Raw genomic sequence first — 126,665 nt, 5'->3', positions numbered from 1 at the left:
CACAATATCTGAGAGGCGGCTCTAGAAAAAAAGTGATTGAAGCAGGATTTCTGATATAAATAGTAGAGGTCCCTCCAGAGCTACAGCAGTCAGTGTAGCTGGGCCGTCGAATAAAGAAAATGAAGCGCTATGACAGCGAAAGAAAGAGATGAGACCGGAAAGGCAGGGAGGATAACTGGATTATAAACAGCTGCATTGCTATACCATATTGTCACGTGGTGGTGACGTTGAAGAACACAGTAGCAATACTGTGAACGACAAAACAAAATTTTATTGGTCGAACCTATGCCCACAAAACAGGATACACTTATTGCACAACGATAGCGGCGAACACAGTCGGCGATCGTCGAAAATTTGATCAGCGGGTCAAGCGCATCGGCTTTTATAGAACAGTCGTCGAATGTTCCAGACTAATCGTTGGGACCCACGTGCCTTCCACAAAGTTCTGCACCATTCGCGGCAGGCGATGAAATCAGATAACACAAGGTTCGGCGACAACAGACAGCGAATAGAAGCATCGATAACTTTCCAGAAACTTTGGACACATTCAGGCGCGTCCCGCGCTGTGCGATAACACTTGTTAGGCGGCGAAACGTGGTCGCCCGATAAAGATAAGTACACGTGTCAACACCCCCCTCTTAAAAAGCATCGACCCCATGCTGCGAACAAACGAAAGTAATAAAGAAAAGCACTCGTACCAAAGAAAAGAACAAAATCAGGAAGTTCGTCAGCGTCCGTAAAAGGGTTTAAGGCGCACCACGTGGACCACTTCAGATCGTGCGTGGCGCCGCTGTGAATGCGAAATGCCGTCTGGCAGGACCTGATAGTCCAGTGCGCCAATACGTAGAACGACCTTGTAGGGTCCGAAATAACGTCGCAATAGTTTCTCACTCAGTCCTCGTCGGCGTATCGGGGTCCATACCAAAACACGGTCGCCGGGCTCGTACTCGACGAAGCGTCGTCGCAGGTTGTAGTGTTGGCTGTCGGTACGCTGCTAGTTCTTGACCCGTAGGCGGGCGAGCTGTCGAGCTTCTTCGGCGCGCTGGAGATAGGTAGCGACATTCAACATTTTCCTCGTCAGTGCGTTCGGTAGCATGGCGTCGAGCGTCGTCGTCGGGTTCCTGCCGTAAACCAGCTTAAATGGTGTGATCTGTGTTGTTTCTTGCGCCGCCGTGTTGTAAGCCAATGTTACGTACGGCAGGACCGCATCCCACGTCTTGTGCTCGACGTCGACGTACATTGCTAGCATGTCGGCAAGGGTCTTGTTCAGGCGCTCCGTGAGACCATTCGTCTGCGGATGTTAGGCAGTTGTCCTCCTGTGACTTGTCTGGCTGTATTGCAGAATGGCTTGCGTGAGCTGTGCTGTAAAAGCCGTTCCTCTGTCGGTGATCAGGACTTCTGGAGCACCATGTCGCAGCAGGATGTTCTCGACGAAAAATTTCGCCACTTCGGCTGCACTGCCTTTAGGTAGAGCTTTAGTTTCAGTGAAGCGGGTGAGATAGTCTGTTGCCACGACGATCCACTTATTTCCAGAAGTTGATGTCGGAAACGGCCCCAACAAATCCATCCCGATCTGCTGAAAAGGTCGGTAAGGAGGCTTGATCGGCTGTAGTAATCCCGCTGGCCTTGTCGGTGGTGTCTTGCGTCGCTGACAGTCTCGGCATGTCTTGACGTAACGGGCGACATCGGCGGTTAGGTGCGGCCAGTAATACCTTTCTTGTATCCTCGATAGCGTCCGGGAGAAACCGAGGTGCCCAGTGGTCGGATCATCATGTAGGGCGTGCAGTACTTCTGGACGCAGTGCCGACGGAACTAGAAGAAGGTAGCTGGCGCGGACTGGCGAGAAGTTCTTCACAAGTAGGTTGTTTTGAAGCTAGAACGAAGAGAATCCACGCTTAAATGCCCTAGGGACAACGTCGGTGTGCCCTTCAATATACTCGACTAGGGCTTTTAGCTCCGAGTCTCCTCGTTGCTGTTCGGCGAACTCTTCCGCGCTTATTATTTCAAGGAAGGCGTCGTCATCCTCGTCATCTTGCTGCGGCGGGTCAATGGGGGCGCGTGATAGGCAATCAGCATCCGAGTGTTTTCGTCCAGACTTGTATGTTACACTGATGTCGTATTCTTGTAGTCTGAGGCTCCACCGTGCCAGCCGTCCTGAAGGGTCCTTTACGTTAGCTAGCCAACACAACGCGTGATGGTCGCGGACCACTTCGAATGGCCTGCCTTATATGTAAGGGCGAAATTTCGCTGTAGCCCAAACGATGGCGAGGCATTCCTTTTCGGTTGTAGAATAATTGCGTTCCGCTTTTGACAACGACCGCCTAGCGTAAGCTATCACGTGTTCATGTCCATCTTTTCCCTGGATTAGGACGGAACCGAGGCCTAGGCTACTGGCGTCAGTGTGCATTTCGGTGTCGGCGTGCTCGTCGAAGTGCGCAAGTACGGGCGGCGACTGCATGCGTCATTTTAATTCTCGAAATGCGTCGGTCTGCGGCGTTTCCCACTTAAACTCGACGTCACATTTAGTTAGCTGTGTCAGCGGCTCAGCGATGCGTGAAAAGTCCTTGACAAATCGCCTGTAGTAGGCACACATGCCAAGAAATCTACGCACTGTCTTCTTGTCGATGGGCTGCGACAACTTTGCGATGGCAGCTGTCTTCTGGATTTGCTGATCACGTGGCCTAGGAACAGAAGCTCATCGTAAGCGAAGCGGCACTTTTTTGGCTTCAGAGTGAGCCCTGATGACTTGATGGCCTCTAGTACTGTGGCAAGCCGCCTAAGGTGATCGTTGAAATTTCCAGCGAATACAACGACGTCATCCAAGTAAACGAGACAGGTCTGCCACTTCAATCCTGCTGAAACCGTGTCCATCACACGCTGGAACGTTGCAGGCGCCGAGCACAGTCCAAATGGCATAACCTTGAACTCGTAGAGGCCGTCTGGGGTGATGAAGGCGGTCTTTTCGCAATCTCTTTCGTCGACTTTTATTTGCCAATAGCCAGACTTGACGTCCATCCAGGAGAAGTATTTAGCGTTGCAGAGCCGATCGAATGCGTCGTCTATTCGTGGGAGGGGGTATGGACGTCAGACTCTGGAGTTTTGCAAGACTCGTAGCGCCACCTGCCGGTGCGAAGAGGCAGTAATTGAGTAGTGCGAAGCCCGACTCCCTTGCTAAGTTGCCTATGCAGCTAGCGACTGCGAAACAAGAATTTAACTAGAGTTTGGTCCATATTGCGAGTGTTTTGCGCATTTAACACCCTGACAGAGAGCTATGAATTTCTCGGATAGTCGGACGCGCCGCCGAACTGCCATAAAGCGCTTGCTGGCTCTCTCTTGAGACTGATGGCGGGAACGACGGCAACCGCGATAGCTCCGCGCGCTACGAAGGAACGCCGCATTCGACGCTACCGTTGTGTTGTAAATTGCCATGAACATGAAGGACGGAATAACAACGTTCAGTTTTACCGATTTCCATCGCGATCGTATCAAGGGGAAAGGCGAGAGCGCTGGATACGGGCCGTTCAACCTGTTGGGTAATCGGATTACTTGCATTCCCCACAACACAGCGGCTCGCATGAGAAAGTGTGACAATTTTGTCCTTCTGTAATTGTGTTGCGTAGCCCTGACGGAGGACCGTGGTAACCAAGCGAAAACTCAAGAACCTGTATCCGCCACTTCGTTGGTACTAACAGGAAAAACAATGTCGCGAACCATCCTGCTTATGTGCCATCGATATCTCCACCTTTTAACAGACGTCCGTCTCCGCTTGGCTCAACAAGTGGAACGGAGAGATTTGGCAGGTCAGCTTAACCAGTCATTTTGGCTAGTTTATGAATTCAACATCCTGTTCTAGAGCATCGTTGTATCGCGAGCTCATCTCTACTTTCGGCATTTTGTATGCTCTGCGCCGATACAACAAGCATGCTTCGCAATGTGCTGAGCCTGCTCGACTGCGTTTTTCAAATGTGAGCAATAAAGCTGCTGTAGGAGCACTGGATGAGTAATTGTCGCGTTTATTTACATTTATTTGTGCGCGCTTGTTGCTCGAAGCGTCTGCGCAAAGTTCAAATTAAGGTACTGAGCGATGCTGTAGCTCCTGCGAGAAAGAAAGATGCAGCGCGTAGGCACTGTAGGAAGCTTACTTTCGTTATGATCGCACGCTGTTTGCTGCCTTGGAAAACTTTTTCTGTTTGCTGCCCTGGACAAGGCTATGAAAGGATTTACTCTCTGGAAATAATTGCGAGAGAAAACATTACGATAAAATACATAAAAATATAGCAGATACTTAAGTCTTGTGTTCAGGAAATTCACTATGAACCAATTTGGAATGCTTAGATTTTTATGCTGATATGCCGATAGACAAACCTGATGCTCTCTGTACTTGCGAGTTGAAGCGCGCAGAAATAACACCTGAGACATTATTTTATATTGTACACGTACTTCGCCCTGCTGAGCTTCCTGTCCGGAAGCGTGGACGGGCGGAAGAAGCTTTCCAGGTCCTTGATTTTTAGGAAACCGTGCCTCAACACAAGCGAAAGAGAAGGGTTCATTGTGGCTTATGCACCTTCGCTTGCGGACAGCTCTCCTTGCACTACTCAGTTCGCGCCAAGGCGGCGATGGGGGCGCTGGTGACGGGTTTTTCCGCAGCGCCGGCTGGGCAGAGTCTGAGGTCTATACGTCCTTCTTCGTGATCTTGTTCAGACGACGATAATCGACGCAGAAACATAGGGTTCCGTCCGTTTTCTTCACCAGGACAACAGGGTATGCCCACGGGCTTTTCGACGGTTGGATGATGTCGTGGCGCAGCATTTCGTCGACTTGTTCTCTTATAGCTTCGCGTTCCCGCGGCGAAACTCGGTAAAGGCTCTGGCGGAGTGGTCGAGCTTTTATCGGGCGACCACTAGTGGTCGCCCGATAAAAACGTTGTCGATAAAAACGTAAACGTGGTCGCCCGATAAAGATAGGTACACGCGTCAATATACAAGGGTAAGTGGAAGGAAAGCAAAAGCCGGAAAAGATAACGCATAGATCACAGGTTTATTAAGCAAATACAGAATGGGAATTACGAAAGCAACATTAATTCTAAGTTTCGTGTGCTTCACTAGCAACAAGAGCGGGGAGTTGTTTCCCTCGTGTCCTTGTTATCGGCAGCTCTTATCTTAGAAAAACAGCGGTGCTTGGAAGGTCTCAGAACCCAGCGCTGCACTTTGCCATTCAGCGCTGGTAGCACTTGGCCGCGCGGAGTTCCACGTGCATCGAGCGTTCCCTTCTTCGAATTTCATTTGGTTGGCATTCCTTATAACATCAAATGGAATGCTGATCACGCAGTTCGCGCTAGAATAAGGCACTATACAGCAATATGCCTACGGATACAAAAACTGACGCGAGAGCAAAGTTTCAGCACTTATCAGGTGAGTGCCGTTCTATTTCTCATTGCTTCTTCTGGAGCTCGGGGGGGAGGGGGCGACTGTGAAATATAAGGTGCAACCTCACTGAAGGACAGCCAAGCAATCCTTTCTGACTCAAGCGCAAACTTCAGTTTATCCATTCACCATTGCTTAGCGATATATGTTTATGTAACATTCACAAACACATTTGCACTGCATTTGTTAACTCCTAAGTTACGCGCATTTATTGATATATAGACGAGTACCTGATTCTTCTGAAGCAGCGACCTGGTTATTGTTTTGACGAAGTAGTTAAAAATATTCTGAGAATTTTTAGTAGGCACAGTGGGGGACTAACGTTAACCTTTGAACTGCGGAATAAAAGTTACATTCAATTCCTATATTAATCTTTCATTTGCTTGAAATCACCATGTTTGCAGGGCTTGTCAACCTAGGTCTAAGAAAGACATGCTTCCCTATGACAGTGCTTATTCAAAACTCGCGAAAAGGGGAATAGCCATCTCGTATTCAAGCTGCAATGAACGAATCTTGTGAGCACTAAATGAAAAATAGGCTTCTTCTGCAGACAGAACGCCTAAAAACAACCGGGTACCCATCTTCCATCATCACAGCCATGTGCGAAGCACTCCTGCAAAAAAAAAAAAAAAAGCAAAACGTTCTGGAAGAAAAATCCAAAAGCTGAAAAAAGAACAGATACCTTTTCATGTAATACCGTTGTTCACAAGGTAAGCCATAGTCTAAACAGAGTGGCCAATAGGCACCAAATCAACCTATTGTATTCCGCTCCTTGTAAACTGTCGAAATTAGACAATGGTATGAGAAATTGTAAACGCCAGGAATGCACCCCGAATTACGAAAATAAATTCGAGAAGTGTGCCTCTGACGTCGTTTACGAGATACCTTTAGATTGCGGAAAAGTGTACATCGGGCAAACCGGGCAATGTTTTAATGGCAGAGTTAGGCAGCATAAAAACAATGTAAAAAACCGGTACGGCAGCCATTTACCTATTCATTGAAACAAATGTTCAACCCCAATGTTCCATGAGACTAGGTTTCTAAGGCACGCAAAGAGTGAAAAAAGAAAGTGAAATCGTAGAAGCTTATTACATTACCAAAGCAAGAGATAAATGCTTTAGCACAGCGTCGCTCCGACAAAAAAAAAGATAATATAATTTTTTAGATAAGCATCTATACTTGTAGGCAGTACTCATGCGTTTCAACCTTTGGTTATTGGTGTATCTTTTTTTGACATGGTATTAAAGCTGTGTGATCGTTCAGTAAATTTCCCAGTCGGCAGTACAGTGCTCGCCCTGTTGTGTGTGTTTTCGCTTGTTATCTTCGTCTTGCTCGCGCTGCTTCAAGTTTTACACAAGCGAATGCTGATATGGCAAATATTTTTGCCTTGTTACCAAGGTTAACATCAGTTCAGGAGAGCGGATTTATGAACAATTTGTTAGCCACTCAACAAATAAGTAAACCGTGGCAGTTTATTTTCTCTTTCGTAAGGTCGCCCTCTTGAGCGTATTCCAAGTGTTAAATAGACGCTTAATTTTGAAAGGCCATGCGTTGAGGAATATAACGCCAGTGATGATGATGAGCTTATAGTACATGTCAACAATATGAAGAGTGAACATAATGTTATCAAGCGAGACCTTGATTTAGGCACGCTGGCCCATAGTTCCCCATAGAGTACGCAGCGCGAAAAGACCGGGACAGAGAAGACACAAGCAGCACTCGTGCAGTGTACTTAAAGTCCTTCATTCTTAATTTTCGGGTAACACGAGATAATTCTCGATTTCTGCACCTCGAACAAAATCCACAAAAAACGAGTTATCACCCCGAACACTGCTTTTTGTAAAAAAAAAAAAAAAAAGAACTAGTAATACAAGGACGCGTTAAAGAACTGATAGATATAGTTCAAGATATACCATGTTCCAGATATACGAAGATATACCATGGTCAAGATGTACCATGTTATTACTATTGTACTGAAGACACTGCGCAGTGGGCATGGTGCTAGTGAGACAGAAGAAGACGACAAGAAGGGTTTGCTTCCCCGTTCCGATGTAGCGCCAACCTGTTTAAGCCTACCGCTACAACCTAGAACTAGTGCTACTAGACGAACACCCCCGGTGCATTTGGTGGAGGTGTGGGGTTACTCTCCAACATCCTGGAACTCCGCAGTCGGACGCTACCACCAGCTGTTTCAATGGATGAACCGGGACCGTCCCAGGCTGCTGCTACCATGCCCCCGGCCATCGTATGTTCTGGCGTCATCCGGCAGCGCGATCCGGCTATATTTAGCGGCACAGACGACCACGACGTGGAAGACTGGCTCGCCGAATATGACCGCGTAAGCGCCTATAATAAGTGGGACGACCGCGCCAAGCTCACAAATGTCATCTTTTAGTTGACTGACGCGGCAAACCTATGGTTCCGCAATCATGAAGCCGATTTTACCACCTGGTCCGCTTTCACGCCCAATTTGGCTGAGGTCTTTGGCCGTGCCGCCGTTCGCCGGCTTCGCGCTGAGCAGAGCTTGCGTGGTCGAGCTCAACGCCAGGACGAGACCTTCACTAGTTATATTGAAGACGTGCTCTCGTTCTGCAAGCGTGTCAACTCATCTATGGACGAAGCTGAAAAGATCAAGCACGTCATGAAAGGCATCGATGACTATGCCTTCCAGATGCTCATCGCGAGGAGTCCCCGGACGATTGCCGAGGTCATACAGCTTTGTCAGCAGTACGACGAGCTGCGCAAGCAGCGTGCATCAACACGCGCTGCTCAGCAGGACACCGCGGATCTATCTCCATTGGATTTCCGCCGCGTAGCTGCCGACAGCTCTGCTTTCACGCCGCAGATAAAGCAGTTCATCCGTCAGGGGGTCGCACGCCAACTCTCTCTGGCGAATAGCACACCCGAGCCGTCGACAACCATGGCTCCTTCGCTTCGTCACGTCATGCAGACGCAAGTTGCCGCGGCGCTGCCATCTGCCCCTCCTCTGCAGCCTGCAGCTGGACCGCTAACTTACGCTGTCGTTGTTGCCCGGCCTTACGCTTCTCCGGCTCCTGATGCCTACCAGGCCACCAGTACATTCCATGTGCCGCCGCCATTTTCGCGTCCGATTGTCGTCCCTAACTCGGCCGCTCGAGCCCCTGTCGTCAACTCGTGGCGTTCACCTGATAACTGGCCAATCTGCTATTCCTGCCAATTTCCGGGCCATGTAGCACGATTCTGCCGCCGTCGCAGCCCCCGTTTACCTGACAGTGGGGGCGCCTCAAGCTACAGGCCTGCTCGACTTCCGCGTCAGGAACCATCTAGCCTTCCTCCGGACTCATCTTACAGTCTCCTCCCTTTCGATGCCCGTCGGTCACCTTCCCCACGTCGCCGATCCATTTCCCCGATGGTTCGCCGACCCAGCCCAGCCCGAGAAGAAAACTAACAGTCGCAGTTCCAGAGGCAAGAACTGCGTTCACGTCGAACATTTCAAGGCCTCATTCTAACCCGGCGAACGAAATTGAACTCTCCGTAGATGGCGTCACCGTACACGCACTTATCGACACCGGAGCCGCCGTTTCTATTATTAGTGAGAAGCTTTGCCGCAATTTGAACAAAGTGACCATTCCCCTTACCTCTCTTTCTCTGCGTACGGCAACCTCGCATCGCATTCAGCCTTCAGCGTCGTGCACAGCCCGGGTCGTCATTCAAAACGTTATGTATGTTATAGAATTTGTCGTCTTATCTCGTTCGTCACACGACGTTATTCTTGGATGGAATTTCCTATCTGTCAATCAAGCACTTATCGACTGCGCTCGTGCCGAACTTACATTATCAGTGCCGTGCTTCGACCCTGATGACCATTCTTCTCCTAAAGTTGTTGCCGCCTCCGACATCGATATCGCACCTTTCTCCGCCGCTCTGGTTCCTGTGTCATGTAACTCTGCTGCAAACTCATCTGTTCTGTTTACACCGTCGACCACTTGTGCGCGCCGCCGGAACTTTCTGCTTCCGTTTGCTGTCGTCACTTTTTGCGACGGTTCTGCTGCCCTGTACGTGTGCAATCCGTCCGCCTGCCCATCATCCCTACTCCGCGGCGAGTGCCTGGGTACCGCTGAAGCTTTCGATAGCGTTCTCCTGGCCACCACGTTTGGTGATACGGCATCACTTCCGATTTATTCCATCACTCCTCCCGCCGCGACTGATGCCCCTGTAGACGTCTTCGCTCGTGCCGTCGACGCAGAACTCACACCTGCGCAGCACACAGAAATTTTCATGCTCCTCCAACGCTTTCGTTCCTCATTTGACATTGACCAACCATCCTTGGGCCGAGCGTCCGCAGTCGTTCACCGTATCGACACCGGTCCACAAACACCATTGCGCCAGCGTCCGTATCGTGTGTCGGCTGCTGAACGCCGTATCATCGACCAGCACGTTGACGACATGCTGGAGCGTGGCATCATCCAGCCCTCTAACAGTCCCTGGGCATCTCCGGTTGTCCTCGTTAAAAAAAAAAAAGATGGCTCCATTCGGTTCTGCGTCGACTATCGCCGCCTTAACCGAATAACGCGCAAGGATGTCTATCCTCTGCCGCGCATCGACGATGCCTTGGACTGTCTGCAGGGAGCGGAATTCTTTTCCTCGCTGGATTTGCGCTCCGGCTACTGGCAAGTGCCAATGGCAGAGGCCGATCGTCAAAAGACAGCCTTCGTAACGCCTGATGGGCTATATGAATTTACTGTCATGCCATTCGGCCTCTGCAACGCGCCTGCCACTTTCGAGCGAATGATGGACGCCATTCTTCGAGGGCTGTAGTGGAAAACGTGCCTCTGCTATTTGGATGACATTATGGTTTTTTCCACCGACTTTGCGTCGCACCTCAACCGCCTCGAGCAAGTACTTGCGTGCCTCTCCACTGCAGGACTGCAACTAAATTTGAAGAAATGCCACTTCGGCGCTCGTACGCTTACTATTCTCGGCCATGTAGTGTCAAAAGACGGTATCCTTCCGGACCCCACAAAACTTAGCGCCGTATCCGAGTTCCCTAAACCAACCACCATGAAAGAGCTTCGCAGCTTCATCGGCCTGTGCTCATATTTCCGACGCTTCATCCGTAACTTTGCTTCTATCATTGCCCCCTTGACGCAGCTTCTCACCGGCAGTTCTCACCTATCAGCCTGGTCCTCGGCGTGCGACGACGCATTCCAAGAACTGCGATGCGTTCTCACCTCGCCTCCAGTGCTGCGACACTTCGATCCCTCTGCTCCAACTGAGATCCATACGGACGCTAGTGGTGTAGGGTTCGGCGCTGTTCTTGCGCAACGCAAGGATGGCTTCGAAGAGTACGTCGTCGTGTATGCCAGCCGCACCTTTACCAAAGCCGAGGTGAACTACTCGGTTACTGAGGAGGAATGTCTGGTTATCATTTGGGCTATCGGAAAATTTCGTCCTTATGTATACGGGCGTCCATTTGACATCGTGACCGACCATCATGCTCTATGCTGGTTATCTTCACTAAAATATCCAACTGGTCGGCTCGCCCATTCGGCATTGCGCCTACAAGAGTACAACATCCGCGTTGTTGATAGCTCAGGCCGAAAGAATTCAGATGCAGACGCTCTATCCCGGTCACCCCTGCCCTCTGGTCCTGTCCACTCGTCCATTTCTACATACGGAGCCTTCGCCCTCGTCATTTCCGACATGACATCATAGCAGCGCAAAGGCCCATGGATCGCTTATTGACTTCCTGTCTAGCCAGTCACCAGCGCCGACCTCTCGGACGCTCCGTCGTCAAGCCGCGCACTTCAACATTCGGGATGACCTGCTGTGCCGCCGCAAGTATACAATTCGAGTGGCCGCGAGTGGTTGCTTGTTATACCCCGACACCTCCGCTCCGACATCTGCGCCACGTTCCACGATGACCCGCAATGCGGCCACGCTGGTGTATTAAAGACGTACTCTCGTCTCCAGCTTCGGTACTACTGGCGTGGTATGTACCGTTTCGTTCGCCACTATGTCCGGTCATGCCCCATATATATGCCAACGACGCAAGACGCCACCTCAACATGCCACCGGCCCTTTGCAACCTTTGTCATGCCCCGCACACGCGTTCGACCGCGTCGGCATTGACCTATACGGTCCGCTTCCCAACACTCCAAGCGGCAACCGCGGAGTTATTGTTGCTATCGACCACCTCACGCGGTACGCTGAAACTTCAGCTCTAGCATCTGCCACAGCAAAAGACGTCGCCAGTTTTGTCCTTCAAAACCTGATTTTACACCCTGGAGTACCTAGAAAATTACTGAGCAACCGCGGTCACGTTTTCCTCTCAGACGTCATTGGATCATTGCTAAAAACGTGTCGCATCATTCACCGCACTACCACGGCATATCATCCGCAAACTAATGGGATGACAAAACGTTTCAACCGCACCCTTGGCGACATGTTGGCCATGTACGTTTCATCTGACCACTCGAATTGGGATCGCATTCTCCGTTTCGTCAGCTACGCTTACAATACCGCCCCGCAAAGCACCACTGGGTTCTCCCCTTTCCTTCTCCTTTACGGACACGAACCTTCATGCACTATGGACACGATTCTACCTTACAGGCCAGATGCTTCGGAGTAGACGACTGTTTCTAGAGCGGCTGCTTACGCCGAAGAATGTGGCCAGCTAGCTCGTTCATTCACATCCCACGACCAGTGGCGCCAAAAGCATCGCCATGATTCATCTACTACGGCTACGTGCTTTGCTGCTGGCTCGCTGGTATGGTTGTGGGTGCCGTCTACTCCTCCAGGCCTTTGCTCTAAGCTGCTCTCCAAGTACCACCGTCCTTATCGGGTAGTGAAACATACATCCGCGGTCAACTGCCTCATCGAGCCAATGGAAGCGCCATCCGACTTGCGTTGTCGCGGCCAGGAAGTTGTCCACGTCTGCCGGCTCAAGCAGTGCCATGACCCCCCTGTGTTTTCCTGTCCTTAGGTCGCCAGGATGGCCACTCTTTCGGTGGCGAGCGATGGTACTGAAGGCACTGGGCAGTGGGCATGGTGGTAGTGAAAGAGAAGACGACGAGAAGTGTTTGCTTCCCCGTTCCGATATAGCGCCGACCTGTTTAAGCCTACCGTTACAACCTAGAACTAGAGCTGCTAGGCGAACACCCCCGTTGCACTCTTATTAACATATGAATATGGTATAACCTCGTTCACTCTTAACACTCAAGCAGAAACCTGTATATACAGGGTGTCCCAAGTATTATGCATCAAGATTTAAATATATGCAAATGCCACGTAGCTGAACAGAACGAAGGTAATTTTGTTTGCCGTCGCTTGGCAAACTGCTCCGGTTTTCTTTGTAATGCGCACTTCACCTACAACTCAAATATATACAAGCAAAAAGAAGGGACCGCAATGGGGGCGTTGATATCAGTGACTACCGCAAACCGTGTGATAGACACACTGGAGCAAAAAGTTCTGACAGCGTTGAAACCTGCGCCAAAAGTCTTTCTACGTTATGTGGATGACTGCTTTTGTATCCTGCACAAGAACGACCTCGACCGGTTGCTACAGAGCCTCAACACCGTACAATCAGCCCCGCAATTCACTATCGAATTAGAACAGAAGAGGAAGCTGCCTTTCCTTGACGTATTTGTCAGTCACTATGACGGCGGCCTGTCCTTCTCCGTGTACCGGAAAACGAGCGATAACGGTCGCTACCACCACTTTGCGTCCTGCCATCAGATCATCGGTCGTGTCTTTGATTCGTCGTGCCACCAGCTCTTGCCCTGGTGGTGATAGAGCACCAAAGAGAGCTTCTGACCATACACTGAGAGCAGAACGGCTATTCGGCTAGGTTCGTGCGCGGAATCGAAAAACGGACGCTGAATTCGGAACCAGCAGACTCATCAAAACCGGGGGGCATTCCCTTCATACCTCCTGTCAGTGAAGTGCTGTCGCAAATATTTTCAAAATACTATTTATTTATTTATTTATTTATTTATTTATTTATTTACAGATACTACTGCCTCAGGTTTTAGACATTGCAGGAGTGGTTACATAAAAAAAAGGAAACATCATAACACAGAATAAGACATTTGCTTTACAAACTGTACATGTGGAGGTTGTCGCAAATGACTATCAAGTTTATTCCAAGTGTCAACTGTGCAAGGAAAAAAAGAATATATATGACAGTCAAGAAAAGACCGGAATGATATAATGTTCAAAGCATCGCACAAGCGGGTCACAGATGTAGAAACAGCAGTGATAGAAATAGGGGCAGCAATACAAACGGATTTATGCACAATATTATGCAAGATGATAAGCCAATCGCATGTTCATCGATGTTCTAGGCAATTAAGTGATAAGACGTGGTCATGCTCTGAAGGGGAAAAGCCTGCATTCGTAATGGTTAAAAAGGAATCTGACAGCTTTCCACTAGACAGGCTCGAGTTTATCTTTGTCATGTACAAGACAAGGTGACAAGACTAAGGTATTTAAGTTTCTGGACTCTTCCTAGTGTGTGTTCCGCACTGCCATAGTTAAGTTGCGAGGGTTGTTGCTTACTAGTGAATGTCATTATCACCGTTTTCTTTAAAAGTTAATCTCCATTTACGAAGTTTTTCTCCAGTCGTAAAAAGAAGAAAACACATCATTTAGTAAAACATGATCAGTGACACTGTAGGCATTAGAATATATTACCTACGAGTCAGTGGCGTAGCCAGCAATGTTGTTCGGGAGCGGGGGGGGGGGGGGGGGGGGGGGCTGACGTTGCAGGTCGGCCTCCTTGTTATAGAATTTGTCGTGGGATTAAATACGTGAATAAGAACTGCATTGCCATTGCCAAAGATGCTGCAAACGAACTCTTGAACGCTGTTCACTGTCAAGACAAGTCAAATATGTATTTTATCATAAAAGAATATCTTCGTATGTCTCAAAAATTGTGCCAGAAATAACCGATATCAATGCTTTCATATTTTCTGTCTATTTAATAAGTAAAGACAGTATCACACGATCTTTACAACTATATCAGTTTGAAACCAACGAAGTAGTGCATGCCACTGATATAAAAATGTAAAGGCTATGCAATGGACAAGTTGAGGACAAATATTTTAATGAAGCTTTGTCGTTCAAGAACTTTGTTTGCATTTTTGTACATATGACACGGCTAGGGAAAAATTTCAGTGACGCTTTCCTTTGTTCCAATGCATTGAGCAGGAGCAGCTGTCACCGGTCATGTATTGTAATTGCACCGGAATTATAGTCGCAACAGAGAGCACATATAAAGAGCGGGAGTTCTGCAAGGTATACGAGGGCGAGTCAAATGAAAGTGAGCCAATGCGTATGTATGACAAACGGGGTACCTTATAAAAAATAGTCTCCATGAGCATTTAGATATTTGTCCCACTGACTAACGAGTCGCGTGATTCCCGTCTCATAAAACTCCGCGGGTTGCTGCTTCAAAAATTCTGTAACTGACTCTTTCACGTCATCGTCCGACACAAATCTGGTTCCCTTGAGCTGTTTCTTCAATTGCCCCCGAATGTGGAAGTCCCATGGTGACAGGTCCGGGCTTTATGGCGGATGTTGCAGCGTATCGCTCTTGAACTTTGCCATGTTATGTTAACGACATCAGCGACGTGAGGACAGGCATTGTCGTTGAGCAAGATGACCCCATTGCCAAATTTTCCACGTCGTTTGTTCTTCATAGCGACACGCAGCCGATCCAGTGTTTCAAAATATCGGAAACTATTGATAGTCTCTCCCGGTTTAGTAAATTCGAGCGGTAATGGCCCCTGACAATGGAAAAAAAAAAGTCAATAACACCTTACCGGTGGAAATGACCGCCTTTGCTTTCTTTGGGGGCTGTGAATTGGTATGTTTCCACTGTGAGCTTTGCCGTCGTGTTTCAGGCTCGTAGTAGTGGCACCATGATTCGTTCCTGGTCACAGTTGCAGACAAGAAGACGTCGACCTGACTGTGATAGCGGATCAGATGAGTCAAGGCACCACCAAACTTCTTCGTCTTCTGGTGGTGGTTCAAAATGTAGGGCACCCATTGCACGCACAAGAGCAGATAACCAAGATGTTAATGAATTATGGTGTGAACCGAACCGTGACTTATATTCACATGATCAGCCAGTTCATCGATGCTTATCCTCCGTTATTGCCTAATCAGCTCAACAACCTTGGCAACTGTGTTGGGGATGATTGCATGGTGGCTTCTTTTTTTCTTGATCGCCTTTGCAATTTTCACGTCCTTCGTTGCACCGTTTCCTCCAAAGCTTCAGAGTGGCCAATGAAATGCAATGTTCAACGTGCACGGCAGCCATACGGCGACTAAGTTCTTTTTGGGAAACACCTTCAGTTGTCAAAATCCTCAGGACACCAAGATGTTCAACTTTTGAAGTGTCGATTATGTCACGCAACCTTAGAACGACAGAAAGCTGAGCTAGTTGGTAAGGATTCATAATGCAAAAAAGAGGTGAGGCGTGCAGACAGGACACAAGAGTAGAGAAGTGGACAACACGAACGCCGACTATCAACTGAAAGGAGCACTGAGGCGAAAAAAGAAAGAAGGCACAAAACTCATCTGCGCAAACTCAGGAATGGAATCACCACGTGTCAGTCGGGTACATGTGCTGGTCTACGTAAGAGATAACTGTTCAGGCACTTAATCTCTTCCTTATGTAAAGTAATCGAAGGCTGACTCACGCATGCACTTCCACCATTATAGATATGCCAAGCCTCTACCATAAGACGCGTATCTTCATTCTTATGTCTGTACAATATCGCGCATTCATCTAACTCTGGTGTGTAGTTACAATCTTGGAAATGTAGGGAAAGATTAGAAGGCAATCCACCGGTTAACGACGTTTCATGTTCCATTAGCCTCTGATTGATACACCATCCCGTTTGCCCTACGTAGAACTGGCCACAGCTAACGGGAATTTTATAAACCACACCCACATGGCAGTCAGCGAAACTGTTGTTCTTATTCTGCTTCACCGGACAAATATCTGTCTTCTTGCCTTGTACCTGCTCCTTTTTCCTCCGTACGGCAGCGCATATCTTACCTAGCTTATTGGGAGCAGTGAAAGCAACATTAACATCACATCGACTTGCAACATTTTTAAGCCTGTGCGACACTGAATGAATGTACGTAATAGCCACTACTATATTTTTGTTATTACTGGTTTTTGTAATCACGTCCGTCCCCCTCGAAACCGACTTCTTTAGGCGCTCAGCCACAGTGGCCACTGCTACACTAGGATAACCTGCTTCTAATAGGCGCCGGACCTGCGCTTTAAAACTTGCGCTCAATTTGTGCATGCAGGATCTGGTGTGGGAAGACTTACGGCATGACATGTCAATTGCGTTTTTTACTACTTTGGAATGCTTGGATTGAAAGTTTAGCAACGGCTTCGAAGATCTTGGGGAGTACTGCCAACAAACGTGATATTATTCGAAGACCTAGGAAATGTCAAGAAACTGAATTACGCGTCGCTGACGAAATTCCTTGGTAAACTTTAATCCTTCTCCATAAAGTTTAAATTGCTCCCTTACTGAGGTAGCAGCGGAATCGAATTCTTCCCTATTGCAGAAAATCAGGTAATTATCAATGTAACGAAATATCTTAATAACGCTATCACCTAAGGCTTTCTCTAAGCAAGTGTCAACCATACTCAGGTAAATATTGCTAAGAATAGGGGCAACCTTTGAGCCAATACAAATGCCTAATTTCTGCAGAAAAACGCCATCTCTCCACCCAATCAGCGTCGACTTCAGGTGCATTGAAAGAATTTCTAGAAAAGTTCCCGTGGAAACACCGCGTCTGTCAATAAAAGCCGACTCTTGCACTTGTTCTTTAATGCACTCATTTACGGAATTTAGCAACCCGTCACGCGGCAAGGAATAATACGAGTTCACCAGTTTTTTTCAGACCCCTTTCGCTTGTGTAATCCTAAAGCACTAGTTCAGTATTTGAGAGAGAAAAATCCTGGTGATTGTACAGCTTTTAGTATGGATATAGAAGACCTATATTATTCCTTGCTGCATTACGGGTTGCTAAATTCCGTAAATGAGTGCATTAAAGAACAAGTGCAAGAGTCGACTTTTATTGACAGATGCGGTGTTTCCACAGGAACTTTTCTAGAAATTCTTTCAATGTACCTGAAGTCGACGCTGACTGGGTGAAGAGCTGGCGTTTTTCTGAAGAAATCAGACATTTGTATGGGCTCAAAGGTTGCCTCCAATCTTAGCAATATTTACCTGAGTAATGGTTTACAGATGCTTAGAGAAAGCCTTGGGTGATAGCGTTATCAAGATATTTCGTTACGTTGATGATTACCTGATTTTCTGCAATAGGGAAGAATTCGATTACGCTGCTACCTCAGTAAGTAAGCAATTTAAACTTTATGGAGGAGGAATAATGTTTACCAGGAAATTTCCTCAGCGACGCGTAATTCAGTTTCTTGACATTTCCTTGGTCTTCGAACAATATCACGTTTGTTGGCAGTACTTCCCAAGATCTTCGAAGACGTTGCTAAACTTTCAATCCAAGCATTCCAGAGTAGTAAAAAACGGAATTGCCATGTCGTACCTTCTGTCTTCCCTCACCAGATCCTGCATGCAGAAAATGGGCCCAAGTTTTAATGCGCAGGTCCGGCGCCTATTAGAAGCAGGTTATCCTAGTGCAGTAGTGGCCACTGTGGCTCAGCGCCTAATGAAGTTGGTGTCGAGGGGTACGGACGTGCTTACAGAAACCAGTAATAGCAAAAGAAGAGTAGTGGCTATTCCGTACGTTCATTCACTGTCGCAAAGGTTTAAAAAAGTTGCAAGTAGATATGATGTTAATGTTGCTTTCACTGCTTCTAATAAGCTAGGTAAGATATGCGCTGCCGTACAGAGGAAAAAGAAGCAAGTAAAAGGCAAAAAAAGAACAGATATTTGTCCAATGAAGCACAATAAGAACAACAGGTTTACTGACTGTCGTATGGGTGTGGTTTATAAAATTCCCCTTAGCTGTGGCCAGTTCTACGTAGGGCAAACGGGTCGGTGTATCAATCAGAGGCTAATGGAACATAAAAGATGGTTAACCGGTGGATCGCCTTCTAATCTTTCCTTACATTGCCAAGATTGTAACTGCAAGCCAAAGTTAGATGAATGCGCGATATTGTACAGACATAAGAATGACGATACGCGTCTTATGGTAGAGGCATGGCATATCTATAATGGGGGAAGTGCATGCGTGAGTCAGCCTTCGATTACTTTACATAAGGAAGAGATTAAGTGCCTGAACAGTTATCTCTCACGTAGACCGGCACATGTACCCGACTGACACGTGGTGATACCATTCCTGAGCTCTCGCAGATGAGTTTTGTGTCTTCCAATTTTCGCCTCAGTGCTCCCTTTAGTTGACTGTCGGTGTTCGTGTTGTCCACTTCTCTACTCGTGTGTCCTGTATGCACGCCTCACCTGTTTTTTTTTTTTTTTTTGCATTATGTCACGCAACCATGTTAAACCAAGTGAATGAGAACGTTAAAAACTTTTATCCTCACACCTGCGGCGTCTCACTTTTGTAAATGAAAGATGCCCCTGCGCTACGCGCATGCCTCGCACATAAAGAACCGAACCATTATTGCGTGGGATGGGTTAGCTCATTTTCATTTGACTCGTCCTCCCACTTTAGAAATTAGAAGATACAATGGAATATACAAATGAGAGGATAGCTTGGTAAGGGCAAAAGAGTGTCACAGCAAACAAAGTTCACAGCTCGCATACACAAAACTTCGCAACAAGATATTTAAGTATACGTATAGGTCTCCAATAAATCTATGTATCTAAGAAAAAGTCACTGTATATAAAGCGTCAAACGGGGCCAATAAACATGTTGCGAGATCAGGGATACAAAGATAATAGCACTCCCTCCCTCCACTCGGCTTGATGTATTTACGCGGCACAGGAGGCGGTGCGCTTCCTCCGCGCTTTTCACCCTTGCACACACAAGACTGAGCCACCATCATCAGCTCGCCCATGCCACCGCCCCCCCCCCCCCCTCCCTAGCTTTCCGTCGCACAAACAGCATGCGGCGTGCGGCCACGATGTTATCACCCTTGGGCTTTATACGGAACATGAGGGCGAGCGTACCGGAATCTTGGAAGAACGCTAACATAATCCTAATCGATAAGAAAGGGGACGCCAAAGACTTGAAAACTTATAGATCGATCGGCTTACTGTCGGTTGCCTACAAACTATTTACTAAGGTAATTGCAAATAGAATCAGGAACACCTTAGACTTCTGTCAAGCAAATGACCAGGCAGGATTCCCTAAAGGCTACTCAACAATGGACCATATTGTCACGTGGTGATGACACTTAAGAACACAGTAGTAATACTATGAAAGACAAAACTAACTTTTATTGGGCGAACCTGTGCCAACAAAAACAGGCTACACTCATAGCACAACGATAGCGGCGAACACGGTCGGCGATCGTCGAAAATCTGATGAGCGGGTCAAGCGCGTCGGCTTTTATACACCAATCGTCGAATGCTCCAGACTAATCGCTGGGACCCGCATGTCTTCCACAAAGTTCTACACCATTCGCGTCACGTGACGAAATCAGATAACACAAGGTTCGGCGACAACAGACTGTGGATAGAAGCATCGACAACATTCCAGAAACTTCCGATACATGCAGGCGCGTCCCGCGTTGTGCGATAACATTTGTTAGGTGGTGAAACATGTCGCCAAATAAAGACAAACAAGTACACGTGTCAATATTCACACTATCAATCAGGTGATAGAGAAATGTGCGGAATATAACCAACACTTATATATAGCTTTCATTGATTATGAGAAAGCGTTTGATTCTGTCGAAACATCAGCAGTCATGGAAACATTACGGAATCAGGGTGTAGACGAGCCGTATGTAAAAATACTGAAAGATATCTATAGCGCCTCACTGCCACCGTAGTCCTCCATAAAGAAAGCAACAAAATCCCAATAAAGAAAGGCGTCAGGCAGGGAGGTATGATCTCTCCAATGCTATTCACAGCGTGTTTACAGGAGGTATTCAGAGACCTGGATTGGGAATAATTGGGGATAAGAGTTAATGGAGAATACCTTAGTAACTTGCGATTCGCTGATGATATTGCCTTGCTTAGTAACCAGGGGATCAATTGCAGTGCATGCTCACTGACCTGACCTGACCTCACTGACTAAAGTGATGTTTAACGGTCTCGGTAGAGAACAGCAATTTACAATAGGTAGAGAGGCACTGCAAGTGGTAAGGGAATACATCTACTTAGGGCAGGTAGTGATGGCGGATCCGGATCATGAGACGGAAATAATAAGAAGAATAAGAATGGGCTGGGGTGCGTTTGGCAGGAATTTTCAGATCATGAACAGCAGGTTCCCATTATCCCTCAAGAGAAAAGTGTATAATAGCTGTGTCTTACCAGTACTCACCTACGGGGCAGAAGCGTGGAGGCTTACGAAAACGGTTCTTCTTAAATTGAGGACAACGGAACGAGCTATGAAAAGAAGAATGATGGGTGTAACGTTAAGGGATAAGAAAAGAGCAGATTGGGTGAGGGAACAAACGCGAGTTAATGACATCTTAGTTCAAATCAAGAAAAGGAAGTGGGCATGGGCAGGACATGTAATGAGGAGGGAAGATAACCGATGGTCATTGAGGGTTACGGGCTGGATTCCAAGGGAAAGGAAGCGTAGCAGGGGTGGGAGGGGGGGGGGACAGAAAGTTAGGTGGGCGGATGTGATTAAAAAGTTTGCAGGGACGACATGGCCACAATTAGTACATGACCGGGGTTGTTGGAGAAGCATGGGAGAGGCTTTTGCCCTGCAGTGGGCGTAACAAGGCTGATGATGATAATGATGAGAGCGATGCAGATGGCAGGAATGCGCCTGGACTGTCCATATAATTGCTACCGCAATAACAAGAGTATCCGGCTACTCAAGCGTCCCGTGGCCCATTACTTTCAGCAAAAAAAAAAAAAAAAACAGTAACAAAATCGAACTTTCCCCATGGGACAATTTGTAGCACCGCAATAATGTTCTTTTTTTTTGTGGGGGCGGGGGCCACGGAAATAAAAAGCACAAAGGAAAGCATGTTGGCCACAATCGAATGCCTACTTTGGGCACTTCATGTGGCTGCCGAAGGAATATCGAAGAAACCATGAGCGGCTTGGTCCACAGAGATCCATACGCATACTGCTCGGTATCCTACACTGGCGAGACAAAACTTTCCGGAAAGGTTGCCTTCAAGCGAACGGGTTGCAAGCCGTCGAGTCCCCGTAGTGATGGCGGCGAGCGTCCTTTGTTTCTTTTTCTCGTATGCTAGCCAGAAAGCGCCCAAAACGCTGCCAGGCGAAAAATCCACTCGGCGACAGAAAAACGAACGCGCATCGAAGTGCTCCGCGCGGTCGACCGGGCAACACGAGAAAAGAGCATGCGCTCTGGCTGACTATGGCAGCCCGCGGGTAGCGAGAAGAAAAAAAAAATAAAGAATATCAATGCGTCCTCGCGAATAAAAGTCAAAGTAGAAAAATAACTAAGAACGTAGTTACCTTTCCTGGCTTTAGTGTCTTGACAACGATGGTTTGGCACAGTAAAAAAAAATAAAAAGATCGTTTCTGAGACATAAGGGAAAAAGGAACCACCACGGATCTCGCTGCGTGCTTTGTCAACTTGTCTGATAGAGTGTTCGTATGGCTTGTCTAGTTGTATGGTCTGATGTACGACTTTTAAAATGTTAATCCACCTTTGCCGTGAAATGTTTACAACAACATTAAACTCACACAGTTTAGAATGAAAATCTAAATAAAGCATGACTTTGGAAATGTCAATGCACCTTCGCATCAAAACTTTATGAGAACATTATGCCCATACAGATTCGGAATTGAAACAATTGCACTCTATAGATTCCGCGGCATCCGCGAGGTGCCGCGACGAGCCCGCTCACCATCAAAACGCCCTTGAAACTTTCTGCGTTATGTGACACCCGGTGCATGTACGTTGCTGCGAAATCCAGCCCGATTTCACAATATGTGCGCTGAAATGTCTTGACAAAATCCAGCATGATTTCCGGCGCCGGGGGTTGTTTTGGTCGGCGGTGATTGAGTGCCTAGAAAATATTCGGGGGGGGGGGGGATGGGATGGAGCCCCATAACACCCCCCCCCCTGGCTATGCCCCTGCGAGTACGCGTTGCGCATGTGCTATCCAATAAGCTCCGCAACGAGATTTTAGATGTTAAGGATCGCTCAGAAGAAACGTTCCCGGGAGTAATCTGCAACATCCCACAGGAATGCGGTAATTCGTGCTACATTGCTGAGACGGGAAGCTTCAGTGGACGGCTCGAGCACAAAGGCTATCTTCAATATGATCACCACGCATTCAACGCACTTGCGAGACATCTAGTACACAAGAGTCATCACTTCATCGCTCGGGAAAACGCTGCAACCATTGCTAAAGAAAGAAGCGCGACAGCCGGACTGCTGCACGAATTCGTGCGCATGCAACCGACGCCAGATAAAGGAGGGACGGAAACATGCTTCAAGTTTATCCGCATTCATTACGTCGTCTACTACGTACTTAAGTGACCAACGGCACTGTGTCTGATGCATTGTAAACATGGAACCTACATACGTTTCGAAATTTAAAGCTTTTCATTTTTGGCTTGGTCAATGACCCTTATTTTTCATTAATACAACCTACTTCCTGACCAGACAGAGTTTTGTCCATTTGATTATGATCTGAGGCTTGTCGCAATTTTTTCTAGAGTTTATAGTTGTGGGACTCATTTAACGTAATGAAATGAATAGTCCGAAATATTATGTCGCTACCTCTTCAAAGCGTTAACGTGTATCGTCCAGCACTTTAATTTGAATAACACTCCATAATTGTTTTTATTGCAATTATAAAAAAGGCAGCTATAATCCACAAGGAAGCACCAGACGAATCTGCTGTATTCTTGCCCAGTCCTCGGCTTTTCTGCTCGCGGTTGGTGACGGCAATGTCCGAGGAACATAGCTAAAGTTAGGATTGCAAGTTTGTGTTCGCCGTGTTCATGTGAGTACAATTACGCACGCACACACACACACACACACACATACACACGCATATATATATATATATATATATATATATATATATATTCTTACGGTTAATGTTAAACCGGCTTTACTCAAGGGACGAGATTGATGGTAAAGTCAAGATGGCGTCCTGAGGCTGCACCAGCTCACGTCTTCTTCCTCTTCTCCTCGCCTGGCTCATGCCGTAGCGATTCCCGGTTGCCAGACGAAGCCTGCTGGGCAAGTCCAAATCACTCGGAAAGCGTAGGGTGAAACCGCTTAAGACGGGCAACATGTACTAACTGGGTCCGGCTAGACCGACGACCAACCGACGTCAAGCGTGCCACAACGTACGTCAAGTCACTCAAGCGATCTACAATGACGAATGAGCCCGTGTACTGGGGTAAAAACTTTTCGCATGATCCACGTTTACGTTGCGGAGTCCACAACCACACAAAGTCTCCTTTGGCGTACGAGACAGACTGGTGTCGGCTGTCATAGCGCTCTTTCGATCGGTGTGGCGATGCCACAGTACGAAGACGAGCGATACGCCTGGCTTCTTCGGCAAGACAAAGCGTCTTGGCAACAGAGTACTCGCTGTGAAAGTCAAACGGTAGTATAGTGTCAATGCAGCTTAGCGGTGAACGTGCATAAAGGAGATAAAAAGGACTGTAATCGGTCGTCTCATGCTTTGCAGTATTATAAGCATAGGTTATGAAGGGGCGTACGTCATCCCAGTCCTTGTGATCGGAAGATACGTACATGGCCAGCATGTTAGAGTTCTGTTCGTACGCTCTACAAGCCCATTTGTCTGAGGGTGATAAGGCGTTGAATGACGGAACTGCAAACTGCAGAGACGAAGCAGTTCTTCTACGGCGTCCACAACGAACTGACGACCGCGATCACTAATGATCACACGGGGGGACCATGTCGAAGAATAATGAATCGAAGCAAAAACGTTGCAACGGACGCAGCTGTTGAAGATGGTAGGGCTGCCGCTTCCACGTGATGGGTCAGATGGTCGACACATACGATCACCCATCGGTCGTCATTAGATGATCGGGGAAATAGGCCCAGAAGGTCGGTACCCACTTGTTCAAATGGCAGGCGAGGCGGCGGCAGAGGTTGGAGAAGACCTGGCGGAACGGTCGTAGGGCGCTTGTAGCGTTGACATTGTTCGCAACTGGCGACGTAGTGCTTGACTGTGTCCCGCATTCTGGGTCAGTAAAAACGCCCCTGTGTCCGGTTCAAAGTTCTGATGAATCCTAGATGGCCAGAGGTCACATCGTCGTGCATGGCTCTCATTATGTCCGTTAACAGACTCTGCGGCACCACCAGAAGGAAGCGTGCGCCTTTAGCCGAATGATTAGTCTTCTAAAGCAGGCCGTCACGGACACAAAATCGACCGGTGACTCCAGGACACGATGCGGCTACAAACAGAGGTTCCAAACTAATGTCATTTTCCTGCTCTGCTTTGAAAGTCATCGAGTCTGGGAATGTAGAAGAAATAGGAGCAAAACAGTCATCAAAATTGTCTTCGTCACACTCCGTCGTTGTCAGAGGAAGGCGGGAGAGACAGTCCGCATCTGTGTGGCGACGCCCGGACTTGTAGGAAATAACGAAGTCGTACTCCTGCAGTCGAAGAGCCCAACGTGCCAGTCGTCCACTTGGGTCACGGAGGTTCACCAACCAGCATAACGCGTGGTTGTCAGTAACGATAGTGAACGGGCGTCCGTAGATATAGGGCCGAAATTTGTGCACAGCGAAAACAGCTGCCAAGCATTCTTGCTCGGTCACAGTGTAATTACGTTCCGCCTTAGTCAAAGAGCGACTAGCATAAGCCACAACGTGTTCAGCTCCTTGATGACGTTGCACAAGTACGGCACCGATGCCGATGCCACTGGCATCAGCGTGCACTTCCGTAGGTGCGGATGCATCGAAGTGACGCAATATGGGCCCTGACGTTAGTAGAAATTTTAGCTGACGGAACGCGTCGTCGCAAGCCGATGTCCAGTTGAAAGGGACGGCGTTTTGGAGAAGACATGTTAGGGGGTACACCACGTCGGCGAATCTTGGAACGAAGCGACGAAAATACGAGCACAGGCCCAAGAAACTCCTCAACTCCCGCACTGACTTCGGTGCTTCGAAGGAGCTGACTGCCTCAATCTTCCGTGGATCTGGCCTCACACCGTTTTTGTCGACCAGATGCCCAAGTACTAACGTCTCGGTTTCTCCGAAAAGACATTTCTTGGAATTTAGGATCGAGCCGGCTTGTTTGACACAATCCAGAACAAGATTGAGACGGCTGTTATGCTTACTCAATGTGCTGCCAAAAATTACTACATCATCGAGGTAGCACAAACAAATTTCCAATTTAAGTCCTCGGAGGATAGTATCCATGAATCGTTTGAATGTTGCTGGCGCGTTACAAAGGCCGAAAGGCATAACGTTAAATTCATAAAGACCGTCTGGTGTCACGAAGGCCGTTTTCTCCTTATCGTCTGGGTGCATGGGTATCTGCCAATACCCTGATCGCAAATCCAGTGATGAAAAGTAGGCAGCGGAATGTAGACAATCGATGACATCATCAATTCTAGGAAGCGGATACACATCCTTTTTGGTGACCGCATTCAGTTTCCTGTAATCAATGCAAAACCGCCACGATCCATCCTTCTTCTTTACTAAATTTACTGGTGCTGCACACGAACTAGAAGACTCTTGAACAACACTTTCCCGCAGCATGTCTTTCACCTGTTCAGCAATAACTGACCTCTCTGTTGAAGAAACGCGGGAAAGCTATTGCCGAATGCGGTGCGCAGATCCGGCGTCAATTCTGTGGCGAGCACGAGAACGCGGGAATGAAGCCTGCTTGTGGCCTTGTGTGAAATCGAACACAGAAACATGTGCCCCCAAAACTTGTGCGAGAGCGCGGCGCTCATGTGAGGGCAGTGCCTTGTTGATCATTCGTAGGATCTGCTCTTCAGAAATGCTTCGTTGGGGATCGCTAGTATGAGACTGCTCCTCCTCGCTTAGAACTGTAATGGAGCTGTAAGTAATCTCGTCAAATTCAGCGAGCTTCACATCACGCGGGAGAACGGCAGGGACGCAAGAACAATTGAAAACCCACAAGTTTCAGGCGCCTTTCACTACTCTCACGACAGAGCGTGGTGCAAGTACATCTTTCTTTGCGCAGCTCGACGTAAGTGGATCGACTTGCGCGTCAAACGATGAAAGGTCGGCAGCAGCGAAATTGACAGGGATACGTGATAGCGACAAAGGAGGTAGCAGAAAATCGTTCGAAATAACACAATAGTTTTTCACTGGTAAGGATGTGTCGGCAAGGGTGGCGAGAAGCGCGCTATTCAAAGTAATTTCGCCTGTGCCACAGTTAACGGATGCACAACAATCCTGAAGAAATTCAATCCCGAGCATCACATCATGAGTGCATCGCGGTAGTACGAGAAATTCTGTTTTAAGATCTTCTCCGAATAAAACACTTGCAACACAAATACCAAGGTGAACTAGGCACTCTCCTCTGAAACCACGAAACGTCACACCATCATTCCACGGGAACATAACTTTCCGACCCAGCCTCTCTTTGAAAGTCACACTCATGACGGAAACGGTAGCACCAGTATCCACTAACGCTGTTGCAGGTATACTATCAATTAACACACGCACTTTGTTCTTCACCATCATAATAGGCAGAGGAGTATTTCGCAGAGACGCAGACTGTCCATCGACCTTACCTCCATTGGCCGCGCCGGCTAGTTTCCCTACGGCGGTGGAGACGTAGCACGTCGCCGTGGTGACGGTGAACGGCGTTGGCGACTGGTTGGGGGCGTCAGGCTGCGGTCTGAAGCTGGCGAGCCACTCCTTCTACTATACTGACGGAAGCTATTCCGAGGTGGCGCGCCTGTGGTGTTTGCAGGGTCTATCGGTCAACGGTCGTCATAACTATCACGTCCAAAATTAGGCCAAGTTGGTGGTAGGCCATATGTTGTTGTCTGTCGGCGCCGGCGACAAAAATGAGCAATGTGTCCTGAGGCGCCACAGCTGTAAAATACAGGCGATGCGCGACCGACGTTGTATGCCTCGGAGTAAACCCTGGGACGCTGAGAATAGTAAACGCGATCTCCGAATTCCGATTCGTGGTGGTAGCTCGACGAGTTCGTTAGTCGTGCGTCATGTCGTCGAGAAAGGTACGTCGGTGCTGTCGCAGCTGATCGACTCGACAGTCTGCAACGCCTGGCATGGCAGACAATGCTGACACAGCAGATGGATGTTCTTGAGCTTGGTTGGAAGCGCAACCAAGCTGTTCAACATCCGCCCCTTTGGTGTGTCGTTCAATTCCTTCGTGGATAACTTGACTTATAGTTGCAGCAAGGTCAAATTGAAAACTATAATTGTCGTTTTCGTCAACGCTTGCCACCGTTGGGACATTTGCTAGCCTGCCAAACGTTGGCATGATACGGCGCAGCTTCAAGGCCTCAAATGTGCGACGATGCTTGATGAGGTCGGCGACCGAGGCGAGACTCTCCTTTCCGATTAAATAATTGTAAACATCCTCGGCTATGCCTTTGAGAAGGTGTCCAACCTTGTCCTCTTCGGACATTCGAGGATTGACCGTTTTGCACAGCTTCAGGATCGCCTCTATGTACGTAGTACAGGTCTCACCTGGGACTTGAGCGCGCTGAAGCAATGTCTGCTCCGCCCGCTTCATTTTCGTGGTGGAATCGCCAAAGCACTCTGTGAGGTGAGTAACGAAGCTGTCCCACGTTGTGAACGTATCTTCATGGTTCTCGAACCACACTAGCGCAGTGTCTGTGAGGAACAGAACCACATTGTCGAGCTGAGTCGTGGATTTCTAGCCGTTGTACTTTCTCACACGCTTGTTAGGGGGTAAGCCATTCCTCCACGTCCTCGCCGAATTTTCCAGAGAAACGGCGGGGCTCCATCTGATGCATCCAGGCGCCGGTTGTTCGCACTGGAGCAGCCAGAGAAGGCTGTTGGTCGCTGCTGTGGGACATCGGGATCTCAAGTGGTGTTGGAGGCAGTCGAGCGAGGCGTCGGCTCCGGCGTGGCACTTGCTGCAGCAGCTTCGTCGTCTTGGTCGAAGTACCCCGCACCTCCACCACAAAACTGTTACGGTTAATGTTAAACCGGCTTTATTCAAGGGACGGGATTGATGGTAAAGTCAAGATGGCGTCCTGAGGCTGCACCAGCTCACGTCTTCTTCCTCTTCTCCTCGCCTGGCCCATGCCGTAGCAATATATATATATATATATATATATATATATATATATATATATATATATATATATATATATATGCGCGCGTGTGTGTGTGTGTGTGCGTAATTGTACTTGCATGAACACGGCGAACACAAACTTGCAATCCTAATTTAAATAGTATGCGTTCGGTTCAGTTCGCTTCAGACGCACCATTCTTTTGTCAGTTATTGTGGAAAGTTATGTGGGGACACTGTGTTTGTGTATATATATATATATATATATATATATATATATATATATATATATATATATATATATATATATATATATACAGTGCCTACACATAACTTGCAACAATAACTGACAAAAGAAAGGCGCGTCGGAAGCGAATTGAACCGAACGCATACTATTCGCGATAGCTTATAGTAACTCGAACATTTTTTTTGTTTTCCCATAGCTCACTAATTAAGTAAGTTTATTTACCCAACCTTTATCTATTGTTTGAGGGCCCCAAGTATGATACGCAGATTTGTAGAGCGCCTTCAGAAACCACCCATCAGGTTGTTTCCTTTACGATACGTCTCAGTCGACTTTTCTTTTTATCGGGTTCCAAAGAAAGCCGGCGATATATGAAAAAAGGCACGTGAGGGCGCGTTCGCGCAGTGGTATCGTGCGCTCGGTGAACAAGGTAGGCTCTCGTCGGACGACGCCGAAAATGCATGCTGCTGGCCGAGCGCTGCCGATGAGATAAAGAACGCCCTGCAGCTTCCTCGTCGCCAGTCACGATGGCCGTGTAAGGTCCATTAAAACGCGTGAGAATTTTTTCGCATAAGCCGGGAACAAGAGTCCGAAGAAGAACTTCATCGCCCGGAGAAAAAACCAGAAATCGGTGAGTCGAGTGATTGCGGGCGTCCTGGAAGATGCCGGTGATAAGTCGGACGAGGTGACGGTAGTCCGCGAAGCGCGACAGAAACTGTTCTGAGAAAGGAGCTGCCGCGGATACAGGAGTCGTAAGGAGCGATAAATCATGAACGATACCTGGTGAAGGGCCATACAGGAGGAAAAAAAAGTGAAAAGCCGATGGTATGTTATGTAGCCGTGTTATAGGCGAATGTCACGAACGGCAGAATTGCATCCCAGGTCGTGTGGTCGGGGCCGATGTATATCGCAATCATGTCGGAGAGGGTACGATGAAGATGCTCCGTCAAGTCGTTGGTGTGCGGATGGTAACTGGTAGTCATCTTGTGAATTGTGTTAGAGGCGCGCAAAACTTCGGTAAGGATTGAAGAGAGGAAGACTCTGCTGCGGTCGCTGAGGAGAACGCGCGGAGCGCCGTGGCGTAAAAAAATTTGCTGTAGAAAAAAAATCGGTGGCTTCAGCAGCAGTCCGCGTTGGTAGAGAGGCTGTCTCCGCGTAGCGTGTTAGGTGGTCTACGGTCGTCAGAATCCAAGAATCGCCATGTGGGGTCGCGGGAAGAGGACCGTATAAGTCTCTTCCAACTACTTCGAAAGGCGAAGCGGGACAAGGCAGAGGTTTAAAAGAGCAAGAAGGAGCTGTTGTCGGTCGTTTGCGGCTTTGACAATGAACGCAGGATGCGACGTACTTCGCAACAGCTGAAGGCAGGCCAGGCCAGGAGCAGCGACTTCGTATTCTGTCGTAGATACTTCTTTTGGTAGCCCAGATAACCGGCCGTCGGATGATCGTTGCCGGGACCCATTTGTTGCCACCAATGTGATAAATGCGCTGTAAAGCCCCATTTTGCAGTTTGAATTGCTGAAGTTGTCGATGAAGTCGGGCGTTTAGAGGCGACGAAGAACCTTCCATGCGTTGGAGAATAGTTCGACAGTATGTGTCGAGACCTTAGTGGGACACAAGGAGAGATGGGCTGTCGAGTCTCAGCCAATCAAGGGTTGTGACGGGTAAAGCTGGTGAAGAGGACGTGGGACGTACGCCAGTACAGAGAGGCGATGGTGAATCGTCATGGTTCGACAAAGGGTAGAGAGATAGAGCATCGGCGTGTTGATGTTTCTTTCCAGTCCTGTAGGCGACATCGAGATCGTACTCCTGTCAGCGAAGCATCCAGCGGCCAATGCGACCCGATAACTTCCTTAGCGATCAAAGCCAACACAGTGCGTTATGGTCGGTAACGACTGTAAGATGGCGACCGTGATGATGTGGCCGAATTTTTGCACTGCCCAAACAACAGCAAGGCACACCAGCTCGGATATGGTGTAATCCTTCCCTGCAGTGGTTAGTGTACGACTAGCGTAAGCAATTACTCATTCGCGAAAGGTGTTGTCACGTTGTAATAGAATGGCACCGAGACCATCACTACAAGGGTCAGTGTGATGGATGGTGGGCAAGGTCGGATCGAAGTAGCACAGCAATGAGTTCGATACCAAGGCATGTATTAAAACCAGGAAAGCACGTTCACATTCCCCGGGACAAACGAAGAGCGCATTACTGGCGAGGAGTTGATGGAGCTGGGACGCAAGCGCAGCGAAGTTGCGTATGAAGCGCCGGAAGTAGGAAGCAAGTCCGAGAAAACTGCGCAGGTCTTTCTTGCGTAGGGGACGTGAAATTAAAGGATGGCGGCAAGCTTCTCAGGGTCCGCTCGAGTACTTTCTTTGATGACTAAGTGCCCCAGAACTTTGTTAGTCATGCTGGTGAAACCACAACTTTTTTTTTTTTTGCTGAGCTGCAGGTTAACGTTATCAAGGCAGGCAAGCACTTCATCAAGACGTTGCAAATGTTGTGAGAACATGGTTGAAAACACTACAATTTCGTCAAGATAGCACAGATTGGTTTTTCAATTCAAACCACGCAAAGCATTCTTGATCATGCATCATATTGTCACGTGGTAGTGACGTTGAATAACACAGTAGCAATACTGTGAACGACAAAACTAACTTTTATTGGGCGAACCTGTGCCCACAAAACAGGCTACACTTATAGCACAACGATAGCGGCGAACACGCTCGGCGATCGTCGAAAATCTGATCAGCCGGTCCAGCGCGTCGGCTTCTATATAGTAGCCGTCAAATGTTCCAGACTAATCGCTTGGACCCGCGTGTCTTCCACAAAGTTCTACACCATCGCGTCACGCGATGAAATCAGGTAACATAAGGTTCGGCGACAACAGACAGCGGATAGAAGCATCGATAACTTTCCGGAAACTTCGGATACATGCAGGCGCGTTCCGCGCTGTGCGATAATATTTGTTAGGCGGGTAAACGTGGCCCCCGATAAAGACAAGTACACGTCTCAACACCCCCCTCTTAAAAAGCATCGACCAGATGCTGCAAACAAACGAAAGTAATAAAGATGCACTCGTAGCAAAGTAAATAACATAAGGAAAGTTCGTCAGCGTCCGAAAAAGGGTTTAAGACGCACCACGTGGACAACTTCAGATCGTGCGCGGCGCCGCTGTGAATGCGAAATGCCGTCTGGCACGACCTCATAGTCCAGTGCGCCAATACGTCGAATGACCTTGTAGGGTCCGAAATAACGTCGAAGTAGTTTCTCACTGAGTGCTCGTCGGCGTATCGGGGTCCAAACCCAAACACGGTCACCGGGCTGGTACTCGACGAAGCGTCGTCGGAGGTTGTAGTGTCGGCTGTCGGTACGCTGCTGGTTCTTGATCCGTAGGCGGGCGAGTTGTCGGGCTTCTTCGGCGCGCTGGAGATAGCTAGCGACGTCAACATTCTCTTCGTCAGTGACGTGCGGCAGCATGGCGTTGAGCGTCCTCGTCGGGTTCCTGCCGTAAACCAGCTTAAACGGCGTTATCTGTGTTGTTTCTTGCACCGCCGTGTTGTAAGCAAAGGTTACGTACGGCAGGACCGCGTCCCACGTCTTGTGCTCGACGTCTACATACATTGCTAGCATGTCGGCGAGGGTCTTGTTCAGGCGCTCCGTGAGATCATTCGTTTGCGGATGGTAGGCAGTTGTCCTCCTGTGGCTTGTCAGGCTGTATTGCAGAATGGCTTGAATGAGCTCTGCTGTAAAAGCCGTTCCTCTGTCGGTGATGAGGACTTCTGGGGCACCATGTCGCAGCAGGATGTTCTTGACGAAAAATTTCGCCACTTCGGCTGCGCTGCCTTTTGGTAGAGCTTTAGTTTCAGCGAAGCGGGTGAGATAGTCCGTCGCCACGACGATCCACTTATTCCCGGATGTTGACGTCGGAAACGGCCCCAACAAATACATCCCAATCTGCTGGAATGGTCGGCGAGGAGGTTCGATCGGCTGCAGTAATCCTGCTGGCCTTGTCGGTGGTGTCTTGCGTCACTCACAGTCTCGGCATGTCTTGACGTAACGAGCGACATACCTTTCTTGAATCCTCGATAGCGTCCGGGAGAAACCGAGGTGCACAGCGGTCGGATCGTTATGTAGTGCATGCAGTACTTCTGGACGCAGCACCGACGGAACAACAAGAAGGTAGTTGGCGCGGACTGGTGAGAAGTTCTTCTTCACGAGTAGGTTGTTTTGAAGCGTGAACGAAGACAATACACGCTTAAATGCCCTAGGGACAACGTCGGTGTGCCCTTCCAAATACTCGACTAGGGCTTTTAGCTCCGGGTCTCCTCGTTGCTGTTCGGCGAAGTCTTCCGCGCTTATTATTCCAAGGAACGTGCCGTCATCCTCGTCATCTTGCGGCGGCGGATCAATGGGGGCGCGTGATAGGCAGTCGACATCTGAGTGTTTTTGACCGGACTTGTAGGTTACAGTGATGTCGTATTCTTGTAGTCTGAGGCTCCACCGCGCCAGCCCTCCTGAAGGGTCCATTAAGTTAGCTAGCCAACACAACGCGTGATAGTCGCTGACGACTTTGAATGGCGTGCCATATATGTAAGGGCGGAATTTTGCTGTTGCTCAAATGACGGCGAGGCATTCCTTTTCAGTCGTAGAATAACCGCCTTCCGCTATTGATAGCGACCGGGTAGCATAAGATATGACCCGTTCATGGCCGTCTTTCATCTGGACTAGGACGGCACCGAGACCTAGGCTACTGGCGTCAGTATGGATTTCGGTATCGGCGTCTTCGTCGAAATGCGCAAGTACAGGCGGCGACTGCATGCGTCGTTTTAGCTCTTGAAATGCGTCGGCCTGCGGCATTCGCCACTTGAACTCGACATCAGATTTGGTTAAATGCGTTAGCGGCTCACCGATGCGTCAAAAGTCCTTGACAAAGCGCCTGTAGTAGGCACACATGCCAAGGAATCTACGCACTGCCTCTGTGTCGGTGGGCTGCGGGAACTTTGCGATGGCAGCTGTTTTCCGCGGGTCGGGGCGTACTCCGGATTTGCTGATGACGTGGCCTAGGAACAGAAGCTCATCGTAAGCGAAGCGGCACTTTTCCGGCTTCAGAGTGAGCCCTGATGATTTGATGGCCTCTAATACTGTCGCAAGCCGCCTAAGGTGGTCGTCGAAATTTTCGGTGAAGACAACGACGTCATCCAAGTAAACAAGACGCGTCTGCCACTTCAATCCTGCTAACACCGTGTCCATGACGCGCTGAAACGTTGCAGGCGCCGAGCACAGTCCGAATGGCATGACCTTGAACTCGTAGAGGCCGTCTGGCGTCATAAAGGCAGTCTTTTGGCGATCTCTCTCATCGACTTCTGTTTGCCAGTAGCAAGACTTGAGGTCCATCGACGAGAAATATTTAGCCTTGCAGAGCCGATCCAATGCGTCGTCTATCCGCGGAAGGGGGTATACGTCCTTCTTCGTGATCTTGTTCAGTCGACGATAATCGACGCAGATACGTAGGGTTCCGTCCTTTTTCTTCCCCAGGACAACAGGAGATGCTTACGGGCTTTTCGACGGCTGGATGATGTCGTCGCGCAGCATTTCGTCGACTTGTTGCCTAATAGCTTCACGTGGTCGCGTCCAAACTCGGTAAGGGCTCTGGCGGAGTGGTCAAGCGCACTCTTCGGTTATTATGGGATGCTTTGCAACTGGTGTTTGTCAAATCTTCGATGACGTAGAAAAACAGTCTTTGTATCGTTGGAGAAGGCTTCTGAGCTGTTGCTGCTTGCTCATGGGGTGAGTTGGATTTACGTCGAAGTCTGGTTCGGGGACTTTGGTCAGCGGGGTAGATGCGGCAGACCCTGAGAGGACAAAGGCATTGCTCCTTTCCAGAATTTCCTCGATGTACGCGATTGTCGTGCCCTTGCTGATGTGCTTGAACTCTTTGCTGAAGTTGGTTAGCATTACTTCCGCTTTCCCTCCGTGGAATCGAGCGATTCCTCTTGCGACGCAAATTTCACGGTCGAGTAGTACATGCTGGTCGCCCTCGATGACGCCCTCTACGTCAGCGGGTCTTTCGGTGCCGACGGAAATAACAATGCTGGAGCGCGGCGGGAGGCTGACTTGATCTCCGAGCACACTCAAGGTGTGGTGACCACGAAAGCTCTCCGATGGTATCGCTTGATCTTGCGAAAGCGTTATCGATTTAGACTTCAGGTCGATGATTGCGCCGTGTTGGTTAAGGAAGTCCATGCCAAGAATAACGTCTCGTGAACACTGTTGGAGGATAACGCAGGTGGCAGGGTAAGTCCGGTCATGAACGGTAATTCTTGCCGTGCAGATTCCAGTCGGCGTAATGAGGTGTCCTCCAGCGGTCCGAATTTGGGGGCCCTCCCATGCAGTCTTAACCTTCTTCAACTGGGCGGCGATGTGTCCACTCATTACGCAGTAGTTGGCCCCTGTGTCGACTAAGGCAGTGACTGCGTGGCCGTCGAGAAGCATGTCGAGGTCGGTGGTTCTTTGTCTGGCGTTGTAGTTGGGTCTTGGCGTCGGATCACGGCTGCGTCGTGTCGAACTGAAGCTGGAACGTCGCGTCGTCAAGTCGTCTTTCGTCGGTGTAGTCTTGGCTTCCTGACTTCGTCGGGACGGCGGCGTGTCGTCATTAGGTCGTCGAGATGGCTTATTCGTCTTCTTCGTCGGCGGCGGAGGATCTTCGTCAGTTCGACGAACAGCAACCACACCTCCATCGGTTGCTGCTTTTAGTTTGCCGGATATGGGCTCGCAGAGCGGCCCCGGTCTGGGCCGGTGTATGGTCGGCGCTGCGGCGACAGGTAGCGGCCTGGTGACGGCGAACGGGACGGTCGTCGAGGGCTCCATTCAGTAGCGGCGAGGTAGTCGGCGACGTCGCGTGGGCGCTTTCCAAGCTGGGGATGCGGCGCGTTGACGGCGAACCCTCTCAGTCCGAAGTCGCGGTATGGGCATCGGCGATACACATTGCCGGCTTCTACGCAGTGATAGCAGAGCGGGCGGTGGTCGGGGGCTCGCCAAATGTCCGTGTTCCTCGCGTAGGTGCGCTGGGCGACGGGTGGGCGTGCTGGTGGTGGCGGCGGCGGACGACGGAATTGCGGCGTTACAGGGCGCTGGCGCGGTCGCGGAGGGGGGCCTTCACGGCGTGCGACCGCGGCGTTGGTCATCGCTCCTGGCGGGGGCTCCGGTAACTGAGGTTGCACCTCAGGAACTCTAAGCGATCGCTGAACCTCATCTTTCACGATGTCGGCGATCGAGGCCACTTGAGGCTGCGACGAAGGCAGTACCTTGCGCAGTTCTTCGCGCACAATGGCCCTGATGGTCTCTTGAAGGTCGTCGGAATCCAGTCCTTGGATCGCGTACTGCGGCGTGAGCCCCTGGTGTAAATATTGCCGGGTGCGCACCTCCAGAGTTTTCTCGATCGTCGATGCCTCTGCAGAAAACTCAGCTACGGTCTTCGGCGGGTTACGAATAAGTCCGGCGAAAAGTTCTTGCTTGATGCCCCGCATCAGGAAGCGAACTTTTTTCTCCTCCGACATTTTCGGGTCGGCGTGCCGGAAAAGACGGGCCATCTCCTCCGTGAAGATCGCGATTATCTCGTTTGGCAGCTGCACTCTGGTTTCTAGTAGAGCTTGGGCTCGGTCTTTTCGCCCGGCGCTTCTAAACGTTTGCAAGAAGCCGCTTCGGAACAGGTCCCACGTCGTTAAGGTGGCTTCTCGATTCTCGCACCAGGTCCTGGCGAGAATCGAAGTAGACATGCCGCAGCTTGTCGTCGCTGTCCCAACTGTTAAACGTAGCGACCCTCTCATATGTCTCCAGCCAGCTTTCCGGGTCCTCAAATGTGGAACCGCGGAACTTCGGTGACTCCCTGGGCTGCTGCAGAACTATTGGGGCTGCTCCGGCTGCCATTGGAGCTGTCTTCTTAGTCGGCTCTGGACGAACTTCTCTAACGCTCTTCTTTGTCGTCTCTGGTTGAACGGTTTTCCGGGGGCAGCTGCTGTAGCCGGCGGCTTGCTCGATGTTCCGGGAAGGCGCTGGTGTTGTCTTTGCGGTCCGGGCTTGAATTACGGCTTGTCGGGGGCGTCCGGTACATGAACGTAAAGCAGCTCCACCAGATGCCACGTGGTGGTGACGTTGCATAAAACAGTAGCAATACTGTGAACGACAAAACTAACTTTTATTGGGCGAACCTGTGCCCCCAAAACAGGCTACACTTATAGCACAACGATAGCGGCGAACACGGTCGAAAATCTGATTAGCCGGTCCAGCGCATCGGCTTTTATACAGCAGTCGTCAAATGTTCCAGCCTAATCGCTTGGACCCGCGTGTGTTCCACTAAGTTCTACACCATTCGCGTCACGCGATGAAATCAGATAACATAAGGTTCGGCTACAACAGACAGCGGATAGAAGCATCGATAACTTTCCAGAAACTTCGGACACATGCAGGCGTGTTCTGCGCTGTTCGATAATATTTGTTAGGCGGCGAAACGTGTCCCCCGATAAAGACAAGCACACGTGTCATATTGAACACGCAGAGCACATCTGCGGTAGCAAACGGAGTCTTTTCTTTGTCGGATTCGGGCGTCGGTATTTGCCAGTAGCCTGATGTAAGGTCGTCTAGAAAAATATTCGGTGCCGTGCAGCGTATCTAGTGCATCGTCGATCCGCGGCAAGGGGTAGACATCTTTGGCAAACTAATTATATACACAATTAGTGCGAAAAGGTTAGGAAAAGCTTACGCCTTATGGAAAAGGTTTATCTTCGCAGCAAAAGTCAATACGGTATTTATGTCCTATATACCTAAAATGTGAAGGTGGAAAAGTGTATAACAAGTGAAGGGGTAATTATTACTGATATAAATGTCGAGAATTTGTGCCTCTGATGAAGTTAGGAAGTTGCAAAGAAAGAGCAAGCTCAATATGCGTACTTACGTTCTCATAAACTTGGCGTGTGCAAACATACATAGCCTGAGAGAACAATATTTGCTCTTGATTTGATTTGAGGTGGGCAAACAAGATCACCTGGTTTTACATGCTCTATCATTTGCCATGGTAGTTTCAATGCACCATAATTGTCACGATTTACGTTTTTATAAAGGCGAGGTAAATCCCCGTTTTGCTTTCATGGACTTAAAATTGTCAACTGCATTTGACATATGGAGTATAAAACATATTCTACATCTCTCAAAACACGTTTGAACTCACTGTTATCATTCGTGTGGCTTTGTTTGATTGATTGGCGCCACCGTTTGGTTGGAGAATGGAACTATGTGGGACACGTACTCCGGCCCGTTATATTATTGCGATATTATTTTTTTATTATTTATTTCCATTAACCTAAGGATATAAATACATTACAGAGGGGAGTGGAATACATAGTAAATGTGAACACGAAAAATAACAAAAACAGTGACAAATATTAGTGCTGAATGCTACTGTAACGATCGACGTCGCTTTACGCGCATTGCGATGGCATACGTCAATTGGCGTACTTGTTCCGGCTTTTTGTCCTCAAACACGTAGGGCTTGCGAAACGACAGATCTTGGTTTTATTATTGCGATATCCTTATATGTCCCAGGAGGCAGAAAATCTCGCCTGATGAACCGATGCTTCCGAAAAAGTCGAAGTTTCACCGGAAAGGCGAAGCACCAATTGCGATAGCAAAGGAGTAGATAGCTGTGCGAAGTAAGGATAGTAGTTTTATCGGCCGTGTCAACTTGTAAGCATTCGCTTACTAACTAAATTATGAATCATATATAACGTAAGCGCGACAGGACGATCACATAGAAACAGACACACAGAGACAGCGCTGTCTTTGTGTGTCTGTTTATTTCTGCGTCCTTGTTCTATTGCGATTACCCATTATCATCGATACAAACCAACTAGCCCGCCAGCGTGTTTTAACTAAATTACCAAGCAGCGTGTCACGAGCGCGAAGGTCAACATTAACACATCTCGCTCCGATGAGCTCAGAAACTTGCCGTCAAAATGCTAGACTGAGGAATCACGGCAGTAGCAGAGATCAAATTGACCTCCGTGTACCTCTAGCCCCAGCGTGAACGAAACATTGAAAGCACTGCGCATACGAAACTACGGGCACTACGCTTACTCTCCAAACACCGCGTTGAAGATCAGGCCTGCACGGGCTCACACTTTGGCAACGTTGCAGATCTCTTCGAAGATACGGCGCCCGCACGGCCACGCAGCAGCAACGCCCCTCCCCCGCCTCACCTCCTCCCCGTGCCTCGCGCGCCACAAAAGAGGGCGCGCTGCCTGCCCGCCGTCCTCCCTGGCACACGCCAGATTGAGCCACGTCCGCTCGCTCACGATCGCACCCTTTCACTCGCTCATACAGCACGCGGCTTGGCCTCGGAAACTCCGCCGCTTCGGTGGCAGTATAGACAAGAACGGCACCGAGAGCGGCGCTGCTGCGCCGGCGTTGAGAGCGCCGCATGCGAAGCAAAATTCTATTAGCGGGTGGTACCCCTCTCCCATCTCTCGTTCGCGCCGCCTTGATTGCCTCCTGCACTGCGCGTGTTTGGGCACGTTTCGCGCCGCGCGCGGTGTGTGCCTACGTGTGTGCGCGTGAAGGGCGCTGTACAGTCTGTTTCACATTTAGGGGAAAACTCGTAGCGCATTGCATCGCGATGCGGCGAGCGCGTGAGTCAGGCGGCGGCAGCCGCTCGCGCAGGTGCTCAAGGGGCGGGATCTAGAACGGCGTCGTCTGCAACGGCGGCGCGCGCTGGCCGCATTGTTGCTAAACGTTCTACTATCAGTTGCAGGGCGCCGATCTCATCGTTACGGCGTGAAATGAGCCGGTATTCTTTACTATGCGTTGTGCGACGCCAACTGATATGCCTCGAAGGTAAGTTCATCACTGCAGGGCAGTCATAGACGACGTACTGATTCCATACATTCTTGACGGCCCGTTTCTGGAAGGCGACTACATATTCTAACGCGATAGGTCGCCGATCCACACTGCTCGTGTGGTGCAACAACTGCTAGAAGAGCGCACAGTCACTCTCTTGGAGTGGCCGCCTCAATCTCCGGGCGCCAACATCATTTAAAATGTCTGGGGCTCGTTGAAAGTATCGCTGGCGCACCATCCCCTCTATCAGTCGCCCGAGGATAGGCTTCGATCCACCATCGTCAGCGACTGAGACGTGCTGCGAATGAACACATCCCTGATCAAGTCATTCTGCACTTCACTTCCTTCCAGGATGAACGCTGTCATCGCTGCCGCTGGGGACATGACGAGATACTGAAGTTCCGTGCGTGACGTGTCCAATTCCCCGCCGGCGGGCAGAGTCTGTCTGGTGTAGCGAATGACTGTCGAGAAAAATCATTTCCAGCTCATTGTCTGAACCTAAAACATTCATTTAATCGTATCCGTTTGTTTCATCGTGTTCGACTCCCATAGTTATCATTGTTGAGTGCTTTGTTTTCCTTTCGAGTCAAACAAAGACTGAACACGTTGCGCGCACATGTTAGTGCGTCTTGTCGCTGCTTATTACGGTAGCACACACAGTGAAGAAATATACGTGCACTGCCCCTGACAGTAGCACGCTTCCCGACAATGCGGCCAGCGCGCGCCGCCGTAGCAGACGACGCAGATCACGACTTCGCCGCTCGAGCGTCTGCGCCTGCTCGAGCTGCTGCCACCGCGCGACTCCATTGCTTGCCGCATCGCGATGCAATACGTTCCCAGTTTTCCCCTAAGTGTGAAACAGACTGTACCCGCTTCTATTTGCCTTTAAGAAGATCGGTACGCTTGACGATTGTTTTTATGGCTGCAATGCGGCGAAAGGGCAGCGTCTGCGTAACCATGTAAGTGACGCTGAGCAGGTGATTGGAAACGACATCGTATGTGCCGCCGGAAAAATCGTCAGCACATACGATGCGGCACATACATACGGCACATACGAGCTAAAGTCATTTTTGCAGTTTCTCACAATATGTTTGCTACAAATCCGTGGTGTCTCTGATGGCGACAACGGTCTTCCATCGACACTGTGCGGAAATAAACAAAATATATCGATGACTTAAATGATATTGCGCGACAAAAAACGACACGGACGTGAGAGACGACACACCAAGCGCTTGGTGTGTCGACGACATGCGCTTGGTGTGTCGTCTCTCACGTCCGTGTCGTTTTTTGTCGCGCAATATCATTTAAGTCATCGATATATTTTGTTTATTTCCGCACAGTGTCGATGGAAGCAATGCCGGCGCGACCAAGACGCGGGCGTGTATAGTCCAGCAACTCGATCGATCGGTGCAGTGGTGAAGCGGGAATGAACTCCGGTCATGTTCAATGCATCGTGCACATATTCAATTCCTCGGCACGCGTGAACTTCGGCCACTGCTAGCGCATACAACAGAAGTGGTTTCCATTCTTGGGCAGCGCACACATAAACGAAACACGAGAAAGAAGACAGGACAAGCGCTCGTCGAACAACTTAAAGTTTTTATATGAATAAAAGGATTATGTACCGAGTAATTATTAAATTCATGTGGGTTACATATAAAAACCGTCATACACTCAGGAGTGATCAATGAACGAGCTCGCTTCGTTTTCCAGTTGTTTACTTCGCTCGGCGCACCGCAGTAATCCATGTGTGTCGTCTGCTTATTTCGTACCATTTTCTTGTGAATCGGCAGAATTTCACTGGTGGCATCAACCCTTTCGTGTTTACATTGCTGTCGTGACAGTTAACAACACAATAATAATTTCCGGTCATCCGAAGAGGCGCCGTCGCAAACAAGAGACGTTTCGCGCGCAGCGCGAACTGAACGCGGGCGCGACCGAGGGAAGCGGCGGCGGAAACCTACACCCGTTGGAGATGAAATCGTTCCGCCAGGGGAGAAACGAGCGCTGGCGTCTAGGATGAAACTTGGCGTGCGGTCGTCTATAGGGGCAAGAGGTAATTGGTGCCATCCATCAGGAGGGCGGGCTCCGCTTACTTTGCGCGGTCTCCTGCATCGGCGCACGCCCGCGTGCGCGCTAAAGTCCCTTGATGATTTGAAAGTAGCGACACTCTTTGAACTCTGCCGCCGCCGCGCGACCTCCTCGCCTCCTCCTCGCCCCTTGTTCGTTCCCCCGTTTTGCCCCCGTTTTTCTGCACGACGATTGGTCTCCCTGCCGTTGCCCTTGGAAACGCGCGGATCTTGAGTTTTGCTTGTGTTTTTCTTTTTCGTCCGCGCCATTTTCCTCCTCAGCACGGCTGGCTCGGCCCTTTAGCTCGGCGCAGCGAACGTTGTACGCTGTGTTTCCTGCTCTATGTGCTAGCGCTATGCCGGCCTGTTGCGCATATAACAGCAGCAAGAAGCCTGAAGATGGTTGTGCCGTTTTTGTGATACCACAAGGAAAGCGTGACGGCTTGCGCAGGAAGCAGTGGCTGCATGACATTGGCCGAGAGAACTTTGTTCCGACAAAGAATAGCGTTGTTTGCGAGCTGAGGCATCTTTCTTATAGCTCGTAGGAAAGCATCCCGTAATGCTGCATTTTTTTTTCATTCTTCCGGCCTGCTAACCAGCGTTTTTGTTGCGGCTGTCCTCAGTATGCTTAATATTCTGGGGCGGCTCCATCACCTCGCACGTCGCTAACTGTTGTTATTCAATCGGAAGTGCAGCATTATAGATTCTGCTTTGCGCCCTGAAAAAATCAGTGGAAAGTATACCCGTGGTTTTGCGGGTGATAAGCGTAAGCCAGTCAACATTGAGTTTTTTTTTTCATGTTTTAAGGCAAAAGCCTTTAGATCTCTGTTTCAAGGTCGCGTTGTAAACTGGAAGTATCACGTGACCCAAGGAGGCCAGAGGTGACCCAAAGCATGTCCACCCCTGTATAAGAGAATGATTACCTAAGTTAATTAATGAATCATTAGTGATTGACCTAAGGTGGATTAGGGATGATTAAGGTTGATTAGAGTGCATTAAGGAAGATTAAGGTGGATTATAGTGCATTAAGGAGGATAATGTGCATGAATAAAGATTAAGGTGGGTGGAGGGAAATTAAGGCGGATTATGGTGGATTAAGGTGAAGGGTTGATGAAAGGGTATTAAGACCGATTAGGGTGCATGAACAAGGATTAGGGGGGATTAAGGTGGACAAGGTATTAAGACCGATTAGGTAGCATGAACAAGGATTAGGCGGGATTAAGGTCGATTAATGTGGATTAAGGTGAATTAGGGTTGGTAAAGGAGAATTAAGGCCGATTAGGGTGTATTAAGGTGGATTAGGGTGTATTAAGGTAGATTGGGACTATTAGGCAGGATTAAGTTGGATTAAGGTGCATGAATAAGGACTAAGGTGGGGAAAGGTGGATGAAGGTGGATTATTATAGATTTGGGTTGATAAAGGAGGATTAAGACCGTATAGGGTAGGATAAGGTGCATTGGGGGCGATGTGGGTTGATTAGATTGTATTAAGGTGGAGTGGGAGAATTAAGCTGGATTAAGGTGGATGAATGAGCATTAAGGTGGATTAGGGGAGACTAATGAGAATTAGGGTTCGTTGAGTATTAAGACCGATTAGTCTACCATAATCCTCCTAATGAACATTAATCCACATTCATCGACCTTAATCCTCCTTCATTCAGTTTAATCCACCACAATCCACAAAAGCCCTCCTTAATGCACCCTAATCCACCTTCATCGACCTTAATCTACTCTAACCCTCCTTAAGACACTTTAATCCTCCTTAATCAACCGTAATGCTTCCTCATTCACTTTAATCCACCCTAATCCACTATAATCGTTCTTAATTCACCTTAATCCACCCGAATCCACATTCATCTACCTTTGTCCACCCTAATCCTTATTAATCCCCCTAATCCTCCTTCGTTCACTTTAATTCACCCTAGCCCACCATAATCCTCTTTAATGCACCTTAATCCGCACTTATCCTTCTTCGTGCACTTTAATCCACCCTAATCCACTATAATCGTCCTTAATGCACCTCAACGCACCTTCATCCACCTTTATCCAACCTTCCTTATGACCTTAATCCACCTTCATCACCCTAATGCACCTTTATCGACTTTAATCCACCTTAATCCTCCTTAATACACCCGAATTCATCTTAATCCAATCACTAATCAATCATTACTTTGCTAATCATTAATCATCTCTTATACGCGGCTGCATATGTTTTGGTTCGCTTCCCGCCTTCCTTCGGTCACGCGATATTTTATGTAGCTCACAGCGGGACCTTGAAGCAGAGGTCTAAGGCTTTCGCTTAATAAGCCACACACAAAGGGATGTGTCACAAGGAATACTAGATCAGACGCACGAAGTAAATCGTCTGATCGTGTGGCAGAAAAATTGTCTGGAGTATAGAACTCGCCTCAAAACTCCCTTTAAACCAGTATACCCAGCTCATACGGCTTTAAGAAAAAACCAACCTCCTCATAAACGTTGCCTCCAGCATTATCGATGCTGTTATTAGCATTTCTCAAAATTTTCAACCCCACTGGGGCGCGAAACTGGCCCAAAATAACACACCTCCATAGAATCCTGCGGCCCGTCCGCGGGAGCCCAGAAGGAATAGCGTGCCGTGCGCAGCCGGCGGGCGAGGAGAATCGAGGAGGAAAGCGCCGTGAGGAGGAGAGTGTCGCTACTTTTAAATTATCAAGGGGTTTTAGTGCGCGCCAATCCAGGAGGCCGTGTCCTTTCGTCCCTTCTTTCAACTTCTCTCTCCTTGCTCTCCCTCGCAACTCCCTCACTTTCGACTGCCTCCGCGCACGCACGCCGGCCCAGCGCCAGCTTAATCCGCTGCATGAATTTCGTGTTTCGTTATCTGCTGTAATCGGGAAGACTGCGCTGCTGTGCGTTGAGCGGTGTGGCCAGTTTCATCAGTTTCGTGGTCCTCGGTAGCTGTGTGCTTTTGCTCCGCGATGTTTCACCAGTTTCACGACTCGCACCGCTCGTGCATCCTGCAGTGGTGCACGAATACCTCAAAAACAATCCCTGCAAGGTTCTTCCGGGTGATTAAAGGCAGCAGCTCAGCGCGCAGATACATGGACATAAGAAGACGCATGTATACGAACACGGCAGTGGCGTAGCCAGAAATTCCGTTCGAGGGGGGGCTCACAATGCAGCTCGGCCTCCTCCTAAGAAAAAACAGGTCGGATGCTCCTATCTAAATACATGTAGAAGGATAACTTGTTTTTCTTGGCAACCACTGCACCAAATTTGATGAGGTCTGTTGCATTTAAAAGAAAAACTTAAATCCTAGTGATTGTTTGTTTCGAATTTTCGATTTAGGTCCTAAATACTTTACTGAAAAGTGGCAAAAATTGAAAATTTTCAGAAAACGATACAATGAAGTTTACAACTCTGTAAATCAGCAATGAAAATCGTTATCACAATTCTGTGAACCGCACATAAATAGTTCATCTACAGCGGACAAAATTGATGTTACAGAGGGGTCTAAAAAAATTAAGCATTATGGAAATACGGCTGTTGCAGAACCCTTGTACATAACGTAACCAATTCACGTAAGATACAAATAGACATGTCGAATTTGTCCGCTCTGAATAGTGTAATGGGTGCCGTTTACAGAACCGCGATATCTGTTCTTGATGCAGAGCTATTAATTTTTAAACTTCGTGCTTCTATTTTTTTTCCGAAGTTTCGAATATTTCAAAATATCTCAAACAAAGTTCGGGCCCTAAATCGAAATTCCGCTTCCAACAAACACTACAATTTAACTTACTCTCTCAAATGTAACAAATTTGATTAAAAGTGATTCAAGAGTTATCTCAAAAAAGCGTTTCTACGTTTTACATGTATCTGAATAGGGCACGTTGGAGTTGGGCCCGAGCTAAAGCTTCCTCTTAAACAATTTGCCTAGGAATCAAATACATGAATAATTACTTCATTGCCAGTGCCGAAGATGCTGCAAACGAATTCTTGAACCCTACGCACTGTCAATACAAGCAAAATATGTATTTTTTCATAAAATATTATACTCGTATGTGCCAAAAATTGGCCCAACATAACTGATGTCAATGCTTCCATGTTTTTGTCTATTTATTAAGTAAAGAAAATATCACACGAACTTTAGAACTGCATCAGTTCGAAACCAGCAAAGGAGTGCATGGAGCTGATATGAAAAATGTAAAGGCCATGAATTGAACAAGTTGAGGACAAATATGTTAATGAAACTTTGTCATTCAAGATCCTAGTTTACATTCTTGTACATATGCGACGGCCAGCGAAGAATCTCAACACAATACAGGGAGTCACAAAAGGGAGCACGTATAAAAAGCAGTTCTGCACAATATACGAGGGCGAGTCAAATGAAAGTGAGCCAATGTGAATATATGACAAACGGGGTACTTTATTTAAAAGCAGCCTCCATGAGCATTTAGACATAAAGCTCCTTAGATTGTTGCTTTCAAAACAGCTGCAACTGACTTTCACGTCATCGTCCGAGACGGATCTGGTTCCCTTGAGCTGTTTTTTCGGTTGCCCCAAAATGTGGAAGTCGTAAGGCGACAGGTCTGAGCTGTATGGCGGATGTTACAGCGTTTCCCGTTGAACTTTGCCAGTTTTGTATTAATCACATCAGCGACGTGGGGACGGGCATTGTCGTGTAACAAGATCACCCCATTCGCCAATTTTTCACGAAGTTTGTTGATTGCGACACGCAGCCGATCCGGCGTTTCGCAACATCGGAAAAAATTGATAGTCTCTCAAGATTTAGCAAATTCTATCAGTAATGGCCCCTGACGATCGAAAAATAAAAGTCAACAACACCTTACCGGTGGAAATGATGACCTTTGCTTTCTTTGGGGGTGGTGAATTCGAATGTTTCCATTGTAAGCTTAGCTGTCGCGTTTCAGGCTCGTAGTAGTTGTATGATGGTTCGTCTCCGATCACAATTGCAGACAATAAATCGTCACCCTTATTGTGATACCGGATCAGATGAGTAAAGGCAGCGCCGAACTTCTCCGTATTCTGGCGGTGGTTCAAAATCTTGGGCATCCAATGCGCACACAAGGGCCGATAACCGAGATGTTCATGAATTATGGCGTGAACGGTGACGGTGAACCGAGCCGTGACTGATGTTCACACGATCTGCCTGTTCATCGATGCTTATCTTCCGTTTATGTGTCATCAGCTCATCAACCTTTGCAATTTTTTTAGGGGTGATTGCACGATGACTTTGGTCCGGTCTGGGATTGTCTTTGAAACTTTCACGTCCTTCTTTGAACCGTTTGTTCTAACGCTTCACAGTGACCAATGAAATGCAATGTTCAATGTACACGGCAGCCATACGGTGACTAATTTATTTTCGGGAAACACCTTCACCAGCCAAGAACCTCACGGCACCACGCTGCTCAACTTCTGGAGCGTCCATTACGTCACGCAACTATGTTCACTCCAGTGTATGAGCTCACTGAAGAACATTTATCCTCACACCTGCGTGTCACTTTTGTAAATGAGAGATGCCTGTGTGCTACGCGCAGGCTTTGCAGATAATGAACAGAAGCATAATTATGCAAGGTGGGTAGGCTCACTTTCATTTGACTCGCCCTCGTACATTGGAAATGCGAAGATACAATGGAATATACAAATGCGAAAATACAGCTTGATAAAGGGCAAGGAAGTGCAGCTGGAAAAAAAGTTCACTGCACGCAACGTGGGAGCGGCCCGCCTTGACATAAGAAGTCGAGCCTCCGGACCTCATTCCAATAAATGTTTTCACACACACACACACGTATGCACAAAACCTCGCAACAAGATATCTAAACATACGTATAAGTCTCCAATAAATCTACGTATCTAAGAAAAAGTCACGGTATATAATGGGTCAAACAAGGCAAATAAACATGTTGCGCAATCGCAGATTCACATAATTCTAGATCCCACCTCCATTCCATCCATCCCCCCCCCCCCCCCCCCTATGTATCGCGCGTGACGGAAGATAGCGCACTTGAACCTCACTTTTCTCCCTTGCGCACACAAGACTGAGCCACCATCGTCGGCTCACCCATTCCTTCCCACACCCCAAACGCTTTCACTCGCACATACAGCATGCCGCGCGCGGTTACGATGTTATCGCCCTTGGACTTTATGCGTAACATGAGGGCGACGGCGATGGCAGGAATGCGCCTAAAGTGTCCATATAAGTGCTATCGCAATAATATAATAAGAGTATACGGCAGCTGAAGCGTCCCATGGCCCATTACTTTCGGGAAAAGAAGTAACGAAATAGAACATTCACTATCCGACAATTCACTGCGCCGCAAGAGCGTTCTTTTTTTTTTTTTTCCTATTGTGGGGCGGCGGCACCGTAATGAAAAAAAAACGCAGAGGAAACTATGTTGGTCACAATCGAATGCATACTTTGGGCAACTAAAGTGGCTATTAAAGGAATATCGAAGAAAACACGAGACGCTTGGTCCACCAAAAACCATGCGCATACTGCTCGGTATCCTACACCCGCGAGACAAGACTTCTGGAGAGGTTGCGCTCAAGCGAACGCGGTGCAATCAGTCGAGTCCCCACAGTGATGGCGGCGAGCGACCATTGTTTCTTTTTCTCCACTGCTAGCCAGAAAGCGTCCAAAACTTTGTCAGGTGAAAATCCACTCGGCCAGAGCAAACCGAAGGCGCACCAACGTGCGCCGCGCGGTGGTCGGGGCATCACGAGAAAAACGTATGCACTCGGGCTGACTCTGGCAGGCCGCGGGTAGGGGAGCGAGCACAAAAAAACTGAAGAGGCTCAATGTGTCCTCGCGATTAAAAGTCATAGTAGAAAAAATAAATAAGAACGTAGTTACCTTGGCTGGCTTTAGTGTCTTCACTGGATGCTTTGGCACAGGTGAAAAAAAATGTTGATATTTTTTTATGTGACATGACGGCACTGGTGAACCACCACAACGCTTCGTCTCATCGGGCCTCACTGCGGGCTTTGTCAACTTGTCTGATAGTGTGTTGGTTTGGCTTGTCTCGTTTTCTGGCCCGATGTACGACTTTGGAAAACTTAAGGAACCTTTGGCGTCAAATATTTATGGGAACATTCAACTTACAAAGTTCCGCAATTGAAAATCTAAAGCACACGTTAGGAAATGTCAATGCGCCTTTCACGTGAAAAGTTTGAGAACTTTATACCCATAAAGTTTCGGAATTGACATCCACGCGCTCCGTAGATTCCATGATATAGTGTAGATTCCGCGGCCTCAGCGAGATACCGCGGCGAGCCCGTTCGCCATCAACACGTCCTTGAAACTTTGTGCACGGATGGGTGTGCTTGCGTTATGTGACTCCCGGTGCATGGGCGTTGCCGCGAAATCAAGCCCAAGTTCGCAATTTTCGCGGTGAAATGGCTTTTCGAGCGTGAAAAAAACGTTCTAGATAAAATTCCGAATGATTTCCGGCGCCGGGGGTTGCTTTGGTCGGCGGTGCATGGATAGCACGAAAAACTTTCGGGAGTGGGGGGATTGAAGCCCCATAAGCCCCCCCCCCCCCTCCCTGGCCACGCCCCTGGTCATTTGTGTGATACATGATTCTCCGGACGTCGTTGCGTCTTGATTGTGCTACACGTCCCTCTTACCTGCAGAGAACGTTGAAAAATAGATGTTCCTCCTGATTGTCACCTGGTCAATCACGTGTTTTTCTGTGCCAAGTCTCATTCTGCAACTTCAGTAACTCGCCCACCCAGCTTTCCATTCCACCCTCACTGCTTGGGCTGTACGTCACCGTCTACAAACGCACTGACAGCTGGAAAATTACTTTTCGTGTTTATGTGTGATCTCAGTAATTACGGATGGGAAACCGCATGAACCTTCATGTGTAGGCATGATACACTTTCTTTCTGGATATGCAGATTTTTGCAGTTAGTGTTTATTACACGAAGGAGTGCCCAATAGGTACGACTTAGTGCCTTAAGTGGCGTAATTTTACTGCTAAGCCTTGCATTCGAGGGGAAAGTCATGTTGTTGGCTCATTTCACCTGGTCTTTGATAGAAGAATAGGCCTTTCTACGAATGTTTTCTGTGCGCTGCTAGAAAAGCTGACTATCTTCTGCTCCCCCTTGCCACCGTTACTAAAGTTGTGACCATGTGGAAAATCAATCAATCAATCAAACAATTTTATTTACCAGAAACAATAGGAATTGGATGGACACCTGGGCAAAAAACTGTCGCAGCAGCTTGACGGAGGCCCAGGGTTCCTTACATGGCAGTAGCACTCGCATGATATGTACAAAATAATGTGATAATATATATTTATGTTTTTAGTACAATGTTATTTTTGTTCAGCCATGTCTTTCATTTTGTTCAGTAGTAATGAACATGTCACGCATTTCATATACTTTTGTGCAGGTTTATAAGTAAGTTCTTGTGTTTTTTTGTATGGCTGTGAATAAAACAATGTTACTATTTTATTCTATTTCATAGTTCTTTTACGTGTCATTGTTTTTGTCATTACCAGTGAATTTTCCCTTTCATGAGTTGTCATGACTGTGTCGTACACGTCGTCCAGTTTTGTGTAATATCTTAGTAATTATAACAAAAGCTCTCAGTGCGAATATCAGAAGCTCTTCGGCACTTTGTTCTGTAGGGCATTATATACAAATCATTTATGTGTGTACGCGAAATGGCCTACGTGTTTCCTTGAGTTTATTTATTTTTTTGCTATTTGACTGACAGTGAACTTTGTGTTGTTGAGTAGTCATATACATTTCATGCATTTTTAACTTTTCCTAATTTTCTCAGCATGTATCATACCAGTTGAGTTATGTGAAAATATTTGTTTTCGGAAACGTAAGTCGATAAAACGAGGCCAGAGATGTGTTGGAAGTGGAATTTATATATGTTCTAGCATATGCTGGCATGCTCAAAGTATGGACAAGACTGCGTGCGTGCTAACGCATAACGAACCCACGGCATACCACGCACCACTTCACAAACAATGATAAAAATAAATACGCACCGCTCACAGGTACAAAGAAAGGAAAAGTGAAGGTTGGCGGGGCATGGGGAAGGGTGGAGAGGGCATAATAAAAACAAAAAGAAAAAACAAAGAGCGCTAGGGCGAGGACTTCGGAGGCGCCACGCGGCTGCTGTTCCTGTTGCCGTGATAACGTAAACGATCATGTGCACCGTCAATTTGCCACAGTATCGCCCTCCTGCTAGGGCCGTAACTGAGCGGGACCTTGGCACTAGCGTCGAAAGAGCGTCTGCTTAAAAACAGCCAATGGCAGCCATGCGGAGATTCAACCCTAGGACGCGGCGACGATTTAATCGCCCTGGGACGTCATGCGGACCCTCACGGCGACGACAGAAATCCGCCTGTAGTGTCCATATAGTTGCTATCGCAATAAAATGGCCGACGGCGCAAAGAGTATAAACACGTCAAAGCTGGATCGTACTGACGTCAAATTTCTCATGGAGGATCTGGTAAAAAAAGTGTATTACCCTTTTTAAAAGAAGTTACAAATTTTGGTCTGGGTGGGAATCGAGCCCGCGCCTACAAAGTGCGAGGCGAGCACGGCGGCTCCACGGCTGCGGGTAACGTGTGCCTAGTGCGTGCGTCATTGCACACGTCACGTCGCAGCCACATGGCTGCGACGTTAAAGTGACGTAAGGTGTGGTAAAGGGAATTAAGGTGAAGTAAAGTGAATGAACGTTAAAATAAGTGGAGTAAAGTGGTTTGAGGTGGATTAACGTGGATTAAGGTTGGTACAAATTGGAGCTAAGAGGATTAAGGTGCATTGCGGTAGAGTTGTTAAGAACACGTAACAATGTGTGACATGACGTATCATGGTCGCGTTATGTTCGAAAGTAAAATTGGTTGCGATACGCTCATGAGTGAAGTCACCTCACGTGTCACGACTTGAACCATATTCTGAAGAAATCACAATATGAAACCGCAGCTATTTTTCGATGAGTTCTCAGTGGTAGCGGTCCCGCTATTATTGAACGCAGAGAAAGAAAAGTGAAGAAAGGAACACAAACATTAAGTCTTTAATGGTGATAACTTAGAGAAGTCACAATACTTTCGCATTCAAATAACGTAAGGATACTTATGTGACTGTCAATTTTTGCTATAGTAATTTTGAGCGACATGCATTATCCACACTACCCATCAGTAGACGTATTCTTTCCGAAGAGAGTGCTACGAGAAAGGGCATTTTGCTTCATTATTCAATGACGAAGCATTAGGAATAGTTACAACTTCGGACCTCCAATAATAAATTGCCATGACATCATCGTTGAAAAGAGGCGAGCAACGATTCAAAAATCAGGCGCATCGCGAGCGACATTCGGTTGGTTTGAACGAAGCTGTGCTAAAAACGTGCCGTACTTTAGACATTTATTTCATTTACTTCCACTTCAGTCCTTCTTCATAATCCGTGGTATTGATGGTACTTTCTTTATCTCCATGGAAACTAATTTCTTCTTTTTCTTTCTTTTCTGAGGAGGCGGGAAGGCAAGATTGCATATGTGCTGTGTCGCGACACTTGTGCTCATTTTTGCGCGCGTTTGTGTGACTTGTCTGCTTCATAGGGCGTGCATGTTGTCTTGCATCAGAAGCAGGTGCCACGCTATTGAGCATTTGGCTCACAGTTTCCGTGTGCACTCTCACGAAAATGAAGCAACTTTCTTTTCTTGACGCAGGCCCTCCTGTTCTCACGCACGCGCTTCTTCCTTTGGTGATCATGCTGCTCATGCCAAACGTCGTCGTGTGCACCGTGTGCTTCGTAGTTTCTCACAGCTCGTCCACGACAAAGGCCTTCGAGTTCGGCTTCTCCAAGTTCTGGCACGAATCCTGGGCAAGCCAAGGCTTTGCAACGCTGGAAACATGGGCGTTTATTGTCGCGTTTACTGTTTACAGCGGTCTCTCTCTAGTACTGATCCCTGGTAGTACTTATCACGGCCCACCAACGTCGTCGGGGCACAGGCCTGTGTACCGGAAGAGCGGCTTCACCTATTACGTCATCAGCATGACTATAGCCGCTTGCGTTTTGATAGTTGTTGACGCTCCTTGCCAGGTAGCATACAGGTGCACACCTGGATTGGCCGTTGCGCTCGCACTGTTCGCCTTCGCAATTCCGCTGCTTCTGTACGCGAAGGGGAGAGTGAGTCCCTCGCCAGGAGAACACGGCACAACAGGAAGCCTGGTATTCGACTTCTACTGGGGCATGGAGCTCTATCCTCGCATCGGGGAACGACTGGACATCAAACAATGGACGAACTGCCGCTTCGGGATGATGATGTGGCAGCTGCTGGTCTTGGTCGGCTGGAAGGCTCAAGTCGAGGCGAGCGGCTGGAACTGGTGCGTGGCATCTACGGCTCTGTTGCAGACGATTTACATCGCGAAGTTCTTCTGGTGGGAAGATGGTTACATGCAGACCATCGACATCACAGTGGACAGAGCAGGTAGGTAAATTATATTTCTGGCAAATAGAAACTGCGGATGCTCGCTATGTGGCTTTGATGTTGCATTAAAGAGTAGCTATGCTTGAAGTGCCGGCACCTTCTTGAATAATCTGGGTGCCCTCGAAAGCCGGTTTCTGTAGCTTGTAGTTGGCCAGAACTGATTGCAAGTTATTTTTGTCGGCCTAAGCGCTATGACACCGAAAATGTTCTTCTGTATTCTTTATTTTTTTACTAGTTTTGGAGCTCGTGAATGTTCTCTCTCCCTCTCATCCCTCGCTTTTTGTCGCAGTTGGCAAAAATGCCCTAAATGCAAAAATACTTGCTAAAAATTAACATGGTACACTCACATCTTCCCCCTTTTCCTTTGGTGTGCGTGTACAAACGCGGCAACGGGTGGGCAAGTCTGAATATTCAAAGTTGTTAATTGATAATACGTGTTCGCGCAACGTCACGTTCAGACAGCAGCCTATTTTTAATTTTTAATGCTTCATTGCATTTTTCCATGGCCTCTTTATGCTAATATAGTCACTGTTCTTTCGTAATTTTAATTCCAGATTTCATTCTATTTCTCAGCCTAACTTGAAAAGAGCAGCGCATTTTAGATCCTAAACTCGAATCCTGTTACGCTTTTCGACAGTCTTTCTTAGAAACTTTGTACTTGTTTACCCCAATAATAATCGGCAGTTCTATATAGCTGCTTATCTAATTCTACCTATTGCCTTAGGTACATCAGCGGGGGTTACCGTATACATGGTTCCCTCATTTATCCACACTCCCAGTTATTAATATTTATCTACTGCCGCTAATTGACGATAGTCTATATTAGGGCGCCTGATATTACTGCGATGGCGTCAAGGGTCCCCTGACACCAAAAATCCGCTGTCGGCGTCCGGCGCCGCGCGTCCTGTGAGCGAAGATTGCGGTATAAGTTTAGTTAATGTATGCTACACGCCACGCCATGCTATATGACATGCAGTATATGTGGGTTAAATCGCCACCCCATTTTATCACTAAGGTTGCTCATGCGTTCTCTTCCATCCTTGACAAAGTGATTCCTTGAAATTTCGATAATGACAGCCCACAAACAAATGTTGTAAGACAAAACGATGACAGCGCATGCCTTTTATGGTAAATATTCTCAGGCTGAAATATTAAATGTGTCAAACGGGAACAGATACCTGAAAATGATGCAAATGTTTTCGAGCGGCTGCACACAATCTCTGTGACCGGCCCACGCAACAGGCCGCGTTTCTACCACAAAGCTCGCCTTCGTGCATAGCGTTCGTGGCCAGCGTTTCGCCGTAAAGATTAGTTGCATAAACGGCAGTTGCGTGAGAAGCAGTCAGAGATCTTTGAATGCTGTCGCGTTCCACTCTCAAAGGCGAAACTTAAGCTTCCTCCAAATGTTTGATATTGGAAACGATGACACCTAATTTTTCTGCATTAATTTCCATCCTAGCACTTCACTCGTGCAGGTCACGTATATTAGCTAATTTATCAATATCTATATGGCTTTCAGTGTCAGTGTCGCCTGCGTACACTAAGCCTAGCAGACTTTGTCTACCAATGGTGCTTAATACCAATTTTTCTACTAACTTATTGTCCATACCTGCTATTACATGATGAGTAGAGGTCGGGCAATGAACAGCCCTGTCCCAGACTGTTGTTAAAATTCTGAGCGCCACACATGCCTGACTTTGGACTTCATCATCTCCACATATTATCATCCATTGTACATCTTCATCATCTGTATAAATCGTCACCAACAGCACAGCTTGATTTTCGTGGTAGTAGCACGAGCTTGGCTGGAATAAAGCGGTTCCTTACAAGTGGTGGACGGCGATTTTCTTTCGCCAAGACCTCTCGCACGTTCTCACTGGAGCTCCGCTCGGGTCGCCGCTTAACACCACCGGCCATGCTCGCTTAAGCGAATCCAGGCACGTCCCAGCCCGCTGCTCCACTGCCACCTTCGCTTCCGTCGTGACCATCAGAAGCTGCCAGTGCGACCCCCAAGTCTTCGCTGGTCTACGCGGGGAAGACGTAGAGGACTGGCTCCAAAACTACGACCTCGTAAGCGACTTCAACAAGTGGGACAGTTCATAGAAATTACCGAACGTCGACGTTCTCCCTGTCCGATATCGCGAAAACCTGGTTTTGGAACCATGAGCCAGATCTCCCAGACTGGGCGACGTTCACGCAACAGCTTCGGCAGGTTTTCGGTGCCCTAGCTGTTCGCTCTGAAGCCGCGAAGAAGAAACTCGGTGAGCGCTACTGTTCCAAAGTACTTGAACCTTGCCCGTAACACTGAACTTTATTAATAGTCCCTGTACACTTCCTTTGGTGGTTCTCTATAACCTTCACTCGCACCCTTTTCTTTAAAAGCATTCCACGAAATTTCTGTTTACATTGTCAAAGGCACCACTAATATTCCAGAAAGCTTTTCGTCACGGTGTAGCTACAGCCATCGCGATTTTTATAACCTGGGCTATCACAAATAAGTTATCATCTATTCATCCGAATTGAGTTGTTTGTCCGCAGGTAAACAACAGCATTTCTTGAAGGGACGAAGAAAGAGTTATACCTTGAAGATGCAGTGCGCGGTCCATTATGGTGATGAACAGCTGCTTCCAAAGCACACTTCCACCCTCCTTTGCTGTGCGGTAGAGAAATAGCAGCGTCAAGCTTGAAGAAACCATTCTTGCTGCAAAACTGTTTGCTTTTGTGCAATATGGTGCCATAAAATGCAGCTCGATGTGTTTTGATTCAGCTCATCGGCAAAGTTTTTCGCGTCTTAACGCTGGTGCACTTTCTGCAATAACAACAAATGTCGCATCCACCCATATTTAGCAGCTGAAAACTGCGCTCCTTCGTCCGATGCGATTAGGAACGCTTGAATTTCTGGCAAATTCTACCACAAGGTATTTGCCTTGCCAACGTTGATTGTCTCGGCGACCAACACGTGGCAGCGTTATCAACCGATGCTTCTTGTGAGCTTAGCAAGCCCATCGTGCCAGCTTTGGCCGCCGATCCCAAGATACAGAAAATGGTTGCGACGGACCTGTCTTCTGCGCAGGCTGAAGACCTTTACCAAGTATTATCGTCCTACAGAGATATTTTCGACTTCGACGATCGCCCTCTAGGCCAGACGCTCGCGGTCAAGCATCGGATTCTTACTGGCGATGCTACGCCTATTCACCAACGACCGTATCAAGTTTCTGCGTCGGAACGCCGAGTAATTCAAAGCGAGGTCAACAAAATGCTAGACAAAACATCATTGAGCCTTCTTCGAGTCCCTGGGTATCACCTGTAGTGTTGGTTAAGAAGAAGGATGGCACGTGGCGCTTCTGTGTAGACTACCGCCATCTGAACAAGACGGAAGAGGCTATTTACAAGCTATTTACACTGGACTGGAGCCAGAGCACCAGGCCGACATTTTCTCGCGCCAAGGGCACCGACCCACTTCGTCGTCGTTCTCGCAGCGGCTCGACTCTCGGGTATCTACCGATAATATCGTAATAATCATTATATATATATATATATATATATATATATATATATATATATAGAACTGGGAAACCAGGAAACCAGCCAGGTAACTTTCATTAGGTACACTGAGTAATGATTATGCATGGACCTTGTCTTTCTTCTGCAATGCGCGAGATCTTCATGCATCTCTACATGCCACATATTGGATATGGCAATATATACACATATAAAAGCACAAACATTTAATTTCGACGTTTCGGCTCAGGTCTGGCCTTCGTCAAGAGCCGTGATGAAGGCCGGACGCCGGCGGAGACGTCGAAGTTAAATGTTTTTCCACCTATGCGTGCGCCTACACTTCGTGTAATTTACTGAACACCGGATCCGAGGAACTACTGCATTTTGTTTCACACACACACACACACACACACACACACACACACACACACACACACACACACACACACACACACACACACACACACACACACACACACACACACACACACACATATATATATATATATATATATATGGGTTTTGTTCAAAGTGTGCGGCTTGCAGAGAAAACAGAACCACCGGAGTAGACGTGAAGACATCCACTGTGTTTCTCATGCAGCAATGTGTGGTCTGTTGCAGCGCTGGAGATGACAACTGAGCTTTCTTTTAATACGTGAGCTTTAGGAGTGTCACAGGGAGCAGCCTTCGTCAGAGTACAGGGACTGACTCTGACGAAGGCTGGTCCACCAGCCGAAAACGTTAAGTAAAAGAAGTCTTCCAAAAAGTTCGTCGTCTCTTTCCTGCGTATATATATATATATATATATATATATATATATATATATATATATATATATATATATATATATATATATATATATATATATATATATATGCGTATGTGTGTGTGTGTTTGTGTGTGTGTGCGTGCGTGCGTGCGTGCGTGTGTGTGTGTGTGTGTGTGTACGTACACATGCGTACACGCTATTCTAAGCTCTCCCATTCCCTCTACCTGTACCACGTGACCGGCTTCCCACGTACACTACACACACATGAACTTTTTTCCTACTTTGACACTCCTAAAGCTCACGTATTAAAAGAAAGCTCAGTTGTCATCTCCAGCGCTGCAACAGACCACACATTGCTGCATGAGAAACACAGTGGATGTCTTCACGTCTACTCCGGTGGTTCTGTTTTCTCTGCAAGCTGCACAACCCGCCCCCTTCATGCTGCCCTGCAGTTCATGGTTCAGTAGGCGTCACAGGAATCGTCCATCTTCTGTGACTTCGAGGCAGATCTTCAGTGCGCTGTGCGGCCATTTCATCACAGGCCTAAGGGGCAATTCAGGCTCACTCACACCGGCGACTCACAGCGGTCACGCTGCCAACTTGGTCGCAAATAGCCGTAAATGGTCGCTTTTCTCGAAAAGCGACAATTCTAGGCCAGTCGCTCGCTCCCCGATTTTCAAGTCCTGTGACCGCAGTCGCAAAACTACTGCAACAATCAGCAGCATTCAGCAACGTGCTTGTTAAGTGAGCTAGTAAACGAATGTTTACAGCCGTTCATGCAGCTGATAAAATGACCAACCTCACTTCGTATAGCTGTCTAATAATTTGGTAAAAATAACGGTGAAACAGCGACTTAATTTGAATGTCGTTGCCCCCAGTACAGTCATGTTGCCTTTTCAACCATTGGCACCGGTGTTGTAGCTCATATTGAACATTAGCTGCCAAAACTCTTTACATAAATATATATCCCCGAAAACTATTCGCATCCTCCGTCTCGTCAATTCGCCTATTTGGGGCATTGTAATTGTGAAAATGTCGGTTTGCCTCTTATAGATTCTACAATGCATGCGCGAGAGACATTATTGCTTTTCTAGTAATGTATGTAACACATGAAGTGGGAAGGGGGGGGGGGGCGGTGAGGTTGCGTCGACAGTTTGATTATGCCCCAATCAAACTTCCCTTCGAGCTCTTATATATGTGAATTTTTTTTCCGCGCCAGAGCCCATGTGCTTTCTTTCTCATGACACTTTTATATCGAAGTTAAAAAGGCATTCCTGCGGCTCCTCTAAAGGCGTCGATGCACAAATGTCCAGGGAATTTCGACGAAACTTAATCGAAGCATATGACTGTCAGGTCTTGAGACCGACTAAAATTAGCATGGTCGGTGGAGATAAGGAAATTCCAAGAATGTTCATAAGACCTGGATAACGGAAAATGAAATTCAGCTCCTAACATGACAAGGCACTTCGCGATGTGTTTTGATCTTTCAAATGTGTTTTTGCCTCAGTTCATTTTGCAAGCTATAGACATGTTCGTTATAACTTTGGACTATCACATCAGTGCAGGCGAAAATTTCCTCTTCGTCTACTATTTTCTCATTAATCAGACTGGCCGAGCGGCTAGTGTCCTTGATCAGGCGCTGAAATCTTGCAATTAGTTACGATCATTCCTACAAAATGTTTGATTTCACAAGGAGCGCTGCGTCCGATTCCTTGGGTGTTCCCTCGCTTGTACATTTTGGGAACACGTTCTTAGTATATTCGCGTTTACCTGGCATGAAACAACACATGGCGGAAAAGTAATCTGGCAATTGACCACGTGACCTTTCTCTTCTCACATTAGGCTGCACCCGGGGTATCGCAGTAGAGTAGGACAAGGTTTCGTGTGATACTGGCACATGTACTTATTTATCCCATTTTCGGGGACTGCATTTCATCCGTTAACTTAAGGTTATCGCTAAGTGCAAGACGCGCCTGCATGGTTGCAACTTTCTCGAATGTTATGGTTGATTCTATTTGTTGTGTATGTTGTCGCCGAACCTTGCGTAATCTCATTGTATGCGCGACGCGAATTGTGCAGTACGTTCTGGAAGACACGCGGGCACCGGCGATTACGCGAGAACCTTCGACGAGTGATGTATAAAAGTCGACGCGCTTGAACCGCTGATCAGATTTCGACGATCACCGACTGTGCTTGCGGCTATCATTGTGCTTCGAGTGAAACCAACACCACCTAGATAGCACAAGGCCTGTCCACTCCGATCCCCGACTCCATGCTACCTGGCCCGAAATTTCCATTGCCAAGGATGGCGTGACAAAACCGGTGACGTCAAAGTCACCACGCTTACTTGGGAGCACCCCCGTTATATTCTATTGCAGTCGGGCCAGGTAGCCTGACGTCATGGATCGGAGTGAACAGGCCTTATGTTATGTAAGTGGTGTCGGTCAAGCCTGTTCTTGTGGACAAGGGTTTGCCCAATAAAGAGTTAGTTTCGTGATTGACAGTTTTACTGCCGCGTTCTTCACCGTCACTGCAACGAGAAAATACAATATTTCAAACAACATAAACGCTCCTCTGAACTTAACGGTGAAGACCTGCACTTGTCTCTGACACTCTTTTCTCGTTCTATATATAATTATATATATTTAGTCCCCGAGTTGGAAGCCGGGAGTCCACTAACTGCAGTAGGCGCTTCTTCTTAAATAGTAATCTAGCAACTTACTGCCTTTCTCATTAAGAAAACTCGTCTGTCCCACAAATGAACTAAGTTCCCTTAAACAACTTGCAGAAAAATGTTTTTGCATGTTTGCCGCGATTGATTTATATGTTGCACGACGCACAAACAATTTCACCTTGTAGCGTTGGCAGGTAGGTTCGGCCGCACGTTTATTATTTGATGCGCAGTCATTTAACCAGGTATTTCGCTCAAGGCATACTGAAATAATAATAGCTAGAGAGCTGCACCAGCTGTACTGCCAAGGATCATATCTGACTTCACTGTCTATTGAATCGTACCTGCTGTAATTATATCTTCTGGAGGGCCTGTTGCTTCCTGTGAGTGAGTTAGCTCTGCTATGGCATTCACTGCATCCTGTGGAGAGGGTGATTTCTTAGTGCATGTTTGTCTGTGGATGTCACTGCTAAACAGGTACTCACAGGAACATTCTTACTCTAAATAACTAGTACATTCCATTGCTGCGAGCTCATTAGTGTCGCGTGTAACGTATGAATAGCACAAGAAGCTTAAAACGCATTTTAATCTTATTTTGAAGATTTTGCGAGCGACGAATAAGAAAGCACAGCGCCTATCAATGTAGTCATCAGCGTAGGTCCTGTCTGTAAATAATGCTACGTCATGAGCTTCGGCAATGGATTTCGGTGGCGTGCGACGTCATTGGCTTTCCTCGCCTTTCGAAAGATATTTCAGCACTGTTTGCATACGCTGTCTTGCATTAACCGCACACAAAGCGTACGTACGTACGTGCACATGCGCAGCTATGTGCAGGCTTCTTCCCGTTTACGGATTACCAGGGGTGCTATGCAGGATGCGCAGCCAACCGATGACACAGCAGCCATCTCAAACGACGGCTGCCATTTTCATTTACCCCGGCGCATATTCGAAACTTTCTTGCAGGTGCGCGATGCTGACCTGCTCATTTTATATGATGCCCATGTTTGGGGGAAATCGGCGTTAAGGCAGCATATCGAGCGGGGGCTCCTTATTGAGGATGGCGACTGCTTGCTTGGCAAGTATTTTTTCCCTAAGTGGCTGCATCTGCTGTTAACAACACAGGGGGGGGGGGGTGCAAAGAATACTGCAGTTCTGTGCTTAATGACTTTCCTAAATAAGCAATTGGTGCAAGAGCACCGTACTTGAATGATTGCGATAAAAGTTATAAAAGAAGAAGTGTTCTGCATCACAGAACACTTCTATTCGTGGGTATAGAACCCCCTGTATGCGTGTTAATGTCTGCATATGTTTGTATATGTGCATGTTTATATACGCATACAAACCATAAACATTTTTTTTTGGGGGGGGGTGAGGTTCAACTCCCTCACCGCTGCTGCACAGCATGCTGTGTGCTGCCGAGAATTGAAGCACAGTTTGCTCCTTGTGAGCTACTAAATGTTTATTTTTCTTTCACGACAATGTGTTTGACGTACACTTTGAAATCACTACTTGCAGCAAGGCAGCATGCTTCGTGCTCATTGTGTGTCGTGCGTTTACGCATTTCAGCTTTTAAGGACATACAAATTAGTAAGTTTCCATCATTCTGCAGTGTTCTCACATGCTAACCAGTTGTGGTTGTGACTAGAGCAATATTCCAGGCAGAGGAACACAGCCTCACATTTATGTGAATGCACACTTTTGGTGAGTACAGGCACTGAATATTTACATCTAATGGAGAACACGCCTGAAAACAGTCGTCGAAATTGCCCCCTCATGTTTGCTCATTTTGGCATTAACTGAGCTGGCTGTCATATCTCTTACAAATGCATTGCCCTTCTTACCATGTCTCAACTATCATCATGCTTTGTAAACTTTTCGTCAAGGCAGTCAAAATGAGGTCCCACCCGATATGGCATTCCGTTGGTGATCTTCAGAAATAAATATCATCATCATCAGCTCATTTTGTCCACTGCAGGACGAAGACTTCTCCCAATGATCTCCAGTTTAACCTGTCCTGCACAAACTGATTCAATTTTAAGCGTGCGAACTCCTCAATTTCATCACTACACCTGACCCTGTCGCCCTCAGCTGTGTTTCCCATCCCTTGATATCCATTTTATCGCTCTCACTGTCAATCGTCTGTCCTACACATAATGTGACCCGGTGAAGACCATCTTTTTTTCCTTAATGGAAACCAGAACATTGGCCACCCCCATTAGTTCTCTGATCCATTCTGCTCCCTTCCTGCCTCCTAACGTTACACCTATCATTTTTCATTCCATCGCACTCTGTGCAATCCTTAACTTCTTCACGGCTTTATTTCTTTGTGTCAAAGTTTGTACCCCATATGTAAAATGTAATGATTGTACACTTCTCGCGCTAGCGGCAGTAGTAAATTGTCTGCCATGATTTGGGAATACCTGCCATACGCACTCCATCCCATCCTTAATCTTTGGTGGGTTTCCTTTTCATGAGAAGGCTCCGCTGTTAGTAGCTGGCCTTAAATATGCATTCTCTTGCATGGCTTCTAGGTGTTGATTGCTAATCATGAATTGTTCTTTTGCCTTGCTATTGAATATTATCTTTGTCTGTGGCTTGTTTATTTTCAACTCTGTTTTAATACTTGCTTAGTTTAGGACTTCAATAATGTTTTGCAATTCGTCGGCTTCATTGCTACGGCACACAATATCATCTGCATACCCTAATTTGCTAACACATTCTCCGTTGATCTTTATTCCTGTTTTTTCCCAGTCCATTTCTTTTAGCACTTCTATGGACGCAGTGAAAGTGTTGGAGAGAGTGTACCTTTTTGCCTAACCTCTTGATTGCAATTTTTCTGCTTTTTTCGTAGAGAAGCAGTGTAGCTCTGGAAGCTTCGTAGATGTTGACTATGGTATTGACGTATGTTTCCAGTATTACTTGATGCCACAACGCCTCTAGAACTGCTGTATTTGTCTCCATTTTTCCACAGAATCGAATGCATTTTCGTAGTCTAAGAAAGCCACATAAAGGGGTTGTTTGTATTCAACAGGTTTCTCAATTACTTGATTGATCATGTGCCTGTGATCCATTGTAGAGTATCCTTTCCTGAAGCTTGCTTGCTCTCTAGGTTAGTTGACGCTAAGTGTTTCTCTTAGCCTATTCGAAATTACCTTTGTGTATATTTTGTATATAACTGAAAGTAAGCTGATGGGTCCGTATATTTTGTAGTCTTTTACACCTTCTTTCTTGTGTACTAATATAAAATTAGCGTTCTTACAGCTTAGTGGAACATTTGAGGTCTTAAGACATTGTGCGTAGAGTACCGTGACTTTCTTAAATACAACCCCCCCATATCTTCGATCAAATCGGCTGTTATACCGCCTTCTCCGGTCGCGTTTCCATAGGACAAGTCTCGTATGGTGTTTCTAACCTCATCTGTAATAACACATGGTACTTTGGTGTCCTGTTTGACTTTGAGATAGCTTGAGGTTGAGAGACTTGTCTTTGAGCTGTGCAGTTCAGTATAGGAGTCTTTGGCCACCTTCACTATGTCACTGAAGTTGCTGATTACATAACCCTGCTTCTCTTTCAGTGCGTGCATTCTGGACATTCCTGTATAGGAATAAATGTATTGTGCACATAATTATCATCACTCAGAGGTGTGCATAACAGAGTGCTGACAACTGAACTTTATTGCTGTTTTACCAGTGCCAGTATATCCGCAAAAGTAAGACAAGCAAAATAGAAAGAAAAACATCTATTGGCCTTCCTTCACACATCATTGCGCATGAATATAATTTCTTCGTATAAAACTACATAGGTATCACTGTTGCATGGGGGCACAATATTTCTGTGTTGGTTGTCTTTTGAACGAGTGATTTTAAAAGTGACATAGTCAAGTATAGGTTTTTCTTCTGGAAATTGCAGTTTCAGAGGAACATTCAGGAAAATCAGTGTGTTGCATGCATGTACTGATAGACTGGCAAGAGTAAATATAGCTGCTGTACAGATGGAAGGCTGTGTGAATCTTATGTGACCGTGCCTTTTGTCAGGTTAATGCCAAAGTATAGGTATTTTGGCTGATTTTGTCCAGAGTGTGTCCCAGTTCGATTTATTTTACTCTGCCTGCTTGTTGATGTGCCTCAAATTTGTTGCTTGCTACCTACCATTTTATCTCAATAGTGAATATATAATTTCCAGTAATTAGTGCACCTTGTTATCGTGTGGTCAATTTGCAAGTTCATTAGGGTCACAACTGCAATGAAAGGCCACGACTATGTGCATGTATGGTTACACTTTTAGTCTCATGGTAGTCATTCCTGTTCTATGCCCCATTTTCTCAACAAGCACAACTGCTGTTTTCTTGAAGGCGATAGTAACTACCCACTGGAGCCATGGCTTTTAACTCCTGTGGCAGGCCACCCATCACCACAGTCACCTGAGGCAGAGTACAACAAGGTTCACACAGCCATGCGAGCAGTTGTGGAGCGTTGCATTGGCATTCTGAAGGCAAGATTCTGGTAATTACAGAAGTACCGTGCTTTGCACCATGAGCCTGGCCGAGCATGCCACATAGTTGCAGCATATGCCACACTCGACAATATTCGCTTGCTGCTGGTGAGCCCATCCTATCTGATGAAGAGGTTGATGACAGTGATGACATCGACACTGATGATGAGCAGCAACCTCACCAGCCAACACCAACTGTGCCTCTATCAACGCCTTCGACTGCTCAGCCTGTTTCGCAGCAGGTTAGACGAATGCTGTTTTCAAAAGGAAAGGCCCTGCGTGACTCAAAGTTGCAGCTTTACCAGCAATGCAGGCCTCAGCGTAACAGCTGCCTCAACAGAGTGGGGCGTCGCTTTCGTCGTCTTCCTGCCACATAGTACATGTCAAATAAGTTAGATTTAAGTTGTCACCATAGCAGCGTGTACACGTATAGATTCAGTGCCGCGTATGCAGTGTTTGCGCTGTGACAGGCAGCACTCGCCTTAACGAATGTCACCGTTATTGTGATTAGCCTTTAAGCAATGTCGAAACATCTTTCTGTATTGGTATTTTGTTGCTTTCTTTATGGAGGACTACGGTGGCTGTGGAGCCGCTATAGATATTTTTCAGTATTTTTACGTACGGTTTGTCTACGCGCTGATTCCGTAATGCTTCCATGACTGCTGAGGTTTCGACTGAATCAAACGCCTTCTTGTAATCAATGAAAGCTATATATAAGGGTTGGTTATATTCTGCACATTTCTCTATTACCTGATTGATAGTGTGAATATGGTCTATTGTTGAGTAGCCTTTACGGAATCATGCCTGGTCCTTTGGTTGACAAAAGTCTAAAGTGTTCCTGATTCTATTTGCGATTACTTTAGCAAATACTTTGTAGGCAACGTACAATAAGCTGATCGATCTATAATTTTTCAAGTCCTTGGTGTCCCCTTTCTTATGGATTAGGATGATGTTAGCGTTCTTCCAAGATTCCGGTACGCTCGAGGTCATGAGGCATTGTGTATATAGGTTGGCCAGTCTTTCTAGAACCATGTTCCCACCATCCTTCAACAAATCTGCTATTACGTGATCCTCCCTAGCTGCCTTCCCCCTTTGCATAGCTCCCAAGGCTTTGTTTACTTCTTCCGTCGTTACTTGTGGGATTTCAAACTCCTCTAGACTATTCTCTCTTCCATTAGCGTCGTGGGTGCCACTGGTACTGTATAAACCACTATAGAACTCCTCAGCTACTTGAACTATCTCATCCATATTAGTAATGATATTGCCAGCTTTGTCTCTTTATGCATACATCTGATTCTTGCCTATTCCTAGTTTCTTCACTGCTCTTAGGCTTCCTTCTTTCCTGAGAGCATGTTCAATTCTATCCATACTATACTTCCTTATGTCAGCTGTCTTACGCTTGTTGATTAACTTGGAAAGTTCTGCCAGTTCAATTCTAGCTGTAGAGTTAGAGGCTTTCATACATTGGCGTTTCTTGATAAGATATTTTGGCTCTTGCGATAGCTTACTGGTATCCTGTCTAACGGAGTTACCACAGATTTCTATTGCACCCTCCTTAATGATGCCCATAAGATTGTCGTTGATTGATTCAACACTAAGGTCCTCTTCCTGAGTTAAAGCCAAATACCTGTTCTGCAGCTTGATCCGGAATTCCTCTATTTTCTCTCTTACCGCTAACTCATTGATCGGCTTCTTATGTACCAGTTTCTTCCGTTCCCTCCTCAAGTCTAGGCTAATTTGAGTTCTTACCATCCTATGGTCACTGCAGCGCACCTTGCCGAGCACATCCACATCTTGTAGGATGCCAGGGTTGGCGCAGAGTATAAAGTCTATTTCATTTATAGTCTCGCCATTCGGGCTTCTCCACGTCAACTGTCCGCTATCCCGCTTGCGGAAGAAGGTATTCATTATCCGCATATTATTTTGTTCTGTAACCTCTAGCAATATCTCTCCGCTGCTATTCCTAGAACCTATGCCATCTTCCCCCACTGCCTTGTCTCCAGCCTGCTTCTTGCCTACCTTGGCATTGAAATTGCCCTTCAGTATATTGTATTTTGTTTTGACCTTACCCACCGCCGATTCCACGTCTTCATAGAAGCTTTCGACTTCCTGGTTATCATGACTGGATGTAGGGGCGTAGACCTGTACAACCTTCAATTTGTACCTCTTATTAAGTTTCACAACAAGACCTGCCACCCTCTCGTTAATGCTATAGAATTCCTGTATGTTACCGGCTGTATTCTTATTAATCAGGAATCCGACTCCTAGTTCTCGTCTCTCCGCTAAGCCATGTTAGCACAGGACGTGCCCGCTTTTCGGCAGTGTATATGCTTCTTTTGTGAATAAAGGGAAAATCAGACATCCACCCGTTCGTAGCAACTGCTACGAACGGGTGGATGTCACTCACTTTCTTCGACTACGAGGCTTTCCTTTGAGGAACCCGTATGTGTTTCCTTTGTAGCAATTACTACGAACGGGTGGATGTCCGATTTTCCCTTTATTCATTACTTCTCTCCACTTTGCGGGTTTACGCAGAACTACTACGTCAAACTCTTGCCTTTGCTTCGTGTTGTCGACACATTCGACTTCGCCCTGCCATCTGCTAGCCGCCTGGTTAGCTCAGATGGTAGAGCGGCTGCCCCGGAAAGGCGGTGGTCCCGGGTGCGAGTCCCGGACGAGGACGAATTTTTCTTCAACTACGAGGCTTTCCTTTGAGGAACCCGTTTGGGTTTCCTTTGTAGCAATTGCTACTAACGGGTGGATGTCTGATTTTCCCTTTATTCATTACTTCTCTCCACCTTGCGGGTTTACGCAGAACTACTACGTCAAACTCTTGCCTTTGCTTCGTGTTGTCGACACATTCGACTTCGCCCTGCCATCTGCTAGCCGCCTGGTTAGCTCAGATGGTAGAGCGGCTGCCCCGGAAAGGCGGTGGTCCCGGTTTCGAATTCCGGACCAGGACGAATTTTTCTTCAACTATGAGGCTTTCCTTTGAGGAACCCGTATGGGTTTCCTTTGTAGCAATTGCTACGAACGGGTGGATGTCTGATTTTCCCTTTATTCATTACTTCTCTCCACCTTGCGGGTTTCCGCAGAACTTCTACGTCATGCTTCTTTTGTCCTCCTAACTTCACTGAGCCCCATTATATCCCATTTACTGCCCTCTAATTCCTCCAATAGCACTGCTAGACTCACCTCACTAGATAACGTTCTAGCGTTAAGCGTTGCCAGGTTCAGATTGCAAGGGCGGCCTGTTCGGACCCAGGTATTCTTAGCACCCTCTGCTGCGTCACAGGTCTGACCGCCGCCGTGGTCAGTTGCTTCGCAGCCGCTAGGGACTGAGGGCCGTGGTTTGACGAAAAGGGTTCTACTTAAGTTGAGGACGACTCAATGAGCTGTGGAAATAAGACTGATGGGTGTAACGTTAAGGGATAAGAAAAGAGCAGATTGGGTGAGGGAACAAACACGAGTTAATGACTTCTTAGTTGAAATCAAGAAAAAGAAATGGGCATGGGCAGGACATGTAATGAGGAGGGAAGATAACCGATGGTCATTAAGGCTTACGGACTGGATTCCAAGGGAAGGGAAGCGTAGCAGGGGGTGGCAGAAAGTTGAGTGGGCGGATGAGATTAAGAAGTTTGCAGGGACAACATGGCCACAATTAGTACATGACCAGGATATTTGGAGGAGTATGGGAGAGGCCTTTGCCCTGCAGTGGGCGTAACTAGGCTGATGATTATGATGATGAGTGTTTAGACACGCCATATTGCCAAATTTGTCACTTCTGTGTCACTTAAATTTTGTGTTACCAAGATCTCACTTGCGGCTGCCTATGATACTGATTTTCTTGCTGGTTGCTGACTTTTTCCCAATTGTTCTGTCTGTCAGGGTGCCTTCCAAATGGCTCACTTTCTTAGGAAAGTTGTTAACTAAGTGTAAATAGATAAATGGATATCACGAATTGCGTGAAGTACCCTATGAATGCTAATCTCATAAAAAACTTGGGGTTCTTCATTAGTAAAGTTATTTAGTATGCATAATGCTGAATTTTGGTCATGCATCATCTATCGGCCGCACTATGAAACAGCGAGGCATTGCACAATTCCCTGCAGCGCGTGTTCGATGTTGCGCCAAGCCAGTTGTGCTTATGCACTTGTCGCGAAATGAAAATGCATTGAGAATCTTAGTGTGCTGGCTTGCATGAAGGAAATACTTCAGGGTGTTTGCTCTGTTCATTGTTGGTGCATGTGCCAGAGGTTCAGTGTATCTTGTTTAGGGGGGGGGGGGGGGGGGCAGCGTTATTGTGGTTGGGTAAATGATATATTTTCGTCGCATAATGGGGCTCTAATTCTTAAGCACTAGAACAATGCAGATCCAATGCACTGCATAACTAGGTGTGCGTGAAGATGTCATGAACCACCAAGGCAAAATTACATATCTGAAAAAGTGTGGTGCAGATGCCAATGAAAAGGGAGTCTTTAACCCACCATGATACAAATAAAAATTGCAGAATGAGTAGACGCTTTGTGCAGCTTTACAGCAACGATTACACAAAACGTGATATGCTCAAACGTGTAAAAGCTTGCCGCAATGCCAAAGTAGGATGAGCCACATGCAGCATATTTTGGCATTGAACATGTCTTGTAATTACTATTTTTATTGTAAGCCTCGCTGTCACGCCTTTCCCTCGGGCACTCCCTTTACTGAAACGTGGCACTGTCTTTCCAGTGGTGTCATGATGATGATGGTAACAGCAGCAGCAAGGCTGGTTAATGCTTGCCCCTTTGATTCCTGTGAGTTTAGTTGTACAAAATATGGCACGTGCATAAACCTGTGCTGCAAAATTTAACGCTTGTGGTGATTTTTTGGAGAGCTAATTTGTGTTGGGACATTTCAAAGATGTGTGCCATTGTAGCCTATTAACTAGAGCATTGGTGAAGTTGAAGACGGGGTGTACTGGTATAGCAGACTTGAAGTTGAATCGCACAACAATTCCACGGGACCCTAAGAAGAGAAACACACACAGCAGAACGCTCTGCTGTGTGTGTGTCTTTGTGTGCCCTCGAATTGTTGCGCAATCCAACTTCAAAAGAGCACTAGGCTTCTTAGGTACAGGACCGAGGAAAATGAGCCATTCGACAACATGCCAGTGCCTTGCCCCACAATTATCGAAGCCTGAAGGCTTGCAAACAAAGCTTTGCTTTAGAATCCACCTGCTCATGTAATAGAATTACTGATTGAAAGAACCTTCATACAAAAATAATGGTGAAATGAATGGCCTTTGAAAAGTGTAACTTGCATATTGACACTGTTGACATAATAGATGCCACACCGGAGTCAACAATTGTACTGGACAGAGCAGTTTGTTTCCTATGTGAAGCACAAGCTTCCATTACATGCTGTGCAGGTAACGAAGCTCAGTTTGTTTTTACGTGGTACACAACATTCGCTGTGATCTGTTTTTGATTCTAAAGAAGTGCCAAACACCACCTCTTTTTAAGGATGCCATGGGAATATTTGGAGAGGCCTTTTTACAGCCCCTCATATGAAACTGTAGTGAGCCCGCTTTGCTTGGATGCCTTCATAGATTTCTGTTCCTGATCATTGTGCTACAACCGGTGCAAGGCATTACGTGATTCTACAGTCGGATACAGCTTTAGGCGGCCGCGGAATCTGTATTTCAAAGGAAGGCGAACACAAGCCTGCACCAATGGGCACGCACTCTAGACTGACATCGTGCGGCCGGATGCACTATACCCGCTCGTCGGAGAGGGACTATTTCTTTAGACGTGGAGGCAAAAAGCTGCTGCGCTTTGGTCATCAGGGCGGGGCCTCTCCCGCCTTCTGAAGTTGCATCCGACTGCAAAGGATGCCGCTTTTTGTACAACACAAAAGGACAAAGTGCACAATTATTTTGCCTATGAAACGGATACATCACAAGTGAGCTATGCAACGGCCTAAGCTGTGCAAGTTGTGTGAAAATGAGTACTTGCAAATATATGACATTGTTAAAGAATATGTGGTATCGAAAATGCATGTAATGGCACATTTGAATCGGCGAGTGCTGCATTCATATACACAGTCTATAGGTGACAGCATTATCAAGCTCCTGCTGTGTTTCCTGTTTTTTCGTTGTGAATTACATACACCGGTTCATCTTGTGGCTAATCAACACACACTGTATTCTTGCGCATAGAACAGCACAATGACATGTATGCTGCATTAGTGTATTTTTCATTTACATGGTCCAAGAGTGGCACAGGTTGTCTTACGTCTTTGCTCATTTTGAACAGACACCAAGTGTGTGTTACAAGTGTCTTAATATGCAAAGCACAATGTTTACTGCAATAATTTTATTCCTGCTCTTGAATAATAAATAAACAAAATGATCAACTGAAAGGTTCTTTATAAAGTATCTTTTGGGGGCTCGACTGGAGAACAGTGAGGGCACCGATACTGCTGTTACAGAGCAGCCCTCTGTACCTCGGCCACACTCTCAAGCGACGTGCCTGGCGCTCGCCTACTGCCACCAGGTGGTTCAGTGCCTGCAACAGTAGAATGCTTTGCTGTGAAAAAAAAAGCGGATTGTTGTAATGAATCAACCACATATAAACCATTATTTACAAAGAAAAATAGTCATTGCACTATGGTACTAAGCACCCTTAACTGTGGAAGCCTTTAATGTAGTATGCATAATAAAACAATGTGCCGGGACAACGTTGCTTTATTTTTTATAACTGGGTTTGTCTTTTTCAGAGCCAGTTCTCATGTTGATTAGTGTGCCAGCAGCTGAGGTGTCCCCGCACCTTCACGAGTCTCTACTATCAGCACCACAAACCTGTTTTTGTTCACTGCAAAACATGCATCTCCCTACAATGCCGTCTTATGCGAGCCGATTGCATCCTATGCCTACAAACATCATATTTTCGTCCCATTGCACAATTTTCTACCATCCTCGGCTGCAGTTCTCTCTCCTTGACATCCATTCATGAATTGGCAACATGTGATTGAAGACGTGCATGGCCTGCCCACCGATTGCAGTTTTTTTTCTTAATCTCAACTAGCATATCAGTTGCCACTGTTTACTACGCCAACGTCTTCCTGCCTTAATGCTGTCTCCAATTTTTTTTACTTCGCTTTCTGCACAGTCCTCGACTTCTCAAGTTTCTTTGTTTACCTCCAAGTTTATGTCCCATATTGCATAACTGGTAGAATTCAATGATTCTAAACTTTTTTCAATGATATTGGTAACGTGGCGATCACGATTCGGTAATGCCTTCCATGTGCTGTTCAACCCATGAAATTTTTGTATAAGTTTCCTGCTTTATATCAGTAGCTGCTATTGATATTCCACCTTGATAAAGATACTCTTCCATGGATTCTGCAGGCTGAATGTCACTCATGAATTTCTGTTATCTCACCAAGTTAGTGAACGTTACCTTTATATTTCCATATTACTCAACCTTCCAAAGCTCACCTAGGTCTGCCTAAGTGTAATAATTCGAATACTTCTCACTGTGAAGTGAATAGCACCTGGGCGATTTTGTCTCTGTCTCCTGACCCCTTTCTTGATTGCTATTCCACTTTGCTAGTGGCGAAATAATATAGCTGCACAGTCTCGATATTCCCCAGGGTATTGTGCTTCTTGTGCTCTATGATGTACAACGTCTATGACTGTATGTGCTTCTAATTAATCCAAATGCCTTTTTGCTACAAATGAAGCCATGTAAAATGTTTCTTGTGCTCTGCAGATTTTTCAATTACTCGATTGATGACATGAGGTGCTCCATTGTAGAAAACTCGTACCTTCAGGCTGTGCCTGTCTGGGTTGGTTGGAATCAAGTGATGTGCTGACTTCCTCGGAAATCACCTTGGTGAATGTTTTATACAATATTGAATTGCCCTAATTGTCTGTCAATGTATACATCTCTATCTTTCCTATGCAAAGTTTCTGCTCGCAGATGTCATTCTGCTTGTATTATTTACTGTTTCCTTACTCCTTCCAATGCTGTAATTTGATTATCTCTAATAATCTTTCTGTCTATCAGCTCTAGCAATTTGTTGAGTAATGTTTTATTTCTGAGGCTACACACCTTCATGTTCATTTCTCACACTCTGTGTTACTTCAGAAACGCTGTCTGCTTGTTGCTCTGGTGCCTTACATCCTCGTTAAATTTCATCTTCGTAGTATTGTAATGTTCCATTCATTAAATTGAAGTTACCATCTTTTCACTCTTTCAATTTTTCTGTTGTATAGGTGCATAGTTATTTGTGAAGAACATGATATAATCTGGTTTCAGCCTGACTGCACATACAGTGGTTTATTTTTCCGTTGACTAATTTTGCTCTTCTCTTCAAAATTAATTGGGATTCGACACCTATGATCACTGCCTTTTACCCTACATAACACTTCCACATATTGTACTATGCTCACATAGGCGTATGTAATGAAAGTTAGTTCATTTTTTTGTTTTCCTGCTGGTTTTTGTTTTCCTGCTTTGGATAGTAAAGACATTGATGTCCATTTGCAAACACAAGCCATAGGCTTGCAATACTTGCCCCATATGCCAGGTTGCCCTAAGTGATGCGTTTCTAGATTCTGAACATTCTCTGCATTACACCTTGTGAAATTACTCTTGCCCTAGTAAATATTACAGGTGAATAAACCCATAAGTTAACAGCAAAGGAGCAAGGAAAGCTAACACAGGGCCTCTTTCAGAAATACCCACTGTTACGTTTCGCCTACGACGCGCGGTATAGCCGGCGCGGATGCAACGGACGCCGGGGCTTCGTTCAAAGCGGCGGACATTTTGGCCCGTTCGGAGCTGCCGCAAAGCCTCCCCGCCAAGCGCGTCCAGGCGTGTTTCAGTGCCACGTGTCTTCGTGTGTGTGTGTGTGCATGTTGGTGCCCACGCTTGTCAAAGCGCGGCGGCCGGGGAGAGGAGCTCTCCAAGTGTGAAGCGAGGAGGTCTGACTGGCGCCGGGCCGGCGGATGCGTCACTACACTCGTCTCAACGTGTCTCTCAGCTCGTCCGTGCCCCGCCGTCTCGTGGTCTCGTCACGAGGCCTTCCTCTTGCCCGCGACGCCGAGAGTATAAGAGCAGCTGCCCCCGGACGCCAGGAGAGAGGCTCCGATTTCTTCCGTTGAGTTACGTGCTCTCCTGTCTCTCCACTTCAGTCGACCTGACCGCCCGCTCTTTTGCGATGTTAGAATAAACAAGTTGTTCTTTTACCAGTCGACTCATGCTTTGCCGGGACCTTCGGATGCTTCCAGTTGTGCCCCAGGCCGCCAGGCCAACGCTACCCTTGGGGCTTGCGACCCGATTGCAACAACGGGCGTCAGCACTGAGATTACAACAACTCGTGCCAGCGGTGCGATTCCAACAACTGGCTGGTAGCGGTGAGATCGCGACAACGGAAGCCAGCAGCGAAGATATGCGGTTGACTGTATGCTGAGCAGCACAACGACCATCCGGGAGCAGTGCAACGAGCCCTGTGTGATGACTGGTTGCCTGCAGCGGAACGATTGCGCTGAATTCTTGGCTGCGAGGTTTGGTGAGTGCGGGACTTTCTTCTTCTGAGTTTTGCCAGGCATTTGTTAGTGTCAGAAACAGAGCTGGTAATTGTGGTTGTCGTTGCTGCCGGGTTAGTTTGCGGCAAGACAATAGTAGGCAGTAGAGAAAGCAGCATTCAGAGCAGCCATGGATTTGAAGTCGTTGCGCAAACCGATATTGCTGGAGCTTGCAAGAGAGTTGGGTCTGGATGTCTCAGACAAACTCAGAAAACCAGAACTGCTGAGGTTTATTCTTGAGTTACAGGCTGAGGATGACGAGCTGTCGGAATGCCTTGAGACCATTGAGGAGCGGGCAAAAAGACAGGAGCTCGAACTTAGAGAGCAAAAAGAGAAACAGGAGCGCGAACGAAAAGAGCAGAAAGAAAAAGAAGAGCACGAACACGCTTTGGAAATGAAGCGTCTCGAGGTAGAGATCGAACGCGCTCGCAATGGAAGTCAGGCACACGGTGCAGGAGAACGAGTATTGTTCAAAATGACTGACCTGATGCGGCCGTTTAAGCTTGGAGAGGACATTGGTTTGTTCCTGCTTAACTTTGAGCGAACGTGCGAGAAGCAGGGGTTCTCTCGGGAAACGTGGCCACAGCGCTTGCTCACTTTATTACCCGGCGAGGCGGCCGACGTAGTCGCTCGCTTGAAGAGAGAGGAGGCAGAGGATTTCGACAAAGTGAAATCGAGTCTGCTAAAAAAGCACAGGCTGTCAGCGGAGGCTTTCCGTCGGAAGTTTCGGGAAAACGAGAAAGGCAGAAGTGAGTCATATACAGAGTTTGCGTACAGGCTTATGTCAAACATGGAGGAGTGGCTCAAAGAAGAGAAAGCGTTTGGTGACCACGAGAAAGTTCTGCAGTGTTTCGGGCTGGAACAGTTTTATAGTCGGTTACCTGAGAACGTGCGGTACTGGGTCTTGGATAGGCCAGACGTTAGTACGGTGGCTAGAGCCGCTGAGCTAGCCGAGGAGTTTGTGACGCGTCGGGCTCGCGGAGCTAAGGACGGTCAAAAGGGTGAATTTGGCTCCAAGTTTGAGAGGCCGAAGTTCACGCCCATGAGAGCAAAGGGGGACACACGTAGTGCGGATGCGAGTGAAAGCAGTCCGACCGAACGTAAGGAGACGGTGGCAGCCGAAGCCGAACGCAGAAAGCGGTTCGAGACGAGGCAAGCGCGCGTTTGTTATACGTGTCAGAAACCGGGTCACTTTTCGGCGCAGTGTCCAGAAACAAAAACAAAAGTCGTGTTTTTGTCATTATGCAGCACTGACGAGAACATGAAGCTTCTCGAGCCTTACATGCGAGACCTCCTCGTGAACGGGAAAGAGTGCCGAGTGCTTCGCGATTCCGCAGCTACGATGGATGTAGTTCACCCCTCTTACGTAGAACCCGATATGTTCACGGGGGAGTGCGCATGGATCAAGCAAGCCGTGGAAGCTCATAGCGTGTGTCTGCCCGTAGCAAAAGTGCTTATTGAAGGACCTTTCGGAGCGCTTGAGACGGAGGCGGCAGTGTCATCTATGCTGCCCCCCCCAGTACCCGTACCTATTTTCGAACAGGTCCGATCACCTCCTGCGCGAAAAGGGGCTTTTGTTTGGTGAGGCTAGCGTTCAGGCCTTAACCAGATCGAAGGTTCGGGAGCTCGCTGCAAAGGCGGTAGTTGCGGGACCGACGTTGTCGAACGATGAGAAAGGGTCAGAGGCGCAGCAAGCTGATATTCAGAGCACGCCCGAACTGAATAAAATTGAGCCTGTAGCGTTAAAGGCACCAGATACTGGAGAGGAAATTCCCGATGCGGGAAAGTTAGAAGAGCTATCTGCAGATTTGCTCATCGCGCCTACGTCAGATGGACTTAATAGGTTGCTAAAAGTCAGCCGGTCGGCTTTGATAGCCGAGCAAAAGAAGGATGGCAGCCTAGAAAACATACGCTGCATTGTCAAGGAAGGTATCGCCAAGAAAAATGCTCGCTTTGTGGAAAGAGGTGGGGTCCTGTACCGGAAGTATCTAGACCGCAGGGGAGTGGAGTTCGATCAGCTGATCGTGCCTCTGTGCTACCGTCACGATCTGTTGCGCTTGTCGCATGGGGGTTCGTGGTCCGGACACCTAGGAGTTAAGAAAACTAAGGACCGTCTCTTGCAAGAGTACTATTGGCCAGGGTGTTTTCGGGACGCAGACCACTTTGTGAAGACATGTGACACCTGTCAGCGGGTGGGCAAACCAGGGGACAAATCGAGGGCGCCGTTGAAGTTGGTACCTATCATTACGGAGCCTTTTAGACGGCTCGTTATTGATACAGTGGGACGTCTGCCGGCAACAACCACGGGGTACATACACATTTTGACTGTGATCTGCCCAGCGACAAAGTTCCCTGAAGCAGTGCCGCTTAAAGAACTCAGCTCAGTTGAGATAGTCAATGCACTACTGTCCATATTTGCGCGAGTTGGTTTTCCTGCGGAAATCCAGTCAGATCAGGGCACGGTGTTTACGAGCGCTTTGACGACAGCCTTTCTCGAAAGGTGCGGGGTAAAGCTCTTACACAGCTCAGTCTACCACCCGCAGTCGAATTCCGTTGAGAAGCTCCACTCCGTCATGAAGCGCGTGTTGAGAGCATTGTGTTTTGAACAACAAACTGACTGGGAACTGTGTCTGCCTGGGCTGACGTTGGCATTAAAGACCGCGCCGCATGCGGCTACGGGGTTTTCGCCACCTGAGCTAGTGTACGGTCGCTCGCTACGTTCTCCGCTTCGCATGCTTCGAGACGGATCACTGCCCTCTCCAATGGCTGCAGACCATCTCTTCCACAAATGGCCGCCTCCTGCGCTGGAGCCTCGCTTTGCAACAATATTCCTTTGAGGTGCGTTACAAAAAGGGGAGTCTCAACGGTAACGCCGATGGCTTAAGTCGAAGCCCCTAACGTGGGAATCAGCCTCAAAATTGTTTGTTACTGATGTTGTTCTTCCTGAGGCAGGATTTTTAACATATTGCTTTTGTGTAGTGTTTCAAAGTGATGATGTGCTTTCTAGTGCAATTTTCCGATTTGTGGACGCGTTCTGAGTGCTGCTAAACTACTGTAAGGAACTGGGCAGTAGTATAAAAGGGGAAAGAGCCTGGCAGGGCTTAGTGAGGGTTGTGCCGTGCTTGCTGACTGAACGGTTGAGTTTCGGCGTAGTTCTAACGCTTGCCGGGAACGAGAACAAAAATGTCAACTCTCCCGAAGTCACTTTGCAGTGTCCTGTGTGAACCTGAACGAGAGAACGAGGCCTTCTCTGTGCTCTGCGCTCAAGAAACGCCGAAGGACGCCCGACTTCGGTTATGAGCATCATCGAGCGACATCCCTCCGGACAGCGGATGCAGTCCCCTGTCCATCGGGATCTCCCTCCCCCGGCGGGGCGGTCTGTTACGTTTCGCCTACGACGCGCGGTATAGCCGGCGCGGATGCAACGGACGCCGGGGCTTCGTTCAAAGCGGCGGACATTTTGACCCGTTCGGAGCTGCCGCAAAGCCTCCCCGCCAAGCGCGTCCAGGCGTGTTTCAGTGCCACGTGTCTTCGTGTGTGTGTGTGTGCATGTTGGTGCCCACGCTAAAAGCGCGGCGGCCGGGGAGAGGAGCTCTCCAAGTCTGAAGCGAGGAGGTCTGACTGGCGCCGGGCCGGCGGATGGGTCACTACACTCGTCTCAACGTGTCTCTCAGCTCGTCCGTGCCCCGCCGTCACGTGGTCTCGTCACGAGGCCTTCCTCTTGCCCGCGACGCCGAGAGTATAAGAGCAGCTGCCCCCGGATGCCAGGAGAGAGGCTCCGATTTCTTCCGTTGAGTTACGTGCTCTCCTGTCTCTCCACTTCGGTCGACCTGACCGCCCGCTCTTTTGCGATGTTAGAATAAACAAGTTGTTCTGTTACCAGTCGACTCATGCTTTGCCGGCACCTTCGGATGCTTCCAGTTGTGCCCCAGGCCGCCAGGCCAACGCTACCCTTGGGGCTTGCGACCCGATTGCAACAACGGGCGTCAGCACTGAGATTACAACAACTCGTGCCAGCGGTGCAATACCAACACCACGAAGCCCCTAAGCTGCATGAAGGCCTTGTCTTATGGTTTCAAAAGCCAAGCACTTTGTGTGGTTGTAGAATGGTTCGCGATTAAAGGTTATACATGTCTGTGCTGTGTCAGCCCGCAGACCCTCCAGTGCCTCGACCAGCCTCTTTTGGTCATCTCCCATTATCTGTAAAGTTCCAGTCTTAGGCTGTGCCTGCAAGCCTTTTGGTATTGTGCTTGCTTGGGGAACTGTGGTGTATAATGAGGAGCAAAACGAACAAGGAATTTAAACAACACAGTATGGCATGTTACACGCATGCTTGTACTAGCTCGTAAAAAGAAAAACGGTAAGCTGCAATTGATTGAGTCATCTTTAATTGCACAAAAATGCCAAGGACACACCGGAAATCGAGTGCTGCAGTGGCACTACTGGGAGGTCGAACTGGCAGGTCGAGGTCTGCGACTCCTGCAGAACGATGGTAAAAGAAACAGATAAGTTGCCTAAATAAGAGCATGCAAACAAACCCTTTTAAAGTGTGACAATGATATCCGTACCAACGTTATTAGACTAGTTTCAATTGTAAAACTCTCCGCCCGCGCGCTTACAGCCGCTGTCGCCACTTCTGCGACAGCCGCCAGATGGCAGCGCCGTTCCATCGAGCTCCACTGCAGACGCCTCGCCGCAGCCTTGAGCTCGTGCGGACGGGCAGTTTGCGCTTGTTTCCCGCTCGCTGGCGTTCTCCCTGGTCCGAATTAGTGATACCATTAGAAAACCGTATCCACCTACAGCAATAAGATTTATCGGGCAGTTGGTTCATACTGAAAGAAGGGTAAACTGCACGAAAGGAAGAAACGGATGCAGCGAAGCGCAGAAGCTGCGTTTCTAAATGTGCGTTTCTTCCTGTCGTCTTAAGGTTTCGCACAGTTTCTTAACGTTTCGCGCAGTTTAAGCTCAGGAGCCTGAAGATCTGGCCAAAGTGCGTGATTGTGGGATGATCTTCATCCCCACCGAAGGTTCTCACCACGCCAAAGAAGCGCTACAAAAGGAAGGATGAGGTCAGTCTTTGAACAGACAAGCCACAAAAAAAAAAAAAAAGATCCGCCGTTCTCGCTTGCCTTCGATGTCTCGAGTTTGCTTGGCGGCGTAGTTAGCAGCCTTCGCCCGCCATTTGCCGCTTGTCATTCTTCGAAATGAAATTTTTTCAAAAATTATATCCGTCCGTTACGTAAGCCAACGAGTGGCTCATACTCCCTTAAGCAATGGCTCATGCCCCCGTAAACGCGGCCTCCCCATAAACGACGACAGAAGTGGAATTCTACGCTGCGATGATGAACGGTGTTACGTTTCACCTACGACGCGCGGTATAGCCGGCGCGGATGCAACGGACGCCGGGCCTTCGTTCAAAGCGGCGGACATTTTGGCCCGTTCAGCGCCGCCCATATGCCTCCCCACCAAGCGCGTCCAGGCGTGTTTCAATGCCACGTGTCTTCGTGTGTGCGTGTGTGTGTGTGTGCATGTTGGTGCCCACGCTTGTCAAAGCGCGGCAGCCGGGGAGGGGAGCTCCCCAAGTGTGAAGCGAGGAGGTCTGACCGGCGCCCACCCGGCGGATGCGTCACTGCACTCGTCCCAACGTGTCTCTCAGCGTGTCCGTGCCTCGCAGTCACGTGGCCTCTTCCCGAGACGTTCCCTCTTGCCCTCAACTCCGAGAGTATAAGAGCAGCTGCCCCCGGACGCCGAGAGAGAGGCTCCGATTTCTTCCGTTGAGTTACGTGCTCTCCCGTCTCTCCACTTCGGTCGACCTGACCGCCCGCTCTTTTGCGATGCTAGAATAAACAAGTTGTTCTGTTACCAGTCGACTCATGCTTTGCCGGGACCTTCGGATGCTTCCAGTTGTGCCCCAGGCCGCCAGGCCAACACTACCCTTGGGGCTTGCTACCCATTTGCAACAACGGGCGTCAGCGCTGAGATTACAACAACTGGCTGCCAGTGGTGAGATCGCGACAACGGAGGCCAGCAGCGAAGGTATGCGGTTGACTGTATGCTGAGCAGCACAACGACCATCCGGGAGCAGTGCAACGAGCCCTGTGTGATGACTGGTTACCTGCAGCGGAACGACTGCGCTGAATTCTTGGCTGCGAGGTTTGGTGAGTGCGGGACTTTCTTCTGAGTTTTGCCAGGCTTTTGTTAGTGTCAGAAACAGAGCTGGTAATTGTGGTTGTCGTTGCTGCCGGGTTAGTTTGCGGCAATACAATAGTAGGCAGTAGAGAAAGCAGCATTCAGAGTAGCCATGGATTGGAAGTCGTTGCGCAAACCGAAATTGCTGGAGCTTGCAAGAGAGTTGGGTCTGGATGTCTCAGACAAACTCAGAAAACCAGAACTGCTGAGGGCTATTCTTGAGTTACAGGCTGAGGATGACGAGCTGTCGGAATGCCTTGAGACCATTGAGGAGCGGGCAAAAAGACAGGAGCTCGAACTTAGAGAGCAAAAAGAGAAACAGGAGCGCGAACGAAAAGAGCAGAAAGAAAAAGAAGAGCGCGAACACGCTTTGGAAATGAAGCGTCTCGAGGTAGAGATGGAACGCGCTCGCAATGGAAGTCAGGCACACGGTGCAGGAGAACGAGTATTGTTCAAAATGACTGACCTGATGCGGCCGTTTAAGCTTGGAGAGGACATTGGTTTGTTCCTGGTTAAAGGGCCCCTGAAACGGTTCGGACAAATTTTGTAGGCGCGTAGGGTACAGCTTAAGTAGAACATTCGCACCACAATTTAAGTGAAGCGTTACGTATTAATGGAGCTGCAAGCGATTAGAAGTTAAAGTCCCTTGATGATTTGAAAGTAGCGACACTCTTTGAACTCTGCCGCCGCCGCGCGACCTCCTCGCCTCCTCCTCGCCCCTTGTTCGTTCCCCCGTTTTGCCCCCGTTTTTCTGCACGACGATTGGTCTCCCTGCCGTTGCCCTTGGAAACGCGCGGATCTTGAGTTTTGCTTGTGTTTTTCTTTTTCGTCCGCGCCATTTTCCTCCTCAGCACGGCTGGCTCGGCCCTTTAGCTCGGCGCAGCGAACGTTGTACGCTGTGTTTCCTGCTCTATGTGCTAGCGCTATGCCGGCCTGTTGCGCATATAACAGCAGCAAGAAGCCTGAAGATGGTTGTGCCGTTTTTGTGATACCACAAGGAAAGCGTGACGGCTTGCGCAGGAAGCAGTGGCTGCATGACATTGGCCGAGAGAACTTTGTTCCGACAAAGAATAGCGTTGTTTGCGAGCTGAGGCATCTTTCTTATAGCTCGTAGGAAAGCATCCCGTAATGCTGCATTTTTTTTTTCATTCTTCCGGCCTGCTAACCAGCGTTTTTGTTGCGGCTGTCCTCAGTATGCTTAATATTCTGGGGCGGCTCCATCACCTCGCACGTCGCTAACTGTTGTTATTCAATCGGAAGTGCAGCATTATAGATTCTGCTTTGCGCCCTGAAAAAATCAGTGGCAAGTATACCCGTGGTATTGCGGGTGATAAGCGTAAGCCAGTCAACATTGAGTTTTTTTTTCATGTTTTAAGGCAAAAGCCTTTAGATCTCTGTTTCAAGGTCGCGTTGTAAACTGGAAGTATCACGTGACCCAAGGAGGCCAGAGGTGACCCAAAGCATGTCCACCCCTGTATAAGAGAATGATTACCCAAGTTAATTAATGAATCATTAGTGATTGACCTAAGGTGGATTAGGGATGATTAAGGTTGATTAGAGTGCATTAAGGAAGATTAAGGTGGATTATAGTGCATTAAGGAGGATAATGTGCATGAATAAAGATTAAGGTGGGTGGAGGGAAATTAAGGCGGATTATGGTGGATTAAGGTGAAGGGTTAAGACCGATTAGGGTGCATGAACAAGGATTAGGGGGGATTAAGATGGACAAGGTATTAAGACCGATTAGGTTGCATGAACAAGGATTAGGCGGGATTAAGGTCGATTAATGTGGATTAAGGTGAATTAGGGTTGGTAAAGGAGAATTAAGGCCGATTAGGGTGTATTAAGGTGGATTAGGGTGTATTAAGGTAGATTGGGACTATTAGGCAGGATTAAGTTGGATTAAGGTGCATGAATAAGGACTAAGGTGGGGAAAGGTGGATGAAGGCGGATTATTATAGATTTGGGTTGATAAAGGAGGATTAAGACCGTATAGGGTAGGATAAGGTGCATTGGGGGCGATGTGGGTTGATTAGATTGTATTAAGGTGGAGTGGGAGAATTAAGCTGGATTAAGGTGGATGAATGAGCATTAAGGTGGATTAGGGGAGACTAAGGAGAATTAGGGTTCGTTGAGTATTAAGACCGATTAGTCTACCATAATCCTCCTAATGAACATTAATCCACATTCATCGACCTTAATCCTCCTTCATTCAGTTTAATCCACCACAATCCACAAAAGCCCTCCTTAATGCACCCTAATCCACCTTCATCGACCTTAATCTACTCTAACCCTCCTTAAGACACTTTAATCCTCCTTAATCAACCGTAATGCTTCCTCATTCACTTTAATCCACCCTAATCCACTATAATCGTTCTTAATTCACCTTAATCCACCCGAATCCACATTCATCTACCTTTGTCCACCCTAATCCTTATTAATCCCCCTAATCCTCCTTCGTTCACTTTAATTCACCCTAGCCCACCATAATCCTCTTTTTTGCACCTTAATCCGCACTTATCCTTCTTCGTGCACTTTAATCCACCCTAATCCACTATAATCGTCCTTAATGCACCTCAACGCACCTTCATCCACCTTTATCCAACCTTCCTTATGACCTTAATCCACCTTCATCACCCTAATGCACCTTTATCGACTTTAATCCACCTTAATCCTCCTTAATACACCCGAATTCATCTTAATCCAATCACTAATCAATCATTACTTTGCTAATCATTAATCATCTCTTATACGCGGCTGCATATGCTTTGGTTCGCTTCCCGCCTTCCTTCGGTCACGCGATATTTTATGTAGCTCACAGCGGGACCTTGAAGCAGAGGTCTAAGGCTTTCGCTTAATAAGCCACACACAAAGGGATGTGTCACAAGGAATACTAGATCAGACGCACGAAGTAAAGCGTCTGATCGTGTGGCAGAAAAATTGTCTGGAGTATAGAACTCGCCTCAAAACTCCCTTTAAACCAGTATACCCAGCTCATACGGCTTTAAGAAAAAACCAACCTCCTCATAAACGTTGCCTCCAGCATTATCGATGCTGTTATTAGCATTTCTCAAAATTTTCAACCCCAGTGGGGCGCGAAACTGGCCCAAAATAACACACCTCCATAGAATCCTGCGGCCCGTCCGCGGGAGCCCAGGAGGAATATCGTGCCGTGCGCAGCCGGCGGGCGAGGAGAATCGAGGAGGAAAGCGCCGTGAGGAGGAGAGTGTCGCTACTTTTAAATTATCAAGGGGCTTTATTAGAAGTTACCCTCCTCCCTAGCTATGCTTTTCCTCCTCAACTCGCTCGCCGAACGAGCGGCGCTAAGCTCCGCCTTCACTGGTTCAGCGTCACGATGCGACGTCACATCGCTCACTTCCGGTTGTTTAGGAGCACGCCCCCTCCCGCGCGAGACCTCTCCGCTAGCCGCTTGGCCGTCGACCGAGAGCTATCGAAGCAGCGTGCGTTGCGAGCATTCTGTCGTAGCGCCGAACGTGTCCGGTACTCCGCTAAAAACAGGCAAGCTGGTCATTTCGGCAAATGACTGGAGGCATAAACTCAAGCTGATGAAGGAACTTTAGCGTAGACGTACGTGAGCAGCCTGATCGGTCTGCACGGTCCAGGCACTTGCTGGCGCAGCGCTTAACCAGTCAAACAAAGCGCTAATATTGCTCTAACCAAGTGTAAAGCATGTTAAACATTTATAAATCAACGTGTTGATGATTACACTCCTGCGAAAAATACACACCAGCAGCAAAGAAGAATACACTTCGTTGCTGCTACTGTGTATGGTTGAGCTCTGTGCCACCAGGTGGCTGCACCGTGCAGACCATTCACATTTGCCCTTCTGGTCATCTCGTGGCTCATCCCGGCACAGTCAAGCGGCCAGACCCTGTCCCCTTGCGCTCGCGTTTGCCCTAATACTGGACTCGCGAAACGGTATTGCGTTAGTAATCTTCCGGTGTAAAGTGACGGCCACAAACGCTCAAATCCTGGCGCCGATCGGATACCGGCAGTCCCATGCGCAGCAGCCAGTTCGCTTGTATACTGCCTTGCAGAGGGACACAATGTCGCAGCTTGACATATTGCCAGTCGCTAGGTTTGCAGTCCACAAGGCAACAAAGTCGAATCATAGTGCTCGCGAAAAGACTGAGACCGACTGTGACCGCGGAGCTCTCGTCAAAATGGAGTACGTTGTAACACAAACAGACGACACTTGCTGTGTGCCGGAAGTGCTGAAGTGTACTGAAAAATTGTTCTTGTGCATTCTCTTTATGTTACTTTCATTTTATAAAAACAAATGAACTAACATTCCAACTATTACGAAGATTATTTGTTTACCATACAGTTGGAAAAATTATCGACCACGCACACTGGTCAGCCAATCAGATAGCTCACCCACGTGACGTCATATGGGTTATTTGCATCATATGGGTAGGGGCGGCTTAAAATTCCGCCGAGCAGTGCGCTACGATCGGCAGCGATGTGTATTTTTAAAACCTTATAATAAATTACACGCTTTACGCAGAGCACTTAGATGCATCAATTAATGATCAGAAGGACCTACTCTAACGACTCAGTACGTTTGTAGAAAATCGCCAAAATCGTTTCAGGGTCCCTTTAACTTTGAGCGAACGTGCGAGAAGCAGGGGTTCTCTCGGGAAACGTGGCCACAGCGCTTGCTCACTTTGTTACCCGGCGAGGCGGCCGACGTAGTCGCGCGCTTGAAGAGAGAGGAGGCAGAGGATTTCGACCAAGTGAAATCGAGTCTGCTAAAAAAGTACAGGCTGTCAGCGGAGGCTTTCCGTTGGAAGTTTCGGGAAAATGAGAAAGGCAGAAGTGAGTCATATACAGAGTTTGCCTACAGGCTTATGTCAAACATGCAGGAGTGGCTCAAAGAAGAGAAAGCGTTTGGTGACCACGAGAAAGTTCTGCAGTGTTTCGGGCTGGAACAGTTTTATAGTCGGTTACCTGAGAACGTGCGGTACTGGGTCTTGGATAGGCCAGACGTTAGTACGGTGGCTAGAGCCGCTGAGCTAGCCGAGGAGTTTGTGACGCGTCGGGCTCGCGGAGCTAAGGACGGTCAAAAGGGTGAATTTGGCTCCAAGTTTGAGAGGCCGAAGTTCACGCCCATGAGAAAGCGGTTCGAGACGAGGCAAGCGCGCGTGTGTTATACGTGCCAGAAGCCGGGTCACTTTTCGGCGCAGTGTCCGACCGAACGTAAGGAGACGGCGGCAGCCGAAGCCGAACGCAGAAAGCGGTTCGAGACGAGGCAAGCGCGCGTTTGTTATACGTGCCAGAAACCGGGTCACTTTTCGGCGCAGTGTCCAGAAACAAAAACAAAAGTCGTGTTTTTGTCATTATGCAGCAATGACGAGAACATGAAGCTTCTCGAGCCTTACATGCGAGACCTCCTCGTGAACGGGAAAGAGTGCCGAGTGCTTCGCGATTCCGCAGCCACAATGGATGTAGTTCACCCCTCTTACGTAGAACCCGATATGTTCACGGGCGAGTGTGCATGGATCAAGCAAGCCGTGGAAGCTCATAGCGTGTGTCTGCCCGTAGCAAAAGTGCTTATTCAAGGACCTTTCGGAGCACTTGAGACGGAGGCGGCAGTGTCCTCTATGCTGCCCCCCAGTACCCGTACCTATTTTCGAACAGGTCCGATCACCTCCTGCGCGAGAAGGGGCCTTTGTTTGGTGAGGCTAGCGTTCAGGCCTTAACCAGATCGAAAGTTCGGGAGCTCGCTGCAAAGGCGGTAGTTGCGGGGCCGACGTTGTCGAACAATGAGAAAGGGTCAGAGGCGCAGCAAGCTGATATTCAGAGCACGCCCGAACTGAATAAAATTGAGCCTGTAGCGTTAAAGGCACCAGATACTGGAGAGGAAATGCCCGACACGGGAAAGTTAGAAGCGCTATCTGCAGATTTGCTCATCGCGCCTACGTCAGACGGACTTAATGGGTTGCTAAAAGTCAGCCGGTCGGCTTTGATAGCCGAGCAAAAAAAGGATGGCAGCGTAGAAAACATACGCTGCATTGTCAAGGAAGGTATCGCCAAGAAAAATGCTCGCTTTGTGGAAAGAGGTGGGGTCCTGTACCGGAAGTATCTAGACCGCAGGGGAGTGGAGTTCGATCAGCTGATCGTGCCTCAGTGCTACCGTCAGGATCTGTTGCGCTTGTCGCATGGGGGTTCGTGGTCCGGACACCTAGGAGTTAAGAAAACTAAGGACCGTCTCTTGCAAGAGTACTATTGGCCAGGGTGTTTTCGGGACGCAGACCACTTTGTGAGGACATGTGACACCTGTCAGCGGGTGGGCAAACCAGGGGACAAATCGAGGGCGCCGTTGAAGTTGGTACATATCATTACGGAGCCTTTCAGACGGCTCGTTATTGATACAGTGGGACCTCTGCCGGTAACAGCCACGGGGTACAGACACATATTGTTTGTGATCTGCCCAGCGACAAAGTTCCCTGAAGCAGTGCCGCTTAAAGAACTCAGCTCAGTTGAGATAGTCAATGCACTACTGTCTATATTTGCGCGAGTTGGTTTTCCTGCGGAAATCCAATCAGATCAGGGCACAGTGTTTACTAGCGCTTTGACGACAACTTTTCTCGAAAGGTGTGGGGTAAAGCTGTTGCACAGCTCAGTGTACCACTCACAGTCGAATTCCGTTGAGAAGCTCCACTCCGTCATGGAGCGTGTGTTGAGAGCATTGTGGTTTCACCAAACTGATTGGGAGCGGTGTCTGCCTGGGGTGAAGTTTGCATTAAGGACCGCGCCGCATGCGGCTACGGGGTTTTCGCCAGCAGAGCTAGTGTACGGTCGCTCGCTGCGATCTCCGCTTCGCATGCTTCGAGACGGATCACTGCCCTCTCCAATGGCTGCAGACCATCTCTTCCACAAATGGCCGCCTCCTGCGCTGGAGCCTCGCTTTGCAACAACATTCCTTTGAGGTGCGTTACAAAAAGGGGAGTCTCAACGGTAACGCCGATGGCTTAAGTCGAAGCCCCTAACGTAAGAATCAGCCTCAAAGTTATTTGTTACTGATGTTTTTCTTCCTGAGGCAGGATTTTTAACATATTGCTTTTGTGTAGTGTTTCAAAGTGATGACGTGCTTTCTAGTGCAATTTTCCAATTTGTGGACGCGTTCTGAGTGCTGCTAGACTACTGTAAGGAACTAGGCAGTGGTATAAAAGGGGAAAGAGCCTGGCAGGGCTTAGTGAGGGTTGCTTCGTGCTTGCTGACTGAGCGGTTGAGTTTCGGCGTAGTTGTAACGCTTGCCGGGAACGAGAACAAAAATGTCAACTCTCCCGAAGTCACTTTGCAGTGTCCTGTGTGAACCTGAACGAGAGAACGAGGCCTTCTCTGTGCGCTGCGCTCAAGAAATGCCGAAGGACGCCCGACTTCGGTTATGAGCATCATCGAGCGACATCCCTCCGGACAGCGGATGCAGTCCCCTGACCATCGGGATCTCCTTCCCCCGGCGGGGCGGTCTGTTACGTTTCGCCTACGACGCGCGGTATAGCCGGCGCGGATGCAACGGACGCCGGGCCTTCGTTCAAAGCGGCGGACATTTTGGCCCGTTCAGCGCCGCCGATACGCCTCCCCGCCAAGCGTGTCCAGGCGTGTTTCAATGCCACGTGTCTTCGTGTGTGCGTGTGTGTGTGTGTGCATGTTGGTGCCCACGCTTGTCAAAGCGCGGCAGCCGGGGAGGGGAGCTCCCCAAGTGTGAAGCGAGGAGGTCTGACCGGCGCCCGCCCGGCGGATGCGTCACTTCACTCGTCCCAACGTGTCTCTCAGCGTGTCCGTGCCCCGCAGTCACGTGGCCTTTTCCCGAGACGTCCCCTCTTGCCCTCAACTCCGAGAGTATAAGAGCAGCTGCCCCCGGACGCCGAGAGAGAGGTTCCGATTTCTTCCGTTGAGTTACGTGCTCTCCCGTCTCTCCACTTCGGTCGACCTGACCGTCCGCTCTTTTGCGATGCTAGAATAAACAAGTTGTTCTGTTACCAGTCGACTCATGCTTTGCCGGGACCTTCGGATGCTTCCAGTTGTGCCCCAGGCCGCCAGGCCAACGCTACCCTTGGGGCTTGCTACCCATTTGCAACAACGGGCGTCAGCGCTGAGATTACAACAACGGCAACGCAGCCAGCACTGGAAGACGACGACGAACGCGGGAGCAGTGGCACGAGCGCGTGCCGTGGATATCGCAGAGAGTTCCCGGTCGGCACGAGGAATCGCTCTGTTACATGATGAGCGAAGCGTCGCATTGCTGACAGCACAGAAAAAGTGGCGCACCGAACTGTCGGCATTGTTCCGATAGCCGCCTATGCAGCCAGGTACGCAGCACGCCGGCATTGTCTGCTCATATTCTGAACAAACTCGGCGAAGGCTACAGTTTCGAGGATGTCATGCTTGCTGAAATTTGCCGTCAACAACGAACCCAAGAATACACCAAGGCTGCACCGCGTGCTTAGTTCTGCCCGCCCGCGTAGCCGGCTAGTGAGGAAGTGAAGCTGGGCGCAACTGCAGCGCCGCGAAGGCGCGGGCGGGTGGCGGTTCCGCGCATCGGCGCCGAGTTTTAAAACTGAAGCTAGTCTAGTAACGTTGATCCGTACTCTATGGTATGTAGTGGAGTGCAAGCTCTGCAGTTGTGTGCTAATGGAACTTTCTGCAATCCTTACATGGCGTTTGCTGTAGTCGAGTGGAAATGGAAGATTTTATGCAGTCTATGGATTACATTTTCACGATAGAGACTAAATAACTACAATTAAACTGCATACGCAGTACCGCACTCACCGGTGTGGGATCTTTCAGCAATACTGAAGGCCCCAAGCCCACGGCACATTCACGGCCAATCAACGAGAGCACCCTCCCTCCTAGCCCTGGTAGCTTTGCCACCTGTGCCACTGAAATTGAGGGCAAAACGCGTTTAAGAAGGAGGTACGCAGAAAATTTCCAAATGAGCAAGTTACTAGCAAATGTAACTGGTCAGTCGTTTGCAGAAACGTATTTAACATGAATAAATACTACTAAAAGTAGCTGTCACACCACGGCCACGCAGCTCTAAGTTGGTCAACATTTAATGAGTTAACGAATAAGGCAACATTTCATTGTGAGCATAACGCAGACCGACCACAGCAGCGGCTTTTTCCTTAAAGAACTGATACCAGTGCCACTTACGCGGCTTCCGACACAACGACTGCGTGCCGCTTGACTTGTGCTACAAGCTCGGACCAATATCGCCGCCAATTTGTCGCACTCTTCTTCGCAGGGCCACGTTCGTTGAGGAGGTCCGCCAACTGGGCCCACAATTTGATGACTTGATGACTTTGGACTTGATGACGTCACCACAGCGTTCCCTCGTGGTATAATGCGAAGCGTACTATATTACGAATGAGTCTAATACGCATTCAGTGTACATCTCATAAGCTTTAAAATGATTTTAAACCACGTTGAAGCAACTAAGAATATTGTAATAAATGCATTTGTTTTATAACTTGCTTTGTGCATCTAATGCACTCGGTGGAACGACAAACAAGTGAAAGAAGGCACGACCATGCACTGACGGTATGATCACGTGAGCCCCAGTTTGTCGACCGCCCAGCAGGCAACGCCCAAGGAATGATAGCCACCCAGAGTGAATCTAGATAAACCAATGAAACTGGAGGCTTGTCGAAAGATAAACTCTGTCCCGGTACCATTTGTGCTTTCATCTTGGGGTGTCGCCAGAGCTCGTGAAGATCCCGAGTTTCGCCAAACTCGGCGCATCCTGCATAGCACCAAAGGTTACGGTGCCGTGGCCGGCATTAGCAAAGCTGGTGACGCACCCTATCACTATTTATTTGTTTAACTGGAATGCATCTGAATATTTTTTATTTTTACATCAGTGTAATTCCCTAACCGGATTATCATAAAAGTAAGGTACTTTAACGATTCGGTTACAAAAGCTTTGCGCCAGTAAGTAGTGGAATTTGCAAGTTGCAATATTGGTTTAGCGGACTCTTTCATTAAATACCGTGTCACCAGATGCTGCTATCCCTGCTGTTTCTGCCGTAAACATCTCCGGTTATCCAGTAAACAGCAAATGGTATAGAAGCATGCAGGCAGGTTAAAACTCTCCAGGGCCAGAATCATACTGAGTAGTGGAGTTCTGCCAAACGAACCAATTTGGTGATGTAGCAATGCACAGGTTCCACACGAAACTAGTAGACAAAACAGAGCACACATTGTATAGTAGACAGTAGGCCAGGTACGTCACAGGTCTGCGTGCTCACGTGATCATTGTTGTTTACAAGGAAGCCTCTTAAGTTACGGGGCGCGAAGGGCTCTTCGAAATGGAAACCGCGATTGGTCGTAAAATACGGAGATATAAATAAAAAATCGTCGCACGCTAGGCCAAACTAGTGCTTTGCCTGGATTACTCGGTGAACAGCTACTAAATAAGCGCAAAAATACAGCGCAATGTACTTTGCGGCAGTACTCATTTAATGTGGTTTCTCCTCCAGGACTCAATATCTGCCAGTTTCATGTGGATTTTTATGGTTCCGTCCTTTTTGGTGACGCCACTGATTGGGGCTTTGGTTTACTCACGATAGCATTGAGGAGGCCAGGAGTCGTCAGTTTCTTCGAAGCTTGAAAAACGTCCTCGCCATCCAACGTATTTTCTGTGATGACAGGACCACTGCCACGTCTTGAGAGGTAGAATGTTGCCCACGTCTGTTTGCTCCTGCCAACTTTGCCAAATATGAAATTCCGACGCATGATATGTGCTATTGCTGCTTTAATTCTACGAGTAACCAGCCATTACCACCTTCGGAGTACGCATCGTTCTTTTCCTTAAATTGTTGTCTTCTTCATCAGCCGTTCAACCAAGATTACTTTAACACATAGGACGATTTGGGTTGTGAGCGCGTGCCTTAGAGCGCAGAGATAAAGCTGTCAACCTAGTTGAAATTTGAGCTATGAATAAAAAGTTTCGCACCAAAGTATTTTATTGCCATGATGCATTGCTTAATTTTCTCCCCTACAATGTTCGTTTTTCTTCGCAGGCTTCTACCTCTGCTGGGGATGCGTCGGCTTCATGGGTATTATGTTCCCGTTAACCAGTTTCTACATGGTCGAGAACACTCCAGAGAACAAACCGGTTGTGGCAACCGCGACGTTTATTGTGGGGGTTACAATGATAGGGCTTAACTATTGGACAGACTACCAGAAACAAATGGTACGATCGACGCAGGGGAAATGCACAGTGTGGGGGTCGCCGCCGAGGCTCATACGGGCGATCTATTACGACGCAAGTGGAAATCCGAAGAACAGCCTTCTACTGGCCTCGGGTTTCTGGTCACTTAGCCGTCACGCCAACTACATGTTCGAAGTGCTCGTTGGCCTATGCTGGGCACTGCCATCTGGAGCTTCCAGCTTCGTGCCCTACTTGTACGTCTTATTCCTTGTGGTTTTGCTGTTGCACAGAAGTTACAGAGACGAGAAGAAGTGCTATGAAAAATATGGGCCGTATTGGAAGGAGTATTGTCGTCTAGTGAAGTATCGAATTGTGCCTGGTGTCTTCTAGCCTAATTACGCAAAGAAATGAAGAGATAGCATGAAACCATTTGCAGTGTTCCCATGCGGTCTCGTTGTTTGTTGTGTGCCCACATTGAAGCAGTCAGACGAAATATCTTGTTGTGTTACCAGTCCATCATTTCTAAGCTCATGGTCAGGTAATCACAATTTCACTCTGATATGCGCTCACCCTAGGTCTCACACTTAACGGCTCGTCGGTACTAGCTGTAGACGCATGTGCCCGGGGTTAGTCATGTGGGGAACCAATGGTGCCACCGCACTTAACGTTAAAACCCTTTACTGTCATCTGTTAGCATGAAATCGACACACTTTCCCTCTTTGATGCCGTCCCTCCAAACCTAGCAGCGTCAAAACAAACTGACTTGAATAACATCGAAAAATAAGCTGCAATTATACTTTTTCGTCAGCGAGAGATGAGATTAAGGAGCGGCTGATTTTATCATTACCTGCTGTAGCGACGGAAGGCAATAACATAGGCGAATTACGATCGAAGTAGGCAGCTTGGTCATTGCCATTTTGTTATGCAGTCGCGGTAACTGACGGGAACATCCAGGTAAAATTTGTGTATGCGCAGTTGCGGCCGCCGGTATCCGTATCGGTAACGGTAACAGTAACGAAGTAACACTATGCTAAAACACTCTTTTAATCCCCATCGCGTCCCATACTGCATTCTCAGGCAGTGCATATTCTCTGGAATGAATACACGCAAAAAAAAAAGGCATGCGTCTACTGCCGGAAAAGCCCGGAGACCACTCAGCACATCCTAATGGAATGCGAAGGTGTTCACATTCCGTAGGTATCCCATACCTTCCAGAAACAATGAAAGTGCATAGGAGTATCAACGGGTCACAATTTGAGATAATCCAGACAATTTTAGAGTATTGGGGGAATAATAAGCCGGAGAGAGATTCATGTGACCGCATTCGCTACAGACATAGGTAGCGGCACAAGATAGATATGGAAGTTTTAAGGAAGAGAAAAAAGATTGAGATGTATAAACAATGCTATATTGAATAAAACATGCGTAGCATACATGAATTACTCAATTAGGCGAGGTGAATGTTTGTCGCTGCCCCATTTCAATGTGGATGCCGTCCTTTATTGGTTATTGCTTGCTATTTGGTTGCGACATTTAGCAACGTGCTTAGTGAACACCAACTGTTCCAATTTGTCGTCGTACTAAGGGGGAATTCGAGTGCTAGTGACTGGGGCAGCCGCATGCAGCGTGGTTTCAGCCAGCATGTGAATGACGATTCGTAACTTGATTGATCTAGACTTCGCGTCCTTCTGCTCTTCAGCGGATTAGCGACTTTTCAGATGGTCGTTACCAATAAAATATCGCGTTTCAAATGCAATTGTCAGCAATGAACATTCAGGTCAGCATGAGCATTGAGTTCCCGTGCTTATAACATGAGTGCCTCACGCATTACAAATATAACGGGCGGGAACAAACGCTGTAAGAAATAGGGTGGTTGCTTGGGCTAGTTGGTAATTCTTGATCAAAAATAACGTACAGCGCGAAGACAAGGACTGCGAGAGACGACATACACAGCGCTGTGTATGTCGTCTCTCGCAGTCCTTGTCCTTCGCGCTGTACGTTATTGTTGCTGTAAGAAAGCACGGATGTATAATCAAGCATATTGGACAAATTCATGTGCTGCCCACACTTCCCATGAAAGCTGAATTGTCGCATGCACTAAGCTTAGTAAGGAATCTTTTTTTTTTTTTTTTCATTGATATGATATAAGGAGATTTTGACGCACAATTTGAGGCGCCGGCTACTTCTCAGCTCTTAAAAGGGTCTAGCTTACAAGATACAGGGTTGATGATTACATAATAACTAAACTTTTCATACAAGCACCTGGACTTGTCAAGCAACGTTTTCGCAATAACACTATGACGTAAGAAACGTATGGCACATACAATATACAAGTTAAATGACTCCACACTTCTGTAGAAAATAGTCTCAAAAATACGAATGATAATCTTGATTATTGACACTTAGCGCCGTAGATGTAGGCAATCTCAGCGCGAATGAGTTACATGGCCGAATTCGGCTCACAGTTCACGACGCAACTTACTCTTCCCCCATTTCGATGAATGATTTCAGTTGTGTCGCGGAACGCAAAGCCAAAAAATAATATTCAAGTGCATCAAGAGCAAAGGCAGGGAACCCTGGTTGTCACTTCAGTAATCGCAGATTTGACTTCCTGCAGACGATGGTCAATAGTCGGCCAAGGAAATTGTCAAAATGTGACAAGCAGCTGCTAGTGCGTATATGCAGTTTAAAAAGACGATAAAATGCGGTTGAAAATACAAAATTTCACTAACGATTACGACACTCCATAATGAGAATGTTGACAAGTTGTTTTGAATCCGCGACCTAATGTCATTCATGCACCCGATGCAGCACGCTCACGGCACTGGGCCTGTGCTCTGGTAGCTCCTGTGGCAGCATTTCAACCGGTCGCGCGGCTCATTGTTAAGAAAGAAAGCTTGAACAAGGGAACGCGTTGCTCGCGGGGAGCGTATTCTCTAGCGGCAGCAGCACCGCGCGCGAAGTAGCGCTTGCGCAGTGGGTCCGAAGCACACGTCAGCGCTTTTTTTTTTTTCACGCACACCCCATGCCTGGTCGCCGCCGGTACTCCGCTTTCCAGTTCAACCGTTCGCCGTACCCTCCTCCGCTTTCTGCCTGCACCCTCCTCTCCACTTCCTCGCCCCACTTTGCTGTCGCCTTCATTCCCCGCGTTAAGCGCGGGCTACATGGAGCGAATTGTCACGGCGAACGCGGCGCGGCGAACAGGGGCGCGGCGGCAAGACATCGAAGATGCGCTGCATAGCAATACATGAGGCTGCAGACTTAGCATACGCGTTGTGGTAAATGATGAAAGAAATATAAACGCTTTTTAAGGTGGCATATACCGCTTTTATAATTGAAAAATACACCAACACTAGCGCAGACACCAACGTGGTTGCAGAAGACGAGAAAAGGCCCGCGCGCGAAAGACCAGCATGTCTAGCGACCGGAACTGGCGCCTCCCGATTGGCTGTCGTCCGCCGCTGCGCGCTCGACGCTTCCGGCGGCCCGACGAAAATATTTGGACAGGCAGGTCGGCGGCGGCCGTCAAATTTTTGGACGCCGGCTGTCGGGCGTTCGCCGCCCAAGGAAGTTCGTCGCTCGGACGCCAGTTATTCGCCCCATGTATTCCGGGCTTTACGCGGCGTTCGCTCTCATCTTTCGCTGTGCTCGTTCACAAGTAACGCCGACTCTCGCCGCAGAAACGGGCGCCTAATGCCCCAACCACGCGTCGGAAAGATTCGGCTTTCGCTGACAAGCGAACGCTTCGCTTCGCGTTGGTCCGAGGAAGAGGGCACGCAACCACGGGACACAAGCTCTCACAAGGTATATGCAAACTCGTAGCGAAGCTTCCATTGAAGCCCACATGTCAAGAAAATGGCGACTCGTTGCAACCATCGCTATCTACGTATCGTGGCAACCATGGAGTTTCATACAATAGTTATGAAACTCTATGGTGGGGACAAGTAACAGCAAGCCAAAAATAAAAAATACAGAAAGTGACGTCACAACCGGAAATTGCAGTGACGTCATGATCTTACGCTGCTTGGCGCGAGTGTTTGAATTTCTTTTGTGTCCAGCCTTTCGACCACTACGCTAGAAGTTGTTTTTTTCTTTTGAGGCTGAGAAGAGCTTGCGACTCGCCTCAGCTGAAACGTCAGCGTGTCTTTTAACTATACGAGTGGCGTATGTCTTAATGGGAACATAATTAGCCTCTTATTGACGGCAATTGCTCCAGCAGCGTTTTTTGGAAAGTGAGCGAATAGGATGGAAATAAATTACTCTTCCACAGAGCTTTCAAAAGCGACTTCACATTTATTTGTCTAGAATAATGCAACCAATATAATGGACCAAACAAAACATGTTTGAATGCATGAAAAGTACTCTGGCCAGCAGACAGTCGTAATGTATAGCAACATATGCAGATCCTCTTCACAGAATCATTCGTCATTCCTTGCGACATCATCTATTAATATGCAACAGTTATCTGGCAATATTGCCCCACATTATCAGTAAGTAAACATTCGACTTACTAATTCTGCTGCCCGTCGGACTGAGAGCATGTGTTACGGAGAGTAAACGAACAAGCGCGACGTTTCTTCGTGGAGCGTTCCGCATATATCGTCACGACGAGACAAGCACGTCGGATACCGCAGCGTGAACTTGCACAACAAAAAACCTGCACGCACACGCTTCGCCAATGAATGCTGTGCGCTAGGTCACGCAAAATTTGAAGTGGTGCGCACGCCACACTTAGAACAGACGCGCAAGTGAATAAAAAAAAAAGAAAAAAACTCGGACGAAACTGCCGCGTTCAAGCGAGCAACGCAATTCCGCACGACATAGTAGCTGGTTTGCACAGCCTTGCCAAGTCTTGGACCAGATTCACTGGTTGGTAGGGGTAACCGAGAACGAACTAATAAATGCAGAAATAGAAAACATTGCGATTTGTTGTTTTGGCACAGCAAAAATACTTGAAATGGAATATTTACTCGTATGACAGTAGTGTGACCAAAAATTTTCCAACATTTTTTTCGCATACGTTTTCTAGTTTCAGTGTTTGTCCCCCCCCCCCCTCATCTAGTCGCACGTAAATCGTACATCACTCACTGATATCTTTGGCGATAGGTTTTGGTGCGCTTTTCGTTCCAAGCTTCGCGACCTATTTAGATGGAACTTAGCTCTGACGCCCGCCGAAGCTCTCTTCGGCTGCGGCGCACTGTTGCTGGACTATTCTGTCTTGATCCGTCAAAGTATGGCCTCAAATAGCCTGCTGTAAACTAAGCTTCAAGCAATAAGTTAGTGATCTGTATGCTCTTTCAGATATGAAAAACACGTTTGAATAATGATGTACGCCTGCAACAACAGTTTTTTTTTTTATTTTTGAAGTAACAATACTGCACAAAATATCGACAGCAGCGCTCGCGCTCGCACGTCGTCTGTGTACAAGATCACTTTACAAACACCTGCATGACGAAGCCATATGATATCAAAAACTGTCGTACCATTTCACTTTTTGGAGGATCATTGCACTGCCAACTGTGTGAGAATTAGGCATGCAAAGTATCATTGAAAAAATCTGTGTCGGAAATAATGTCACATAGTAGTGACAGGTAAAAATGATGCATACTCAATCGCAACGATAGCGGTGAGCAATGTCGGCAACCGTGGAAAATCTATTCTGCGGGTCAAGTGCGTCGGTTTGCATACATCAGTCGTCGAAAGCTCTGCGCGCCTTCCAGAAACTACTGCACAATTCGTGGCGCGTACGTATGCAATCAGATTAACAAGATTCGTCGACAACAGACAACCGACAGAACCATCGATAACATTCGCGAAACATCCGATAAGTTCAGGCGCATCGTGCAGCGAGCGATAACGTTTAACATTTCTTAGCCGGGGAAATACGGTCACCAGATACACATAAAGTATTCGCGTCACTATAATTATGCTTGCTGGTGCATGAAAGAAAAGTCAAAAAGTGGTTCTGAGAAAATCAGCAAAAAAGAATTTAAACACCTGTAGCCCTCATAAAAAAAGAAACAATACGTAATTTACGTAATTCGTAGGTTGTCTCCTCCCGATTCTTGATTCTGTCAAATCTTGCCCATGGACCACCACATTTATTAATCTAGGATTTTGATCGGGAGGCCTTCACATCGAGTGTATTAGTGGAAGACATTTTCAAAGTGTAAAGACCACGTTCCATTTTAACTGGTTTCAACATGCGAAGTTTGTCTTTCTGGACATTAATGAAATGACATGCCGTCAGATAATACTAGCTTGAGAATCAGAGGGTTTTAATAGGCGTCTTTCATTACCCTTTGCCAAATCGGTCTAGTGAAGCGCTTATTCGAACGTATGGGGGCAGCTTATTTGCATATTATAATAAATATATATATAAACAGGTTATTTTCACAATTTATACACTTTGTCACCACACAAAAAAAGAAAGAACGGTGCACTGTTTTCACCCTACTTTGATGTTCTGACTGAGAAGGATATATTCAGTTTCTTCTGTGAGGCACGTAATAATTCTTGTAGCATATTATTTTATTGCACAACACTGGATACAGTAGCAATAATAACCAACCATTATTAAAACTCAGAAGAAATTAATAGCACAGTGCACACGATGAGACACATTGCATATTATTACAGTTTCTTAATTCATGCCTTTTCAAATTGCACAAAAGCTACTGCGGTGAAATAATATGCTAGCACATACAAAAAAGCACAATTTTATACTGAGGTAATAATGAATCATTCAAATGTTTATTGTAAGGCGTAGGAACAGCAGGAGAGCCTTCGCTTCGTACTGGTGCAATTAACGAGTAATATACGAGAGAAAATGTACAGAAAACATGAATGTGGTAGACAAAAAAAAAACAATCGATAGAGAAACAAATAGGGAAAAAAGAAAACGAGGAAAAGTAAAAGAGAGGTAATGATACAGGATTATCTAGGGATGCACAAATTATAGGAAATGAACTCTGAAGTATGTCAATACAGGCACACTTCTTATTATGTGTTTTGGAGTCGAGTCATATATAGCACAGCCTTGCAACAAGGCCAGGCAAAGAATGTGGAATGCTGCCTGGTATACTGTTGCAGCACGACCAAATGCATATGATCAAGAAACTTTCGCGAATGTATAATCTCATGGACCCCCTCATACAGGAACAAAATGTGTGATTAATTCGGTCTTCAATCTTGAGGTGCGACTTCAGGTATATTTGAGAAGGCTCAACTGTGGTCGCTAGAATGGCAAAAGTGGTGCTTGAAGATAGATATTAATTTATTCTGGACGCTTTCAATGAGGTCAGAATTAGATTTGCAAGTTGCATCCCCTCCTACAGAGGCACATTCTAGTAGTGGAAGGCACACAGCAGAATTTCAAAAACACAACAGGTGAATGGAAATCATGCAATATGCGACATGCAATTCCAAGAGTGTGAAGGACATGTGTTATTATCTATGTGAAGAGAAGCTTAGCATTTTGTCGAAGCAGACACCAAAATATCTTATTTCATCGATCCTAAGGAGTAGAGCATCCCCTAGGGTGTACGAAAATTTAACGTGGTGTGTTTTCCGCACATAACTTAATGCCATAGTATTGGAAGCATTTAAGAGTACTGATTATTCTGCACCAGTTTAAGAGTGAAAACATCTCTTTTTGGAGGTTGATGTAGTGGTGAATACTGTTGATAGTCTCAAATAGTTTTAAGTCATCGGCGCACAAAGCCATGCTGTTTATTTATTAAAATGCTCTTAGCACTAACAGAAAGCAAGGAATCGAATACCCATTCAAACACTTTTGACGCACTGCAGAGGATAGATATTGGCCGGCAGTTAGTAACTGCACATCTAGGGCGCGATCTTGTACGCGTTCCAAAATAGAACGGACCGCCTCCGTTCTAAACGTCACGAAATAGGCGGTTCGCAGTGTTCGCGAGAACGAGAGGAAGCAAACAGCCAATGAGCGAAGTGGAAGCCTGCGTCACGCTTTTGACGTCTGCTTGGGGACCGTATAATATATTGAGAAGCGTTTGCAACATGTTGAGAAATATTTTGCTATTATGAGTGACTAGCAAAATGTGTTGGTGTTGCTTTTCAATGATTCAATTTGGAATGGAAAACGACTGAAACAAAATATTGCGGTTAATGTCTTCAAATGGCGCTAGGTGGTGTCGCAGTTTTGCGAAACGTTTAGTGATGGCGCTAGCTACCACCCCGTTTCACGCACACGGCGCGAATTTTGAAGCGGTTGGTTCAGTCGTTCAGTTGAAGCCATGGCGCTTAACCTATAAGCACCGGCGAAGGGGCCGCGCGTGTCGGAGGCTCAGAAGGAGACGGTGGTCGCCTTCATGGAAGCGCATACCCAGCTGGCTATAAGATCCAGCGAGCTGGGGCCGCGCTTCACTGCTGGCGACCGCCGACGGCTGTGGCAGCAGCTAGCCGACCAGCTCAACACTCAAGGCCCCGTCGTGAAAACCACCGAGCAGTGGCAAGAGTGGTGGCGGAAGCAGGTGTTCGAGGCCCGCCGCAACGCTGCCGCACTTGCCCAAGAACAAAGGTGAGTGACCTTCCAATGGCCTGGGCGATTTGTCCTTCGACATTGGCGTGTAGTTTCAGAAGCACAGGAGGGGGGCGGCTACGTGGCTTTCATGGCCGAGTCCTGGAGCTCACCGGGACGGTCCGCCTCCACGGTGTGACCGACCTCCCCTACCAAGAGGTAAGCACACTGCCGCCGTAATATCATGGGTTCCTGAATGGTGCCGGTTTAGAGTTTGCCATTATCTGTAAGTGCTACCTTTAGCAGAACGCGACACCGTTGGTGAACAGGAAAATAGCGTAGGAGAGAACGGAAAAGCAGGTAGGTTAATCAACTAGAATCTCAGTTGGCTGCGTTTTCGGGAAATGGGGGGTTAAGTGATTAACACAGAATTAAAATGCCTTCGCGGAAGTGCACGAGGACGGTAACACATGGGATCATTAAGCACTCAATAATTGCACAATATTTTCGCAAATTAGTACGAAAACTTGCAACGTAGGCATTGTAACAAATAGCCACGCTTATGACATTTTCCAGCAGGCTGACGTCCCCACCTGCGCGATGGAAGTCGTCGTGCAAGACGAGGCTGCGGGCGTGAGCACAGCGACACGTAAGCATAAGAGGAATGAGTGTTTTAATTATCGCCAATTGTGTGTGCAGTTCGTAAACATTAATGTGTTTACTCTACAGCGGCAGAGGATCCACCGCGCGGCGCGGCGCCTGCCGAAAGGGTGGCCGCTGCACCTGGTAAGTTATTGATCCTCAAGCTGTTAAATAAAATGAGCTCTTGTATTTTACCGAACTAGCCCAATAAGCCATAACATGGCCATAGCCACTTTTATTCGTACAATAAAATGCAGTGCAACTGTAGAAAATGCTGTATGTTTTCAGTGTTGCAGCACCCTGTTCGGCCACCACGTCGACAGCGACCGCGACGGGTGGATACCCTGACGACGATGTCGTCGCAGTGCGCCCGCAGCCTGGAACAGGGCGACGAGGTGCTGCAGGTTGGTAGGCCCTTTGGTGTCATTTTACATGAAGGACATAAATATTCTTTATGCTTTGTTATAAGTAAATCATGAATCTGAAAAACAAATCAGCTTGGGATGTAAACAAGAAATATGCGTTGTATAGAGGGCTCGGTAACGTGTCTTGCCAACGATCAGCCGCCGGACGAAAAGTTGGTTAGCCCTGAAAAGGGCTGTTTGATGGTGAGAGATGCATTAGAGTAGATGACGGAAGAGTAGTTCCAGCAGGTCTTTGTCTGTCCAAACGAAGAGGGCATAGCTTGTACGCGACGCTTGACACTGCCAAAGGATGCCATCAGGCCAGTGGCTCTTCAGCAGAGAGGGAATCGTTGTGCACGTTGCAATTCTTCACAACAGCAGCTTGCAGCCGTGAGCTGGTTGCGAGTAATCAGCAACTGATGCGAACAGTTCCACCATGATTATTCATTCCAGGTGCTGCGCAGAATCGAGGCCTCCACAACCCGCCTCGCTGTCGCGGCAGAGCGGACGGCAGCAGCCCAGGAGGGGATCCTGGAGCAGGTGCGCGCCATAGCGCAGGACATCACTGAGCACCTGCAGCAAGCGAGACATTAATTTATCATTTTATTCATTTGTTTCACCAGTTCCGTTTGTTTTGTTTATTTATTGTTTGAGTTTCCTTTCAATAATAGAGGAGGATTTTTTAGTTGAGAGGTGCAATGCGCGCACCCATTTTTGTTCTGTTGTTTGAGTTTCCGTTGAGTAATAGAGGATTTTTTGGTTGAGAGGTGCAATGCGCGCACCCATTTTTGTTCTGTTGTTTGAGTTTCCTTTGAGTAATAGAGGATTTTTAGGTTGAGAGGTGCAATGCGCGCACCCATTTTTGTTCTGTTGTATTTGCCTCTTTTTATTTATGCTTATCCAGCTGCAATGCCAGCGTGCTTTTTTTATTTACACATTTCGAAGGCGCCTAGTCATTCACACTGGAATCGTTACAAATAGTTGTCGATTTCTGTGTATGGGTTTTGTAATGCGATATTTATATTGCTTCACTGTGTTGTAGCTTACTGCACTCATTATGAAGCGTTACCGCATAGTGTTTGCACTGTGATATTTTCATTTCGGCACAGTGAGGCTAAGGTGCAACGACTACAATGTCTTTTTTTCAGAGCACCAAACTAGTCACTCTTTAAGTTGCATAGTTTCAAAATGAAAATGACCATCATTGCACCACACCAGTGATTGGTTTCCTCTAGTTTTCGTTCCAAGGGAGTCATTGCAAGAATAACTTTCACGCATGACACTTTCTGGGTGCTGTGAGATTGCAGAGCCAATTATTCATGTTTTATGTAACATGTTTCATCACAGCTGGCAAGTGCACTCAGCTTTTTACAATTATGATTCACCTGTTTAGCATCGCACTACAATTGCTGCCGAGAAATGAATGCTTCTAGTCAGTGACTCATAACACTGACAAGGGAATGGACATACGTGGGATAGTCATACTTTCTTGCAAGGTCACGTAAATGTAATTGCAAGTTTTACATGCCGTGGTGAAAAAGAATTGTGTGATGCTGATGTTGCAATGTTGTCACATGCTTTGCTACCTGAAGCATGTTGTACTACAAGGTTTGTGATGTACTTGTCATCATAGTGTGATAAAGTTGACCTATCTATTTTTTGCACTTTTACGTTAATTTACATCTACCCATTTGGACATGATGTGACGAGTATAATGCTGTCACTACACTCGGCGTTACATTTTGTTTGTGTTTGAATCCGCATTCATTACGCGTTACTTGCTTGCCTCGCCTGCGTATTCATGCTTGCACAGAAGTTTTGATACACCTAGCACAAGAGATGGCTAGCAAGCATATTGCCTCACTCCTACCAACGTACACTGAGCGTCAAAATGCACAGGATGCGGCGGTTGCGTTCATTCTGATGTGCTTTATGAACATTTTTCGCACCTTTTGCTGATGGTGACCATGAGTACAGAGTGCCAATCATATGCATTGCTTCCATCAAGTCTGTCATGACTATGATGGGTCAAGGGATGTTTTTATTTCATATTTCATGTGATATTTAAAGAAAAGGCTGCACTTTCACGTTGCTACCGCGTTTCATGTTCCACTAGGGAAGAAGTACTTTGTGGTGTGCATATTGCATAAGACAATGCTAGCTTGGGAGCAGCAGCGAATGCAGTTCTTCACAGATGAAGGGGCATGAAGCATTGCCTTACGACTGCTTCGCGAGTACTACTGTTAATAAGTGGCAGCCTTGGAGACTCTTGCATAGTGGCGAGGGTACAATTGTTTCCACGGCCGTGGCATTCTATTTAAAGGATTCTTTGTATAAGTGTACTTCATCATCATCATCCTGGTTACGCCCACTGCAGGGCAAAGCCTCTCCCATACTTCTCCAACTACCCCGGTCATGTAGTCCCTGCAAACTTCTTAATCTCATCCGCCCACCTAACTTTCTGCCACCCCCTGCTACGCTTCCCTTCCCTTGGAATCCATTCCGTAACTCTTAATGACCATCGGTTATCTTCCCTCCTCATTACGTGTCCTGCCCATGCCCATTTGTTTTTCTTGATTTCAACTAAGATATCATTAACTCGTGGTTGTTCCCTCACCCAATCAGCTCTTTTATTATCCCTTAACGTTACACCTATCATTCTTCTTTCCATAACACGTTGCGTCGTCCTCAATTTAAGTAGAACCCTTTTCGTAAGCCTCCAGGTTTCTGCCCCGTACGTGAGTACTGGTAAGACACCGCTGTTATAAACTTTTCTCTTGAGGGATAATGGCAACCTGCTGTTCATGATCTGCGAATGTCTGCCAAACGCACTCCAACCCATTCTTATTCTTCTGATTATTTCACTCTCATGATCCGGATCAGCAGTCACTACCTGTCCTAAGTAGATGTATTCCCTTACCACTTCCAGTGCCTCGCTACCTATCGTAAACTGCTGTTCCCTTCCGAGACTATTAAACATTACTTTAGTTTTCTGCAGATTAATTTTTAGTCCCACCCTTCTGCTCTGCCTCTCCAGATCAGTGAGCATGCATTGCAGTTGGTCCCCTGAGTTACTAAGCAAGGCAATATCATTAGCGAAGCGCAAGTTACTAAGGTATTCTCCATTTACTCTTATGCCCAATTCTTCCCAATCAGGTCTCTGAATACCTCCTGTAAACACGCTGTGAATAGCATTGGAGAGATCGTATCTCCCTGCCTGACGCCTTTCTTTATTGGGATTTTGTTGCTTTCTTTATGGAGGACTACAGTAGCTGTGGAGCCGCTATAGATATTTTTCAGTATTTTTACATACGGCTCGTCTACACCCTGATTCCGCAATGCCTCCATGACTGCTGAGGTTTCGACTGAATCAAACGCTTTCTTGTAATCAATGAAAGCTATATATAATGGTTGGTTATATTCCGCACATTTCTCTATCACCTGATTGATAGTGTGAATATGGTCTATTGTTGAGTGGCCTTTACAGAATCCTGCCTGGTCCTTTGGTTGACGGAAGTCTAAGGTGTTCCTGATTCTATTTGCAATTACCTTAGTAAATACTTTGTAGGCAACGGACAGTAAGCTGATCGGTCTATAATTTTTCAAGTCTTTGGCGAAACGAAGTGTACTTCGTTTGTGTTTAAATTATCATCTGTTGGATGTGTGGATTGGGAACACTGACCATTCGTATGGAGGTGCACTTGTCGTGTATACAAATTTTTAAATGTATTTTCCGCTGTACAAACACACCCCTGTGATAGCCTAAGGGCACTGCACTTTGTATAAATAAATTATGTATTATGAAAACTCACCATTCCTGTGTCCTTCAGAAAAGGTTGACAACTGCGCTGCGCTGCTGCCTTCCTCTGAGGAACACGTCTTGTGGTGCCAGCACCTGGATGTGTCCTGGCTCCTCTGGCTCCTCAGCTGGTGGCACTTCCCCACCATAATCCTCCAATGTCCAGTCGCCCGCCTCCAAGGCAATGTTATGGAGAGCAACGCATGCATAAATGATTCGCGCTGCTCTATCGGGGCTGTACAGCAGTGTCCGAAAGCGCTGCAAGCAGCGGAACTTGCTTTTCAACACCCCGATACATCTCTCCACAACATTGCGCATGGATGCGTGCTCCTGGTTGTAGTGGCCTTCAGAGGTGGTGCCGGCATGGCTGCCAGGTACTGGAACAAGCAGCCATGGCTCGAGAGGATATCCTGAGTCTCCTATTACAGAAAGTGACAGCTGAGTGCTCTGCCCTAGTTAGGGGTACGCATTACGAATACTAACCAAGCAGATACTCGCCAGGCTGCAGTTGTGCGGCTAGGCGTGCACGCAGCGGGTTACGCTGCCGCACCCAAGAGTCATGGCACGAACCAGGGAACCGGGGGTCCACAACAAGAATGCGAAGTTCCGCATTGCAAACCTGCAATGGGGATCAATACAATATAGCGCTGCAGATATGCTCGAAATCCGTTTTGCCATTCATATGCACAAAAGAATACACGTACGCTGGTACAAGTAGCAGACTGTTTCAGCCATAGGCGTGCACAGGGTCTTGCAATTGGGGGGGGGGGGGGCAATGCGCCACCCCCCCTTATGTGGACGCCTATGGTTCGAAGTAATTGATAGCTAAATGAAAACTCGAGGCCCGATATTGCGCAAGAACCCCCATACGAGCCAAAGCCAGCCCATGCAATGGTTGTAAGTACTTCCGTGTTCAAAATGCTTCCATCGTGTCTTCCCTACAGTGTATCCATTTCTGCTACGACTGCTGCCCATTTAAAACACAATTTTGGAACGGCAGACTGATTATGCACAACACATGGCACTCATCATTACTCCCGACATGTCAGATTTCAACGAGCTCGTAAACAGTTCCCCGCATGTCCTCTTTTAATCGTTACATTACTTGTTATGCCAGCTTGGGCATTAAACCGAACAATTGCAACTATGGGCGAGTAAAAATGGCAACCACAGTTTGAAGTAAAACATTCCAACGGTACTTACGACCATGACGTTCAGGGCGTAATAACTCTTTCTCGACATGAAGCTCGCCGTGTCAGCCGGGCTGAGTCCTTCTGGCTTCATAATGGCGATCAATGTGCCATCGACGCACGCTAGCACGCCTGGAATGGCGCCGCGTCGCGCAAACGCCGCCTTTGCCTCATCCTTGGCAGCCGGTGTTAATGGAAAGTCCACCAACTTTCGCCGGGCAGACACGGAAATGATGGCCTCCGTCACCTCGTGAATGGTGCTGCTCACGGCCGACTGTGCCATGCCTACGTGTTCCTCGCGACCAACGCTCCTCTGGAAGCTTCCGGTGCCGAAGAATCGCAGCGCGCACAACACCTTCCTTTCTGTAGAAAGGCCACTGGCTCGCTGGCATCCAATGATAGGGTCAAGCTCGTCGCACAAGCTACGCACTGTTCGTTTGGACAGACGAAAATACTGTCGGAACTCTTCTTCCGTCAACTCTTCAAATGCATCATCTACCTCGGGTCGTCGTCTCTGCGCGACTGCAGCAGCCGCACAGGCGACACGAAAAGGCACGGCAGAGAAAAACGCCATGTTCTCCAACTGTTGGAACGCGGAATCGGATCGACCCGGATACGAAAGATGCTAACTGTTCCAAGCACTTACGTTCTAATCCAATCCAAGCCGTCTGGTAGCCGTTCTAATCCGTTCTATCGCTCCGGACGGACTCTCCGTCCGTTCCGTGGCGTTCGTCCGTTAGCAGACGACACGGAATAATTATGAGCAGCAAGACGTCACGGCTCACGTGACAATTGACGTCATGGCATTCGTCGCGGCTCAAATTGACCAATCGTGTGCGGCTCGATGGAACGGTCCGCCTCCGTTCTATTTTGGAACGCGTACAAGATCGCACCCCTAGTGCCCGATTTGTGCACGGGTAATGTCGATGCTACCTACCGAGTGCAAGAAAATGTACTAGACTTTAGGGAACTATTGAAGATGCTTGTGAGAACAGGGAACAAGTATGCTTCCATTCGTCCTCAGCTCTGCGGAAGAAATACCGTCAGCACCACAACAAAGGGAAGATTTGAGGCCGTTCACACACTCGAAAACAAGGCTTTCATTGACTGATAGCGTACACACCATGCCAGACAGAGAAAGAAGGTTACTTGAAGCATATTTGACACCATATAGCGAACAGAAGTGATCGGCAAAGGCATCAGCAGTGTTCAAGACAACACCATCTTCATCAAGAACACATACAAATTTGGCACTCTCTTTAGAAGAGTGAGAGCGCACGAAGCACCAGAAATATTATGTGTCACACTGGCTTCAACAAAATCAATGTGGTCGTAGTGATGATTCTAATAATAATAATAATAATCTTAGTGGTAACATAGCAATGCAGACTACAAAAAAAGATGATGCATGTGTGCTAGAGTGTCGATAGCCAGCCATCTAGACCAGGAATTTGCAGGGTGCAGAAGACACCCCATTCCCCTTCAAGTATGCGAACACACACACGCACAGACACACTTGCTCAACCACAGAGCACGGCACACGCACATAGTCGACAGCTGCACAACACGTAGGAAGGCCAATTCAGTCCGGTCGAAAGGAAGGGGAGTCCAAATGGCCAGGGGGGTGGGGAGAAAGCTCTGTATGTCAGATATAATCATGGAGCTGTGGTGTCGGGCCATACATGCGTGATGCGGCTTAGGCTGTGCTGACGACTTGTTGAGACGGACTGAAGAAGAAAGATGAGTGCTGTCCATAGAGCCCTCAAGCACCTTGCAGAATAGACTAGTTCAATGTTGTGCAGGTATTACGGGGTGTGCAATTGCAGGATTTGAGGCAATCCTCGTAGGCTGGCATGAATGAGCTTGTGACAACCGAAAAGACGGGAGTAGAGAGTGCCGGTTGTCCGGCGCTGAGCAAGCTTAAGTTTCTTAGCGTCGCGAGTTTGGTACGGGGGCTATACTGAAGAGCTGTACTCAAGTCGTGACAGAATGATAAAAGTGTAGAGTGCTCGGAAAAGCTCAGGTCATCAGGGAAGGGAGACACGGGGCACAAATTTGAGAATGGGCTGATGCTTATACACAGTGCTGGTGACATATACGGAAAAGTTGAGAGAAGAGCTGAATGTTACATCCAGAATGGGAAGAGCCCAAGCAATCTTTATAGAGGTGCCTCCAAGGAAGTAGGTTGGACGTGCAGCAACTTTGTTGTGGCTGATACGCATGGCAGCACTTCTTGCAGTGCTACTAGAAAGTTTGTTATTGTAGAACCAGTCCTTCACCTTTACGGAATGTATTTATTGCAAGCACATATGCTGTGCATTGGCATATTGTTGTTGTGGAAGTGTTAACTTGTTAGTCAAACACATTCTGCGCAGAGGTATTATTAACTTGGTTTTGAGTAGATCTTTGTCCTGACTACAATTTATAGTATCGCAGCAAGAAACATTTAGTAGAAGGTGATGGGATTCCAGCAGTTTAAGTATACCGACTGCACTCACGCAATGCACTCACATCATCTACACTTTCCATAAACAAAAAGTGAGATAAAAAATCAATTACAGTTTCATTGACTCAGTACTTGCTGCTTCTGAAGCGGGCGTCGCAGCAATCCAGGTTTATGCTGCTACAAGCATAGTTCTTGCAGTGCCTACTATGCGCTACACACGGTGCACACGTTGCAGACATAACATTTCTTATTGCAGTGCTCAAGTATAAGGACACACTGACTCAAACATGACTGCGCTGTCACGTATGCTTCAGTGCATCAGTGTTCTTGAGTGCTGCACGAGATATTTATCCCCAACTAGTCCAAACGATGCATGCACTTGTAAGAAGTGAGTGAAGGAGTACAGTGAATTTGTACTGAAGTGGATTCCCATGCCGAATAGACGAGCGCACTGTCAGATGAAATGGACGGCATGACTGATGATTTATACGTACTTCCCATTCTTCAACTACTAGGGACTTTCGCTTTTGAAAGTTATCTTTGCCACTGGAAACAGCACAGAGCTCGCCCGTTTCAACTTGAGTTACCTGAGACCACACGAAACACGCCGCGGTTGACCACACGAAGTTCCGTACGGCTCATTCACCGCATCACACACCACACGAAGTCCGGAGTGCCACATCTTAAATCGCTGCAGTACCAAACGAAGCTGAAAATTCATTTCCTTCGACAGAGTTTCTCAGCTGGGCTCGTTGACTCGCCAGTTACGAACTCGATAGATGCGCTAGGCCTACGCGTAACGTGAACAACATGGACGGTAGTCGAGTGCTGATTATCCAGACTTCGGAGTTCGTAAACATGTTTCTATTTGTTTTGAGCACAAAAAATACACATCAACATGCACAGACATTGCGGTATTCGTTATTTGGTTGGCTATTTTAGCAGACGATCGCACTGAGCCCGGTGGAACCCAGTGGGCTGGTTGGATTAGTCGGGGTGGTTCGAAGTCGCTTCGGATCCACGTCGCACTGCCACAACCCATGGTCGTCGGTCGTGTCGTTGTGGGCCTACTATTACAACATTGTCTTTCAGGAATAATGTCGCGCGCGTCGTACGTCCGAAGAATTCGTACGATCGTTGGTGTTGGCGCCTTCGCATGGCGGCCATCATAGGCATAGCATCTGGAGGCTTCGCAGCCTCCGATTGGTTGACGCCGCCAATGCGTCGTAGCCTCTCATTGGTGCGCGCCAGCGAAGCTTCGCCTCGTGTCGGCGATCTTCTAGCATCAGCAGTCGACATAATCGCTGCGCGTAGTTACGCTTCGCCTTGTTCCCGACCGACGCTTTTGACGCTTCGGCGCGTGCCGAAGCTTTCGGACGTGTGCCCGTGGTTGGGGCTTAATAGCTGCGCTGTAAAAAAAATTCACGTAGAAACTGCTCTGGGAGTTCTCTAAAGGCTGTTTCCCACGCTGTGACTGCAATGACGAAAATCGGTGCCGTCGCACGCGTCGCTATGCGATTTTTAGAGGGCCCATTTCACATGATTGCGATTTCAACAATGCGACTGGTGCGACGCCCAGGTTTCGTGGCACACGCTGCATAATTCTTTATTGTGTTGCAATACATTATATTATTGTTATGGGGTTGTGGGGAGTATAGAAAGACTATATTTACACTATATATACAGGATGAGTCAGAGTAGTTAACATGGCTGCCCAACAACAATACGCAGCAGCCAGCGTCTCCGATCTTCTTCCTCTCTCTGCTTTCATCCTTCCGTAACGGGACCCCCGGGTGGCGGAGCGCCGTCTCGGCGCATGGTAGGCGAAAAATTGCGAGAGAAGTATGGCTTCAGCCGCGAAACGTGCACGACTTTAACAGGCGTCTGACCTGAGGGTGCATCAAAGTGTAGCTGCGAAATCTCGTAATTTACTTCGTTAACCTGGCGTAGGACTTCATAAGGCCCTGTGTAGCGAGAGAGAAGCTTCTGGGAGAGGCCAACCCGACGACATGGTGGGCAGAGGAGCAACCAAGCAACTGGCGCGAACTTAACATCGTGATTGCAGCGGTCATAACACTCTTTTTGTATATGCTGCGAGGCTAGTAAACGAGATCGGGCGACTTGACGAGCCATGTGAGCGCTATCAATGACTTCACGAGCGTACTCAGTTGCAACACGCGGCACAGAAGGGAGGAGGGTGTCAAACGGCAATGTGGGTCCGCTACCATACAAAAGATAATTAATTTATTTTTATTTTATTTACAGATACTGCTGCCTCGATAAATGAGACATAGCAGGAGTGGATACACGAGACACTAGGTCAAAACAACATACAATGAAATATCATAAGAAGCCACCAAACGCTGACATCAAGGACAACATAGGCGAAATTACTTGTGCTTAATAAATGAAACAAAGAAGCGATAAATAAATGGAAATTTAAGTGGATGAAAAAACAAATTGCCGCAGGTGCGAACCAAACCCACAATCTTCGCATATGGCATACAATGAATTGAAACGTACTGACAAAATGTGGATAGACAATTCTTTCACAAACCGTTCATTAGGTTTTTCCCGCAAGGAACCAGCTAGGTTGTTCCAAATTTCAACAGCACTTGGAAAAAAGGAATACTTAAAACAATTTACAAAATACTGGAAAGGAACAATATTAAGTGGGTGGGAACGGCGCGTGGAACGCCCAGTGGGATGACTGGAAGAAATCGGTGCATGAATGCAACTTTGGCCTTGTACTATCTTATGTAGCAAAGTGATACGTTCAAGTGTGCGTCGATGAGCCAAAGGTTCTATCGATAATGCGCATGCGTGAGATGAGGAAGAAAAGTTGCAGTCATATTGGCGAAAAAAGAACTATATTTTCTTTTGTATGGCTTCAAGTTTACTAATGTCAAGTGCAGTATATGGTGCCCATACCACTGAGGCGTACTCTAGTAGTGGTCTGACGAAGGATTTATAAGCTGTTCATTTGTAGTCCTTAGTAGAGCACTTGAGGGTTCGCTTTCAATACCCCAGTTTCCTGAGTGCCCTAGCCCAAATTGTTTCAATCTGAAGGTGCAATTTTAAGTTTGGGTGAAGGTAACTCTAAGATATTTGAAGGTATTCACAGAATTTAGGTAGTGACCATTGCAGCTATAACTGAAACTTAACGGCTGCTTTTTATTAGTGCAACTTATTTGTACCATTTTTGGTAATTAATACTCATTTGCCACCCGTTGCTCCAACCACAAAAGGACGAAAATACATTGTGAAGAACTTCTTGATCTCGTCTGTTTGTTACTTTGGTATAGAGCACGCAGTCGTCAGCGTAATATCGCAGTTTCACTGGTGTGTCCCTAATGACCTGTGTGACATCACTAATGTAAATAATGAAAAACCGGGACCCAAGGACCGAGCTCTGCGGAACCCCGGAAGTGACTGCGGCCGACGATGACTGCGCGTGATTAAAAGTAACATATTGGGAACTTAAATGTAGACAATCAGCTGTCCAGCCAAGTATTTTGTCATCGTTAAAAATTTTACTGAGCCTAAGAAGAAGTTTTCAGTGGCACACCACATAACACGCTTTGCTATAATCGATGAATATGGCACCAACCTGACTTCGATTATTTAGAGCCGAAGCGATATCGTGAGTGAATTCAACGAGTTGAGTAGTTGTAGAAAAACCAGAGCGGAAACCATGTTGATCCTGTGACAATATGGTATTAGCAGTGAAATACTGGAGGACATGTTTGTGAATTATGTGCTCTAAGAGTTTGCAACAAGTACAGGTTAATGAGATAGGCCTGTAGTTGGAAATTAGTTGCTTATTACCCGAATTAAACACATGAATTACATAGGCGATTTTCCAAATTGCCTGTACAGTACGTGTCCTTGATGATTTACAAAATATTATGGTTAGATAATGAGCCTTTCATTCTGCATAGCGCTTCAAAAACGTGTTTGGTATACCATCCGGTCCGGCACCCTTAGTAATGTCGATGTTCAAGAGAAGGTTATAAATACCGGTATAGCTAATTTCAATTCTTGGAAACGGAGCCATTTCCTGGATAATACCAATGTCGGGTGTGGTACCATTGTCATCTCCAAACATAGATCTGAAATAGCCATTAAACGCCTCCGAGATTGTCGAAGGGTCCGAACAGGACACATCATTTATTACGAAGGATGACAGGCAGGAGGTAGCAGGGTTGATGGTTTTCCAAAACTTAAGTGGATTATTTTTCATAAAAGAGGGTAATGAGGTATTAAAATAGAACTTTCTAGCTTTACTCATTTTGGCTTTTCGTTCAGATTTAAGTAATTTATTTAGAGACTCCCCGTCATTATTGTGTGGATTCAGTCGTTTTCGCAGTCGCTTAATGAGACGTTCGAGCTGTATAATTGGTCTGGTATACAATGGGCGTGTAGCATGACGTTTTATACTCTTTTGAGGAACAAATTGCGCTATACATTCATTAACTATACTATAAAATTGGTTAGTCAACATATCAACGCTGTAGTGTTCACTACAAGACACAAAATCATCAAAACATTATGCAACTTTAGCAATAATAGAAGTGTCGTCAGCACGCTCAAAATTCAGGACAGTTTTAAACGTTGGTCGTACTGGTATACAACCAACATTTAGATGAGCAATAGCAGCCTTATAGTCGGAAATTCCGTTAACAACACGGCACTGATTACCATTCTTTACCAACTCATCATTGACAAAAACAAGATCTAAGACAGAATCTTCGCGCGTTGTATCGACAAGCAGCTGCGATAGATAAAAAGCTACTGACAGGTCAATTAAAGAATCGGATTATCCTACTACGGCCAGTTGATAATATCGAATTCCAATCTATAGTGCGTGCATTAAAGTAACCGGTAAGTACCAGTTAAGAACAGTTAAGCTTTTGTCCGGCAATATAATCACTGATAGCCGAGAAAATGCCAGGGGTGGAATTTTAAAGGCGGTAGATAGCACCGATAACAATAGCGTAACCGTCAAGTTTTAGTTTACACAATATGATTCAACATAAAAGGGCGAATATCCTGCGGTGTCATGTCGGGACAAGCTGTACGGGAACGTCACGTAAACTAGTAGCGTGGGGTCCCAGTCGCTGTGATTGTTGAAGACGTACATCGACAGCACCTCTGTAATTGTTCGGTTGAGACGTTCCGTAAGACCGTTCGTTTGTGGGTGGCAGGCGGTGGACAGCTTCTGCTCAGTGGCACATGAGCCGGGGAGGTCGTCCACAACTAGAGATAGGAACGAGCGGCTGCGGCCTGTAAGTAACTGTCGAGGTGCAAGGTGGTGGAGAATGACGTTGTGGAGGAGAAAATTGCCGACACCTGTTGCGCAACTAGTTGGCATCGCCTTTGTTATCGCGTATCAGTAGCGACGGTGATCAGCTTATTCCCTCTAGTTGTCGTCGGAAAAAGGCCAAGCAGGTCAACGCCTTCGCAAAAGAACGGTTCAGGGGGAACTTCAATAGGATGGAGTCATCCGACAGGTGCCAGAGGAGGTTTCCTCTGGTGTTGACACAATTCGCAAGTTGCCACATAACAACGGACAGAGCGGTAGAGACCCGGCTAGAAGAACCGGCGTGGTACGCGGTCGTATGTGTGCAAAACTCCCAGGTGTCCCGCTGTCGGTGCATCGTGAAGTTGTTCGAGAACGACGGATCACAGATAACGAGGAAGGACAAGGAGCAACTCAGGGCCGTCGGGGTTGATATTGTGGCGGTAGAGGATGCCGTCATGAAGCACGAACATGCGGCACGTGTCTTCGGTGCTGCCAGATTGCACTCCGGCGATGATGTGCTGCGTTGGGTTCAGCGGGCATCTCGTTCATGTCAGTCAAAGCCATCATGCAGGCCACCGGATCATGCGCAGCAGAATTGGGAGGATCCACGGGGTGACGCGAGAGGCAGCCAGCGTCCTTGTGGAGGCGTCCAGTCTTGCAACGGACACTAAATGAAAATTCCTGGAGCCGCAGAGCCCAGCGACTAAGCCGTCCAGTCGGCTCCAGAAGGGAAGACAGCGAGCAGAGTGCGTGAAGGTCTGTGACGACCGAAACGTGCGACCGTACAAATATGGCTATAGCCACAGCCAGCACAAACGACAGCGCTGCGGCGACACGAACTGGTGCGAACGCCAGCGCAAGATGCATTGATAACGCAAAGTACTGCAGGCGGCGGCGCCAGGTGAGCTGATAACTTTCCTGTCATTATAAGCCGTTATCGCTCTTTAACGCCTTATCCATTCGCGTCGAACCATTATGAACCGTGCCCAAACGTATTCCGCCGGCGGCTACGTCTGTCATGGCGCCGCGGGCCATAGATTTTTTTAAATTAGGGGGTTTTACGTGCTAAACCACGATATGATTATGAGGCACGCCGTAGTGGGAACCTAAATCTATGAACGCGGATGTTTTCGCATTTCGCCCCCATCGAAATGCGGCCACCTTGGCGGGCCGTATCTTGAGAGCGATCTGCGAAATGGGCCGAGTGTAGTGTGCGCTGAGAGCTCCGTGAGCGCTGTGTTCTCGCCGCTTCGTTCGCCTTGAAGCGACAAGCAGAACGAAGGCAATATCGCTCTATGCTGCGGGCTCTATCTTGAAACCGATCGTCTTACATGACGGGCGAACGGACGGTTGTCTTGATGGGTACGTGCAGAAATGCTCACGAGTTTAAAAGACGGCTTACCCCGCATGTGACAGATGGGTACGCCTGTCCTCACAGTAACGCACGTATCTCTGTCACGCGGCTGACATCGTCCACCGCTCTCGCCCACTATTGACGCCTGCCGCAACGCTGGTGTAAGTATTCCTGTTCTCGCTCCTCTAGTCTTCTGTCTGTCATTATGTTGCGTTTTAGCAGGTAGATTACTGCAACACGGAATAAATGACGTTTGAGTATCATCAGCCCTTTTTTACTAGGGAAGCCCACAAACAGGAGAAAACGTCAAGAATCTTTAAATTGAAATTAAAATAAGTACAGCAATCAAAAGACACGTCTTAAATGACAATAAAACTAACATACTGCATGATAAACTTCAGCATGACAGTCGGGTAGTTGTAAAAGCGAGGCTGAATTAGAAAGCTGGTTCATTGTGACAAGAATAGTAACTAATGTTCACCAGAATGGCGACGCTTGCTGTTTCTATTATGAAAAGTAGATACTCACTGATTGCACCTGTTTGAGGAGTAGTGCCACAATCAACACAGCCGGAGTAGCTCTGGAAGTCCACGAACCCAACAGTGCCAGGAACATCTCGTCACTAGTCTGCGGCATGTTGTGTAAAAGGGATTATGAGTGCACTCTAAGGATTGGGTGCTTTTCGAGGTTATCGAGGCGTCCGCAAGGATAGCTTGAAAGCCAGGTAGGGTTCCAAGGCCTAGACGAGAACAACATAGCTGCACTGGTATAATTCAAAGCATAGTACCAGCGGCTGCAGCGCTGGCTTGTAGAAATAAGCGACTGGTAAGCTTACAGTAGCAGCATGTCAAAAAAAAAAAAGAAGTGAAGCAATTATTTTAAAAGCCGGAATAGAGGTGCTTTAATTTGAGTGGCAACCGCGACCAGTTCCAGGCATATTTTCTCTCAAGGCATCTATATTGAGAAACAAATAGACATTTCGCTGGAAGCTTCTTAGGTGTGGTGGTAGTCCTTAGTCTGAATCAAGAATGTCGTTCACCGGCACTGAGTATGCTGTTGTCAGAACACCTCGGTGTGAAGGTATTTGCCGGAAGCAGACAGACGCATTGCATCGACTTAGCCGTCTTTACTCTTGCCGGGTCACGTCACCACCGAGTCGGTGATAACAACTTGTCGCATGAATCGCATCACAAAGCCGTCCAATTATCGTAGACAGCCTCGTCGCAGTCAGCGCATGGCAGCAGTGGCAGTACAGTGTGTTAGAATGGTGTAGTGGATCTAATGGAGGCCACCGCAAGCGGCGAGAGTGAAGCGAAAAATGCTGAAATTGGCGGCGGCGCTGCCGTCGCCTTCTTCTGAAGTTCCGGTCAATCCGATGCCTCGGTGGCCCGGCGGAACCACACGTACCGGCGGCGCTGAGCTGTCGTCTGTTCGACGCGCCGCCGTCTACTGAACACACCGTTGTGCTTGCGTTTTTTAGAGCGCAGCTCTTTGGCGTCCGTTCCTGGGTTTCGCGTCGTCGTCGGCGTTGTCGTCGGCCTCGTAACCAGCTCCGCCCCCCTTTCATCCCCCCAGCGCTAGCAGCGACCGACTGATACCGCTGGATGCCGCTGACGCCGCTAGAGAGTCAAGATAACGTGACTGCATAGAACACCGTCACCGCCATGCAGAAAGAGGAGGAAAGGGTCCCCCCCCCCCTGTTCTTGTGTGGCGGATAGGGTGCTCTTCAGTTGCCGACGCGCCGGTTATTTCACGTAGGCCCCGGCACGTCGACGAATACGTGACCACCTTCCCACGGCTAGACCTGGTTCTTAGCGCTGCGGAAGCGAGGGTATCATATTGTTTGTGTCGGCATCGGCGGCGTTGTCCCTGAAACCAACTCCGCAGCTGGGGTTGACTCACTATCGGCGTCAGCGGCATCAGTCAGTCGCTGCTATCTCTTCCCTCCTCCCTTTATCGTGTTGTCCGCTTGCTGCGCGCGCTTCTGCCCCCATCGTTTGCCGCTGGGTGTACACGCCGCCCCCCTCCCCCCTCTTCCTGCGAGTCTCCGGTTGTCAAAGCGCCGGCTCGAACTTAATTCCTTTCTTCGCTCCTCCTCCAATGCAACCCCTGTGCGGTGGCAATCAGAGAGCCAGATCGGTGGCGGCGGATCTGTATATGTGCACCGCCCGAACCGAAATTGCCGCTGCCGTTCGCCACTGCGAAATTAGCTGCCAGTTCTTTCTGAGCCATGAGCGAGACGACCGATGGAAGTCCTCCGTCTGCTGCTGCTGCTGCTGCTGCTAAACGAGCTGCCAGAGCAGAGGCCCAGCGCCGTCGCCGTCAGAATCCAGAGGTGCGTGCCGCCGAAGCAGAAGCTTACCGTCGCCGCCGTCGAGATGATCCAGGAGTACGCGTCGCCGAAGCAGAGGCTAAGCGCCGCCGCCGAGAAGACCCTGCCGTTCGCGCCGCCGAAGCGGAGGCTCATCGCCGCCGTCGAGAGCAACCAGCAGTAAGCGAGGCTGAAGCAGAAGCTCATCGCCGCCGCCGAGAAGACCCTGCAGTTCGCGCCGCCGAAGCGGAGGCTCATCGCGGCCGTCGAGAGCAACCAGCAGTAAGCGAGGCTGAAGCAGAAGCTCATCGCCGCCGCTGAGAAGACCCTGCCGTTCGCACCGCCGAAGCGGAGGCTCATCGCCGCCGTCGAGAGCAACCAGCAGTAAGCGAGGCTGAAGCAGAAGCTCATCGCCGTCGCAGAGAAGACTCTACCGTTCGCGCGGCCGAGGCCGAGGCCAAACGCAAACAAAGGCTCGCAAACAGTCAGGGTGAAACAGCTTATTTGCTGCGCTCAAATTTCGCATTAGGAAGTAACGTAATCGTCGGTAATTTTTTCTTCTCGTCATTTCTTGTAAGTAGTCTCTGCAAAAAAATTATACAATAAAACTACTTCTTTGCAATGAATTGAGGTTCCTCGTTTCCGTCAAATGATGTCAACTGATGACAAACATATGTCTAGTTTGTCTGGCAGAGTGTTCGAACTTGGCAGAGTGTTCGAAGGATGAGAGGTGGAGCACAGCTCGGTGAAAGGACTACTTTTTTGTAGTGGGTTGCAAAACCCTATACGGTAGATCGAAAGGTCAGGCTAAGCTCTCGCTCATCGGAGCCCCTAAAGATGAAAAAAGGTGCCGCGTTCGAGAGCGCAATCTTCACCGTACCGATCGGCCCTTTGGAAACGACCGACTCCATTTGTGAGCTGCACTTTTGAGGCAAAGTACATATTGAGGCATTATGTACATATCATTGAAGGCCAGGAAGTATATACACAGGATGGAAAGCTTGCACTTCGGTCTGATAGGGTACTCACAATCTTGCCGTATCTTCCGGACTATTTCTATAAGCAGCCCACATGCGAGCAGTCCACGCGAAAGAGAGCGGCCTCACATGCAACAGATAAAGACCGGTCATCAAAGAGAACACCCTCGCTATCATTTGAACCGTCATTAAGATTGGAAGCATGTGACAATGAAAACCTGCGCGAGCTCGAAGACGTAGACAACCTATAACATGCTTTCTAATTCATGCAAATATAAACAATGTGTTTTGCCTTATTCACCTAGGGTAGCTGGAAAACGAACTACGTCTCCGGCGTACGACGCATAAAGATAGGGAAAAAACTGTTCATCTGTAAATATGTTTAAAACACACAATTAACCTACAAAAAAATGTTCTGCATGTAACGAATAATATGGCCTACATTCTCCTTAAATGTCAAATTGATGCCGTTATTAGGGCATAGGGGATATCTTGTTAGAATTCGATATATCACTTTAAGAAAGGCAGAAAATGACAGTTTACCATTTTAACGCGATAGCGTTAAGGAACTCGTGCCGCAGAAAAGCCGGTGTCGTCGCCATCGGCCGTGAGCGAAAAGTGGCGGAAGGCAATTCATAAAAAAAAAACTTGCAAGACGGGCTGGGTGGGAATCGCACCAGACGGAGGCGCTACCACTCAGCCTCTACTGAATGCGGTGTTGCCTTAGAAACGAGCCGTAGAAAGTTATACTGCGGTGCATATCGGTAATTATGAGCATTTAAATTACAGAAGTAGCAGTTAAACGCGTAGCGAAGTACGTTTCCGCTACATTTCTTCTGCGCTTGGCGCACACGCAGAGCCATCTTGCGGCAAACACAGAGGACCCCCTCCTCGCAATGTACGGCGCTGCCCCGACAGATGGTGCGCCACTCGCCCACTTCTCTCCTTCGTCTGGTTTGAGCGCATTGAGGCCGTGCGGGGACCGGCGCGAGGATGCCCCAATACCCGTGCGTTTAATAATATTAGTTTTTCCGCTCTCTCCCCTTCCAACTTCCAGCGTGTGTCACTCGAACCCTCATGTTTAGGCGACGCGGCTCCTCTTTCCGCTATTCCTAGGTGCAGCGTCCGATGCGGGACGCCTCTGACATGATCACTGCGCCATAGCGCGTCTGGTGGGAAAGCGTCCCCTGCGATGTGTGCCGTGCTGCTAGCGAGGAGTCATGCGTCTGCATGGGGCTCCCAAGCGAGATAGACGACGATTCCATCGAGGCGTCAGCCCCATGATCGCGTCCGCCTTCATGGCGCGTCGCGGCCCGGCTGTCCGTGCCGATCACGACGTTTGGCTAGCGTAGATCGTTTCTGCCTCCGAGACACCGAGTTCTTTGGTTCGTTCCGCTTGCTCAGGCGCACGTTTCGTCTTTCTATGACTCAAAAGCATGCCGAGCGAATGAGTGGGCGGTGTGAACGGGGCGCGATAACGCTATCGCGTTCCACTCTTGAAGGCGAAGCTTAAGCGCCCTCCAATTTTTGTCTGTATTTTCCATGTTTGCTCGCAGCCTGGAACTACGTCTACCGCTTCCGCTATCAATCTCGGCCTTAGTCTACATAAGGAGTCCTCGGCAAGCACTTCACTGGGGCACAACACCGCTGCAGGAATGGCGCACTCACCCTATTTAATGTTCCAAATGGTCGTGCTGACGATTGTGCCCGTGGTTGCGTGCCCGGCAGCTTCAATGACTGCTGCTGCATGCACTGCGGATGCGGCAATAAGCTGACCTCCCCCGGATCTATTCGACTATTAGACGCCACCAGTGCTTTTTGGATGGATTTCCCAAATTTGCTGGCATCCTGGATCTACGCTGTGGGCATCCCAGCTGCACTCTTAACCACACGCTGTGGCAGTGCCTCGACTTGCGCGGGGGCTCAGGGTTTCCCTCTTCGGAGGAAGACTGGATCCGGCACGTCTTCAGCTCCGCCGAGGAAAAGAAACTCAGGGCTGTCCAGAGAGCCCGCAATATCGCCGAGTCTCAGCCTCCCGGCTTCGTCGTGGTTGCGGCCCGCAGACGCTGCCCCCTAAGGGGGACACTCGTCTTCTCAGGACCAAAATAAAAGTTCTCTGTCTGTCTGTCTGTCTGTGCGTCTGTCTGTCTGTCTGTTTGTCTGTTTGGAGCAAAACCGGATATGACGTGGGGTCAGTGGTTTGCTCCTTGCCCCCAGATATGTACTTGTACGCCTAGGAAAAGACACTGCTTGGTGCTGCTGGTAAATCCCTGTGGTTTCTGCCGGTTCACCTAGGTCGATATTCACGTGGTCCTGTAACGGCTCACTAGATCGTGTTCAGTCATGCCGTCCTTGCACGGTGTCATTGTCGGCGACATTCAGGTCAAATTCTTAAATAGGTCACGCCTGCGCCTAATTGAGTCTATTAAAACCTGCACATTGAGTTTTGCTGGCTACAATGCACTGCGGCTGGTAAGAGCGTTCTCCACGATGCGCTTCAAGCGTGTCGATTTCGCCGTTCTTTATGTTGGTGGAAACGACTTTGAAAGCAAGATGTCTCCGCAAGAAATATGAGGCAACATCAAGGTAAGTCTAGAGAAATCACAAAGTTCTAAACGTTAAGCGCTGATAGTGGTGTTTTCTTTTAAATTTTAGGCCTTGATGGTTCAGCTTCAACGAGACGTGGCCGCCGTTGTGCTGGTTTTCAAGGTGCTCCCTCGCTGCCTAGAAGATGCTGATGCGGAGCAGAAAATGCAGAAGCGTCGCTCGCTGAACCGCAAATTGACGGCAATGCTTAAGCGCATGCCGTGTCCGCGGATATTGAACCTCGAGGTATGGACCGCCTTTTTCCAGCGGCATGCCGTTGCATACCGTACGGAACACGCTTGGCTTATTTTTGACTCGGTTGAAAATCTTTTACTTTTTGTCGCTGCTCGCTGCGGTAGAAATGCAGACCGCTTGTCGTAGTTGTGTCTCCATTACAGAATCGCATTACTGCGGTGAACAAAGCAAGTGTTGCGGAACATACTGTGCGCACTTCACCCTTTCTTGGACAGTCGGAAGCATTTGTCCCACTTTTTAGGGCAACTTCGCTACTCTGTAGCGGTGAAGTGCAATTTGTACAATTGAACATTCCTGTGTAGATATATGTTACTGAATCACTTTAAAGATATTTTTCGTTCATTTATTTGTCAAACAACGCGATAGAGCGACTGCGCAGATTGTTTACTTCCTTTTCTGCAATGTTTAGTTTATTCTATCGGCTTCCTTCAATCCACCACAGCGGCAAACGGACAGAAATTCCGTGTTTTCATAATAGCTGGATTTTAGTGCGGTTAGGTGTCTAAATTTCTCGTGCGCACAGCTGCCAAAACTGGTGATCAAATTATTAGCATCATGAAAAAATCGCATTGCTACATATGAGAACTGCTACATATGAGCCTTCAAGGATCTTCAAGAAGCATCTTTTTTCTAAGAACCCTTGCGCTGTTGGAAAGCCCTGAATGAGGATTCTCATAAAAAACATGCTCAATAAGTATAATGAAAACGTGCACTAACTTCATGTATAATGTACTAGGTACTCTGGCTGCTTCTAATCACATTACAGGTGACCACGAGTAGGTAGAAACGGGCCTTGAGGCTTTATAGTGGGACGTAATATTCCCCCTTTTTGCTATTACAGAATCATTGTCAGCTTTGAGATTTTACGTTATGTGAAACATACTTCATAAAAAAAGCACTTGTAATGTGTCGGACACAAAGCGATTTGTTCTCTGCTTGCGTCCATGAAAGGGTTAAGATGCACGCAATATTCAAAGGTAAAACCGTGTACATAGTTTTTAAAACGAAACCCTCTTTGCCTCTTCCTTCCTGAGTGGGTGGTGGCTGCTGCAGTCCTGCAAAATATTGGTTACTGTGTGTCTGGCACTGGATATGTGCTACTTGGCATGTGTACAAAAGGCAACTTGGATTACCGGTTAAGTGAAGGTCAACATGTACCACTGGATAGACAAGTAGAACAAGAAGCAAGAAATTAGGTATACAACAGGAAATTTAAGAAGTCAGCCACATTGAAGTCGGAAAGCCGGCATCAAAAGCAGCCGAGTGTGGACAAAAATGAACTAAACGAGACCAGGACGTGCATTGAGTATAGAGCTATAAAAGTGAACGAGTGATTACATGTTACTGAACATTACAAAGGCTTCACTTATAACCGATTTTCACATATGCATGCAATCTGCTAACTTTTCTGTGCAAAACTCTACCGGAAAGGATATATTGCATCCATCGGTGTTAATATATTTTCTAGCATATCTTATTGTTCTCAGCCAACACACATCCCCATTGAATGAAATAGGTCACTGTAGATGGCTGCTACAAGCAAATTACAAGAACTGTGAATTGGAAGCTGTTAGCTACCTGTGGCACGAAGTCATGCAAGGGTACATATAGTCTTTGTGTGCACACTGACTTCATATGCTTTACTAATTTGACTGGCTCCTATTGCACCCCGACTGGAGAGCAATAAGACACAGGCCACTTTACGTTCGAGCTGCTCGAAAGCCTGCGAAAGCTGAAGGTACATTCATAAAAGTTCACAAGTCCATGGCATTAGCGAAAAAAATTCAAACCTTTTCTGGTACAGCTGTGCGCTGTCAGAAGTGTCTCAATGCATTGCATTGGTTGAACAGGCACGTATTGGCTGCCCCACTTGGATTTCAGCTTGAATGCGTAGGCTGGATAAAAAAAATTCTACCATATTTTGCCTCGAAACTTTTGCTCGCGAGTGGAAAGCGTTGTTCCTGTTGTAAATAGATGTGGCTTGCACGCAAGGCATATGCATGCTAAATTTCTGGGTAAAAAAGCAAATGTATCCTGCGTGAACAGAAGGTGCTGCAGCCACATAACCTGACCTTTGATCTTCATTGCGCTCACAGATTGAAGGGATGGAACTAAGCGAATGGTCTTTTAAATGCTTGATTTCAGCCAGTTAAATTTGCCAAATCGGGGATTCAAACCACGGGTGTCCATCTGCGGTTAGGCTGGGCTCTATTTAGTGAGAATTCTTACTACTGCGTTCATTGGTGCTGACAGATATCAAGTCAATTGTAACTCAGCATACTGTATTCTCTTTGTCACCAAAATTCTTGAGAACTGCTTGAGATCCTTCGATGTCAGCATCCTCATAATCAGTGGGCACCCCATAAGAACAATAGACAAGGTCAATTTTGGATGGTATCCTTGCAAGTGCTAAAGGTTCTTGAAACATGAATCAGGTGACACGAGCAAGTGTCAGAAGCCTAGCCCACAGAAACTCGCGTTTCTGACTTGTGCACTATTTGTTCAGCCCCGTTAAAATGTGTGGAGCTTTAAAATGTTAGTAGCCTAGACATCTAAAATACGAGGAGCAAGCAAATTGACTGCAGCTACCAAGCAAAAGAATGTGCAAGTGTAAGCTGTTTATTTCGACTCTAAAGGCACGTTCACACCGAAGACGGAGCGGCTAAAGCGGGCGAACCTCCTCGCCAGGCGGATAAAAGCGGGCGGAAAAAGAGGCGGCTAGCCCGATCGCTCGCGTACCGACTTTTTTCCGCCCGCCGGAGCTCTCCGCTTTGCCGCAGCCAATCGGAATTCCAGACGACATTGACGACGCTGGCGCGCGCGGGATGAGGGCCGACGACCGGTGCCACGAGATGGAGACACGTGCGCCACAAAAACGTTAGATGCTCAGCCTCCTCGGCGGCGTGGGCTGCCAGGTAAGCCGTCAAGTCTGAACAGGCCCGCGCGCTCACCGCCTCACCCCATTGAAAATCCTCTTGGCCGCTTAGAAGTGCTGCTTTCGGTGTGAATGTGCCTTTGGGCAAACACAGGGAGAAGAAAAAGTATCCAATGAGAATACTTATTTTGCATTAAGAGCCAACATTTGACAGTCTGGCCAGCAACTAAAATATCACTATTTAGAACCCACAAATGTATATATAGCAAAGTGCGGCAAATATTTGCACATGTGGATGCTTGTTACCTACTTGCACCGCATGCAATGTCCAGGTTTGTGCTGCAGGCTGTGCATATCGAAGTGAACTGAATACTTTACAAATATTTGCCACAATTGCACTGCGTTTTTTTTTTCCTTTCAGCATCGATTTCTCAATGCGTCCGCGAAGCCGAGGCGCCTCATGTTTTTTGGTACCATGTGCACAGGGGCCAAGGAATCGACCAGTTCACAAAGGTCATTGTTAATGCTCTTGCTCAGCAGTTTCGCCATGGTGTCAAGTCACCTGCACGTGCTGAACCAGGCGCTGTCCACAAGGCAGTCAAGTGCTGCTTCTGCAACACCAAGGGCCACAAATCAAATGAAGGCATCAAGTTTTGTAAGCCAGCTTCTCGGCAGATGTCAATACAACACTAAATGTTGCCTGGCATCAAACGGCCCTTCTCAGGGCCACCGATATGTTGTCCGGAAGCCCGAGATGTTCCTGACGATTGCCCTCTCCATTTTCCTGTTTAGCTAGGAATCGCTTTGCTTAGCAAGGCATGTCGGGTAGGTAAGGGTGCACATCTGGCATAATGCTAAGATTTCTTGCTTCCGATTCTGTACTTATAGTTTCTGCAATAACATATGCAGAGCACTGCTCAGACCGTGCCGTGCAAAAGGGATAAGATTTGTATAACTGTTTCTCATAATGAGGGTATTTGAACAATATGGAGTACAATATACAGGGTGTTTCAGCTAACTTGTGCCGAGGCTTTAAAACGGAAAGAACGAATAAACTAGGCCTACAGTACTCAAACTAAATCAATTCAGTAGACTACCCTGTTGAGCAACTTTAATACTTACGGCTTATGGGGAAATATCTAACTGCTTTATTTTTATGAAGATAGGTGCTGTTGTTATTTTTTCAGGACAAAAGAAATTGCACAAAATGGAAAAATATACCATGGAACTCTACACTTTTGAGAAGTGACGTGAGTGCTCTCGTGCATGCTTTAAACAAATGAACAATGCGGCATGCAGACAGGATGTAAAAGATATGCAGATCCGACACACTGTGAAAATTATTTGAGCTGAGCTTTCTTTGCCGTTTGGGTTCGTTGACGGCATTTAGCAGTGATGTGTTAAATGTTACCTTGCGTGCACCACTTGTGTTTGTAGTGCACAGAGCTCACAGGGAGACGTGCGCTCTGACGCTCGAGGTGGTCTTGTGCACCATCCATATCCTGCGAGAATAGTGGCACTGTCATTACTTCACACGGCGCATCGCATGGTGGGTGAGGTAGAGAAATCCTTTTACTGAATCCTTAGGAGAAATAGTTGCTGCCACGTCCTGTGACCGATGGACCAGCGCCTGCTGGCCACACACACTTCCGTCACACGGCACGGCCTCCCAGTGTTGCAGTGTAGGGACATTGGTTGAAGTTTTAATGCTGGACCACAACTTGCGTATTGTCGTTTTGATGCCGTGGTGCTGTATCGCAGCTGTGCATCTGCACATACTGTGTCAATTGTTGCCATGGACACACTTGCCGTGTTTATTTTTCAAAAATCGCATAAACGTGCCATACCATGCATTGAATCAGCATTATAATATTTTTAGTTTCCCAAGAACTGTCACAATGTCTAGTTGTAGCGTTTTTCTTTTAAAGAGACTCCATACGAAGAATGCTTCATGATGGCATCTTTACCTTCTACCGTGATCATTCAGCGAGCACAAAGGTAAGCGCTGCAGCTTCTGCAATGCTTTTGTCTATTCCTTTCAAGCACACTACTCTCAATGTATCATTAGCGCTGAAATACAACACCGCCCGTTGCTCAAAGCAGCTTCAGTGTAGATCCCAATCGGAACAATAGGCACAGATTAGTGGCAGTATACGCCTTTCTATAGTCATAAAAGGCACGCTAGCATAGTGGGGCATCTGAATTCTCGGAAAAGCATTCAACTCCATATATCTGCAAATAACTAAGCTAGAGCAGACACTGTCGAA

At 47.7% G+C, this 126,665-nt stretch overlaps 2 protein-coding genes across 2 annotated transcripts; both read left to right on the top strand.

Moving 5' to 3' along the window:
* Positions 1–5,033: 5,033 nt before the first annotated feature.
* On the top strand, positions 5,034–93,693 carry LOC126519731 (uncharacterized). The gene is made up of 3 exons (XM_055065377.2): positions 5,034–5,411; positions 52,628–53,389; positions 91,630–93,693. Exons 1-3 carry the CDS (start codon positions 5,360–5,362, stop codon positions 92,148–92,150), a joined length of 1,335 nt encoding a protein of 444 aa, XP_054921352.1. The 5' UTR covers positions 5,034–5,359; the 3' UTR covers positions 92,151–93,693.
* Positions 93,694–100,221: 6,528 nt separating this feature from the next.
* LOC129382024 (uncharacterized) lies at positions 100,222–101,894 on the top strand. The gene is made up of 5 exons (XM_072284943.1): positions 100,222–100,473; positions 100,834–100,903; positions 100,984–101,040; positions 101,185–101,300; positions 101,754–101,894. The coding sequence occupies exons 1-5, from the start codon at positions 100,330–100,332 to the stop codon at positions 101,892–101,894; spliced, it is 528 nt and encodes a 175-aa protein (XP_072141044.1). The 5' UTR covers positions 100,222–100,329.
* Positions 101,895–126,665: the final 24,771 nt, after the last annotated feature.

The sequence above is a fragment of the Dermacentor andersoni genome, chromosome 10 (assembly GCF_023375885.2).
Source record: "Dermacentor andersoni chromosome 10, qqDerAnde1_hic_scaffold, whole genome shotgun sequence".
Taxonomy (NCBI): Eukaryota; Metazoa; Arthropoda; class Arachnida; order Ixodida; family Ixodidae; genus Dermacentor; species Dermacentor andersoni.
The sequence above is the reverse complement of the archived record's forward strand: the minus strand, read 5'-3'. Positions and strand labels throughout refer to the sequence as shown.

Bases quoted from the DNA above. Each gene is read 5' to 3' on its own strand.
- LOC129382024 (XM_072284943.1), top strand. From the start codon at position 100,330: ATGGCCTGGGCGATTTGTCCTTCGACATTGGCGTGTAGTTTCAGAAGC. The intron at 100,474-100,833 runs GTAAGCACACTG...ATTTTCCAGCAG, and splicing joins CCGACCTCCCCTACCAAGAG to GCTGACGTCCCCACCTGCGC. The intron at 101,041-101,184 runs GTAAGTTATTGA...GTATGTTTTCAG, and splicing joins AAGGGTGGCCGCTGCACCTG to TGTTGCAGCACCCTGTTCGG.
- LOC126519731 (XM_055065377.2), top strand. From the start codon at position 5,360: ATGCCTACGGATACAAAAACTGACGCGAGAGCAAAGTTTCAGCACTTA. The intron at 5,412-52,627 runs GTGAGTGCCGTT...TTCTTGACGCAG, and splicing joins AAAGTTTCAGCACTTATCAG to GCCCTCCTGTTCTCACGCAC. The intron at 53,390-91,629 runs GTAGGTAAATTA...TTTTCTTCGCAG, and splicing joins CATCACAGTGGACAGAGCAG to GCTTCTACCTCTGCTGGGGA.